The sequence below is a fragment of the Chionomys nivalis genome, chromosome 1 (assembly GCF_950005125.1).
Source record: "Chionomys nivalis chromosome 1, mChiNiv1.1, whole genome shotgun sequence".
In the NCBI taxonomy this organism is placed as follows: Eukaryota; Metazoa; Chordata; class Mammalia; order Rodentia; family Cricetidae; genus Chionomys; species Chionomys nivalis.
In genome coordinates, this window is record NC_080086.1 from 153,892,245 (window position 1) to 154,036,423 (window position 144,179).

At 42.0% G+C, this 144,179-nt stretch overlaps 1 protein-coding gene across 1 annotated transcript; it reads left to right on the forward strand.

Moving 5' to 3' along the window:
• Positions 1–8,059: 8,059 nt before the first annotated feature.
• On the forward strand, positions 8,060–111,569 carry Ube3c (ubiquitin protein ligase E3C). Its single transcript, XM_057782998.1, has 23 exons — positions 8,060–8,393; positions 23,798–23,851; positions 27,663–27,737; positions 28,980–29,126; positions 33,997–34,112; positions 37,761–37,918; positions 40,626–40,779; positions 41,301–41,521; positions 42,394–42,545; positions 45,454–45,641; positions 52,655–52,741; positions 57,250–57,407; positions 57,537–57,769; positions 68,527–68,631; positions 70,216–70,303; positions 72,105–72,202; positions 73,839–73,971; positions 76,438–76,685; positions 89,329–89,541; positions 95,075–95,263; positions 95,368–95,434; positions 99,953–100,083; positions 109,908–111,569. The coding sequence occupies exons 1-23, from the start codon at positions 8,328–8,330 to the stop codon at positions 110,076–110,078; spliced, it is 3,252 nt and encodes a 1,083-aa protein (XP_057638981.1). The 5' UTR covers positions 8,060–8,327; the 3' UTR covers positions 110,079–111,569.
• The last annotated feature ends 32,610 nt before the right edge of the window (positions 111,570–144,179 follow it).

The window sequence follows — 144,179 nt, forward strand, 5'->3', positions numbered from 1 at the left end:
TAAAACGCCATGACCAAGGAAACATAAAAATTAGACTTAAGGTTCCAGAAAGTAAGAGTCTAATAGGGTTGAGTGAAGGCATGGGAGCAGGTGGCTGGAGCAATAGTTGAGAGCTCGCATTTAGATCCCCAAGTAGGAGGCAGGAAGGCCATCGGAAATGGCATGGATCTTTTGAAATTTCAAAGCTAGCCAACAGCGACACAGCTCTTAGGGCCAAACTTCTTCTTTTTTTTTTTTTTTTGGTTTTTCGAGACGGGTTTCTCTGTGGGTTTTTTTTTTTGTTTTGTTTTGTTTTCTTTTTTTTTGAGCCTGTCCTGGAACTAGCTCTTGTAGACCAGGCTGGTCTCGAACTCACAGAGATCTGCCTGCCTCTGCCTCCTGAGTGCTGGGATTAAAGACGTGAGCCACCACCGCCCGGTAAGGCCAAACTTCTTAATCCCTCCCAACAGTTGCACAAACTTGGGACCAAGCCTTTAAATACACAAACCTATGGAGACCATTCTTATTCAAACCCCCTTAATGGCTGTTTGTGGGATTTTGACAACTCCAGGGGACAGGTGATTGGGCACAGCTTGACTGTCTATGGTATAATAATTTCCTCAGAGTTGAAACATTACACCACGGAGAGAGGTTCTTTAAGGCTCAGAAATTTCTTTTTCTTTTTTTTTTTTTTTCTTTTTTTTTTTTTTGGTTTTTCGAGACAGGGTTTCTCTGTGGTTTTGGAGCCTGTCCTAGAAAGAAATTTCTTTCTTTCTTTTTTTTTTTTTTTTTGGTTTTTTCGAGACAGGGTTTCTCTGTGGTTTTGGAGCCTGTCCTGGAACTAGCTCTTGTAGACCAGGCTGGTCTTGAACTCACAGAGATCCGCCTGCCTCTGCCTCCCAAGTGCTGGGATTAAAGGCGTACACCACCACCGCCCTGCTGGGCTCAGAAATTTCTAAATCCACGAGTTGGCTGGGCGACACACTCTCATGCTATTGTCCATGGTTTTCCAAACCAGGTCCAATGAAGACACCTCTTCAGTGTTCTTTTCTTGTGGGCTTTCAGCAGTGTGGGCCGAGCTGGGACTATGAGGGATGAAGCAGCAGAAAGCTGTGGTGGCAAAGACCACAATGATGGCTGATAAAATGTGGTGAACGCCACAGCAGCATGGCAGTTGATGACTCCACAGCTTTAACCAGGACCTCAACGCACAAGCTTGATCCCACTTGGCACCATTTGTAGGTCCAATGCTATGCATCGCTGCCTGGGAGCCTGAACCCAGCTGGTGGCGGTTCAGCCATGGCGGCCCACGCTTGAGTGATTCTGACGACCCCTGGTACTTTGTTCCTGAGCAACAGTGGGAGTCTCAGCTGGCACCCAGCCTCCCAAGTACAGAGGAGCGAGCGTGTGTTCAACCGTACTGACAGCGGCCGCTGGATTGTAGATGTTGGCCAAGAGAGAAGCTGAACTGTTGAACAGCAGCCTGAGCAGCGAGCCCATTAAAGAAAGCAGGAAGGCTGGAAGAAAAACCTGTAGGCTCAGTCACTGGAAAGATCCAAGAAAATTGTCGAGTTTTGAGACCAAGGGTCTCAGTCTCCCACCTCTAGTCAACGGTCCCATCCCTGAGGCCGATGCAGGAACACTAGAGGGCTCCACTTACCGCTGCTACTGTGTGACTTACTGCCACAGTTCACTGCTGTCTGCAACAGAAGGGAATGAAAGCTTCTAGAAACTAGCACTTGAAGAGCTCCTCCTTGGCTCTCTAGGACTTCCATCAAGAGGAGCGAAAGGAACCTAGCCAGCTGATTCATGGCACCGAGTGCACGCAGTTCTCTCTGTGTCTGACTTACTTCACTTCGTGTGGTGCCCTCTATGTTGCTGCAAATGGAAGGATTTTCTCTTTTTAAAGGTTGAATGGTGTGGGTGATGGTGGTGCACACTTCTAATCCTAGCACTCAGGAGACAGTGGCAGAGACAGGTATATCTTTGAGTTCCTGGCCAGCCTGATCTACAGAGCTAGGGTTAAACAGAGAAACCCTGTCTCGAAGGAGGAGGAGGAGGAGGAGGAGGAGGAGGAGGAGGAGGAGGAGGAGGAGGAGGAGGAGGAAGGAGGAAGGGGAGGAAGAAAGAAGAAGACCAAACCAAAAAAAAAAAAAATAGTTGAATCTTACCTTATTTCTCTCATCTACTAATGAACATTAATTTTTCCCCATAGTTTGTAAAATGTGCAATGAACACAGGAGGGTGAGCATTTCTTTTCCTTTTTAAAAATATGCTTTCAAAGCCCACCTCTAGGGAGATGCTTCCTCCACCAAGGCCCCCACCTCCTAAAACTCTGCAGACAATGCTACCAACTGAGTACACAACTGGTGCTATCCAGTTTGACACAGTTTGACACAGACACACATGCATGCAAAACACTCAGGTGAACACTAGCTGGCCTCTGAGAGACATTCAAAGCACCCAGTCTCACAGACTTCCAAGCATCATAAAAGTTGGGGCTTTCTCTGTGACAGGTTTCGTTTTTAATCTCTGTGACAGGTTTCGTTTTTAATTTTATTTTGTTTTGAGACAAGGTCTCTCTGTAACCCTGGGTTGTCTTGGAATTGACTCGGTAGATCAGACTGGCCTCGCACTCACATAGACCATCTGAGTGTTAGGATTAAAGTTGTACACCCCTACACCTGGTTTGTGATAGGCCCCTTATCTAGCATGAATCAGGCCCTAAATTCAATTCTCGAAAAGCCCACAATAGTTTAAAATGTGTTACTTCGGTTGGAGTGAGAAACGCAATAGTCTGTACTGACATCACTTAGGACCCTGAACCAGTCGCGGGAAAGAAGGTATTGCTGTAGAAACTGACCTACAGGAGAGTCAGGGTTGAGACTGAAGGTACAACCAGCTGCAGAGACGAAAGGGCAAAAGCAGATCCAGAGCAAGAACAGTGGTTTCAAGTCCAGACGAGGAAGCAGGTGGACCAGCAGATAGCAGTTGAGGAGGCTGCACCGGCAGTGGAGGGCTGAACCAAACTGAACTCCAGGGATAACTGGGAGGTGTCTGCCTGTTGATCTTTGACCCACACCAGGAGTCAGACTTGCAGACCTGCACCGTCACAGGTCTAGGTGTCCACTTTGTGGGGTCTAGGTGAGGGAGTTACACGTTTTCTGCAGTCTGGTATGGGGGGTGTTCTTAGGCCTGATTTCTCTGATATGAGCTTAAAGCACCCATGTGCCCCTACAGTTCTTAGTTCACCCCCCTAAATTTATAAGATGATATTTTTTTCTACTCCCAGGAATAATTCATTTATCAGTCCGTGCTACATGAGAAGTGATCAGGCAAGGGGCTGGAGAGATGGCTCAGTGGTTAAGAGCACTGACTGCTCTTCCAGAGGTCCTGAGTTCAATTCCCAGCAACCACATGGTGGCTCACAACCACCTGTAATGAGATCTCGCGCCCTCTTCTGGCCTGCAGGAATACATGCAGACAGAACACTGTATACATAATAAATAAATAAATCTTTAAAAAAAAAGAGAAGTGATCAGGCAGATGGCGGGGCTTGTGCATTCACCCAGGCCACAGTCGTCCTCCACCCTCAATCTGGGGTCAAAACCTGCTTGTAAAAAGGCACATCTGGAAAACCAAACTAAACCCATGTTTACACAATATGGAGTAATTAGGGGAAGGTACAACCTGATCTCAGGAAAGTGATTATGCTATGGATACTGGGAAAGGTTATCCCTGGCATCTGTAATCCAGAGACCCCAAGGAACAGGTGGTGTGATTCAGCCTGGGCCGGAGGCTGGGGACTGATACAGCCCTCCTCCTCCCACCCCACCCTCACCCGTACCCATGAATCAGGAGCTCCAAGATGTGGATGACAGGATGGTGACAGGAGATGCCTTGAGAGCTAACCCGATCTACCCTCCCTCACCCTATTGTCAGACCTGCAGTAACTGGAGAATGCTGGCCCACAGAAGTGAGCAGATCTTTCATCAGTCCTGTTCAAATGCTAATCTTTCCTGGAAACGCCCTCACAGACACAACCAAAAATAATGCTTTACTAGCCATCTGGACATCCCTTAGTTTCTGGACACATAAAATAAACCATCCCCATAGTCTACACACACCACACCTGCCATGTAGGATAGTGGTTATTATTTTAGGCTGCATTTAAAATTTGTTATTTTGAGTCCCTTATACACATTCACAGACAGTTGCAGGAATACTGCTTGCTACAGAATTGGAGGACCTGAGTGGAAAGAGTTTTTGTTTGTTTGTTTGCTTGTTTTTGTCTTTTCAAGACAGGGTTTCTCTGTGTATCTCCAGATGTCCTGGAACTCACTCTGTTAGACCAGGCTGGCCTCAAACCCACGGAGATCCTCCTGCCTCTGCTTCCTTGAGTGCTGGGATTAAAGGTATATGTCACCATTGCCTGGCTGAGTGGAATGAGTTTTACTCTCAGTTCTTGGAAGGACGAGTAAGGAGGCGGCAACCAGTCTAGTTCCAGGCTGTGAGAGATCCTGTCTCAAAGGACAAAGTACAAGGTCTAGGTGCCTGAGAAACAACAGCCACGCTTGTCCTAGGCACACACATAAACACACACACACACACACACACACACACCATTCATGCCTGTGCACATTCACAGACACAAAAACATTACACATGTGTTTCAGATATCAGGCTTGGAAATCTAGTTTCTGACTGTGATTACATTTTACATCAGCATGGTCCAATATCCAAATCAGGGTGACATCGTGTTTATATAGTTATTGGTTGTTTTCTGTACAATTGATGTATAATCTCCTCAAGCTGTGGTTCCTGAATCCATAAGGCTGTGTCCTCAGTTCCCCACTGGAACTCTGGAAGCATGGATTGTACTGAACCGTAAACATATTGTGTTTTCCCCACACGTACTTGATAGGCTGCACCTTTTCCTTGGAAGAAGGCACTTGACAACTTCACATGCCCTAAGATACTATGAAAACTGATACAGTAACAAAGATGATTACTAAGTGTCTAATGGGAGGGTAGCAAATACAATGTGTATATTAGGTGGGGGCATCATTCAGATTCTAGGAGGAACAGCACAATTTCATCCCATCATTTAGGTGGGTGCACAATTCAAAACTTATGAGTTGTTTATATCTGCAATTTTTCATTTAATATTTTAAAATCATAACTGAGTGTAGGTAACTGAAAAGATGGACAAGGGGGAGATGTGTGTTTAATAAATCCCACTTATTATTTTCAACATAAACCCTATGATATTACCACCACAAACAAGATAACAATACATCCAAAATCTTCCCCAAATAGGTGTGGGTCACCTTGTCACAAACATATTTTTGTGCAAACACTATCACATCTAAAGACTTTCCTGACACCAGAGACCATTGAGTTCTCTTCTGCCCTGTCCCCAACTCTCTCACCACGGCTCTGTTCTAAATGGAATCTCAGTGCCAGAGTGACCTTTGGGGACTGGTGTTTTTGGTCAGTGTGACATCCTGTCCTCAAGGGCCATCCAAGGTGTTGTGCAATAGTTACTTTCTTTCTGATGTTTTGGTTGTTCCCAGATTTGGGCAATTACAAAGCTGCTGCGTGTGCCATATTCAGATGTGGTTTATGTCATAGCCCTCCTCAGGCTTGGGCAAATGCATAAGGGAGTAGTTGCTGGCTCATGTGGTTAGACTGTGTTTACATCTTTATTAGAAAAAACACCAAAGCGTTTTGCAGGCAGTTCTGTGTTCATTCTGTGTTCTCAACAGAAGGAGAGGTCTGTTTCCATGGCCTCCTTACAGTATGTGGTGGTGTGAGTCTTCATCTGGTTAGTAGGAGTGTGTATCTATAGGAGTTTGACCTATCTCTTCCCATGACTTTTAGTCATTATGTATTTATTCAAACACTATTTGGGGCCCTGTTACTTAGTGCTGTTGCCAGTATAGCACTAAGCTTGCAAGACGGTCTAGAGAGAAAAGTGCTTGCCATCAAGCTTGATGACTAAACTCAACCAACTTCTTGAACCCTCATAGAGGTAGAGAACAGACTCTTGCAAGCTGTCCCTTGACTTTCATGTATGCGTACACACGAACAGGGTGGTAAGTTAGAGCTTGTGAGATGGTGCAGCAGGTGAAAGGTAAAGGCACTTATCACCAAGAGTGACTGAGTTTCATTCCTGGTGCCCGTACGGTGGATGAAGAGAATCAGCATTGACAAACCGTGCCCCGGCCTCCACATGAATATCATGGGTGTCTGCCTCTCCCCTCCATGGACACTAAATACGCGAAGATGTAATACTTTATTCTTTAATTTAAAAAGGGCTTGTCTATCGTGGTATGCACACCTCTAATCCCAGCACTTGGAAGGCAGTGGAAGGAAGATCTCTATGAGTTCCAGGCCAGTCAGGGCTGTACAGTGAGACCTTATTTCAAAAACAAACCATAAATAAATAAACTAGACTGGAGAGATGGCTCATCAATTATGAGCACTTGTTGCAGAGGACTTGAGTTCAGCTACCAGCACCTACATGGGAACTCTGTTTCCATGAGAGCCAGTGCCCTCTTCTGGCACACACCAGGCACACATGTGGTACACAGACACTCATGCAGGCAAAATACTCATACACATAGCATAAATAAATCTTTTGAAGAAAAAAATCAAAAAAGATAACATTCTCAATCATGTGTGCATGGTATATGTATTATATGAGATATATTTATGTATGTTTATATTCCATTATTTATGTCATGCATACACAATACACATAACTTACATTTGTATGCACATAGAACATATACTATATGATATATATACTATCATATAGTACAGACATGTGGATATGATATATATTTCATATATGCCATGGCATGTATTTATGTTTTTGTATATGTTTATCAAACTCTATGTATGTGCATATCGTTTATGCATAGGTACATGTGTATATACATGTGTACATTATATATATTTATGGAGCTTTGTGACATGTATGTGTATATTTATGTTGTATATGATGTAGATTCATCTATATTGCTCTGTGTATAGTTATGTTTGTGCATATGTAATAGTCTATGGTGTTTTTATACATGTGCATGCATATATTAGATATATGTTCATGTATATAAATGTATGGATATGTTAGGGTATTTTGTGTGTTGTGTATATGTGATAACTTATATATGTATTTATGTATACTAGATATTCATATTGTGTGATATATATAGTATGCTGGTGTATAATTTTTTTCCTCGTTATGTTGGTGTATATTTGTGTATCTGTATGAGACTATAGCTTAAACATACTTATGTGTATACTAACTATATATTCATGTATTATGTAGTGTGGTATAATTCATGTTGGTGTGCATTTTACTTTTTTTTTTTTTTTTTTTTTTTTGGTTTTTCGAGACAGGGTTTCTCTGTAGCTTTGGAGCCTGGCCTGGAACTAGCTCTTGTAGACCAGGCTGGCCTCCAACTCACAGAGATTCACCTGCCTCTGCCTCCCGAGTGCTGGGATTAAAGGCATGCGCCACCACCGCCCGGCTTGCATTTTATTTTTGTTCTTTTATTTTTGCTTTGTTTTGTTTTTCGAGACAGGGCTGGAGTCTGTCCTGGAACTCTCTCTGTAGATGAGGCTGGTCTTGAACTCACAGAGATCCTCCTGCCTCTGCCTCCCGAGTGCTGGGATTAAAGGCGTGCGCCACCACCGCCCAGCTCTTTTGTTATGTCATATATTATTCGTCTCTGAGTTATGGTGCAGATTCTCAGCGTTAGTAAACTATTCCCGCACACCTAGCTGGAAGTCGCGTGTGGCCTCCTTCGCCGGGCTTTCAGTCTCCGGAACGTGCCCGTCCCCGTTGTTGTCGCTTGGGAGCTCGGCTGACGGCATGACGCACGCACGGAAGTGTGGTGAACCCCGCGGGGCCGCGCACGCAGGCGAGCCCGGGGGCTGCCGGGAGGAGCGCCGTGCTATTGATGGCTAGCGCCGGCGCTCACGCTCGCGGGGGCTGCCGGGAGGAGCGCCGAGCTATCGATGACTGGGCCGCGCACGTTCCCGGGGCCGCGCGCGCAGTGCAGGCGGTCACCATCTTGGTTCAGACGGCAGCGCGGTGCAGGCGCGAGTCGGGGCGCCCCTCGCTCGGCGGTGGCGCGCCGTGGAGGAAGCGGCGCGGACAGGCCGGCCTCTAGCGTCGCCGCGCTCGCGCCCGCGGGCAGGGCGGAGAGCGCAGAGCCGCAGGCGGGGCGGCGCGGAACAGCGAGGCCGCGACCCTGCCGGGCCCCGCCCAGCCCGCCGGGCCCGCCCCCGGCCGCTCCGCCGCCTGCCGGGCCGCGCAGATGGGATAGGCGGCGAAGATGTTCAGCTTCGAAGGCGACTTCAAGACGAGGCCCAAGGTGTCTCTCGGGGGCGCGAGCAGGAAGGTGAGGCGGTGCGGCCCGAGGTGTTAACCGAACCCGGGCTGGAGGCGAACGCCGGCCTGTCAGCACCCGGGTGGTGGTGCTCGGCGGGCCGCCGCGGAGCGAGCTCGGGCTGGGCGCTGCTGGGGCGCTGCCCTGACAGGTCCCGAGGAGCGCTGCCGAGCCGTGGAGAGAGCGACCGGGTGGGTCATTCCTCGCGACCTCGCCGCGCCGGGCCAGGGGCCGCAGGTTTGACCTGGAAATACACGTGCATTGGCAGTCTCTGGCCTGGGCGTTACACGGTTAGCTGTCCAGCTGTGAGTCACAAGGTCGTTGTCCCCCCACTCCGTCCTTTCAAAAAGAACTCTTTACGAGCTGTAAACGTGACATACCCGCTCATCACAAGCTTAGAGTGTGCCGTTCTCTGGAACAGCCCAGGGAAGAGTCCCTTGTGCCTCTGAAGTTGTGTGTGTGTGTGGAGGGGGGCAAGTAGGACAGGGTCTTCGGAGCAGGCGTCTTGATTTAGCCTGTCCCACTCAGGGCTTTCCAGAGTTGTGCCTGCCTGAGACCTGGGGCCGGGTCGCATCTGGATGTCTGGTGCAGGCGGAATGACACTGCCTAGCATTCTGGATTGTCTGAAGGAGGAGGGCAGCCGACCGAGTTCTAGGCTGAGTCCGGAACCCAGACAGAATCCCTAGAGTTCAGTTAAGAGGATTTTTTTTTTAATTTTAAGCAGGTTTTTAAAGTTTTATTTAAAAAGAAATATGTGTATGCTGTCATATATGTATGTGCACCACAGGCTTGCTTAGTTCCAGCAGAGGTCAGAAGAGGGCTGCGGGTCCCCTGGAACTAGAGTTAAGGACAATTGTGAGCCGCCATGTAGGTACTAGGACCCAAATCCAGGCCCTCTACGAGTGCAGCAAGTGATGGTAACTGCCCAGCCATCTCTCTAGCTCCTTAATGTAAATTCTTGACAAAATTTATTATTATTATTATTATTATTATTATTATTATTATTATTATTATTATTGTGTATGAGCAGTGTGCTGGACCATTGCTCCAGCCCCAGCTCAAAGGATTTTTATGTGGACACACCCATATGTAAAGGATCACCCCTTATTTCAGATCAAGACTATTCCTGGCATTTCTATCCGTAGTAGTTCTTATCGAAGGTGACTGCTTTTCTGACTTGTGTTAACCACACACAGGTCATACTCCCCCCCGTCCCCCACACACAGGGTTTCTCTCTGTAATAGTCCTAGTTGTCCTGAAACTAACTCTTGTAGACCATGCTAATCCTAAACTCACAGAGATCCACCTGCCTCTGTGCCGCCCCCCTCCTGTGATTAAAGGCATGTGCCACCACCGCCCAGTTACCACAGGTCAGTTTTAACTGTTGTTGAACTTGGTGCCAATGAGGTCAGATGAAATGGGTGCTTAGTGGGAAATTGGATTTTTTTCAATTGAATAGGTCTTTTCCTTTTTAAAAAGTTAAATGAATATTTTTATGTTTATTATCTGTAAAGGGTTTATGCTGGAAAAGTCCAAGACTTGATGAGTCTTGTGGGGAGGTAAGACTTATACCTTGAAAAGTTAAAGAGTGGTGTGTACTAATGACTGGTTTTTATTTCCCTCAGGCTGATAAGAGAAATACAGAATTGGTTGACTTGGTCTAGAAAGGTGGGAAGAAGTAGGAGGAGTTTGAAGGGATAATTGAAAGGGTTTGAAGTAGTTGTTTGCTGGGTTCCACTGCTTCAATTCTACCGTCTACATATATTTTGTTTTATTTATAACCCTGAATGGCCTGAGACTCACTGGATAACCCAGGTAGGCTTCAAGCTTAAGTATAATCCTCCTGCCTCTGCGTTCCAAGTGCTGGAATTATCAGTAGTAATGTAGCAATACACCCAGCTATGAGTTAGTGTTCTGAAATCAGGATACACAGTTTATTTTGCAGCTCTTTGTGTGTGTGTGTGTGTGTGTGTGGACTATCTTAGTAGTCATTTGATTGCTAGTACACTAAAACTAGTGCAAAAAAGCGAGCAAACTATGAGAGACGTGATGATATTTCATAGAACGTATAAGCCAAAAACTGACCTAAGTTTCCATGTTACCAGTACCAAGATAGTTTAGCTCAGCCATCCTCCCTGAGCTGCATTCTTGATCTGTACATAGGTTCTGTCCATTTGTTTCATTCTAGCCAGCCAGTGGTCATGTATGACTTCCTGGTTGACTGTCTTGATCTCCGTTCCTGCTGGAGAGGAAATCTGCTTGACTGGGTCATGATTTCCATTTGTGAGCTGAGTTCCAACTTCTGAGGAACAAGGAGAGGGAATCTTTCAGCACAGATTATTCTAGGTGTGTGGCCAAGCTAGAAGATTTACAGAATAGGGCTTGAGAAACGAATGCTGAAGTTAATGTGAGGTTCAGGCATGTGTGGAACCAGAGGAATTCTGGATAGACGTATAGGTATGGGGGATGTCAGTGAATTGATGACTTAGTTGCTGACTCAGCTTTGGACAGGAAGGATTAGATACACCTATACACCTTGGAGATCTAAGGAGACTGATATCTGAGGAGTGGGCCAGAGGTGCTGAATGGTGCCTCCAGATAACACCATAGTCTAGATTTGGAACTGGAAAACTGGTGACTGGAGAGTGTGCCCCTTATGGTAGCAGGAGCTGAAATCAAGACTTGCAGTTTGATGAGAAATGGAGGGAGTGGTGCAGTGCCTCTCTGTAAAAGACCAGAAGATTGGTTTGCAGGAAAAAAGAATTTGAAGCCTAAGGAAGATTTGGGTGATAGGACATTTTGACCAAGTTTTACAGAATGGGACAAAGCAAGGAGAGGAGAGACAGGGTGTAAAAATACAGGGGAAAGCCTGGAAAAACCAAATGTATATACTTTGAAACTACTTTCCGACTGAAGATGAGGATGCATGTAGATTTAAGAGAGTTGTAGTTAAGAGGAATGACTTTAACATTACCTTTGCAAGTTTAACATCACCTTTGCGGTTTTCCATAGCTACTTAATCTAATAGTGGCAATAAAATTATAATCACTTCAGTGTTTGTTCATTGCTTTATCCTTTAGAGCAGCTTTAGGCTACAGACAGTGGAGCAGGTGGTAGAGTTCCTATGTCTTGATGAGTTTTTTCCTGTGTAGTATTGTTAACTAAAGTTCACAGTACTCTGGCAAAAGACTACTATAATGATCTAACCCTAACCAAGCATCATGCAGAATAGTTCCCATTGCCTTTGAACCCCATTGTTCTTTGCCTAGCCACTGCCCTCACTCTCCTTACCCCTAAATACGTCAGATCTTTTTCTGTCTACATAGTAATGTTGCTTTTTCCAGAATGTCGGTGTTGGAATCATATAAAACACAGCCTTTCAGAATGACTTCTTTCACTTTTATATGTGTTTTAAGGTTCCCCCATATCTTTTCATGCCTTGCTAGCCTTATTTATTTATTTGCTTTATCTATCTATCTATTTACTTATGAGTTTTCAAGATAGGGTTTCTCAGTGAAACAGTCCTGTTCATCCTGGAGCTCACTCTGAATACCAGGCTGGCCTCAAACTCACAGGGATCCCTTTCCTCTGCCTCCCAAGTGCACTAAAGGCATGCACCATCACCTGATTTTTAATTTTTAAATTATATTTATTTTATGTATATATGCATTTGTGGGTATGAGTACCATAGCACTCCTGTGGAGGTTAGAGAATATCTTAGGTAAGTCAGATCTTTTCTTCCACTGTGTAGGTCCCAGGGATCAAACTCAGGGTGTTAAGTTTGACTATAGTACCTTTACCCACCGAGTCATCACACCAGCCTGTATTTTATTTTGTGTTAATTAATGGTATTTTATATACATATATAAAGGCATATATTTTTAAAGAATGGTTTGAGGTTTATAGAAAAATGGGTGAAAACAAAGTTTTTAAATATTCCTTCTCACTTCTTACTATTTACTATAGTTTTGTTTCTGTTATTGTTATTAAATATTTTCTGTGGTTTGAATTTTGCATATTGTCTTGTTTTGTTTGTTTTTTGTTTTTTTAAGACAAACTCTCCCTATGCAGCCTAGGCTCACCTAAAACTTGCAGCAATTCTTCTTTAGGCTGCTCATGTGAACCACCCCACCTGGCCCTGCAAATTGGGTTCTTGCACTTAGCAATCTGCTTGTCTTTTGTGGCTTGATAACTTTTCTATTTAGTATTATTTCATGGTATGTACCAGTTTGTCTTACTCAGCTGTATTATATAATGACTCATGAATTGCTTTCAAATTTTGAGCAGTTACGAATAAAGCCACTGTAAACATTTGTGTGTATATAAGTTTTGAATTAGGGTAAATACCAATAAATACCTTTTTTATTCTTACTGTTTTTCACAACGTTGGGGACCAAACCCAGAGCTTTGAGCATGGTAGACTGTTCAACTGAGCCTTATCTCCAGTCTCTGGTTTTTTGAAACAGGTTCTGATATATAGCCCAGGTGGACCTTAAACTCCTGATTCCTCTATACTGAAATTATAAGCAAGTGCTAGGATTGTTTAAATGTGCATCACCACATCTGGCTGCCATCTGTATGTTTTTGTTGTTGTTGTCAGGAGGCAGAGGCAGGTCAAATCTCTGTGCGTTCAAGGCCATCCTTTTCTACAGAGAGAGTTCCAGGATAGCCAGGGCTGTTACACAAAGAAACCCAGTGTTGAAAAAACCAATATATTTTGTTTTTTGTTTTTTGTTTTCTTGAGTGTATATATTCTGAACATTAACTCTTCGTCAAATATTTCTTTCTGTCTGTACGCTGTTGCCTCTTTTTGTTGATGGTTTTGTTTGCTGTACAGAATTGTTTTATTTTATAATTTTATTTATTTTGGGTGTATGTGTAGGGTTGTGTAGCAATGTCCTAAATAAAATATTACTGTACTAGAGGGAGAGTCAGTGAGACATGGAAAATAAAACAACTCACAACTCTGAAACCTGTTAAGATTCATAGGGTTCCTTCCTGTTTAAGGTTATATAAACAGTAAGGAGATTGTTCAACTTGTTGTGTGGTCTACATGTCCTGCAGAAAGCTTCAGGGATGCCAGTTTTGTGAGGGTCCATGATGGAACGAGGTTTTTAGTGATGCAGCTGTCTTTGAACTGTCCATACTCTGTAAGTAATCCAGTAAACTAATTGGTTCATCAAGTTAGACTTCGGTGAAATTGTTTCTTTGGTCTGTTGTTGGTGCCCAATCTGCAGTGAATAGACATTTGTTCAATCTCTCCAAGAAAAGTTCCACAACGGAGCATGTATTTACAGGATAGCTGTGTGCCACAGTGGATGTGTGGAAGTTAGAAGATGCCTATCTACCTTAGTTTGAGGCAGGGTCTCTATTGTTTTTGCTGACTGGCTGTGTATTCCAGCCCCCTTGTTATGTACAGCCTGTCCACTGTTTTTTTAAAAGACTTTAGATTTTTTTTAGAGGATTTATTTATTATGTATACACTGTTCTGCCTGTATATGTATATATATGTCCCTGCAGGCCAGAAGAAGGCACCAGATCTCATTAATGGTGCTTGTGAGCCACCATGTGGGTGCTGGGAATTGAATTCAGGACCTTTGGAAAAGCAGTCAGTGCTCTTAATCTCTGAGCCAACTCTCCAGCCCTTTAAAAATTTTTTATGTGTAAAAGTGTTTTCCTAGATGTATGTTGTATGTGCATTATGTATGTACTTCATGACTATGGAGGTTAGAAGATTTTAGATCCTATGGCACTGGGGTTCTGGATGGTGATGAAGCATGAAGGTACTGAGAACAAGAACCAAACTTGGGCTCTGGTGTGGGACAATGGTTTATATTCTGTCAATTATATTTAAATAAACGCTGATTGACCAGTAGCCAGGCAGGAAGTAGAGGCGGGGTGACAAGATTAGGAAAATTCTGGGAAGAGGACACAGTTCTTTTTTTTTTTTTGTTTTTTGTTTTTTGTTTTTTTCGAGACAGGGTTTCTCTGTGGTTTTGGAGCCTGTCCTAGAACTAGCTCTTGTAGACCAGGCTGGTCTCAAACTCACAGAGATCCGCCTGCCTCTGCCTCCCGAGTGCTGGGATTAAAGGCATGCGCCACCATGGCCCAGCGAGGACACAGTTCTTTCCCAGCCACAGAAAAAGCAAGATGTGACCACCCCACTGAATAAGGTACTAAGCCACATGGTTAACACAGATAAGAATAATGGGCTTCTGTAAGTTATAAGAGTTAATAAGAAGCCTGAGCTAATGGGTCAATCAGTTTATGACTAGTGTAGACCTCTGTGTGATTTTCTCTGGGACTAAATGGCTGGGGGACCTGGTGGGACAGAAAACTCAGTCAACAGGGCCCTCTTTGAAAACAAGTGCTTTTATTTTATTTATTTTAAAAATTTTCGAGACAAGCTCTCTCTGTAGTCCTGGCTATCCTGGAACACATTCTGTAGACCCGGCTGGCCTGGAACTTATAGAGATCCGCCTGCCAAGAAAGGTGTTCTTAATCACTGAGTATCTTTCAGTATTTTTTTCTTGTAAGGACTATTGTTTCTTTTTGTATTTTTAATTTTTATTTATTTCCTTATATGTATGTTTTGCTTGAAATATATGTTTGTGCATCACGTGTGTGCCTAGTGCCTGCAGATCCAGAAGAGGGCATTGGATCTCCTAGTATTAGGGGAGCCTCAGGGTATTTTCTTTGGAGGATGCTTGCTTCTGTTTCCTTGTATGTTACAATAGACAGTTGTTGCCCTCAGTTGTTCTTTCTGCAGGATTCTCCTGTGAAGCAGAGCTGTTAGTGTCTAGAGGAAGCAATTAAACAGAACCCACTATAAACCAGGATGCTTGAGCCCTGGTCTGTTCACAGTCCAGTGTGGCACAGAAGTATGCAGCCTCCTTGCTGTGAACTCTGCTGTCTGTACCTGTAGTTGGATGCTCAGGACATGAGAAAGGGGCATTAGGCTCTAAATTTGTCTAAATATGGTTTTCTTTCTTTCTTTCTTTTTTGGTTTTTCGAGACAGGGTTTCTCTGTAGCTTTGGTTCCTGTCCTGGAACTAGCTCTTGTAGACCAGGCTGGCCTCGAACTCACAGAGATCCACCTGCGTCTGCCTCCCGAGTGCTGGGATTAAAGGTGTGCGCCACCACCGCCCAGCCTAAATATGGTTTTATTATGATGAAGCTTCAACACTAATTAATTCTTCTAGTCATGCTAGTAAGCTCTAGTGACTGGCAAATAGTTTGGTGCCTGTGTCATCTTTGTGTTGTGAAACAATTTACTACAAAGGATGAAACTGTTAAAAGTACCCTGGAAACTGGTCTGTAGTTTAGCTGTGTGCTTTTTAAAATTTTTTTTTTTTTTTTGAAACAGTCTCACTGTGTAACCTTGGCTGATCTGGAATTCATTACTTACCAGGCTTTCCTCTGTCTCCCATGTGCTGGATCTAAAGACATGCATTGGCATGACGATACAATTTTTACATTTTATTTTATTTGCTTGTGTATATTTGTTTACCACATGTGTGCCTGGTGCTCGGAAGAGAATGTCAGATCCTCTGAAGTTGGAGTTGTGGATTATTGTGAGTAGTTGTGTGGGTGCTAAGAATTGAACCAGGGTCTTCTGGAAGAGTAGCCAGAACTCTTAACCACTGAGACTTTTCTCTAGTCCCTGAAACTATAATTCTTGATAATGAGGAAGCCATACTGTTGTGAGCTTTCCTTGTTTTAAACATTTATAGGGCTAAGGAGATGGCTCAGGGACGGGTATGTAAAGTACCTGTTGCACAAGTGTGAAAACCTGAGTTTGGATCCCCAGAACCAGTGTAAAAATTGGGTGTGATGATACATGTGTGGAGAACATGGGCCTGTAGCTGTAAGGTGCTCAGCAATTGGGATGTCCATACAAGATTTGTCTTTTGAATAAGTTCAGTTTATTTGCACAAACATTCCTTATACTATCATGCTAATATAAAAGTTAAACAGACATCTCATCAAGTAGGGACAGTTGTTTGGGCAGAAATGCTATAGGGTCCCACTGGGGAATCTTCTCTGGCGAGGGTTCTTCAGACACTTGCAGGCTTGACCCATTTCCTCTGTAGAGTCCTTCTGTAGCAGGCTGGGAGGGTGGCACTGGTAGAAGTTCTTTGTGGGTCTAGCCACAACACCAGAAGTTCAATGGTCACTGAGGCCAGCACCACTGAGAGTCTCAAGTTCTCTTGCTGATGGGTATAGAGGCTAGAGAAGCTGTGTCTCAGGAGTAAGTCTAGAGACCATTAACCAAGTCACAGGAAATGGCCTTTAAGTTGTGTTCTTATAGCATGCCTGTAACTAGCCCTAATAATGGGGGGAGAAGGGACAGATGAAGCCACAGGACTTGTTGGCTAGCCAGTCTACCAAAGCAGGGAGCCCTGTGTTCAGTGAGAGGCCCTGTCACAGAAAGAAAGGAAGGAAGGAAGGAAGGAAGGAAGGAAGGAAGGAAGGAAGGAAGGAAGGAAGGAAGGAAGGAAGGAAGAAAAGAGGGAGGGAAGGAGGGAAAGAAAAGATAGAGGTAGAGGAAGATACCCAAAGTTGATCTGGTTGACATATGTGCATGCACAGGAGAGTGTACTTGCATTCATGTTCACAAACATATAACCTATACATATTTCCAATTTCTAATTAAAAGTGTGTGAGTGGTTGCAAGTTGTGATATTTGTGTGAGTTTCAAAGGACATCTTTTGGGAAGAGGTTCTGTTGGGAATGAAGATAAAACAAATTCAAGAGAGTAGTGAAGGCTGGGTATGATGGTGCTTGACAGCACTTGGAAGGTAGAGGCAAGAGTATTTCTGTGAGTAAAAATAATAAATAGCAGGCAGATCTGTGAGCTTGAGGTCACCTTGGACTACAGAGGACAGTCAGAGTTACACAGAGAAAACTTGTCTTGAAAAAAAAACTAATAAAATAAATGAGTTCATTAAAAATTTAAAAAGCAAGAAAATAACTAGTTTACATAGTTCAAACAGTGGGAAATAAGATTGTCTACTTATATTTTCACTCTTCTCCTCTTCCCTCCCAGCTTTTTCTTTATTTTAGACTTTGTTAGCAGAGGTTGCTTGTTCATTTGTTCGTTCCCGACTGCTCAGACTCAGAACAATCACACAAACTATATTAATTGTAATTTGCCAATAGCTTAAGCATATTTCTAGCTAGTTTTTATATCTTAAATTAACCCATTTCCATTATTTAATATTTTGCAATGAGGCTCGTGATATACTGGTAAGGTTTCCGGGCAGCTGTCTCCTTTGGCGGCTACACGGCATCTCTCTAACTCTGCCTTCTTTCCTCCTGCATCTGCTTGGAATTCCCACCATATTTAATTCTGCCCAGCCAGTAGGCCAAATTAGCTTTATCCATTAACCAGTGGTTCATAGCATACAGAGGAGAATCCCACATCAAGACTTGACTTGTAGACTTTCCACAGCCTTCCAGTGCTGTCCTCTGCATTTAATCATGTAGGTGTCCACATTCCTCTACTTGTTTACTGCAGTCTGAAGCTCCTTGAGCCCCTCTGTCTGTCTCTTCCCCCTAATTCAACTGGGAGAATGGCAAGGTTCACTTCATTCTTCTGATTTAAATGCTCATTAAAGTTGCTTTCAACATTGATTAGTTTAGGTCCTGTGTGTGTGTGTGTGTGTGTGTGTGTGTTTTATTATTGACTAGTCTGAAACTTGCTGTATATAGACCCAGATTGTCTGAAATTTGTAGCTCACCCTCCTGTCACGGCTTTTTAAATGCTGACGTTATAGGTATGTACTACAGACCTTGCAGAATTTTCCCCTTCTCTCTAATTCAAATAATACTTAAGGAATATTCTTGTGACTGTCATTACTGTCTGTAGACTAAATTCCTGGAAGTGAAACTTCTAAGTATGTAGTTTTGAATTTAATAGGTATTTCTAAGTTATGAAACTGAGGAAGTTATGTCAGAGCCTCTTCTTCCTATCTGCCCTATACATTGCATTAGTTAACTTTCTTTTTTTTTTTTTTTGGATTTTTGAGACAGGGTTTCTCCGTAGCTTTTGGTTCCTGTCCTGGAACTAGCTCTTGTAGACCAGGCTGGCCTCGAACTCACAGAGATCCGCCTGCCTCTGCCTCCTGAGTGCTGGGATTAAAGGCGTGCGCCACCACCGCCCGGCATTAGTTAACTTTCTGTATCCTAAACACATATTAGAAATAAGTTCAGTATCGTAAAGAAAGAGACCAACAGACTGGAGAGATGACTCATGAGTTAAGATGTCATGCCTTCAATTCCCAGTAACCACATGGTGACTCACAACCATCTATAATGAAATCTGGTGCCCTCTTCTGGCATGTAGGTGAACACACAGAAGACTGTATACTTGATAAATCAGTCTTAGAAGAAAGAAAGAGACCACCATTCCAACTGAAGTATCTGGATGAAACAGACTTTACTCCTGATCAAGAAGGTGTGCTCTGGGAGAGCAGACATACACCAAGACAGGAAGTGCATGATATTTATACTAAGTCAATTTGATATTTATACTAAGGAAGGTGGTGATTGTCTTTTCCTAGATGGCTGAAGTTGGACCTCAATTTTATTCAGTTGGCTAATCTGAAAAGAATCGGTGCATAGGAAATGGAGGAAGGGGGAAGGAGTCATTGCTCCTAAGAGAAAAGAATTACTGCTTCTGGCCATCACATTTCTAGAGTGGAACAGTGGGTGGGCCTTTGAGTAATCAGGTTTTATTGGGTAGGGAGGATTAAAATATTTGCAAGTCTTATAAGGCAGTGGAGACAAAAAGATCTTAATTCCTTGTCCTACCTACAAGTTTTATAGTATTAGAAAAGACTCTTATTTCTTTATAAGTTTTCATTCTTCCATAAAATAAAGTTGAAGTTCTTGTGCTTGAAAGATTTATTTTCACTGGGCAGTGTAGTTAACACCTTAATCTCAGCACACGGGAGGCAGAGGCAGGCAGATCTCTATGAGTTTGAGGCCAGCCTGGTCTACGGAGTGAGTTCTATCTAGGACAGGGTTATTACACAGAGAAACCCTGTCTCAAAAAAAAAAAAAAAAAAAAAAAAAGAAAAAAGGTTTATTTTTTATTTGTTGCATATACTTTTGCTGATTTTTCCCTTTGGCCTTTGCTTTTCATATTCTTTCTTTAGATTATTTATTTATTTATTATGTATACAGTGTTCTGTATGCCTCCATGCGAGAAGGCATCAGATGTGATTGTAGATGGTTGTGAGCCACCACGTGGTTGCTGGGAATTGAACTCAGGGCCTCTGGAAGAGCAGCCAGTGCTCCTAACTGCTGAGCCATCACTTTAGCCCCTTCTTATTATTTCCGAGTGCTATAACAAGTCATTTTGTGCTTTTACGAATATTTGTTTCCACTTTGTCTCTTGTCTTGAATCTTGGTTATGGCTTGCTTTCTAAAAAAGTGAATTAATTCTGTGATCAAATTTATCATTCAAAGCTAAGCTTTGTAGCTGTTTTAGAGAATGTCATCTTCCACATTGAGATTTTTAACACCTAGTAGTGGTGGTTTGGCGATGCAGCCACAGGATGGAACTGCATATTGCCTTGTGGATTCTGATCAGAATTTTTGTCTGCTGTGTTACAGACTGGTTCATTTTCAGCAGCATGGTGAAATTGCACTTTTACTGGTATGAGTCACTTTGGAAATTAGGGTCATGCCTGTGCTTTTTATTCCTGTTGACTGCTGAACCTGATACCAGTTAGATATTAAAGGAAAATAGAACTTTTTAAAGTCTGAAGGTGAAGATGGTTGTATAAACACAAGTATTGATTATGACTAGGATGGTTGTGTATCTCTCGTATTTCTGACTCTTTGGAGGCATCTTTTTAGTCTGTGTTGTAAACTTGTTATCTTCGAAGGAAAAACATAAGTCAATAAGTAGATTGAGCTTTTTGATCAATTTTTTTTGTTTTTATTTTTTTTAATGTAGTGACAGAGAATGAACTTGTCCTATTATGTACCCCAATTCCATCAGAAGCCACCCTCATAGGTTTTATCTTGCAGCCATTTCAAGACTTCAGTTGGATCCCATTGAGCTGTAAAGGTTATGGATGCAAAATTGCTAAGTGGGTAGCCTGCTCCCTGAGTTAGGGTTGGAAGTGATAACTAGTGACAAAGCAAATAAGACAGCCAACAAGATTCTTTCCTCTCTAATGGCACAATTGCAGTCTACTATAGACAGGACCATATTGCATAGACTCTGTTCTCTAAGGCAGACAGTTGATCTGGTCTCTGAGAAGAAGCAGCCTGTGATAGGTTGGATCAATGGCTTCTTTACTGAATAACCAAGACTTCGAAGACTTTTCTAATCCCTAAACTAGAGGAATCTATTGTTGACACATGACCAAAGCATGTTGTGTGTTTGCTAAACAAGAGGGCATGGTCTGGTGTGCTCCAGTATTGGAAAGTATCCAAAATCAAATCTGCTTCTTATGTAGGCAGCATTCCTGATCTTGATGTGCAGGAACATTTTATCAGTTTCAGCACATGGAGTGTCCACACTGGTTAGGTGCAGCTCTAGACTTGTGAAGGCAGGCACCTGCTTTTCTTTCACACTGGAAGATGTCAGAGCCCTTCTTTGTCCAGGATTTCTGAAGTGTAGGGTTTGTCTGATATGTATTGTTTTTGTTTGTTTTAGTTTTATTCCTAATCCTTCTATCTCCCAAGTGCTGATATATTACAGTCTTTATTTTTAAAAATTATTTAGGAGCTGGAGTGGGGCTTAACAGCTTAGTTGGTAAAGTACTTCTCATGTAAGAATGAGAACCTGAATTTAATCCTTAGTAATGGTGGCAATGGATGAACTTAATCCTAGTGCTGGGGAAGTAGATACTGGAGGATCCCTGGGACCTGCTGGCCAGACAGTTTAGCCAAATCAAGGAGCTCCAGGTCCTAATGGGAGACCTTTAATCTACAGAGGCAGATAGATTGCTGTGAATTCAAGGCAACCCTGGTCTACACAGTGAGACCCTATCTCAAAACAAAACAAGAAAACAAGCAAACAAACAGAAACCCCAAGGTGGACAGCTCCTTTAGAATGATATTTCATAAAACCCTTAAAATTAAATTTCCAGGTTGCGGTGGTATACACCTTTTATCCCAGCACTCAGTAATCAGAGGCAGGTGGATCTCTGTGAGTTCGAAGCTGGTCTACAGAGTGAGTTCTAGGACAGCTAGGGGTACATAGAGAAGCCTTGTTTTGAACTCCCCCAAATAATAATAATTTTAAAATTATTTTGCAAAATGTTGTGATGTGTACCTTTGATTCCAGCACGCAGGAGGCAGAAGCAAGAGTATCTCTGAGATTGAGGTCAGCCAGAGCTACATAGAGAGAAACCCTTCCTCAAAAAGCAAGCAAGCAAACAACAAACAAATAAATAAAGGTTGCTTTTGATTGTAATGGAGTTTGAACTGGAGACTTCATACAAGTTAGAAAGGCTAAGATATCTCCAGCTGTCCCCACCAAACTTTTAACTTTTTTTTTTTGATGATCTCATTAAGTTACCAGACTGCCCTTGAGATTACCTTCCTAAATGGCTGGGATTATGGGCCTTTGTCTGGTTTAAAATGTAATCCTAAAGGTAATTTATTTTGTTTATGTGTTTATCACAAGTGTTACACATTTTCCACCATACAGACGCAAAGGTCTTTTCTTCAAATAAATGCATGTACTTAGTCTTTGGTAAGATTATCAGAATAGTCACATTGTGTCCTCTGTGTTGTTCTGAGCTGGAGTTGACGGCTCCTGAGGTTTTATTTCTGTAATGTTTCTCTGATTCCTGGGTTGGTGTTTACAAGGTTTCTTCATTGTGATTTGTCATCTTTCCCTTGGTAATTGTGATATGAAATTGAGGCCAGGGAAATGCTTATTGTTAAACTTTGGGCTATGGTATTAACCTGTTTCAGTGGGTTTTATCTGCAGTAGTTACTGCCTGATGCTTAAGACTGTTCTGTCTATTGACTAGTTGTGGTGAGGACGAGATTTTTGGGTCTTTTGTTTGTTTGTTTTTTGTTTTGTTTTTTTTTTGTTTTTGTTTTTTGAGACAGGGTTTCTCTGTGTCACCCTGGCTATCCTAGAACTCGCTCTGTAGACCAGCCTGGCTTCGAACTCTCAGAGACCCATCTGTCTCTGCTGGGATTAAAGGCATGTGCCACTACCACCTGGCAAAGACAAGATTTTTCCCCGCTGTATTTATTCAGTTATTTTTGTAAGTATGGTGTTATGGAGATATACCTGGTCCTATGGATTAAACATAGTATCTATTGTTATTGCGTAGTGTTGCTTGAATCATGAGAGAATGTTGGAAACCAAAGCTGGTAGACAGGATCAAGACAAAAAAAATCAAGACAGAACCTGTTGAGGATGAGTGTTGGCGGAGGGCAATAAATGCTGTGTGGGATACTGAGTGGGCTTTGGAAATAAGTGAAGTCCACTAATAGAAAGCTTGTTTAGTTAATGTTGTACCTGTGTTAGTTTCTTGTTGTTGATATTCTGGTTGTGTAGAGAAGTTAAGAAGGAGTATACAGACAAGGGAAGGTCAGTTTGAAAAAAGGTCAGTTTTAAATTAGAGATTTTTTTTTTTTTTCCCCGAGACAGGGTTTCTCTGTGGCTTTGGAGCCTGTCCTGGAACTAGCTCTTGTAGACCAGGCTGGTCTCGAACTCACAGAGATCCGCCTGCCTCTGCCTCCCAAGTGCTGGGATTAAAGGTGTGCGCCACCACCGCCCGGCGAGATATTATTTTTGTAGCTTTTTTTTGTCTAAAAGTTTTTTGTCTAAAGAGTTTAAAAGGCCAATTTCAAGAAGAACTTTTAGTGACAATGGGGAATCCTTTAATAAGTTTAAAGCAAATTGTGTGACCTTTGGACATGTGTTAGATAAAGGCACCCCCCAACTATTTATTTATTTATTATGTATACAGTGTTCTGTCTGCATGTATGACTACAGGCCAGAACAGGGCACCAGATCTAATTGTAGATGATTGTGTTTGCCGGGGTTGATTGTGAGCTACCATGTGGTTGCTAGGAATTGAACTCAGGACCTCTGGAAGAGCAGCCAGTGCTCTTAACCTCTGAACCATCTCTCCAGTCCCTAGATAAAGGCTTTTATTTGAAGATTTCCATGATAAAGCTATAGGTTTTCTTTAGCTTTTCATATTGTTGGAAGAGTTTGATTTTATATATTATGTGCTTTGTGTCAGTGTATATGCTGTATTTTACCAATTTTCGTTTGTACATGTGATTCTTCATGTCAGAAAAAGCTGGGAGTATTAAGTAGATCTTTGGGAATCCCTTTTGGGCCAAAACATTCTGTAATCTTTGTATGATAATGTTTTCAGGCTTGGAATTATTATCCTTATCTTGTCTCTTTTTGGATTTAGGAAGAAAAGGCTTCTCTTTTACATCGCACTCAGGAAGAAAGACGGAAGAGAGAGGTAATGGTTTTGACTAGTCTGTAGATTACTCTTTACAAACCCTTTTTTGCAGCATTTTTTTAAAACTTTGTTCTATAAGTGCATGCATGTATGTTTTGTGAGTTTTAACTTTTGCAACGATTTTGGATTGTATTAAATTTTACAGTAAGCTTTTCATTCTGGAACCACTGAGGAAAAGATAAAATGGGCTTAAAGGTTGAGTTCTGGCTGGAGAAGAATATGGGGTTTTGGTTGCCTTTTTTGTTTATAAGAAGGTTTCCAGAAGATCTAGAAAGCCTTAATGTACAGTGTTCATATTTTTCCATATAAGGAGAAAACTCAACTTTAAGGTACTTGTTAACACAAGTTTATAAAAAAGATAAAAGGAGCTAATGCCGTTCTGGTTTTTTGTTTTTTGTTTTCATTTTTTAATGCCTGTTTCCTGCCAGCCTAGCTATGCCAAGCTGGTTTCAAACTCCATTTTCCTGCCTCCTGGATTTTTGGAATTGCAGTTGTATGTTATTGTATCTTATTTTGATGTTACATCTTTTGGGGATAGTTAACTTCAAACAACTTTAATGGTTAATTATAACATACTATAAGACCTTGCTTTTCTAGTTATATGTTTTGGGTCTTGTTATTTTACTTGTTTGTTTATTATTTGTATCTTTGAAACAGTCTCTTTATATAGTCCTGGCATGGGTCTTGTTATTTCTGGGTAGCCTGGCAGTCCTAGAACTTGCTCTGTAGACCAGGCTGGCCTGAAACTCCTAGTTCTGCCTGTCTACACCACCTCCCTGGGTCTTGTTATTTCAACAACTCATTCCTGCATTTAATAGATGTCTCGGAGCTTGTGGTTTGTCAGGTTCTGTTGTGTTTGCTGGATACAGATAGCAAACAGTAAACAAGACCCTGCTCTGTGGTGGTGAGTCTTGGGTGACAAAGACTAAGATGGTATTGAGAGTTGTTAAGACAGTAGAATCATGGCTGCTCACTGAGGAGGTTAAGATGGATGGCACTGGAGAACAGGGCAGGGTAGGTAATACTGAAAAACTAGAGGTTGATGCCGTTCAGGATCCTCTGCCTAGGGAATGGTACCACCCACATGGAATGGGTCTTTCTACATCAATTAACAAGACAATTCCCCACAACATATGCACAGGCCTACATGTTCTATTTAATTCATCATTAAGACTCTTCCAAGGAGATTTTAGTTGTGTCACGTTGACAGTTAAAATTAACTAGCTCGTGAACTAATGACATTTATGGTCAACTAGAACTGATTTAGCTTAAAATTTTAGGGAAATTCCTATACTTTAAAGCCATTCTATGTGCATTCCTGGTAAGGGGACATAGCAGTAGCAGAAATTAATTTCCAGCCTCGTCACTTTTGACATTTTTGGCTAGGACATTGAGCTGTGAGGACTGCCCTCACAGTAGCATTTCTTCTCTCCAGTTGAGACAGATCACCAGTTGCATAGCTAAAGTAGCACTCAGTTGAGATTCAAATGCTCAGTCAGGAAAGGTGTTCACTTGTTGGTGTTCTTCACTGTCTGAGGAAGTTCTGTAGTGTGTCCTTTTCTTTGTGTTTATTTTTTCATATATCTATGATGGGATTGCAAAATGGTTGTAACCATTTTAGAAAACATTGTCATAGAAATGTTAATTCACTCCTAGGTTTATACTCAAGAAATGCAAGACTATCTCCTTCAAAAAAGGTGGACATAAGTTTTTATAGCAGGATTGTTCATAATAGCCCACAATGGAAACAGAACAATTGCCAACCAGATGATGTACAGATAAACAGAATATGAGATATGTATATGATCAAATGTTATTTGGCCATAAAAGGGAATGATGTACTAACACATACTACAGTGTGTATAAAGCTTGAAAACACTGTGTCAAATGAAGAAGGTCAGAGAGAAGACAGATTAAGTGAGATTCCATTGTATCAACTGCTCAGGCTAGGAAAATCCATTGAGAAAAGTGTATGAGTAACGACTTGAAGGACCAGGCAAGGAGGACTGGAGAGATGGCTCAGCCGTTAAAGGCTAGGCTCATAACCAAAAATATAAAGAGGACCAGGCAAGGAATGAAGGGTGCCTCCTAAAATAGGTAAGGGGTTGTAGGCAGGGACTGCTCATTTGTTTCCAGGCCGCTCAAACCCAAATAATCACACAGAAACTGTATTAATTAAAACACTGCTCAACCTATTAGCTCAGTCTTCTTATTAACTAACTCTTACATCTTAAATTAACCCATTCCTATTATTTATATTTTATCACAAGGCTTGTGGTTTCCCGGTCAGGTTCCAGGGGTGTCTGTCTCCTTTGGCAGCTACATGGAGTCTCACTGACTCTGCCTTCTTTTCTCCTCTGTCTCTGCTTGGAATTCTTGCCTTGTTCTAGTCTTCCGTGTCATAGGCCCAAGCACTTGTTTATTCATTAACCAATAAAAACAACACATATATAGAAAGACTTTCCACATCAAGGGGTTTCTTTTGGGGGATGATAAAATGCTCTCAAATAAGATGATGACACATGCCTTTAATCCTAGCACTCAGAATGCAGGGGCTGGAGGATCTTTTAGTTCAAGGCCAGCCTGGTCTACAGGGTTCCAGAACAGCCAGAACTACAGAGAAAAACCTGTCTTGAAAAACAAAAAAGAAAATAATAGAAAAGATGGTGGTAATGGCTGTGAAACTCTCACACATTAGAAATGTGTTCAGTGATGGGATTGGAATGATGGCTCATTGTTTAAGAACACATAGTACTCTTGCAGAGTTCAGTTCCAGTAGGCATGTTAAGTGACACAACCACTTGTTAACGGCAGCTCCAAGGGATCCAATGCTTCTGGCCTCCGAGGGTACCTGTACTTACGTGCATATACCCACACATAGGTACAGGCAGTAATTTAATAAAAATGCTGCTTATGGTGGCACACACCTTTAATCCTAGCACTTGGGAGGCGAAAGCAGGAGGATCTCTGTGAGTTTGAGGACATAGAGACCCTGTCTGAAACAACAGCAAAATCAATAATAATAATAAAATGAAGCCTGGCAATGGTGGCGCACGCCTTTAATCCCAGCTCTCGGGAGGCAGAGGCAGGCGGATCTCTGTGAGTTCGAGACCAGCCTGGTCTACAGAGCTAGTTCCAGGACAGGCTCCAAAGTCACAGAGAAACCCTGTCTCGAAAAACCAAAATAAATAAATAAATAAATAAACAAACAAACAAATAAACAAACAAATAAATAAATAAAATGGATTATTAAAAACAATAATGATAATAAAATGAATTATTAAAATATGTTTGTAACTGGAAGTCTTTCTTCTGTCCCATCCAGTCTTTCTCAATTGGTTTCTCTCCTGACCTCCGGTTTTTGCAACTGCTTGCAAAATAATCCTTTGGGGGCTTAATATTAATTATAATTGTTTGGCCGATGGCTCGGGCTTTTTGCTGACCAGCTCTACGTATAAACTAATACGTTTCTGTTATTCTGTATTTTACCACGAGGCTCGTGGCTTGTTACTTCACATCTTTCTTCCCCGGTGACTGCTTGCATCCCTCTAACTCCACCTTTCTCCCCATATCTCTGTTTGGACTTCCCGTCTAGCTATATTCTGCCCTGGCATAAGCCAGAGCAGCTTCTTTATTAACTAGTGGTAATAAAGCATTCACAGCATACAGAGGGACATCCCACATCATATTCATTAAAAGAATGAATTTTATGGTATTTGGATCATAAAACTAATTATCAAAAAAAATTAGTAACTGTCATTTTCACCAGTTCTAACTGATTGTTCTTTCTTTTTTTTCCTCCATTATTCAGGAAGAAAGACGAAGATTGAAAAATGCAATAATAATCCAGTCATTTATTCGAGGCTATAGAGATAGAAAACAACAAGTAAGTTTGTTTTTAAAGTTGAGATGTTGGCACTTTGTGGCTAAGGCTGACAACCTGAGTTCAATTTCAACAACTCACATGATAGGAGACAACCAACTCTTCAACCTTCACATAACATGTCATCCATCACCTAAGCATACTCATACACATACACAAACTAAATAAATATAATGTAAAAATTAAGAGAAATTAACCACGGCTGGAGAGATGGCCCAGAGGTTAAAAGCACTGGCTACTCTTCCAGAGGTCCTGAGTTCAATTCCCAGTAACCACATGGTGACTTACTGCTATCTATAATGGGGTCTGGTATCCTCTTCTGGCTGCAGCCATACATGCAGGCAGAACAGTGTATATATAATAAATAAATAGATAGATTTTTTTTTTTTTTTTTTTTTTTTTTTTTTGGTATTTCGAGAGAGGGTTTCTCTGTAGCTTTGGAGCCTGACCTGGAACTAGCGCTTGTAGACCAGACTGGTCTCGAACTCACAGAGATCTGCCTGCCTCTGCCTTCCGAGTGCTGGGATTAAAGACGTGCGCCACCACCACCTGGCGATAGATCTTTTTAAAAAAGAAGCAAAACATATGAATATATACAACCATATTCTTAAGAAAAAAAAGGAAAAAAATGAACCAGGTGTGGTGTACATGTCTGGTGTCAGCATTAGCGAGGCAGAGGCAGGCAGATCTCAGTGAGTTCAAGGCTGTCTTGGAGTACATAGAATTCCAGAGCAGGCTATGTAGAGAGATCCCGTCTCAAATAAAAGAAGAAAAATTAAAAAAGGTTTATTCGAAGGGAAGTAAAACTGAGAGGGAAATAGAAGGCTGTATGAGAAGTTATTTTAGATATAGTATTGTTTGTATTAGTAATGTCTGTCTGAAATGAATTTATCATGCCTGCTTTATAAAATTTAGTGTTAATAAATAGTATTTTTCCTAATAAATAATTGTATTTCTTTTACTTAAAAGATTTATAAATAGATGAATTTTGGGGAAATTTTAAGTTTAAGACAAGTGGTAATTACAAAGAAGAAAGGTGTGGGTGGTTCTGTTAGTAGACATTTTGGATCTTCACTGCATTCCAAGTTAGGAATTTTTATTTATGGCTTATTTTTTAATCTTTAACTGGTGGTCCAGTAATTATTTCTTAGTTGTTGGTCACCATACCTATAAAATACTCATTGCTAATTTCCATTTTGACAACTATGGAGCAGTGTGTTGACACATGACTTCCTCTGCTTACAGTATTCCCTGCAAAGAAGTGCATTTGACCGATGTGCTGACTCAGCTCAGCCTGGTGGCACCTTCTGCCTTGCCGATGGTCCCAACCTTACCCTCTTAGTAAGGCAGCTTCTCTTCTTTTACAAACAGAGCGAAGACTCCAAACGTTTGGTGAGTACAGCGATATTTTCACTTAGTTCTGTGTACCTATTTTCCATCTCCTTTTAGGGCATGTGGAAGTGGTGAGTGTCTGAGGAAGCCAGATAACTCCTCCTCAAGTCTACACTTTTGTTTTTGTTTTTGTTTTTTTAAATCAGCTGTAATAGGTAACCTTTGTGTTGATGTATTTTACTTTTCAAAGTCAACATACATTTTAATTGATTTCTCTATTATGGTATTTTAAGTGTTAAAAGGATATTGTAGACACTCATTAGTCAGTGTGGCCCACTTTCCTCTGTACATCAGCCTCTCTTGTCTTTGTGCAGCTGCTGTGAGGTGTGTACCCTCACTATTGATTATGTGCATATATAGTAATACTTTACTTCAAATATAGGGTCTCTTTGAAAATGTAATCTCTAAGATATTGTAGGTTTTTTGTTACTGCTAATGAGGGATAGAGAACATTGTTTTGGTGAACAGTGGTTTTTTTTTGTTTGTTTGTTTTTTGGTTTTTTGAGATAGGGTTTCCTTAGTGTAACCTTGGCTGTTATGGAGCTAGCTCTGTAGATCAGGCTGGCCTTGAACTCACAGATATCACCTTCCTTTGCCTTAAGAGTGCTGGTATTAAAAGTGTGTGCCTCCAATGCTTGGCATGAACTATTCCTAAAAAGTAGAACGTGTAGTTAGGTATGATGGTTCATACCTGTAATTCCAACACTTGGGTGGTGGAAGGATCAGGAGTTCAAGGCCGACCTGGACCACATTAAACACTGTTGCAAAGAAACAAAACAAAACAAAAACTGGGCAGTGGTGGCACACACATTTAATCCCAGCACTGAGGCAGAGGCAGGCAGAAATCTGTGAGTTCAAGGCCAGCCTGGTCTACAGAGTGAGTTCCAGGACTGGCTCCATTTAACTACTGAGAAATCCTGTCTCAAAAACTAGAAAAAACCAACCAAACAAAAAAGCCCCCCCAAAAGACCCCTTGTGTTTCATCTTCCCCAGGAAATATTATGAGACTTTCATATAATTGTTAGATTAGATATTTTTATTTATTTGTAATTGAAATTTCCAAATCACATTAAAAGGGGATATACAGTGAAAACTGTATGCTAGATAGAGCCCCACATGGAGCAAGTACAAGGCAAAGGGGGCTGCTTGGCTGTAGTCCTAGCTCTGCAGCCGAACTTGAGCTATGCTGGGGCATGAAAGAACTTTGTATAATCGAAGCTGATCAAGAGAGGTACAACAGGGACTGGAGAGATGGCTTCGTGTTCGAGAGCACTAAATATTCTTCCAGAGAACCTGAATTCAAATCCAAGGGCACCAGGCCCCCATGTGATATACAGACATATATGCAGGCAGAAGGCCCACACATATAAAATTAATAAAAAAAACCAAAGAGGGTTGGGCACAGTAGTTAATCTGCCCACCATTCTGGACTTTGCTTCTGGGCAGCTGTCTGGAATCCTTTCTGAAGTCCAGGAGAAGAGGAGTAAAGGCACAGTAGCAAACCATTTAACTTGCCTCTCAACAGACTGCCTTTGCCTTAGGGCTCCCTATTCCTGGATATGGAAAGATCTCTAAGGAGCAGAAAACATGTAGGTGTTGTCTCTCTCCAGAGCCCCTTGGTGTGTGAGAGCTCATCTGTAATCTGGTTCTAAAGAGGCATACACAGAAGTGCTTCAGAAGCTGGATGTGAAACGTTAGAGTGAAGAGGAGTCTTTGGCCCAGCCCCAGGCGCATGCAAAACAAATAGTTCATGTGCAGATTGTGAAATCCTAAGTAGAGCAAAATGTCGTTAAACACAGTTCATATTAAAAAACGGGGGGGGGCAGATTAAGGTCTGGAGATTAGGGTCTGGCCATTAGGTCTTAACCAATGACCTATTGGTTAAGAGCATTGGCCACTCTTCCAAAGCACCTGAGTTCAGTTCTCAGCACCCACATATCACAACTGTCTATTATTGTCCAGTTCCAGGAACCTGACACCCATGGCAAAAACACAAATGCACATAAAATAAAAATAAATATTTTTTTAAACCCGCAATTTAAAAAAAAGAAAAGTGAGTTAAAACCGGATGTGATGGTGAATGCCTGTGTCCCAGCACTAGGGATTGTGGCAAGTTCTGACTAACTGTGAGACTCTTTCTCGAAAATAAATAAGGAAGTTCAGAAGAGATCGTGAATATTTTCAATTCACTAACAAAAGCACAAGAACAGTTTTCCTGTGACAAAGTCACCTAATTAGTTCCCCAGTTCTCACTTGGAAACAAGCAGGATGTCACCTTGGATAATTTTTTAGTGGTACTAAATGCAGACTTAAACATTTATGCCTATATCCCCCCTTTATTTATATTTCTCTCTCTTTCTCTCTCTCCTTCTCTTCCCCTCTCCCCCTTCTCTCTTTCTCTTTTTTTCCAAGACAGGGTCTGTAGCCCTGGCTGTCCTGGAACTTCATTGTACTGTAGACTAGGCTGGCCTTGAACTCCCTGAGAACCACCTGGCCCTGCTTACCAAGCATTGAGATTAAAGGTGTACACCACAACCACAGCACAAATATATGTTTTACTGTGACTTTAATATGGTCCTATGCCAAGAGAGTAATGTGCTATGACTGCACTTTTTTCCTGTATGTAGCTTACTTTTAACTTTTCTTAAATTAATATTTGCCTTACTTTTTATTGTTTTGTTTCTTTGGTTTTCCAGCCAGGGTTTCTCTTTAGTAGCTTTGGAGCCTGCCCTGGAACTTGCTCTGTAGAACCAGGCTAACTTTGAGTTCACAGAGATCCACTTTCCTCTGCCTCACTTTAAAGCTTGCCACACTTTTTAATTAATTGGTTTTCTTTGAATCTCTTACTCTCTTCCACCTGGCAACAGTTCTATGCTTCATTCTTGGCACAACTTTTCATAAACCTGGGCTGTCCCTGTCTTCATGCATTTCTTCCTAGCACTCTCAGGCCTGCTGTTACTCTGGGAAAGCCTTTGTTTTGCTTTTTCTGATTTCTCTGTCTTTTCTTGGTTTATTTTCTTATGTTACTGATACTCATTCATCCTTGGTTGACACTTAAGATTTATAAGGACAGTGTGAGGCTCTGGAGGTAGAGCTCAGTGATAGAGTGCTTACCTCAAATGTGTGAGACCATCCTGTCGCTTACCTCAAATGTGTGAGACCATCCTGTCGTAGGGTCTCTGTTGTTCTGATGAAACATGAAAAACATCTTGGGAGGAAAGAATTTATTTCAATTATACTTCCATATCACAGTTCATCATTAAAGGAAGTCAGGTCAGGCATTCAAACAGGGCAGGAACCTGGAGACAGGAGCTGATGCAGAGACCATGAAGAGGTAACGTTAATTCTTTATGATTTGCCAAGAAATCCCAGACCAATAGCCCCCACAATAGTCTGGGCCATCCCACATCAATCACTAATTAAGAAACTGCCCTATAGGCTTCCCTGTAGGATCTTTTGGAAGCATTTTCTCAATTGAGATTACTCTCAGATCATTAGCTTGTGTCAAGTTGACGTAAAAACTAGCCAGCATTACAGAAGCAAACACAAACGAAAAAGCAAAATAGTTTTAAATATTTTCTCATCTGTCTTTAGTAAATAACAAATATTAAGCAAATCAGATATTTAATGAGTACAATTATTTTCGTCAATAATGGCACATCTATAACTCAGTTGAATTCCTAGGACCAGTATTGTGGAAGGAAAAAGCTGACTCCTGTAGGTCACTGTAAACTGTAAACACATCATGCCATGGTGTGTGCTCACATACATATGCATACGTAAAACATTAATAAAAATTAAATGAAAAAAATTTAGAAAAGATTGTCAAATGAAGAACCAAAGCTAATTCAGAAAGTGTTGAAAATAGTATAATATTCTTAACTACTTTGAGATTTTTTAAAATTCACTTCAAATGCCTGGTTAATAGAGTAAAACTTTATTCTTGGAGTTCTTACAACTGCCCTCTAGCTTTTTATCATTATAGTTTTTGTATGTCTTATTTTTATTTGTTAATAGGAGCCACAAAATTTAAGATAAGCCGTGTGTTAGGTAGTTTGAAAGGCTTATTTCGTGTTGGTTCCCATGAAAATGGATAGGGTGGTTCCAGATCAGAGTGTTAAGTAGGTTTTACAACCAGAAAACAGAATATGAATCTATTTCATAAAAATACAGTGGAGGAAATAGAAGAGAGTTCTTGTTAGGTGTTGAGGCTTCAGCGTCATTTAGAATCTGCCACATACATATGCTTTACAATCAAGCCTTGTGAACACAAGGGACAGAATTTGACATTCTGCTTTTCTGAAGTCACAGGTTAGTCATCATTGTTTCCAAAAGAGTGGATTCTTCTGACCAGCCCAGTTATGTGATTGTCCTTGGACTGGGAGCTGCCTCATTGCCTTCCTGTGAAGAGTGTGTGGGAGAAATTTCCCTTTAATAAATCTCTGTGTGTAATATAAAAATAAAACAACCCTTAAATAGTGCATGGAGTTAGGGAAAGGAAACAGAAAGGATGTTGAAGGAGACTGCAGCTCTGCATACAAGAAGGACAAAGAATTATTCATGAAACTTGAGGGAAGTGCTGCATTCCCTGTGTGGTGTTCTGGTGGATTGCTTCCTTTTGCTTATGACTTGTTGTTTTAAGTAGAATGAGCTTTATATATTCTTTGTTTAGAGACTAATGTAGTAGTGTATATTAACATTGATGTTATTAAGATGGAGATATACAAGCCTGCTAAGAAAATTCTGAGTTAAAAACCTTACTCTTTATCAAGTTTTGATTAAAGTGTAGAAACCATGTAAAGACATTTTTTAGTATTATCTAAATAATCAAGCAAATTTTATGGATTATTTTTATGTTTTACTCTTACAGATATGGCTATATCAGAACTTAATTAAGCACAGCTCTCTGTTTGTAAAACAGTTGGATGGATCAGAGAGACTGACCTGCTTATTTCAAATAAAGAGGTTGATGAGTCTTTGTTGCAGGTAAGTTTTGTCATAGTTGGAAACTTAAAAATGTGTGAGATATCTTTAGAGTTTAAGTGGTTTGGGAAGCAGCTTTGTTTCGTTTTATTGGTTTCCTTTTTTTTTTCTTTTAATGTGTATGGATGTTTTTGCTGTGTATGGGTATGTGCCACGTACATGCCTGGTGCACAAAGAGACCTGAAAAGGGTGTGAGATCCTCTGGAACTGGACTTACAGAGTTGAGCCACCTTATGGGTGCTTGGAACTGAACCTCAGTCCTCTGGTAGAGCAACCAGCACTCTTAACCACTGAGCCATCTCTCTAGCCTTATGATTTTCTCATTTTTTTTTTTTTTAAAGATATGATCTTGTTTTTTAGCCCAGGCTGACTTTGAATCCAAAGCAGTCTTCCTGCCTTGGCCTCTCAAGTGCTGTAGTAAAATATAGATATCTTTGTAGGAAGACATAGATATTAGTTAGTACTGGGGGTGGGGTGGAGATTAAAAAGGGAAAGAGAGGATATGAGGTACCTCATCAGAAAGTCTTTGTAATGAAGTCATTTGGAGGTTGGGATGGTTCTTGATGTGCTAGGTCAGAGCTAGCCTGTAGGGAGAGCCAGTGCAGATTTTTAAGCATCTTGGCTTTATGTGAGCAAGTGGGGAGCCAAAGGAAAGTTTTGATCAAGGTCACACAGCATGAATTTTCTTCTAAAATTTTCAACATAAAAGAATGAAAAAAAAAAAAAAAGCCACACCAGGTGCCTGTTGCCTGTTGTCTTGAGTCAGCAGTTCTTTTTTGTTACTGACTATGTAGACCAGGCTGGCCTTGAGATTAATTAAGGTGTGCATCACCACCTAGCGTGGAGTGATTTAACTGCAGTCAACCAGTTGAATGTTTTGCTGAACCATTGTAATTTCTGTCTCATAGTGTCACTCTATTCCCCAGATACTCCCATATCCAGTTCTAGAAAGAAGGGTCCTTCTACAAACCCGTGTCATGATCACTTTGAAAATGATTAAGATTGATGTTGCCTGAATCCAGAGAGTCCAAGCACCTAGGTTGACAGACCCAGTGTAGCATTGGGTGAAATGCTCAGTCCGTTCTCAGGTTCTTGAGACAGAACCTGCAATGATAGAGTATACTGATTCTGTATCCAGAACTATACCCTCCAATGTCTACTTTGAGGATGTGTCGGAAATGACTGGAGAGTAGTGATAGCTGAATCTGAAGGTTTGGGCTACAGGTTAGTCACTCTAGGCAGCAGTGAAGCCTGGGGCTTTGATGAAGGTGTGTTCAGGAAACAAGTGCGTGAAGGGTTTTAGAGGCTATGGGAACTTTAACCTAGATAGGACTCAATGACTTGTGTGAAAGATAACAAAAGACTGGCCCTGGGGGCGCTGCTGAAAAGAGCAGAAGGAACCAGCTGATTAAAACTGAGGTGGAGCGGAGGGATAGGTCAGAATGAATACTTTCATCTAAGCCTCAATGAGGTTAAAGCCAGATTCTCAGATGAGTATGGGTCAGGTCTTAATGTTTCAATGTGAGGCTGTCTGGATGCTGTAGCTGACTCAAATCTGCTTTCTCTTCCTGATTGAAATCTTTGCTTTCTACAGCCTGTTTAGTGTTTGGTAGGACCTACGGCTCTGCCAAGTAAAGAAGCAGCCTGTATGAGCTGGGCAGAGTGCTCTGGAGCCTGTTTGGAACTATCTCAGTTATTCATTTTCCCCCTCAGCAATACCCTTGGTCTGCTGCAGCAGTGAAATATGGAGTAGCAGAAGCATCCATAGAGAGAAATAGATGAGGAACAGATTGAGGATAGTATTTGGGGGAAAAAATCATACCTGGTCTTTTGAGGAGTTAGCCTTGATGGTACAGAAGGAAGACTTTCCAAATTAAGAGAAAAGAAAATGATATAGTTCCAGGGTCATGACATGTAGCCTTGGAAAGGTAAAAAAGAACAGTTTATCTATACTCTCAAGAGGCAAATAGTGAGAAAATAGGCAACAGATGTGAGCCCGTCTTTGAAAACAAAACCTCTCTCTGATTTGGATCAGCACACTCTTGAAAATATTACCAGTATTAGAGAAGTAGAAATCCATGTTGTAATACATACTCATAGACTCAGAGTTGCTTGATTCTGATGCTTCCTACCAAGTGCTAGGATGTGGTGCAGCCAGGGCTTCCTCTCACAGTGTCTGTGGGGACCTGGTGGCTTCATGTGCAATTTAGATTTGGGATCCAGTAGTTCTGTATGTAGAAAATACCCAGAAGAGATGAGTCATTGAATACACTGGAGTTTGTCATTAAATCTTCTACCAGCTTTCCTCTGAGACACAGTTTCCCAACCCCAGATGTAACATTTTCACATGGGGAGACAGAAGTTCAGTGAGGATTGAGGTTTGCAGGTGTATTATGCGATAAGCCTCAGAGAGACAGTGAACAGAACCAATACACTGAGCACACTGTACATCTTCTTTTGCATAAAAAACCCCAAAACGTACAGCTTTATCCACAGATACAGAGACAAGTGGTAGAATGGAACATGAGAAGAGGATTGACTGGAGACACCTAAGATCAGCTTCCTTTTCGAGGTTGTATGTGTCTTTCAAGTATGGGATATAGAACAGTGTATAACAATGCCTATGCTGTCAGTTTTAAAAAAAAACATGGAGGAACTGGAGAGATGGTTCAATGGTTAAAAGTGCTTGCTGCTTTTGCATAGGACTGGAGTTCAGTTCCTAGTACACAGCCACCTGTAACTATATATTTCCAAGGGATCTGACACCCTTCTCTGGCTTCCCACAGGCACCTGCACTCATGTGCACATATACACATAGTCACACACATATACATGTTAAGATTTTTTTAAGGCTAAAGAGATGTCTCAGAGGTTAAGAGCATTGGCTGCTCTTCCAGAGGTCCTGAGTTCAATTCCTAGCAACGACATGGTGACTCACAACCATCTACAATGAAATACGGTGCTCTTTTGGTGTCCGGGCAAAACATTATATACATAATAAATAAATCTTAAAAATTTTTGAGTCATAGAGCCTTTTTTAAATTTTTTTATTTGTTGAGACTGGGTCTCCATCTATAACCCCAACTGTCGTGGAACTCACACAGATTTGCCTACCTCTGCGTCTTCCTCAGGCTTCTGAATGGTAGGATTACAGGCCTGTGACACTACACCTGGCCGGAGGCCATTTTCAAATCAGACTGTGATAATTAAGATTCCTTTTGTCTGTTCTCCTCCTAGCAGGCGGGGAAGCTTTAGTCAGAAAAATGCTAGATCAAAGAGAGCATGCTGTTCTGTACTGTTGGGAACCTGCAGGTCTGCACAGACCTGATATCACTGGTTGCAAAGGCACTTTTTCCAGAAAGCTTTACCCAGGTGAAAATGTAACTTCTCTTCCAACAATCCATGGGCTATGGTTTTCTGTCACTATTTGTAATATTTGGTTGTCCTCTTCTGTCTCTCCCTCTGAGATGGAATATTTTTCATGTCTACCTACTAAAGGGATACTGTTGACACATGATAAAAGACTCAGGAATTCTGAACATTGTTGCTTGAGCAGTAGTGCAGTGACTCACATGCTCGTCACAGAAACTGGAGTTGTCAGGGAAACGGGCAGCCCTGACTTTCTAGTAAGTATGTGAATCTGTTTTACAGGTTGCTGCAAAACTGTAGTGATGACAGTTTGAATGTTGCACTTCCAATGCGAATGCTTGAGGTGTTTTCATCTGAGAATACATACTTGCCTGTTTTACAAGATTCTAGCTATGTGGTGTCAGTGATTGAACAAATTTTGCACTACATGGTTCACAATGGTAAGTGGGGCAAACCTGTGGAGTGGGCATTGTTGTGGAGGCATGCATTGTCTTGTGTGCTGTTGAAGGATGGTACTGCTCTGAACAACACACTGTGATCTTCAGAACAGAACCTGTGCGTGTGTGTGCCTTCTGGGAGAGTGACGCAGCCACTGAGTTCTAGCATTGGTCCCAACCTCTGGAAATGTAGAAGTCTTTTCAGTGTCTGTACCTAATTATTCATTGTTTTATAAAAAACAAGTTCTGCTGGTTAATCATAAAAGGAGCTGGTTTAAGGCCGGGTGTGGTGATACGTGCCTTTAATCCCAGCCCTTGGGGGTCAGAGGGCAGGCAGGTTTCTGTGAGTTTGAAGCCAGCCTGGTATGCAAAGAGTTCCAGGACAATCGGGACTGTTAAACAAACCCTGTCTTGGAAAAACAAAAAGTGTTGGTTGTTCTTGAAAGTTATAAATTACTGTTACTACAAAGTGTTAATAACTGATTTTTATTGAAGTATAAACCTATATAGATTAGCTGATATAGATTAAAACCACAAAAATTATGGTCTCATTAATTTTTACTGTTTGTAGAGCTTAGTAAGTGTAAATACCCCTAACTTGCTTTGTTAAAAATCTCAGAAAACTACTGACTTAGTGAAAATCACAGTGAAATTTATTGAGTTTGATTTTCTAAGAAATAGATTCATGATGGCATTGAACTGGAATGAACTTGTGTACTGTGTATATCCAGTTCAGGCTAAGTATTTGATGATAATTTTCTTTTTCCTGTTTTTTAAAACTATTAGGAAGATAATCATGAGCTGCACCTTCTTTGAAATGTTTCTAAAAATGAAAGGTGATTGAAAATCTCCCATCAAGGGGCTGGAGAGATGGCTCACTGGTTAAGGGCTCCATCTAATCTTCCAGAGACCTGGGTTCAATTCCTAGCACCCACATGGCAGCTCATTGCTGCCTGCAACTCCAGATTCAGGGGATCCCACACCTTCACACAGACATACATGCAGGCAAAACATGAATGCACATAAAATAAATAAATAATTTTTAAGAATCTTCCATTAAAACTGTTGCTTTTGTTGTGTGCAGTGGTGTGGCTGTTTTTCGGTTGTTTTAATGAATTATTTTGTGGTGTTACTGTCCAGATTGTGGTCTTTACGTAGATTGTTGTTTCTTCTAAAAGAAACTTGGGAGCTCCTACAGACAAGCAGGTCTTAGTCAGGCTAGCAAGGTGAGACAGACATTCCACCAGCAGTCGCTGGGAAGCATGAAGGTCTTAAGGATACTGTAGACTGAAGGACATTAACATGTCTGAATCTATGACTTCATTGTAACACTAAGGGAGCCCACAACATTAATTCCATTCTGAGGTGTTTGGAGTGTAATCAGAAGGTCACATTATGGATCTTACTGGGATTATAGGATTACGAGTCAAACATGTTGATTAAATAAAATTAATAACACCAAACAGTTGGCGACTTGATTACTTAGTAGCTATTTGTGATATTAAGAAGTACTAATTCAGCCGGGTGGTGGTGGCGCACGCCTTTAATCCCAGCACTCGGGAGGCAAAGGCAGGCGGATCTCTGTGAGTTTGAGACCAGCCTGGTCTACAAGAGCTAGTTCCAGGACAGGCTCCAAAACCACAGAGAAACCCTGTCTTGAAAAACCAAAAAACAAACAAACAAAACAAACAAACAAAAAAAAAAGTACTAATTCTTGAGCCCAGCCTGATCTACAAAGTGAGTTCCAAGACAGCCAGTGCTATTACAGAGAAACCCTGTCTTGGGACGGGGAGGGGGAAACGTACTAATTCATTTTTAGCTATCATAATGGTCCTCTTAAAATATTTTGCAAGTCCATGGTGGCACACACCTGTAATCCCAGAACTCAATAGGCAGGCAGATCTCTGAGTCCAAGGCCATCCCGGTCTACAAATCAAGTTCCAGGCCAGCCAGAGCTATTACACAAAGAAACCCTATCTTGAAAAAAAAATTAATCTTTTCATGATATACTGAAGTAATTATGTCTTAGGTTTGCTTCTGAATGAATAGGTAACGGTGTATCAATACCGGCATTGTAGGCATTGTTGATGCTAACTAAGCAGTAGATAGGAGAGTCTATGTGCCATTCAGGTCTTAGCAAAATAAATGTAGCTGAACGTAGTGACTCACCTGTTACCATAGCCCTTGGGAGACTGAGGAAGGAGGATTACTATGAGTTTGGTGCCAGACTGAACTACAGAGTGAGACTCTTCCCCTTTTCATCCATATAACTTTATTAAACATTTAAAAATTGATGATGGCGGGGCTGGAGAGATGGCTCAGTGGTTAAGAGCACTGCCTACTCTTCCAAAGGTCCTGAGTTCAGTTCTCATCAACCACATGGTGGCTCACAACCATCTGTAATGAGATCTGGTGCCCTCTTCTGGCCTGCAGGCAGACGCAATACTTTATACATAATAAATAAATCTTTATTTAAAAAAAAATTGATGATGGCAATTGAGATACCTCAGTGAGTAAAGACACTTTCTGCTGGAAACTTGAACTGAGTTCAATTCCTGGGTTCATCAATGTAGAAGAGAACAGATTCCTCCAAATTGTCCTCTGAGGCTTCCCAAAAATAAATATATTTTTAAAAATTTTAAGACATTTCTCCATTGTAATGAAAAAGGGCACTAAATATAAATGTATTTTCCCCGTTTTTTTTTTTTAGGGTATTATAGATCTCTCTACTTGTTGATTAATAGCAAACTTCCATCAAGTATTGAATATTCTGATTTATCGCGAGTTCCTATAGCAAAAATTTTGCTGGAGAATATCCTAAAACCATTGCACTTTACATACAGCTCCTGTCCTGAAGGTGCAAGGTGGGTGAGTGAAGATTGGGTAGTCACATGTTTTCTTTATTAGTGTGTCATGGTTCATGGGGAAGTGTGCAGTGTACTTTTCTCTGTCTTGCCTGTGCCTAACCTAAATTAGTAATTCTGATGATCTGGCTATTTATTTCCTGTTCTTTAGTACCCATCATGAAAAAAAAATACATTAATAGAAAAGATATAGGGGCTGGAGAGATGGCTCAGTGGTTAAGAACACTGACTGCTCTTCCAGAGGTCCTGAGTTCAATTCCCAGCAACCACATGGTGGCTCATGGCCATTTATAATGAGACCTGGCACCCCCTTCTGGCTTGCGAGCACACATGGAAGGAATGCTGTACACATAATAAATAAATAAATATTTTTAAAAAATAGAAAAGATATAAAATCAAGTTCTAGTCTCTACTTTGGAATATAGATTATTTACTTAGGAGAACTTTTGGGGAAATGATTTTAATCTGTGATTTGATGGGTAAGATGTTTTGATTCTCTTTAAATCCCTTTTCCTTTTCAGACATCAAGTTTTCTCAGCCTTCACAGAGGAGTTTCTGGCAGCACCTTTTACTGATCAAATTTTTCATTTCGTCATTCCGGCGTTAGCAGATGCACAAACCGTCTTCCCTTATGAGCCCTTTCTGAATGCATTATTGTTACTAGAGAGTCGAAATTCAAAACGGAGTAGTGGAGTGCCATGGCTCTTCTATTTTGTTTTAACTGTTGGCGAGAACTATTTGGGTATGAAATGCAAGGTGTACTTTTCCTAACTCCTGTATAGATAGTTGAACAGATGAGTCAGGAGAAGACTGCAGTGACATTTTAGCATGAATTTCACAAATTGTTAGAAATCTTGAAGTCCAGGCTGTTTTCCTCATTCCCATTTTTGTGATCAAAAAGCAAGATATGAGCTTTCCCAACCCTTAGCATTTAGTTCCAACACTGGCTAATTGAAGAGAGGGTCAGGTTCCACAAGTTGAAGGCTTAGTACCATGAAGCTGCCTGCACTTCAGACCCTGTTGCATAAAATGGATTGTTATCTTTGCTCCTGACCAAGTTACAAAATTGGGGTTCCTGAAACCCCTTCTTTGAGCCTGATAGTTTACTAAAGTCTGAGAAGCATGTTGACTATTGTATTATAATCATTACAGCTGAGCAGCCAGTAGTGTTGAGGTCTGTGGGGAGGGTATGGGGGCTTGAACACTTATCTGGTATGTTCAGGGGCTTGGAACCTTGTTCCAGTTTCAGTAGCCCTTTTCCTGATCACCTCTCTTTAGAAGCTGGGATTGAGTTTAAAGTAAAAACTCTTGCCTGCTTATCACTTTACCTGTCCAGGTATTAGCACACCTTTAGGCTGTTTAAGCCTTCAGTAACCTTAAGCAAAAACTCAGTGGGTGTGGCCAGAAAGGGCTTGCAGGAGTGACCAGAGACTTTGCTGGTACTCGGGTCTTAGGTTCCCTGAAACAAAGACCAAATTCATTGCATAGTGTGCAGCAGTTTGGATTTAATTAAAACAGTAGGGCTCGTTCAGAAGTACCTCTCTGGATGAAGAAAGTGATGCCCAAATGTCTGAAGTAACTCTTAGTAACTCATGTGCTGATTGTTTTTCAAAGGAGCACTGTCTGAGGATGGCCTGCTGATTTATCTACGAGTGCTCCAGACCTTCCTCTCTCAGCTACCTGCTTCACCCTCTGGTACAGGCTGCCCTGATTCCACCAGTGACTCTGAGGATGATAATGAGGAGACTGACCAACCTACCAGCCCTGTAAGCAACCATACTAGAAGTATTCTTCTAGCTACTCACCTTTAGTTCTAAAGCCAGGAAAGTATACAGGCCCTGTTAAGCTAAACTGGTCAGTTTTGTCCCCTGTCTACTCTTATTTCTACAGCTACTCCCAATCCCAGAATCAACTTGAGTGTCTCAGGTTGCCAAAGGAAATAAAAGAAGTAAATGCCGCACTTGCAGTTCAAGCAGCTTCCTTAGCATTGTATGACCAACATCAACTCCCTCTGAGAGAGGCTGGGGAAGTAAAGTTATATACAGTCTGCTTCCTATCTATGTTAAGATGTGGTGTAGGCTTTGTTACAGGACGCTCTTCCTTCCTGTGAGCAGAGGCTGATTTAGGAACAAAGAGTGTATAAACCCCCTTCCTGACTGTGTTTTATTGCTGTTTCCATCTATGGAAAATGTTACTTCATTTTAAGTCATTCCCTCCCATAGTACATAATGGTTTTAGGGGATCTCTTACACAGTTTTATGCTTCGATTCCTCTTTTCTTTCTCCTATCCTGGAGATTATTCTTTCTTCTTTAGGTTGAGAATTAATTATCAAGTTATAAATAAATCAAGAACCACTCATTTCTGGGACAGATATTTTGCTCTAGTTTTTTTTTTCCTTATATGTGTATAGGTTGTTTTGCAAGCATTTCTGTCTGTCTGCCAAATGCATGCAGTGCCCTCAGAAGTCAGAAGAGAGTGTTATATCCCCTGGAGACTAGAGATATTTGTGAGCCACCATATGGGTGCTGGTAATTTAACCCAAGTCCTCTGAAAGAGCAGCCCGTATTCTTAACAATGGAGTTATCTCTCCAGCCCCCCTTTTAAGACTTTTTAAAGACAAGATCTCCTGTAGCACCTCTAGCTGAGCTAAAACTCATTGTGTAGCCCAGGTTGACCTTGCACTTAAGCCATCCTTATGCCTCTGCCTCCTAAGTGCTGGAATGACAGGTGTGGGCTGCCACACATAACTCTTTTTGGGGGTGGGCACAAGGGTGCTAAGATTAAAGGTATAACTACTAAACCCCGTATTTTAAATTTTATTTATTTTGTAGGGTTGGGAATTAAACTCCTGACTTTGAGTATGCTAGATAAGTGGTCTACCTCTGAGCTACTTCCCTAGTCCACCTGACTTCTTCTTAATTCTTGAGAATTTAATATATTTTGTTGGCTTATAAGAATTATATGATGAGCCAGGCGGTGGTGGCGCACGCCTGTAATCCCAGCACTCGGGAGGCAGAGGCAGGCGGATCTCTGTGAGTTCGAGGCCAGCGTGGTCTAGAAGAGCTAGTTCCAGGACAGGAACCAAAAGCTATGGAGAAACCCTGTCTCAAAAATCCAAAAACAAAAAAGAATTATATGATGAGCTTGGCAGTGGTGGCACGTGCCTTTGTTCCCAGCACTCAGGAAGCCGCAGGCGAATCTCTTGAGTTCAAGGCAGCCCAGGTCTACAGAGTAAGTTTCAAGATAGCCGTACTACACAGAGAAACCTTGTCCCCAAACAAACAAACAAATTACATGATGGGGTGGGTCTGGTGGAGTACACCTTTAATCTTTTCACTTGGGAGCCTGAGGCAAGCAGATCTCTGAATTTGAGACCAGCCTGGTCTACAACAAGAACCAGTTCCAGGATAGCCAGAGTTACACAGAGAAACCATATCTCAAGAGAGAGACAGACAGACATTGGCAGTGGAACTAAGGAACTGAGGATGTAGTTCAGTGGTAGACTACTCTCTTGCCTAGCGTGCCCCAGGCCCTGGGTTTCATTCCTAATAGCATCCCCTCTGCAGGGGAGAGGGGGAAAAAATAAAACCACCCTGAAATAGGGATAGATAGGCTATCCTTATTTACTGGGGTAATAGCTTAGGACAATTTCTCACTAATCTTATTGGGTCAGATCCGATAGGTTCATGGTTATATTACTACCTTTTCTTTCCTCTGATACTTAATTAGGTAGAACTTAATTTGATTATAGGAGACCTCTCCAAGGTCAAAGTTGCTCTATAAGTCAAGTGCCATGGCTCACTACTATAATCATGGAAAGTTGAAGTAGGAGGATCTCAAGTTTAAGACCACCTTGAGCTACCTAGTGAGTTTGAGGGCAGTATGAACTATGTAGGAAGACCATGTCTCAAACCCTCCCCGCCAAAAATGTTTACCCTCAACTCTTTTTGACTTTCTGGTTTCAGTATAGCGTTTTCACTTATGTATAGTAGTTTGCAAAATTTTGTGTATCAAAACCAGCAATACTACCATTGTGTTCTCAAGGTTCAAGTTTAATGGCTGGACTTTAAGACTTTTACTCTAAAGGAGTGTTAGATTTGGTAAATTACTATAAGTTTTCAGATAGTTGACAGTACTGTCACAGACACTCTCATTTATATGTTTTTGTATGCACATATATCGGAAAAAGCATATATCTTTAGTCAATACTGTAAATTAGTAAGCCACATGACATAGGTTTTATTCAATAAATTTTAAGCCTAGTGAAGTTATCAAACACCATATTTAATTTGTATTTTGCATATTTTTTTGTCTCATAATCTAAAGTAGAAATTTCACTAGATGATAGTTTCACTTGGTGTCTCAGTACAACTCAGATCAATGATATATGGAATGAATTTTTCTTAAGATATAAATGCTAAAATATCTGCTGAATTGTAGGCAGAACTTGAGCATTCAATTGTTGGTGTGCTGCTTCAGTGAACAGCCTGGTGGTGACTGTCCTTGAGGAGTTAGATTGCCTCGGGGTGTGTTGGAAACAATACTGGGAGGTAGTGGCTGATTATTAGGTGAGGCTTTGTGTTTTCTCTAGAAAGGTGTAAAGTGATAGGGGGACTGCTGGGTAAGTTCCAGCAGCACTGCACTCACTCAGATTCACTCTCTGTTGTATGTAGGAGGATGGCAGGGTCTCAGCCCCATACATCACCGAAGAGTGTCTGAGAAAGCTGGATACGAAGCAGCAGACCAACACCCTGTTGAACCTGGTGTGGAGGGACTCAGCCAGTGAGGAGGTCTTCACGAGGATGGCTTCCATCTGCCACACACTGATGGTGCAGCACCGTATGATGGTGCCCAAAGTCAGGCAGGTCTCTTGGGGTCGATGTGCACTGGTGGGGGAGTGTGCTATCTCCCTATGAATCATGAAATGTGAATTGTGACCTCTTTGTCTGTTTTCTGATAAAAGAGAACAAAGGATACTGGACTCGCCAAACCCTTCATAAAAATGAGAGACTTTTTTTCTTTATGGAACCATTTATTATTGTATATCCTTCCTGGCCCTGAGTGTGGTATAATAGCAAATTTCTTCAGCTAGCTTCGCTTGCAGTAGTGTCTTGCATATGAGTGTTTAGGCCTCAATATACATTTTTAAAGTTTGGATTTATAGCTGTGTGTCAGTATGCTGAATTTCTTTTTAGGCTTTCTTCATGGTGTATTTTAGTCATGTTTCCTGTGGCAAATTACTATAGTCAGTAAAAATACCAACACATACATGCATGCATGCATGCATACATACATACATACATACATACATACATACATACATACATACATACATAGAAATGTAAATTGTGAAAGAAACTTTTAAATGGGCCGTGGGTGTGCACATCTTTAATCCTAGCACCTGGGAGGCAGAGGCGGGCAGATCTCTATGTTTGAGGCCAGCCTGGTCTACAGAGCCAAGTTCCAGGACAGCCTAGGGCACACAGAGAAACCTGTCAAGAAAAGAAAAGAAAAGAGAAAGGAAACTTTTGGTTGGGATAAAGCAAAATGTGTAAGTTTTTAAATGCAGCCTGTCACCTGGGCTCTCTGCTATAATGAGCCATTCACTCCTTGTAGTCAATTGCAGTAGAGCAGCTGTGAGACACAAAGGTGCCTCACCTTGATTGGGGCACATGATCAATAGCAGGAAGTCATCCCTTGCTTTGGATGGTAATTTTTGGACATGAGCATTGCTGCCTTGGTTGTGCTTAATTTCAGAGGTGTTTAAGGGCAGGAGTGAATAATGTCCAGTACAGTTTTTAGAGTGGACCATGAGCCTTGGGGTCTCTCTAAGCATTTAAGAATATCCTTATCACAGTTGCTTTATCGTCAAGAAAAGAAGAAACATACATGAATTTGTTCTTGCTATTTATTCTTGGTTCATTTTAAAAAAATACTTAAGCTAAAAAAAAAAAGAATAAACTTTCTGTGTTGGCTCAATTTTATGAGTACAGCCCTGTTTTCTCTGAGCATCTATCCAGGACTTTTTATTTTATTTATGTTTTAAATATAGTAAATTTTTAAATTTAGGCTGTTTTGTTTTTGGTTTTTGAGTATTTTCTATTTTCAAAGCTGAGATTGATGGGTTTAGTTTCTCTTTATGTTGGCTGTCAGGATTATAAAGGGTGTGGTAGTCCGTTTTATACTGATAGAGATTTCTGAGACAAGCATGGGTATGAAGAAAAGAGTTCTCTGTATGGAAGGACACAGTTCTGCATAAAGATGGAGAAAAGAATGATAGTGTATTATTCTGTGGTTGTATAAATAGATTGGCTGCATCTACACTGAGCTAGCTGGAATGATCCAGAGGTGGGGAGAACTCTTTCAACTGATGCTTTATGTTTAGTTTGTTATCGAGTCACCTAATTTTCTTTGAACTACTAACTTGGTTACTAACTTCCTTTTGAGACTGGGTCTTGCTATTTTAAATGAGCTCCATAGGGAGGGCCTACACAGCTTTGGGCAGCTTTCTGGCAGCCATATTCATTGGTTATAAGCCCAAATCATGGGTTCATGTCTTGTCCTTTCATAATTTAGGGTAAATGGTTATGCTGGTAACTACAGTTTGTGTTAGGTTGTGTATTAACTATTATGTAATGTGTGTATGTTTACAAGTATTTCTATAATGCGTTAAAGAAAACAGTAAAGACACAATGAGACAAATTCTGTTTGCCTGTGATTTTGTGTCCTTTAAATTATGTTGTCAGACTATATCAATAGATTAGTAAACTTTGCTTTAAAATCTGCGTTCTGTTTTATGAGTGAAGATCATATAAAACTAATAACTTGTTAAACATTTTAACAACTCTATGTTCGATTCTTATCTAGTTTAAGCTAATTTCATGTAGTTTATTGTTAAACACAATAGAAATAGGACTTTTGTCAAGATTAGCACTATATTAATGTATTATGAGTTTTTGAAAACTAAGTATTCTTTAAACATTTGTAAGAATTCTCAAGGCATAATTTATTGCTGATGTGGTAGCACATGCATATAGTGCTGGCACTGGAGAGGTAGAGGCAGGAGGATCAAGAATTCAAGACCATCTTTGGCTGTGTGAGACTATGCTTTCAATATAAAAAGAAGGGGAAAGGACATACGTAGATTTGGAAGAGATGTGTACCAGAATCATCTTAGAATCCCATCCGTTTTAAAGTTTTCATTTAGTAGTGTTAAGGAATGGTAAAGGATGGCAGCATCCTGCGTGGTGAACACCACTTCTCAACTAAAACAGGTTTATGTGCTGGGGCTAGATGTGTGTTTTGACTGTTGTTTGAGTCAGTGTCTTTTTATGCACCTCCTCGATTTTTGTGTTTTTTTTAATTATGTGGGGGGCAGTGCCCGTGGATGCCAGAAAAAGGTCAGGGGATCCTGGAGTTAGAAGTGGTTATAGGCCACCAGTGTATCTGCTAGCATCTGCACTTAAGTCCTCGGCAAATGCTGAGCCATATTTCCAGCCCTTAGGGTTTTGTTCTCAACACAGGCTTTCAGGTTCCCATGTAGCCCAGGTTGGCCTGGAACTTATAATAATACTCTTTTCTCAGTTTCCCAAGTACTCACATGTGAGCTGCCACATTTATCTGGGAAAGTGTGTTTTTAGAGTCTACTCTTAAAAAAAAGAAAACCAATTAGTTCTACAGGGAAATGTCTGCTCAAAGTGGTTATAGTTTTGCTATTGAATTGTCAGTTTAAAACAGCTGTGTATTTAAAGATTTTCTTCACTGGTCAGTGTTGACACACCTTTAATCCCAGCACTCCGGAGGCAGAAGTGGGCAGATCTCTGTGAATTTGGGCCAGCCTGGTCTACAAATCAAATTCCAGAACAGCCAGGACTGTTTCACAGAGAAACCTGTTTCGAAAAAAGATTCTGTTCTATACTTCTAGTTTATCTATGGGGGTTCTTAGCTTATTCAAGGTGAACTAAGTTTTAAATTTTTTATTACCTCTGAGGATGTTTGGGATTTATTTTTAATCTTGCATATCTCAGAAGCAAACTGTTACATATCTTATTTTAGTACTTCTTTGCTAAGAAGTACTACCTTCAGCAGCAAATGCAAAGTGTGGCATTTCTACCCACATGCTAGAAGGATTGCATATGTCTTGCTATGTTTCTAAAACCTATGAGGCTACCCATAGAGGGTCTCAAGAGGGCAGGAGTGTCTTGGGTATGAGTCATGTCTCCAAAGTGTTCACTTCTGTGGCTTCATATTGCCCAGAAGCACTGGCCTGAGTTTATAAAATTGTTGCTATTCCCTAATTAACTTACAGGGTTGTTACAGTGAATAAAGTATGAGTGCTTTTAATCTATCTCAGTACATGGCAAAAACAAGTCACTTCTTTACCACTTGGAAATAGAGCCCCAAACTAAATTATTACCTTTAGTAATTTAATTAAAAGGTCTAATAATTTATTTTATTATTGCCCATTGAATAAATACAAATATTTCAAATTCATCCTTAAATATAACTTGAACTATGTAGCCTTTAAAATGATATTTTATAGCCGGGCATGGTGCCATACACCTTTAAGGCAGATCTCTGAGTTTGAGGCCAGCCTGACCTACAAGAGAGTTCCAGGAAAACCAGGGCTACACAGAGAAACCCTGTCTTGGAGGGAAAAAAATAGATGTTTCAGAAAGATGTTATTCTTAGTAGAAATCTTAGTAGAGCTACCGTAAGATGATGTTTTAGAAGACCATCCAGTATAAATTACACACAAGGGTATATAATCGAGAAGGATTACTAGCTATGATTATTAGATATTTTATTAGAATATTGGTATATTAGATATTACTAGATATTTTCTGAATGGGTGAAGTGAAATACTGCTTTATCCTTGTTCTGTTTTGATTTGTTGTTTTCAGAAAAAGCTCAAAAAAGGCATGCATTTTGAAAACATTTAAAATTACTATAATTTTTAAGTTTAATTTCTTGATTGACGAGAACTAAAATAAGCAAATAGGGCCTATTAGGAAGGTTTCATGTGAAAAGTTTGTGGGTTTTTTTTTTTCCTTTTGTTTACTTATTATTTGGGAGAAGTGGCATTTGTATACCATAGACTGCTTATGGAAGACGGAAGACAGAAAACCTTTAGCAAAGAGTCCAATCTCTCCTTCCACCATGTGGGTCCTGGGGTTTAAACTCAAGTTGTCAGACTTGGTTGGCAAGTTCTTTTACCTACTGAGCCATCTCATTAGCCGTATAAGGAATGACACTCTTATATACATATACACAGATAAAAAGTTGAGCATGTGATAACTACTTAAACATCTCAAATACAAGGTATGTATTATTTCCTAATATAGCTCTAATTTTCTACAGTATGATTTTTCTTCCTTTTTTGGAGGTAGTACTATAGCTCAGGCTGACTTAGAACTCATTGTGCAGTTTAGACTGGTATCAACTTGATGTCAAGCCTTCTGCCCCAGTGTTAGGATTATAGACATGAGCCACCAAACCCAACAACCTCTTTTTAAAATAGTCTTTTTCTAGTCTTTTGAAGTAGCTTTTTGTGGATAATAATGCCAGCAGACAGTATGGTTAAAGTTAGCGTAATTTGTCTCATAGTTGTGTTTCTTTTCTTTCTTTTTTTTTCAAATTTTTGTTTTGTTTTGAGACAGGTTCTCCCTATATGTAGCCCTAGCTGACCTAGAACTGTCTATGTAGACCAGGCTCCTCAACTTTCCAGAGACCTATTTGTTTCTGCCTATCAAGTTCTGGAATTAAAGTCATGTACTGCCATGTCTGGCAACATACACGTTTTTAATATTTTTCATTGCTTCCAGAGGGTTCTTTAGAAGTTCCCATTGTAATTTTGAGTCTCACCCAGTCATGTTTCAATGTGGAATTTCAGTACACTTCATCATGAACCCTTGACAGACATTTTATAAGTTTATAATACTTTTGAGATGGGCAAGAGTTCCCTTTCTGATACAAGCAGATTGTAAAAGGCAGTTTGCAAAATAATCTTTTTATTATTTTATTGTTATTAATTATTAATATTTTGCTGATATATATTGGTGTTTTATTTGTGCATCAGAAGAGGACCTCAGATCCCATGGGACTATAGTTATAGATGATTGTGAGCCACTATGTGAGTACTGGGAATTAAACCCAAGTCCTCTGGAAGATCAGCCAGTGCTCTTAACTGTTGAGTCATCCCTCCAGTCTACAAAATAATCTTAATAGAGCCTTGCCAGTTCAAGATTTTATGATTGCTCTGTGTAGGTGCCCAGGCTTGAGATCCTGATTCTCAGGCAGCTGATGTGGGAAATCATGAGTTCTTAATCCCAGGCTAGGCTACACTGTCGAACACATGAAAAACGATTTCAGGATTGTGTGTAAATGTCATACTTTTCCCTGGTTTTTTGTTTGTTTGTTTGTTTGTTTGTTTGTTTGTTTGTTTGTTTGTTTGTTTGTTTTTTGGGGTGGGGAGGGGATCTTATATAATCCAGGTTGACTGCACACTTGGCTGTATAGACCAGACTGACCTCAACCTGAGAGATCTACCTGCCTCTGCATCCCAGGTTGCTGGGATTTAAAGTGTGTGACATTTCACTACTAATTTTTTAAATTTTATTTTTAATTCTATATGTGCAGTGTATATGGTATAGCACATGTACCACAGTGGAGCGTGGATGCCAGAGGACAATTCTGAGGAGAAACTTTGTTTTTCCTTCTACCACAAACTGACTTGTATGCTAGTTATCTGGATTCTTTGTCCCTTGCTTTGTATATTAGGCTCAGTGAATGACGGGAACAGAAATGCCACATAAAGGACATGTGATTGCTGTGTTTATATTTAAGATATACAGTCTTCTCTTGTGGTGGTACTGCCTTTAAATTTTTATCTCACAATCATTCCTAATGTATCTCTTTCATTGTGAAAATTGTTTAGTTACATTTGCTTAATTAGTTGTTGTTTTCCTACTTTGTCTTAAGATGTGTTTAGTAAATCACATCCCTGTTTTACAGACATATTTTTCCATCATCATTAGCCTATATTTTTGTTGGTTTCATCTCACATACAGGGATTTGATTTTTTTAGCTTTAAATTCTGTTTTTTTGTTTCTTACCCAAGGTCTCAGGCTGGTCTTGAACATGTTATGTAGCCAAGACTAGCCTTAAACACTTGGTCTTCCTTCTTCTGTCTCCTAACTGCTGGGATAAAAGTATATGCCATCACACTAAGCACATTTAAATTAATATTATTGTATTTTAGTAAACCTTATTGTGGGGAGGGCAACCTAAACTTAAGTGAAAGCAGCCATGAATTCTCAGTACTGATGGATCTGGGATTCAATCTCAGGACAGTAAGAGTAGGTGAGAGCCAGGCTTCCCTGCAGCTAGGGCACGTGTTTTCGTTTGCTTGTTTTCAGTTTCTTTACCACGAGGCCCATGTCAGATGTGAGCTTTTGTGGTATTGTGTGTATTCTAAATTGTGTACTGTCTTCACTGGATGGTTGCGTAGCTTTATTTTTTTTTGTTTTGTTTTGCTGTTTCTTTTATTTTTATTTTTTTTCATTTTATTTATTTGTTTGTTTGTTTATTTATTTTTTTGATTTTCGAGACAGGGTTTCTCTGTAGCTTTGGTGCCCGTCCCGGAACTAGCTCTTGTAGACCAGGCTGGCCTCGAACTCCCAGAGATCCGCCTGCCTCTGCCTCCCGAGTGCTGGGATTAAAGGCCTGCGCCACCACCGCCCGGATGTTTCTTTTATTTTTGACTTGGAAATTTGTGGTTTGTTCAGAAAAATCATTGTAGTGTAGCTTTGTTTTTTTAAGTTACGATTTGAATGAATAATTTCTTACTTTTCCTCTTTTTCTGTTTCTCTTCAGGCTTCTCTACAGTTTAGCCTTTAATGCCAGATTTTTGCGGCACCTTTGGTTTCTCATCTCTTCAATGACAACGCAGATGATCACAGGGTATGTGCTACGCAGGCTACAGATTCAGCCTGAGGGCATGGGAAGTGGCAGCTTAAAGAAAGGGTTGCATGGATATTTAAATTACTGCTTATACTTGTTCTGTCCTTTTTGAAAATTTTATTCTGAATAGCCTCAGTTTCACTCAAACACAGAAAAATTAGTGCCTAATTTTACAGTTAACCTATTTGTAAGCTTCATCTGCATGTTGGCTTTATCCGAAGGGAAATTTGTTTTGAAAATCTCAGATACTGGGGCTTTTCTCTTTGAAAACTTTGTTTCATTTTATATGTGGAGGTGTTTGTTTTACCTGCATGTATATCTGTGTACTACATGTATTGTTGATGCCTGTGGAGATCAGAAGAGGCGTCGAATCCCTTGAGACTGTACTGGTGGTTGTTAGCTGCCGTGGGGGTGCTGAGAATTGAACCCCAGTCCTCTGGAAGAGCAGCCAGTGCTCTAAACTATTGAACATCTCTCCAATCCCTGCTCTGCTCCTTTTGTTTGTTTTTATAAAGCAAGAAACTAACCAGGTCTCAATGTGCAGCTAGCCTGGCTTGGAGCTTACAGTCTTGGCTCAGCTTCTGGAGTACTAGGAGTACGGGTGTGCACCATCTCATTCAGAAAACCTATTATCGCCGGGCGATGGTGGCGCACGCCTTTAATCCCAGCACTCGGGAGGCAGAGGCAGGCGGATCTCTGTGAGTTCGAGACCAGCCTGGTCTACAGAGCTAGTTCCAGGACAGGCTCCAAAGCCACAGAGAAACCCTGTCTTGAAAAAACCAAAAAAAAAAAAAAGAAAAGAAAACCTATTATCAATGGTAGGAAAACTTCCATTCGTGTATAACATTATTCTGAATTACTTGGATCTTAATGATTCTTACATGAATAAGAGAGTTTTTCACAGCCCACAGTGGTTGGTGACACTCATGAAGGCTGAGTGGTTCAATCAACAGAAGTTAGAGACACCTAGATTAGATTCATACTTAGAAATTTTAAAATAAAAGGTTTTGGTGCATTTTAATCCTTCTGATATGACTTTGACTTAAACAATAGTTTACTTAGGGCAAGAGGAGATTGGAGATCATTAGGACTCAGGAAATTACCATTGACCTGTAAGTAACCCAGCTTAGCAACAGAGATACTGCTATGGTCTGCCTGATAATTGCCTGTTTGTTTATGACATTTGTCTTTTGGTGAGGAAATGGAGTCATGATGTGTGAAAGAAAAATGATAATGTTAATTATATTAAATTATTAATACTACGTTACAATGGCTAAAGTTATAGAGAGTTTTTAAAAGCAATTTTTAAAGATAGTCGGGAATTTGGAGTTTCTTGTTACTTGTTTACTTTATTAAATAAATTCCAGAAACATAAACAAGTATTAGTATATTTGTGCTTAACATCTCATCATACTACTTTCGGGAATAAAATGAAAAATGAAACACCTGATTTTTCTGAAAATGATAATGAATTTAGTTTGAGAATAGTTTCACAGCAAGATTAGCTCAGTAGGGAGACTCAGTTAGGTCAGACTTAGGAGACTGTCTCATTGTCTCATCAGGTAACCAAGAGAATTCATGTCCAAATGAGATGCAGCCCAGGCCAACAAGTCTAGAAATGGGAGTGGGTAGATGTGTGGGTGTTTTGTTTTGTTTTTTTGAGACAAGGTTTCTCTGTGTAGCCCTGGCTGTCCTGACACTCACTCTGTAGTCTACCAGGCTAGCCTTAAACATACAGAGATCCACCTACCTCTGCTTCCCAAGTGCTGGAATTAAAGGAATGCGCCGCCACCAAGACACAACTAAAGGTTTGTTTTTATTCAAGTGTGTTCTTTCCAGTATTTCCCCTTGAAATGTGAGACAGTTTAGTTTCTAACTTACTGAAGCTAAAGCAACCGACAGCCAGCAAACAGGCAGCTTTACCAAAGGCTACTTTTCTTGTGGTCACTGCACTGTCTACAGAGGGCTCTCAGGGCATCCCTAGACAGGAAAAGCTGAAAACTCTTCAATAGGGGGAGGGAGTACTCTCCACGGACAGGAGCACATACTTATTCTGAGGGTTACTAATGGCAGGGATTCATTTGAAGTCTGTAATCAACCAGCTTTTGATGTCCTACTTGTCACATTAAATTATAGACTTTTTTTTAAATATTTATTTATTATGTATACAATATTCTGTCTGTGTGTATGTCTGCAGGCCAGAAGAGGGCACCAGACCTCATTACTGATGGTTGTGAGCCACCATGTGGTTGCTGGGAATTGAACTCAGGACCTTTGGAAGAGCAGGCAATGCTCTTAACCACTGAGCCATCTCTCTAGCCCAAATTACAGACTTTTTATTTCCTTCCATGTCTCTTGAGATTTATCTGATTTGAGGAGGATGTTTGAGTCTGTGTTTTTAATGTTAAGAATGGCCTGTGTTTCTTTTGTCCCTGGCCTCAGAGTCCACTGGTGACTCTTTTTCCATGTTCCATATTTCTTCATTCAAATGACAGTGATTAACTTCTTTTGCTCACCTCATGGAATTAAGGAGATAACAAATAAGTTAGTGTTGGTTAACAGCCTTAATCGTCTGCCTGAGTGATCCTGCGGTGGCTTATGGTAAGTAAGGACCAAGATTCACAACAAGAGTGATTCTTCAGGGCTTGCTCAGCACTGCTTAAATGTAGGAAACAATGTATACTCAGCAACTGTTTAACATCTGCTGGACCTTGTTCCCTTAAATATTATATGCTTCTTGGTTTTAAGTGATTTTTATGGCTCTTCTCTGGGCTAGTAGGCTAAAGGATACTGACCATTATCTCTACTAATCTCAACAAAATATATGGCAATGAATTAATTTTTTTGTGTTTATTGGAACTTTTTAAAGATTTATTTATTTATTATATATACAGTGTTCTGCATGCATGTCTGCTTGCAGGCCAGAAGAGAGCACCAGATCTCATTAGGGAGGTTGTGAGCCACCATGTGGTTGCTGGGAATTGAACTCAGGACCTCTAGAAGACCAGCCAGTGCTCTTAACCTCTCTCTATCCCCTTTTGGAGCCGTCTCTCCAGCCCCTGTTGGAAAAAATTTTGTGGATGGCCTGGTGGCACAGTAAGGACTCTCAGGAAGTGGAACTAGGTTCTGATCTCGTGGGAGTGGGCAGGGGAAGAAACCACTATTGTACCTGCTGAAGTCAGCTCTCAGCTTTCCTGGCTTTGGTGATATAATAGGACAGTATGTATATCTGTATGGATGCATGCCCAAGTAGGCTGGAAGAGGACATCAGATCCCCTGTGACTAGAGTTAACAGATTGTTGTGACCTGCATAGTTTCTGTTCTCATTTTAGACCCTCCCTGAAGACGGTACCATACAGATCCAAAGTTCCATCTTCATCTGCCTCACTCACCAAGACAAACACACACACACACACACACACACACACACACACACACCACTCCCAGTAAGAACTAAAAGGCTTCTACTTTGCCACCATACATGTGTGGTATTGGCTTCTTGGTCTTCACCCCTGCTCCTGTCTCCAAAATGCAACTTTTGGGAGCACACAACTTTGATCCCAGCACTCAGGAGACAGAGGTAGGGGAATCTGAGTGAGTTTGAGGCCGGCCTAGTCTACAAAGTGAGTTCCTGTACAGTCAGGGCTATAAATTAAAAAAAGAAAGAAAGAAAAAGAAAGAAAGAAAGAAAGAAAGAAAGAAAGAAAGAAAGAAAGAAAGAAAGAAAGAAAGAAAGAAAGAAAGAAAGAAAGAAAGAAAGAAAGAAAGAAAGAAAGAAGTTTTGTGGAAAAAATCCACAAAGAAGCAAAAAGTGTAATGTATACTCAAGAAGGTGTAATGTGACTCATAGGTCTCCATTGCAAAAGGGATGTGATGCTTTCTTGTTTTGAAAGAACTAGCATGTGATCCATATGACAGAAAGAAAGAAAGGAACAGATCACAGCTTGTGATAGGTAATAGAGACACAAATTTTTCTACAAAGCCATCAATATAGCAGGCAGGGGGGCCACTTATAAACACGGACAAGAGGAACAAGGCACTGAGAGGAGTAGAAGATGATTCCTGAAGGTTGTAATTTATTTTCAATGTAGAACTGTTATAACCCTTCCTGAAATCAGGAGCTAGGTAAATGTTCTGTGCTGCCACAAACACTGGCATTTGTTAAATGGAAGCCTGGGGAAAGGGGACAGTTTTCCATGCAGGAACCAAATCTTCATCTAAAACTCTCCAGTACTTTGTCTTGTGACTATGTCCACTCTCAGTAGCTGCCTAGACTTGTGGGTGGTAGGAACAGGAACCCATCAAACAGGTTGATCTGATGGACTCTTGTCTTTTCTGGTGCCTGTTATTAACTTGTGTTGTCTCAGGAAGGAACCTTTCCTTCCTTGTAAGTAGTTTTATCATTGATGTAAATTTATTTTCACTGAATATATTTATCTGATATCTTAATTCCTAAGATAAAACTTACTTTAAAATAGCCATTTTGTTTCTCCTTTCCCCTACTTTAGGTCTATGGTGCCATTGCTTCAGGTGATATCAAGGGGTTCGCCCATGTCCTTTGAAGATTCTAGTCGAATTATCCCACTCTTTTACCTCTTCAGCTCCTTGTTCAGTCATTCGCTGATTTCCATACACGACAATGAATTTTTTGGTGATCCCATAGAAGGTGAGAATTTTGAAAAATGGATTTGCTGCTTGTGTCAGGGCCTGTTACTTTGAAAGAGGCTCTCCCCCCCCCCTGCTGTGTATATTGATTTTAAGAAAAAAAAACTGGTAGAAAATTGGGTTGTTTCAGTTGTAGGTCAGAGACAATCATCCATGATGCCTTTCACTCTGGAGGAGCTAATCCTGCTGTCTCGCTGCCTTCGGGATGCCTGCTTGGGGATCATCAAGCTAGCATATCCGGAAACAAAGCCAGAAGTTCGGGAAGAATATGTCACTGCATTTCAGAGTATTGGGGTCACTACTAATTCTGAGATGCAACAGTGCATACAAATGGAGCAGAAGCGATGGGTTCAGTTGTTCAAGGTATGTGACATGTGGGAGAATGCATCTAGCACAGACTTGTGTCTGCTTGGTTCCTTTCAGAAGGATAGAAATGTAGAGGTTGATTTTAGGCATAATTTTTTATTTAGTTTTATGCTTTAATAAATTAAATAATTTAATTTTCACACCTGAACATGGTGTGAGGGTATCACATCTCCTGGAACTTGAGAAACTGACAGTTGTGAGCTGCCGTGTGGGTGCTGGGGATTGAACCTGGCTCCTCTGGAAGAACAACTGAGCCATCTATCTCTCCAGCCCAACTTCAGGCATAATTTTAATTTACAAAACTTTTAAAGAAAAACCGTATTTTTATTTTATATCTGTTTTGTTTTAAGACCTTGCTTTTGGACTAGTGAAGTACCTTAGTAGGTAAAGGCTTTCTGCCAAGCCTGGAGACATGAGCTGAGGCCTGAATCACACACACTCCTAATCATTGTCTTCTACCTTTCACACAAGTGCTACTGCACAGGATGAAAAGTAAAGGGGGAGGGCAGGACGGAAGGAGAAGAGGGAGGGGAAACTGATCGGCATGTAAAATAAATGAAAAATGTTATTTAAATAAAATTCAATTAAAAAAATGGGAAAAAGATGAAAAGTTAAAACCTTGCTTTTACACAGTTAATACATGAGTAAAATGTCTTAAGACTATTTGACAGGTTGAAGTAGTAATAAAAAATTTTAAATGTTTCCATTTTATTTTTCACTAATAGATCTTTTTTGGTGGTAAAAAATTATTTTTGAATCTTTTGTAAAATGAAGTCATAAAGGTAGAATTGGTCTTCGTTTTTTATGCATGTTGTGTATCTATTACTCTAGTATATGTTCATGTCTAACCATAGAGAAAAAGAAGTTATGGGGTACCATGACTGGCATGCTGGCAGGAGACCACTACTGACTTGGGGTGGAAAAAAAAAAGCAGAAAAAAGGTGCTTGTCTCTGACCCCCATGCAATTTCTGCTGCAAACACATCTAGTCAGCTAAAATTGCTCGTTAAAGGAGTGAGAGCAGAAGAAATGCATCTTCCAAATTGAATGCTAGATTTACAGGCCGTTAATACCAGCGACCTCTCGCACACTAATGTTCCATGAGAGTCATCAGCTGTCCCTTCAGGTCTTTTATCACTGCTTTTGTCAAGCTATCTATTTAATTGAAAGAAGTTAATTGAATGAAAATGATCAACTAAGCTTGTATTAATATTGCTAATGGAACTTTCTTCTTGGCCATGTTTGGAGAAAGATGTCAAGCTAGACTTTAGGAAAGACCCATTAATGCTTGCACTTAACCTGATGGGCTAATTAGGGACTGCTTATTCATCCTACAAGTCCATGAGAGTCTCTCTGCAGCCCATTCTGCCTGATTTTACAACACATTTCACTTAGAAGCATAAGCATTAGCAGTAGTGAAAGTAACTGATAATGTTTTGATTGTGTGAATACAGAGCTAATGCATCATTGAATTCATAATTTGTACAGATTGATGTAATACATGTTTGCACAATTAATTTTAATCACCTCTCTCTGCATTTGTAAGTAAACTTTAAAAATTGCCTTCTGGGCCCTTCCTTGAAGATTGGCTATTTTGCAACCTCTTCTAGGTTACAAATAAGCTAGCTCACCTACTTCAGAGTTGAAATGCTTGTGTGACCATTCATGGATTTGGGCCATATGGTAACGTGTATGTTTTCTTGTCTATATGTAATTAAGTTCTGGGATCTTTGCTAGTAACACTTCCCTTCTGTGGAACACTGGGTTTTTTGTGTACACTAGAAGATAACTTCACTGTTTTACAGTTACTACTGGGTGTTTTATAACTTCATATGTCAGTCTTATCTTTGGGGCTTAGGAGTATCTGAATTTAATAATGCTCCATGAGATATTTTACACTCTGACCATATTTTGTTCTGCATAAACATTAAATAAAAATTTTGTGAAGCCAAGTGCAATGATGAATGTTAGTAATTAATCCCAGATCTCAAGTTGCCAAGGCAGACTGATTGTAAGCACAGGGCCAGCCTGGGCTATATTGATTTCAAGATAAATTAAGCAAGACCCTGTCTCAAACACTCTCCTCTGAAATTTAGGTCAACATTCACTTTGTGTGTACTTTGACCTAACCCTGTGAAAAGAAATGAAATCCTGTTTTAGATAACTTTGTATCTTGCTACCATATTTAATAGGACTTATCAAAAGCAGTGTGTCAGGGAGGCAGACACATCTGTGTGCATTGCCACATAGAGAGCAGAGGGTGCTGTGGGAGATGATTCTTGCTCTCTTGATGTATGTGTAAGTGAAAGAGAGATTGAACCCAGGGCTTTGTACATGCTAGGGATGCATTCTACCACTGAACTACATTCAAAATCTTAATAGTTGGCTTTATTTTTGATACAGGTTTGGTTTAGGTTTGAAATTGTGTTTTAATAAAGACCTGCCTTAAATAGAATCGTTTAAAGGACATGTCCGCAATCTATTTTATACTATTTGCTATGAGTTGAGTCCTTGAAATTATACAAACCAGCATGTCTCATAAGTGATCAACTGCTATTAACTATTCTTGTAGGAGAAAATGACCTTTATATCAAATAACAGAAACAATAAGAGTAGTCATTTTTTCCTAAAAGCAAGCATTGCCTGTCTGTTCATATAATAATGATTCTGTGTGGGAGATGTTAAATGTTGTCTCTGTACAGAGCCAGCCATGTTTTTCTTAAAGCACTATTTCTGTATATTGCAGTTCCAAATTAGAGTTGAAATATTTGTGATAAAACCAACCAAAGGAAGTGAAAGTATTTGCTATTGATTTCTGGCTTTCTGTTGACTGACGGAATTGCAAGCAAGCGCTGAGACGAGGCTTTGTCCTCCAGTGTAAGCATTTTCATTTTTCAGTCACAGATGACCCTCTTGAATTAATTTGTGTGAGAGGCTCTGTTGTCTGGTCACAGAACATAGAATTTAAGTGCTTAGGGTCATCTTTACTTGTCACTGTAGGAATTGAGATTGGTTCCTAAATTCTTCATCAACATTGTTAAAGCAGATCATGCATTTATCAACTTTATAAACTTCTTTTTGAAGTGTAATTTATGGCTATAATCACTTTAACCCTGTGAAGAGGTGGTAAATCCTGCTTGATGTGCCTTATCAAAGGCAGTGTGTCAGGGAGGTAGGTACACAATATATGTTACCACAGAGAGAGCAGAGAGTGCTGTGGTAGATGAATCTTGCTCTCTTGATTATCAGTTTGTAGTTTCTACTTGAAAGAAAAAAAATGTGCTGGGTGTGCTGGTGAACCTGATACATCCCAGCACTCAAGAGTGAAGGATGACTTGCTCACAGGACATAGAAAAACAAATCTGAAACTTGCCTATTAGCTTCCTTTCTGCTGACTAGCCCTCATACTGTAGACCCAGTCAAAAGTTCATGTCTAAGAAAGTCTTACGCCATAGTATAGAAGCTACTGTTGCTGTTTGCTAACTGAACGTGATATACCTATCATGTTACCATCTAAATATATGCCTATAGAGTAGTTCTGCTGTCAGCTTTGGTCAGAAAAGCTTCTCTTTACAATGATCAGCAATTACTGCAGAGATTCATAACTGACTAAATTACTAAGAATAAATGACCCATATTTGTCCTAACGTTTCTGTTGCTGTGAAGAGACAACTATGGCATCCCTTATAAAGGAAACCATTTTATTGGAGGCTGGCTTACAGTTCAGAGGTTTAATCAGTCCATTATCATCATGGTAGGAAGCATGGCAGCATGCAAGCAGACATGGTGCTGGAGAAGTAGCTGAGAGCTCTATCATTGGATCTCAAGGCAGTAGGAAAAGAGAGTGACACCAGGCCTGACTTGAGCATCTGAATTCTCCAAGCCTGCCCCCAGTGACACACTTCCAATAAGGCCACATCTCCTAATGGTGCCATTCCCTGTGGGTCTATTTTCATTCAATTCACTACAATATCCAAGGCAGTGGACCATAATAGATGAATTGGCAGAAAGAATACACAAATTAGAGAAAGGGAGTAGGTGTAGAATGCTGACTTTCAGGTATGACATGGCTGCTGCACTCTTGAACTCACAGCAGCTTTGCTTGTCTTTACAGTATTAGGTCCTCAGTAGCCTATCATTGAGATTCGAGGAGCTCCTGAGATAAGATTTAAGATGTGCAGTTCATGAAAGAGGGAGAGAATTTTTCTTCAATAATATAGCCACTGGTAAGGTGCTCATGATTCTATAAACAGACTCACCTGTGTTCCTATTAACAACTATAACAAATCTTACTGGGATGCTCACACAAGAAGACATGAAAGGAGGAGGAATGAGGAAAAGGCGTGGCGGGGGTGGGGGGGAAGACAGACTGAATGTGCTTGATTGGGAGGCGGAGGCAGGAGAATCTCTGTGAGTTCCAGGACAGACTCCAAAACTACACAGAGAAACCCTGTCTTTAAAAGAAAAACAACAAAAAAAGAAACCCCACAGTTTTATGTAAAATTAACGCATATTAATTTCAAAAAACATTATAAAGATGTGACTTAAAAATAAGTAGAATGTTTGCCTAGCATAGGCAGGCCCTTGAGTTCTACCCCAATCACTAAAGAAAAAAGACAGACAAACAACAACCCAAATTTTTAACAAAATAAATGGATGCAAATACAGTGTCCTAGCTGCAATCCTGATGTTTATTTTCCACCAGGAGTCCCAGAATGGTGTTGCATTTTGTAAAGCTGGGCCTATCATTATTGAGGGTTGGCTGGATGTTTGTTGTTTGGTTTTCTTTTGTTTTTTAACTTTTCGGTGGCTAATTGAAGTGAATATAAGTTAACAATTTTTTTCTTTCAGGCATCTAACAAAGTTGTTTCAAAATACAGCTTTATGTATTTTGTGATTAGCTAGCTTTAGTGAGAGCTGAGAGCTGTGTACAAGGTCACTTTCACTTGTAAGGCAGCTCACACCTAACATTCCAAGCCTTCACCATTGATTCCGTGAGCAACCCAGTGCTGGCTGCCCTGTGCTAGGGAATGGAAGATAACTCAGGCTGGGCCCTGGCATCATCACTGTGTAGTGAAGGCTTGAGGTAGACTCATTGTCTTCTTTCCATTCCCTGTAGGCGAACCTCTTCTGTCAGGTGTTGCTTCTGTAGCTGCCTGCCACTAGTTTTCTCACGCTCCTTTGAATATGTTCTTCATTTGAAATCAGATCTTTAAAAAGTTTTGTATTTATCACATTGCATATTTGCCCCCTTCAGTACCTAGAAGTGTTTTACTGCTGAGTGTCCTTTGTATAGAGCTCCTTAAAGAATCATCCACAGCAGGCCAGGTGGCACACACCTGTGAATTTCTGGCACCAGGCAAGACTGCAAGTTTGTGGCCACCTGGGCTACCAAGGAAGTTAAGGTTCTTCTAGGCAACTTACAGAGACCCTATCTCAAAACATACAAAGAGCCAAGTGGTCGTGGTGCATACCTTTAATTCCAACACCCAGGAAACATCTACAATACAGTGTTAGCAGCTTTTATGAATACAATGTTATCCTTGCTTGCTATGTTGAATGCTGTCCCTTATCCTAGATCAATGACTTACATTAAATGCTCAGAAATAAAATCACAGTACACATGTAATACATGCTCTATTACATTCACATGTAAGTAAACTTTGCTTCTTTGCTTTTGTTTCTTATGAACCACATTGGTTCTCAAATCCTTCAGACTCATCCCTCTAACAGTTCAAAGTGGCAGTTTGTCTGGCTCCCTTAAACCAGTGATAGACTGGGGTGTTGAATGATGGTGTGCCTATGTGTGGATACTTTTCACTCTCCAGAATATCCCCATATGCTGGAGAGGCAGGGAACCACAAGGTCAAATCTGTAGACTCACTTTGGGCAGATTTTTATAACCTTTGTTCAAAGTTAGCTGAGATGAGTGCACCTGTGGCTTCATTACAACGTACACCTAAGAGTCTTGGAGTCTTTATGTTTGATACAGTTATCCAGAAAATTTGATTAACAGAAAGAAAAACCATCTTTTGAATTTGAATTGAGCATCTGATAATCCAGTTCAAAGCCTTTCTTCAGTTAGCCTTACCTTCATCATATTTAGTAAACTTACATGCTTCCTTGCTTTCTTTTTTCAATTTTTCGAGACACAATTTCTCTGTGATATAGCCCTGGCTGACCTAGAACTTGCTCTGTAGACCAGGCTGGCCTTTAACTCACTTGAGATCCAGCTGCCTGGATCCAGTGTTGGGATTAAAGGTGTGCAGCACCACACCCAGCTCCTGATGGCTGTTTTAATTTAAGAGTATTCCAACAACAACAGTAACAAAAATCCGAACAAAAAGTGGGGTATTTCAACATCTTCTGTGCTTCCCTCACAGTCCCACTAGCACTGCAGTGCTAATGAAAAGGCTGTCACCCAGAATAAAGATTCTGAAGGACATGTCACGCCCGTTGTCTCTACAGCATTCTGTGAATTGACAGCCTTGGTGTCTGTGTATAACAGATGAGAGAATTGACATTGAGAATTTGAGAGAATTGTCAAAGTTGCTGTTGTTTGTAGAAAGGATTAAAATTAGCAGCGTGCTGTGCAGTGCTGACACACTCCTTTAATCCCAGCACTTGGGAGGCAGAGGCAGGTGGATCTCTGTGAGTTTGAGGCCAGCTTGGTCTGTAGAGTGAGTTCCAGGATTGGCTTCATAGCTACTGAAAAACCCTGTCTCGAAGAACCAAAACAAAACAAAACAAAAAAAAAAAAAACCCTCCCAAAACAGGCAGCACGTGTTCTTTAAAGATGGGGTCACAGTTAGAAATGCGTAATTCAGTGTCTGCAAACCCAGTAGAATGTGTTTCCATGAGCCTCGATAACACAGGCTGCCCCAAACCTTGCTGTATTACAGCCTTCCAGGACCCTATTGTACGGAAAAGCCATCCGTGGCTGAAGTGTTATGAATTTAGCTCATCTGTTCCTTTTTATTCTGACTCCAAGTCGGTATTCTTCTTGTCACATATCCTGTAGTCCCTCAAAGTGTAAACTGAAACCCACTTCTCTTCCTTTGTTCTGCTGGTGCATTGTGTGTGTGTGTGTGTGTGTGTGTGTGTGTGTGTGTGTGTGTGTAGCTTTGGCTGTCCTGGAACTCACTCTGTAGATGAGGCTCTCCTCAAACTCACAGAGCGCCTGCCTCTGCTTCCCATCTGGCATGTACTTTCTAGTGGCTACCTATGTAGACTTAGCCTTCCTTTTTGCTAAAGGTTGCATTGCACTTGGATGTTTCATCAATGAGTGTGGACAGAAGCAATATGAAAACGAATCCAGTCATATTTTCATGGTTTCATAAAATTTATATTTTTCTTTAAGTCTCAGAAGAAAAGTAGTTTATATAGAGGAAAATTACTGTTTGACAATTAAGAGTGTTTAGCACTAGTTGTGACAGATAAAAATACAGATTTTTCTGGTTCATTTGAATTTCAGCTAAATCACAAATTTTTTTGTTTTTGTTTTTTTTTTTTTTTTTTTTTTTTGGTTTTTCGAGACAGGGTTTCTCTGTGGTTTTGGAGCCTGTCCTGGAACTAGCTCTTGTAGACCAGGCTGGTCTCGAACTCACAGAGATCCGCCTGCCTCTGCCTCCCGAGTGCTGGGATTAAAGGCGTGCGCCACCACCGCCCGGCGATCACAAATATTTTTAAAAAAATAAGTTTGAATAGTGGGGCGGTGGTGGTGCTCGCCTATAATCCTAGCTCCTAGCTCTCAGGAGGCAGAGGCAGGCGGATCTCCGTGAGCTCAAAGCCAGTCTGGTCTAGAGAACAAGTTCTAGGACAGGCTCCAAAGCTACACAGAGACCGGTCTGGGGAAAAAGGGGGGGGAGAAAAAAGTTAAATTTGCCTCCTAATTTTTTTTTATTTATTATGTATACAATATTCTGTCTGTGTGTATGCCTGCAGGCCAGAAGAGGGCACCAGACCCCATTACAGATGGTTGTGAGCCACCATGTGGTTGCTGGGAATTTAACTCAGGACCTTTGGAAGAGCAGACAATGCTCTTAACCTCTGAGCCATCTCTACAGCCCAACCTCCTAAAATTTTGAGCAAACTTATTCTACTTACATTTTTTCCCCAAGAGTTTAGTTATTTATTTTATTTTATTTTTTGGATTTTCGAGACAGAGTTTCTTCATAGCTTTTGGTTCCTGTCCTGGAACTGGCTCTTGTAGACCAGGCTGGCCTTGAACTCACAGAGATCCACCTGCCTCTGCCTCCCCAGTGCTGGGATTAAAGGCGTGTGCCACCACCGCCCGGCTCCAAGAGTTTATTTTTAAGTATATGTAAGTGGGGGTGGGTATGTGCCCATGAGTGCATGTTACAACAGAAGTAGAGAAGAAGGTGTTAGATCCCTTGCAACTGGAGTAACAGGCAGCGATGAATCATCTCACAAGTGTAGACGGTAGAGACTAAACTCAGGTCTCTGAAAGAGCAGTATGCAATCTTAACTGCTGGGCTATCTCTCCAGCCCCCCTGCCCCCTTCATATATTTTTAAAAAAAGGTTGTTTCATATTTATATGAAATTGGCACTAGAAGATTTTATAGATGATATGTAACACATATTTATTGGCGGGAGGGGTGTGCATGTACAATTTGTGCAAGCTTATGTATGAAGGTTATTATATAACCTGTGGGAGTTGGTTCTCTTCATCATGTTGTTCCTGGAGGTTTAAACTCAGTTGTCAGTATTGGTACTAAGCATCTCTACTCACTGAACATTTTGCCAGCTTTAGTATAGAGAGTAGGTCTTTTTAAGATAGTACTGCTAGGGGCTGTAGAGATGGCTCAGAGGTTAAGAGCACTGCCTGCTCTTCCAAAGGTCCTGAGTTCAATTCCCAGCAACCACATGGTGGCTCACAGCCATCTATAATGGGGACTGGTGCCCTCTTCTGGCCTGCAGGCATACACACAGACAAAATATTGTATACATAATAAATAAATAAATAATTTTTAAAAAAAACAAGATAGTACTGCTAGATTTCTTTAATCCTATCTAATAACTTTTGATCCAAGACTAGTTACTGAAATCTACTAGATCCCTAGGTAATTTGTTGGGCTCTCTTCCCAAGGAGCTCGTGACATAGCAAAAACAGCTGTTGCTCCAAGAACATGCAGAGGACATTCATAGCTGTGATGTTATAGTTGGGCAGCATGGCCAGCTTGGAAATTATACCAAGATAAAAGACTGTGGAAAATTGACTAGCTCCAGAGGAACAGACGAGGTGTGTAGGGAAAATAGAGATTTAGGGTGCTATTTCACCCACATCCCTCGTGTGGTATTTTTCAGAAAAACTAGGGGAAAAACATCTCGAATAATGGGACATGAGCTTTGTTATAGCCTAGGTAAGCTATTGCACTGCCAGAGTTGTGTCTTAATTAAAAGTTCTAGCCAAGAGGTGGCCCACATCTTTAATCCCAGCACTCAGGAGGCAGAGGCAGGAGAATCTCTGTGAGTTTGAGGCCAGCCTGGTCTACAGAGTGAGTTCCAAAACAGCCAAGGCTACAGAGAAACCCTGTCTCAAGAAAAAAAAAAAAATTCTAGTCATGTTAAGAGCACTTGTTTCTCTTGCAAAGGGCCCAGGTTCAGTTTCCTAGGACCCACACTCACAACCACCTAGAACTGTAGTTCCAGGAAATGTGCTCTCTTTTGACCTCCAAAGGCACTAGGTACACTCATGGTGCACATGCATACATGCAGGCAAAACTTTTTTTTTTTTTTTTTTTTTTTGGTTTTTCGAGACAGAGTTTCTCTGTGGTTTTTGGAGCCTGTCCTGGAACTAGCTCTTGTAGACCAGGCTGGTCTCGAACTCACAGAGATCCGCCTGCCTCTGCCTCCCAAGTGCTGGGATTAAAGGCGTGCGCCACCACCGCCCGGCAAAACATTTATAAAATAAATCTAAAGGGGATGCTATTAAAGAAAAGAATTTCAAACAAAGTGTGGTGATGCATACCTGTAATCACTGGCAGTTGGGAATTAGAAGCAGGAGGATTTGGAATTTAAGAGGATTTTAGTCTGATCTGTATGAGAACTTTTTTGCAAAAAGAATAATTTTACCCACTTCATGGTGTTTTTTGGGGGGAGGGTAAAAATGTGTGTATGTGATGTGTATAGGTACCCCTAGAGACCAGAAGAGGGTCTAGATCCTCTGGAACTAGAATTACAAATTTTATTTGTGAGCCACTTGATCTGGGTGCTGTGAACTAAACTTGGGGTTCTTTAAAAGAGAAAGAAGTCGTTCTTAATAACTAAGACATCTCAGCTGAGTGGTGGCGGCGCGCGCCTTTAATCCCAGCACTTGAGAGGTAGAGGCAGGCGGATCTCTGTGAGTTAGAGGCCAACCTGGTCTACAGAGTGAGTTCCGGGACAGCTTGGACTGTTTCACTTAGAAGTCCTGTCTTGAAACCCCCAAAATAATAATAATGATAATGATAACAATTTAGCCATCTCTTCAGTCTCCTAACCTCCTATTTAAAGACAACTTTGTGTGTGCACTTGTATTGCTTTTCTGTTTCTGTTGGTAGACAACTAGTTTATTCCTCTAGCATGTTCTTGTGGTCCCTAAAGGAAACTTTTTGTAAGCTGGAAAAATCCACATTCATTTTATCAGATAGAAAAGTGCCTATGTCTTCTGGCATCTGGTTGGCGGTGCTGCCTGCTTTGTGAGGTGTTAGTCACTGAGTAGTTTGTATGACACTGCCTTTCTTCCTCTTCAGGTCATCACCAACCTAGTGAAAATGCTGAAGTCTAGAGACACAAGGAGAAATTTCTGTCCTCCAAACCACTGGCTGTCAGAACAAGAGGATATCAAAGCAGATAAAGTTAGTGAAAATCTCCTTAATAGTTTTCATTAAAAATAGTTTCTCACCTTTTGTATTTCTGGGGAGAGTAAGTCTTTTAAAATTGTTTAACTCTTCATTTAACTTTTGAGTAGGTATCAGTGTTGTCTACATCGCTAACTCTTGGTCAGAGAGCAAGATAAGTAGCAACAGCCTTGGCCTAGACAGCGTCCTAATTATTTTTATCTAATTGGGCTTTTGTTTTGTTTTGTTTTTTTGCCTCAGGTTAGACTGAAGCCCAATATTTGTCTATTAGAATTGAAATCAATTTTACTTTTAGTAGTACTACCAATAAAAGTATTTTCATTAGTTAAAAAATATGGGCTTTAGGCTGTCTGAGGGGCCAATATAATAGAATATTATGAAGATTTGAATCTAAAGCAAACTAAATGTTCCAGACCATCAGAACAAGAGTATATAACAGAGGGCATCAGGTGATCCCAGAGAAATTCACCACTAATGCATTTTAGAATCTTTGGGGGGGATAGGAATGTGGGTGCAACAAGAAGCCAACACAGGAGTGTGGCAGGACATTGAGGGTATGACTGGATCCTTGGGGAAAAGTCATCTTCAAGTTGAGCCTGAGGCCTCCAGCCCTGCCTACTGGCAGAGTCTGCAAATGGGCAGATCTTGCAAAGTGAACAGCTCCAGGGCCCAGGTAGGTGACTCTAAGGAACTTTTCCTGCCATCACAAAAAGTCTTTAACACAGTGGTAGCTCTATATTTGAGGTGTGGTGACCTTTCCAGTAGAGACTGCTGGAGTGTGAGGACAAGTAGGGATTCCTGAGAGCCCCTCTTCCCAGACATAGACACTGTCCTGGGAACTCTGCAACACTGAAAATAACCACATGGACTGGTCTGGTATAGTAACTCCACAAAATCACAATAGCACTCAAGAGAAAAAGACCTTCATCCATCAGTTTTATAGAGTATGAAGGAACCATTTCATTATTTTGAAGACTTTTCTGAAAAGAAAAAAGTAGTAAACATTTGACCTGCCTCTCTAGGGCTATCTAGATAGCATTGATGCCCTCCTGCTATATGTCTTCCAGATAATGGGTGTCTTATCTTGTGGGTTCTGGGAAAGTGTAACCTGCCACCATACATATTGGCCCTAGTGCTCTAAGCCTCTCTAAGTAGTGAGTATGATCCAGATTATAAGCAGAAATTTGAACCTTCATTATAATAAAATTACAAAGACCAAAAACTAAGGAATGAAAAAAATTATAGATTAAAGCAAAACTTAAGAGAACTTCCTCTACTTATCTTACTTTAATACTAATTCATCCAAATTAATTGGGAAAGAAAATTTTTAGAGGAAGTAGGTAAGTTTAAAGTTATTTTTTTAAGTGATATGCTTTGTTTTGTAATTATATCACTATTACTTTACTCTGCCCAGACTCTCACCAGTTCACTTTAAAGTATCCGAGGCTAGAATATGAGGACATGAAAGGCACCCTGCCCTGGACAGGGATAGACAGCCAGCTCCTTAAGGAATTGTAGGTTCAGATACCATCAGATAGTACTAAGGCTGAAGAAAATGCTGACAGCAATTGGTTTCCACAGGTCACCCAGCTCTATGTACCTGCATCTAGACATGTGTGGCGGTTCCGGAGGATGGGCAGGATTGGCCCACTGCAGTCCACCCTGGAGGGTAAGTTCTCCTCAGTTGGAACTGCTTTTTGCAAGGGCAAATACTCTGCAACATTCAGTCCTTTACTGTTAGCCCTGCGATTGATTGATTGATTGATTGATTGATTGATTGATTGATTGATTGATTGTGCTGAACACCACACAGCATTTCATCCAATAACGATTAGCTTCTGTGCCCTGGTGAACAGGTAGAAAATGATTGTTATCTCAACTTTTCTGAAAGGTGGAACTGCAGGGCAAGCAACATGAGACCGTAGGGATCTGTGTATCGTAGCTGTTTCTTTTGATCACTCTGCACATTGAGTAGTTATGCCATTAAAAGCCTTTGATTTGATTATTTTGTCAGTCTTTGGTGGTTATGAATGTAGCTGCTATTATCAGTGTCTGTTTGTTTGAAGATAAATACTGGAAGAATCTAAGTCACTGCAAACATGTGTTTAACTTTATAAAAGACTGCAGAACTGTGTTTTAAAGTAGCTATGGAACCTTGTATTCACCACTGATGTATGATTTATGCACTGTTACTTTGTATCCCAGCCAGTCCATGGGATTGTCATGTTTTGTTTTGGTTGATTGGTTTTTACTTCCTTGACAGAGTCTCACTATGTAGCCTTACCTGGTGGGTGTAGTGATCTCCCAAATCCTGGGATTAAAAGAGTGCTCCACCATGTCTTCTGAGATCTTATGGATGTAACATGGCCATTTCAATAATGAATAGTAGCTATGGTTGCGTGGCTCTTCAACATGCTGGCATTGATGAGGGAGGAACTCATGGGCTTCACAACTTCTGAGGAGCTATTAGCACTTTATGTTTGTAAGGAAGTGGGAGTCATTTTCTTTCTTTTTTTTAAAAAAAATATTTATTTATTTAACCTGCATGCCTACACACACAACAGAAGAGGGCACCAGATCTCATTATAGATAGTTATGAGCTACCATATGGTTGCTGGGAACTGAACTCAGGACTTGTGGAAGAGCAGCCAGCTCTTAACCTCTCTCCAGCCCGGGAATCATTTTCTTTAGCAATATAGCCCCATGTTCCATATTCTTTTTTTCCTTTTCTTTCTGTTTTTTGGTTTTTCGAGACAGGGTTTCTCTGTGTAACAGTCCTGGCTGCCCTGGAACTTACTTTGTAGACCAGGCTGTCCTTGAACTCACTAAAATTCACCTGCCTCTGCCTCCAAGTGCTAGGATTAAAGGCGTGCGTCACCACTGCCCAGCTCCTGGGTTCTTATAAGCAGCTCTAGTTAAACTCAGTAGATCACAGAAAAGATGAGAGTTGGGAGATTAGTTGTGAGGAAAGTGGTCAGCAAGAATAGGAGGAAGATAAAAGGATCATGGGCTATGAATATGATCACCATAAATTGTGTGAAACTGTCAAAGCTTTTTTTGTTTGTTTGTTTTTCTTTTTCGAAACAGAGTTTCTGTATAGCTTTGGGGCTTGTTCTGAAACTCACTCTTGTAGACCAGGCTGGCCTCAAACTCACAGAGATCCGCCTGCTTCTGCCTCCCAAATAGTGGGATTAAAGTTGTGCACTCATTCCATGAGTGCTGACTGTGTTTATAGAATGAACAGACAGCTGAAAATGGTTGTTCACTCTGTGCTTGTCTCACTCACCTGGCTGGAATGACCTCACAGATTTCAGATTGGGCATGGAGGGTGTGTTTATGGATCTAGAAATAGATGGGATCACTGGGTTATTTTAGAGTCTTAAAATGATCTTATAAATCCTGATTTAATAGCTGGCAGTGAACAGAAAGGAAATACAAATGACTAATGAGTTTTAACAAATGTGTTATAGTGGGTCTGGAGTCCCCACCCTTGTCTGTGTCTGAGGAACGACAGCTTGCCATTCTGACAGAACTGCCTTTTGTGGTTCCATTTGAGGAGCGAGTGAAGGTATGCTATTCTGACCCTATGATGTTAACATAATTGAAAAACATCTCAAGTAAAAAAAAAAAAAAAAACAACTCAAATTTCATACTTAAAATCTAACCAGCTACTTCTATATAAGCTGAAGACCTGCTTTCCCTTATAGTTAGCTGAGCAACGTATTAGACTAGAGATTTCTGATAGTGAGGCCTATGGAAGATTGTTTAAAGTGTATATGTTGTTACTGAAAATGCCAAAATTTTTTGTAAAGGTTCTTTAAAAAGTTACTATGACCATCACTGCCTTGAAAAATGGAAAACTACCTTAGCTCCTTTCCAGATGATTTTGATACATGTTTAAAAGATTACATGTATATTTCCCATTTAATTTGGACCTATTTTTTTCCCCCTTCTGTTTTTTCGAGACAGAGTATCTCTGTGTAAAAGCCCTAGCTGTCCTGGAACTAGCTCTTGTAGACCAGGTTGGCCTCAAACTCACAAAGATTCACCTGCCTCTGCCTCCCAAGGCTGGGATTAAAGGCATGCGCCACCACCTTCCGGCATGGACTTTTTTTATATTAGAAATCTTCTAGAAATTGCTAGTTCCTTCTCTCAGGTACGGGCCTTGATATTTTTCAGGCCTACATTCTTTGTCTGGGGTAAACAAAAATGGACTGACCAACCTAGAGGCTCTGGGTCAGTGGTTCTCAGCCTTTCTACTACTGTGACCCTTTAATACAGTTCCTCGTGTTGTGGTGACCACCAGCCTTAAAATTATTTCATTGCTACTTATAACTGTAATAACTTGCTACTGTTATGAATCGTGATGTAAATATTTTTTTGAAGACAGGTTTGCTGAAGGAATCATGAGTACACAGGTTGAGAGCCACTGCTCTAGGTTCATAAAAATGCTGGCATAACATAGTACCAAACTCTTGAGCCCCCTCTACTGGTATTTCACCATCATAGACATTTGAATTTTATTCTTGGAGAAAATATTCTAAGATTAGCTTACTGCTTTAAGAGCTTTATTTCCCTCTTAAATAATTTTTTTTTTTTTTTTTTTTTTTTGGTTTTCGAGACAGGGTTTCTCTGTGGCTTTTGAGCTTGTCCTGGAACTAGCTCTGTAGACCAGGCTGGTCTCGAACTCACAGAGATCCGCCTGCCTCTGCTTCCCGAGTGCTGGGATTAAAAGCCTTCGCCATCATCGCCTGGCTTAAATAATATTTTAAACGGTGTGTATGTGTGTGTGTATTCTATAGAGTTCATCAGGAAGCTGAAGACCAACTTTTAGGAATCTGTTACCTCCTATCATTCAGGTCCCTGATCAAACTCAGGTCATAACTCTTGACAGAAAGTGCCTTACCCACTGGGTCATCTCAGTACCCCTACCTGCCTAAATTGTTAAGAAAATACTTAATAAATGAACACATACTGTGACATGGATCTTTCAAAACACTGTAAATGCAGGGGAAACAGCTTTAGAAATACTTAAATATTCATTTCTTGAAAAAAATGTTTGCTACCTTGTATAAAAAACCTGATGTCAGAAGTTATAGAGATATAAAGTTAAAACCTTTAACAGTTTTGGTTTTAGGTTGTTTATTCTTTTAACAGCAAGTCTGTTGTTTCTAATAACCTTAACAACTTTACCTTTTTGTTAGATTTTTCAAAGGTTGATTTATGCAGATAAGCAAGAAGTTCAAGGAGATGGTCCATTTCTGGATGGGATCAATGTCACAATAAGAAGAAATTATATTTATGAAGATGCTTATGACAAACTTTCTCCAGAAAATGGTATATATACATATAGTGCTCTGTGTGTGCCTATATTTGTTAGGGGGGAAATAGGGAGTTAGTGTAGAAAATAATAATTGTTGCTAAGTATTTAATCCTAGTACCCGGGAGACACAGGAAGGTGGATCGCTCGATGAGTTTGAGGTCACTCTGGTCTGCACATTGAGTTCCAGGACAGTCAGGAGTATATAGTGAGACCCTCTCTCAAAAATAAATAAATAAAATAAACAATTCTGTTAAGCCTGATTCTGGGTATGATGATACATGCCTTTAACCCTAGCAAAAGGGCCAGGGCTGCATAGGAATGGATGTACACAGACACACAAATGTGAAACTGTATTAAATTTAAATTAATTAATATTAATAAAAATATTAAATTTAATACAGTTTCTGTGTGGTTATTTCGGGAGTAAAGTTTGATTTATAGTTGATGTTAATAAATGGCATTAAAAAGATCAGTATGCTTTTAATTTTTTTTTCCTACTTAGACCAGATCTCTCTACATAGCCCTGGTTGTCCTAGAATATACTATGTAGAGCAGACTGGCCTCCAAATCACAGAGATCCACCTGCCTTTGCCTCCTGAGTGCTGGGATTAAAAGCATGTGCCACCACTTCCCAGCTTGTTGTTTAGACATTTTGATCTGGAGAAAGGAGGTTTCCTGAAACTTAACAAATAATTATTATTTGTTTTTTGATTTTTGAAACAAGGTCTCTTTATGTAGCCCTGGCTATCTTGAAACTTTATGTAGATCAGGCTGTCCTTCAACTCACTTAGATCATTCTACCTCTACCTCCTGAGTTCTTGAATTAAAGACATGTATCAGCATACCCACGAACAGATATTTTTTAATTTAAAAAAAAAGCCTTTCAGCCGGGCGGGCGGTGGTGGCGCATGCCTTTAATGCCAGCACTCGGGAGGCAGAGGCAGGCGGATCTCTGTGAGTTCGAGGCCATCCTGGTCTACAAGAGCTAGTTCCAGGAGAGGAACCAAAAGCTACAGAGAAACCCTGTCTCGAAAATCAAAAAAATAAATAAATAAAATTAAATTTAAAAAAAAAGCCTTTCAACATAGAAGCAGTGATATGAAATTTAGTTCTTTTGAAAAAAAAAAAGGAAGCACTTGTCATTTCAGAGTATTAAATCTTCTTGTATGACAGAAACATCCTTAGCAAAACTTACAGTTTCCTCTGTCACAAGCCAGTTCACTCCTTAAACAATTTCTCAGGCCGCTGTTGCCTTAAACTTGATGAAGTGCATGTTTCGGCTGTCAGAGTCATAAGCATACTTGGGTTTCACACAACTGCCTGGTATATACTATGTCCTTCTGGTGACCGAGTTCCAGCAAGGTGGACAGTGAAAGGCTCAACTCAGACTGAAAGCATGGAGTAAAAGTGTCTTCATTTTTCACTCGCATGTCTAGGAGTCAAGATATTGGTGTAGAAAATAAAAAGCTGTGTATATATTTCCACCACAGATTGATGAACCAGGGTAGTTAGTACAAAGGATATCTATCAGTAGTTTGCTTCCTTCTTCAGATGTTTTTCTAGCTTGCTGTGAGTCTTCATATATAGTAAATCTGTAACTCTAGAAAACCGGTTTGGGTCATTTCAGATGAAGAAGACAGTATCTTTAGCTTGTAGTCAGGCTTGTCTTTAATTGAAATTACTTTGTAGATCATTTTAGTGACAACATGTTAGGACTACTCACTATTACCCATTACTCTAGTTGTCCCAAATCTCTCTCTTTATAAAAAGTCTTTTTCCTCTGCCCAACCTAGTTCAATTGCCTGACTTCCATCTTCAGAGATGGTGGGTTGTTCTTACTTAGAATCTTTCTCCCACTGGATCACTAACCAGCCATCTCCTGTGTGATACATCCATGGAAAAAGGCTTTCCATGTAAGCCCTGGGAAAGTTCCCATCAGTTTTTTGTTGTTGTTTTGGTTTGGTTTTTGGTTTTTCAAGACAGGGTTCCTCTGTAGCTTTGGAGCCTGTCCTGGAACTGACTCTTATAAATTGTTTTGTTTTGTTTTAAAAATTTGTTCATTTATTATGAATATAATGTTCTGCCTGCATGTTTCCCTGCAGGCCAGAAAAGGGAGCCAGATCTCATTATAGGTGGTTGTGAGCTACCATGTAGGTACTGGGAATAGAACTCAGGACCTCTGGAAGAACATCCAGTGCTCTTAACCACTGAGCCATTCATTTCCCCAGCCCCAAGTTCCCATCAGTTTTATTGGCTGCTAATGTTTTTAATGGGACCTTCTACATAAAAATTGGTATTTCTAGGTTATGTTTATTTTGTTTATTTGATTTTAAGCAACTTTGATGTCATTGTCTCTTTAGTATTACTGCTTTATTGAACCATAAGTGTTAAGTGTCCCTGATTGATAATCTCAGTGCCTTTACATAATGCTTCCTGTAATACTGTTTATTTTATTGCCCCCCCCCCTTTTTTTTAAACAGAACCGGATTTGAAAAAACGGATTCGTGTACACTTGCTTAATGCCCATGGCCTGGATGAAGCTGGCATCGATGGTGGTGGTATTTTCAGAGAGTTTTTAAATGAACTACTGAAATCCGGATTTAACCCCAATCAGGGGTTCTTTAAAACTACTAATGAAGGGCTTCTATACCCCAACCCAGCTGCTCAGATGCTTGTAGGAGATTCTTTTGCAAGGCATTACTATTTCCTTGGCAGAATGCTTGGAAAGGTAATATTTATATAAAAATAAGACTCAAAACAAAGATGTCTGTCATTCCACTGTTTTTGTTGTTGTCTAAATTTCATTGATTATTATTATTCAAAATTGTTAAAAGTCATTTTAGTGATCCCTAGCTAATACTTATTTATATGGCAACTACAGTTCATCATCATATATTGCATGGGCAGTAGTTAGACTTAAAAAAAATAGTACAGTACAAAAACAGAAAGTACTATAAAACTCTGCACATAGAGGTTTTATAATAGCTACCTATATATTTATTTTCATTTGATTTCTGTGTGTGTGCGTGGCCATAGTTTGACACTGGTGTCTTCCTTAGTTGCTCCCTATCTTCCTTATTCTTTGAATTAGGGTCTCTCACTGAACCTAGTGCTAGTTCATTCACTTAACTGACCCTCAAGCCTCACCTTTCCCCATCTCCCCAGCACTGGAAATACAGATGCATGCTGACTGTTTGTGGTTTTGTTTTGTTACTGTGTGTGCTAGGAATGAAACTCCTCCTGTTTACAGTGGCAAGCACTTTACCTATTTAGCCATCACTGTAGCCCCAAAGGACCTATTTTAAATTTGTTTAATGTAGTTTAGACCTGTTAAATAAAAGGGGAGTATGGAACTGAATGCAAACTTACGGTTTAATGGTGAAATGTGCAGTGTTCCTCTAATTTAAGTCAGATACAAGACTTGACACTGGGAGATCAGCATTGTAATTGCTCCCCGTAAGTAACCAACAAAATGTAGTTGCAATATTTACTGGTTACTAATGTTTTTAAATGTAGAACTCGTCCATACAAGCATATATTTCTAGAATATGTTTATTTTTTGCTTACTTGAATTTTAAGTAAAAATGTTGGTTACTGCTAATTATGGATACATGTGTCTAGTAGACTTTTCCAGTCAAATCAGGAGCTGAAATTCATACCCATTGTGTCTTAAATGAGTGTGTATTTGAGCTTTAATTTGATCCCAAGGGACATGCAGTTTTGGAGTGGAAAGCATAGTGTATCTGAGATATGTTCAATAGCAGATAGTGTCTGCTATCAGGCTCAATATTTTTATCAGGATTTATTTTTATTTTTAATTATGTAGAGGTGTGTGAATATGTGTATGTGAGTGCAGGTGCCCTCAGAGGCCAGAGGCATTGAATCCATCTGAAGCTAGAGTTACAGGTGATTGAGAGCTGATTGACATGGGGACTGTGAACTGAACTCAAGTCCTCTGGAAAAAACGGCATGCTGCTCTTTATCATTGAGCCATCTCTGCCTTCTGGCTCTTAACTACCCAGTTCGTATTAGTGTGATACAGGGAAGAATTTATACCACCTCTAACTCAAACCCATTTTGAATCCTTGTAGCTTGAGGACAAAAGATAGATACAAAGTACCCAGTCAGTCGTATCAGGGCAGCTGAGGACTCAACATAGCTGAGGAAGGAGGTGGTTCATCTGCCCTCCCCTCTGGCCCACTTTCAGTTTAAGTTATGCCCCCAGGTCTTTTACCTTTTTTGCAGACAGGGTCTCACTACATAGCCCTGGTGTCCTGGAGCTCAGTATGTAGACCAGACTTGGCTTCAAACTCAGAGAGATCCATCTGCTTCTACCTCTTGGGTACTGGAATTAAAGGCATTAACCACCACACCCAGCCTGAGTTAGGGGTTTTAAAGTATAGAAGAAAGATGTAGCATATTTGGTAATATAAAGTAACATTGTAGTGTACATGCAGCATACCCACTAATGACTCTTAAGACCAAACCTGATGACCTGAGTTTGATCTCTGTATTCAACATGGTAAAAGAAGAAAACCACCTTTCATATATACTCTATGATGTGTGCCTCCTCCCTAAATAAATAAGTGTAATAAAGGGTATGTGTGTAAAATTCCAGTATCCTTAGCTTTCAGACAATTTTTTTTTTAAAGAATGAGATTCCATCTCTCCCCAGTTAGAATAACTACTATCAAAAGACATAGGCACGCCTTTAATCCCAGCACTCGGGAGTCAGAGGCAGGCGGATCTCTGTGAATTCAAGGCCAGCCTGGACTACAAGAGCTAGTTCCAGGACAGAACCAAAAAAAAAAAGCTACTGAGAAACCCTGTCTCGAAAATCAAAAAAAAAAAAAAACATGGGCAGGCATGGTGGCTCATGACTATAATCCCATTATTTGGAATGCAGGATAATTACTTTAAGTTTCATACTAGCCTGAGCTATGGGTAGGTGAAATGCTAATGAGAGAAGGAGAAAAAGAATTTTGATCCTTCGGCTGGTGGTGGTGTATGCCTTTAATCCCAGCATTCAGGAGCCAGAGACAGGCAGGCAGGTCTCTGTGAATTTGAGGCCAGCCTGGTCTATAAGAGCTAGTTCCAGGACAGACACCAAAACCTTACAGAGAAACCCTGTCTTGAAAGAAAAAGAGAAAAGGAAGAATCCTGATGCAGTTAGTGAGGATGTATATATAGACTCTAGCATAGTTCCTCAAAAAACAAGTAGAGCCCTCAGATCTGGAAACTGAATCTTATAAGGTCTGAGGTATTTCCAGAGAAAATGAAGTCAGCATATCAAGTCCTTGTGGTTCCATATTCACTGTTACTGATCATAATAGCTAAGATGTGAAATTTACTTAGGTGCTCAACAGTGGAAGATATAAAGAAATTATAGTATATATACATGATGGAATAATATTCAGTTGTAAAGAATGAAGCCTTGGTATTTGCAGCAAAATAAATGGAACACTTTTAATCCCAATATTTGGGAGGCAGAGGCGTTTGGATCTCTGTGAGTTCAAGGCCAGCTTAGTTTATAGAGCTAGTTCCAGGACAGCCAGGGCTACACAAAGAGACCCTGTCTCATTAAAAAGTGGGGGGGGACGGGGACTCAACGACATTGTATTAAGTGAAGTAGTTCAGACACAGAAAGACAAGTACCACATGTACACCCTGGTATGTGAAAGCTAAAACTAAGCTGTCCTGAAAATAGAATGATGATTTATAGAAGTTGGGAAGAAAGGGGGGTAGATAAGGTAGGCTGGATTTGATCAGTGAGCACTGTGGGCATGTGTAGTACAAATTCTAATTGGTCTTAAAAATAAAAACCAGGAGTCAAATATTAGGAAGTGAAAGCTGAAAGATCAGAGAAACAGAGTAGCCAGCCACTAGAGCTCTTACCTCTGAAATCTCCGGAGCAGAAAGAGACCAGACTCCTGTCGGTCTCTGTCTATCTATCTGTCCCTCCCTCCTTCATTCCCTTCCTTCATTCCTTCTCCCCACCCTCCCCCATTCCATCCTCCCATCCCTATCCCTGCCTTATATTCCTCTCTCCACCCAGCCATATCATTTCCTGTCTTCACCTTTTTAGAGCTGAATTAAAGATGTGAGCCACCACTGCTCTTGTTTTCTCTTAGACTGGATTAAACTCCTGTAGCCCAGGGTGGGCTTAAACTCACATTGATCCATCTGTTTCTGCCTCCCAAGTGCTGGAATTAAAGGTATATGCTACCAGTGCCTGACCTCTATGGCTAACTAGTGGCTTAGCTCTGAACTCTGATCTTCAGGTTAGCTTTATTTGTTAGATCACAAACAAGATACCACCACAGACATGTGTAGAAATGTTCGCACTGAACCTCATTTATCTTAGTATAAATATTTATCAGAGTGTAATGGCACATGCTTTAATTTCAGCACCTAGGAGGCTAAGGCAAGAAGATTGTGAGTTCAGGACCAACCTTAACAAAACCTTGTCTCAGAAAGCAAGGACTGGGCACATAACTCAGTGTTCGAGTATGTGTACACATTGTTTAAACCCTAAGACTGCAGAATAAAAATAGAAGTGACTTAATTAAATTATTTTGTTTAAACTAGCTCCTTGAGAATAGTGGTTGATTTAGTTCCACAGAGTTTTCTGCATGGGAATTCCTAAGGGATTTCTAAAATACCTGTTTACCATCTGATTGTAAGTGGTTAACTTTGCATCAGCATGTCTGCATCCAAATGAATGCACCCATACAGCACTAATAGTGTGCACCTGAACATTAAATCTGCAAGAGAAGAAAACTAGCTATTGATTGATTATGGTATTTATTGGGTCATAATATATTTAAATTTTCTTAATGCATATGTTAGTGATTGTTTACTGTGATAAAGTGCACAAAGGTCTTCAGAGCAGCTTTGCACAGGAAGAATTACCTCCCGTCACTGGTCACTTCTCAGTTAAAAGTTCCATTAGCAGATGGTTCCTGCCTGGGCTGTGGGTCGCGGCTGCACTTTGTTGCCTGTAAATCAGACTCTAGACAGGGATAAGTAAACAGCCTGGGATGTGGTCATGTCATGTTGGACTTTTTTACAGACAGAAGCACCTTAGTCCATTTAAGCCAATTAAGTTCAGAATATTTATTGGAACAAATCCTTTATCGTATTTGAATTCTACTTGAAATTTTTCCCCTTGATTCAGAATATTGATTTAATTGGAACAGAATGCCTATAAATCAGATTATCTGGTAATACCGTGGTCATATATTTGAAAATTTTAATTAGCAGATTGTATAACTTCAGCATGCTTTATAATTGTGTATTTTGGTAGAGTAAGTATGCAGTTAATGTATCATAAAGTGTGATATTGACAGTTAGCAGTTGATCTTGACCTTTCTGGAAGCTAAAAGAACTTATTCTTATATGTCATTAGTGTCCCTTTAGAAAATACTCTCTGGGTTTAAATCTGTGAAGTTTGAGGTGAACATTAGGACCCTTGGCTTGCCTCATCCTTCACATGACGCAGCTCCTCTCCTCTGCAGTCATCTTTCAGCCCTAAGCTTATTAGTACATGGTGTCCCCTGCCTCACCCCTTGCCATCAGACCAAAGGCTCTTGTCTTCCTTAGACTTGTGGTCTTGACAATAGCACAGGCTTCCTAAAACTGAGACAGAGCCTTTTACACAAGTACTCATTTAGTGACCATGTCAGATATGGTTGTACACACATTTAACCCCAGAACTGGGGGGGCAGAGGCAGGAGGATCTCTGTGAGTTTAAGGCTAATCTGGTCTACATAAGCAAGTTCCAGAACAGCCAGAACTAAATAGTGAAAGAGACCCTGTCTGAAAAACAACTTAGTGACCATGACTAGATGCATGTGTGTTTTGTTCTTAAAGAAGATCATATTAGAAAGGCAGTGATAAGTAGATGAGCCCAATCTCTGGGGTGCATGAGACCAGGTAAGGAACTCCTGATCTTGATTGCATGACCTGAAGTGTCTTTGATTTTTTGTTTGCTTGTTTTGTTGTTGTTGTTGTTTGTTTGTTTTTTGAAATAGGGTTTCTATGTAGCTTTAGAGCCTCTCCTGGAACTAGCTCTTGTAGACCAGGTTGGCTTCAAACTCGCAAAGATCCGCCTGCCTCTGCCTCCCGAGTGCTGGAATTAAAGACATGTGCCACCGCCTCCCGGCTAACTTTGATGTTTTAAGTAGGTAGAGCAAGCACTCAAATAGGAAGGCTCCATAGATTGGTGACAGTGGAATCTTAGCCCTGGTAGTGTAGAGCTGAAAAGGAGTTATGTACAAGGGCATTGTTGCTGAATCAGGGTAAAAGGAAGAGGATAGTGTTGCAGGAGGCTGCCCAGACTTGAAATAACCACACAGAAACTGTATTAAGTGATTGCTTGGCCTATTAGCTCTAGCTTCTTATTGGCTAGCTCTAACATCTTAATTTAACCCATATGGCTGTGGCTTACCAGCAAGGTTCTGCCCAGCATCTGTCTCTGGCAGCTACATGGCTTCTCCTTGACTCCGCCTACTTTTCCCAGCATTTAGATTAGTTTTCTCCACCTACCTCTAATCTGCCCTGCCAGACCCAAGACAGATTCTTTATTAACCATTGGAATTCACAGCATACAGAGGGACATCCCACATCAGGATGGAAAGGAGGCTGCCTAGGATGTTCTGAGAACAGAAGGGTGGAAGTTGTATTGGCTAAATTAGGGAATGTTGGGTAAGGATGACCAGTTATTTGGTTTAGATACCTGAGACATGCCTCAGGACCTGAGACAGACACTGTATTCAAGAACAAGGTCTGGCACGCCTTTAATCCCAGCACTTGGGAGGCAGAGGCAGGTGGATCTCTGTGAGTTTGAGGCCAGCCTGATCTATGGAACTAGTTCTAGGACTGTTAAACAGAGAAGCCCTGTCTCAAAAAAAAAAAAAAAAAAAAAAACAGAGAAAGAGAGTTACAAGCTGGAGGGGGGCACACAGAAGGTGGAACTTGGGTGTCAAGTTCCATGGAACAGCAGAATTCTACAAAGGAAAGAAAAAAACAAGGAGAGTGCAATGTCTCAGAAGCCTAATAAAGACTGTCTCAAGGGAAAAGAAGGATAATTGCTATGCAGTGTTACTGATGGGCCAAATAACATTAGAACCAGAGAGGTCACCTTATTATTTATCAGTGTGGACATCACTTTGGAGTGGAAGCAAAGCCTCAGCAGATGGTCAAGGACAGTAGCATCACTGCAGCTAAGGTACATTCTGTGCTGTCATCTGGGAACTGCTATGGGCATTTGAACTGACAAGCAGTGAAATGAAGGACATTTTCCTTAGCGGTAGACAAACAAACTGCTACTTTAACTGTCAGCCTGAAGCACAGACCTGCTGCTTTGAGTAAAGAGTGTTCTCTGCAGGATCCTATTTGAATGTATTTGGTTCAGGTAGAACTAAGGGGTATTTGGGAGCATGACTAGAAAAAAAACAAAAGGGCAGCAAGAGTGCTAATGATTCTCGGTACTTCTCTCAGAGTGTGTTCACATGTACAAGCAGAAAGACCTCAAGTGAAGTCATAGGTGGTATGCTTCAAAGGGTACTAAGATGAATGAATAGAGCCTGTGTGTGAAGGAGGCTGATAGTCTCCAAGGGTGACCCAGGTATAGCAGCTTTACCTAGGACTTGATAGAAATCTATGTGTCCCTTGGACTAGCTAGCTGCCAAGCCTGTAAGCTGTATTTTGCCAGTCTCACAGCATTTGCTGGGCTGACTCTGAGAGTAACTCTCTAGAGAAACATGGGTTGTCAGTTGACTGAGGTCTGAGTTAGAGTGAGCCAAAGTGACCACTAACTACTAGAAGGAGGCAAAATCGGCTGTGCTGGGCCAGATGTGGCATCACCTATAACCCAAGCACTTGAAAGGTAGAGGCAGGAGAATTGAGAGTTCAAGGCAGCCTGAGTTATTTGAGACCCTATGTCAAGAAACTAAAGAAAAAATGATGAACTGGGTGCAAACAAATTAAAAACACAGACAATGATTACAGGATCCCATCTTAAAGTCTGGACTGTTCAGAAAGGAAATCAGACTGGAGAGATGGTTCAGCAGTTAAGAGCATGTACTGCTCTTCAGAGGATCTATGTTTGGTTCCCAGCACCCACATGTTGGCTCACAACTGTCTGTAACTCCAGTTCTAGGGGATCTGACTCCTTCTGACCCCTAAGAGTGCTAGACACGCATGTGGTACGCACATTCAGTCAAAACAATTACACACATTAAAAGATAAGGCAGGAAGGAAATCAGTCTGTGAGTGGGAAAAGAAGAGAAATACAATGAAAAGGAGAAAAAAAGGCTAAAGTTAGGGTGAGATAGGGAGTCGGACAGAAATTAGCATGGACTGTCAAACCCAGAGGGTGAAGGGGATCTGAGTGAGGGTCAGTACATAGCAGAATAGACTTAAAGACCAGGTGGCCATGCTAAACTAGTGAAGGTGGCATGAACTAAGTAGCTAGAATGTTAGATAATGGCCATCTGGGTTACTGATGTCACCAAAGGTTGTCACAAGGCTGTTGGAGTAAAAAGCTTTTGCTTTTTTATATTGTCCTTGTTATTGTTATGTACATGCAGTATGAAGTGAGTGTGTGCCACAGTGCACTTTTGCAGGTCAGAGGCCAACTGTGAAAGATTTTTTTCCACTATGGGTTTTGAAAATGGGTCTTAGTTTCACAGGCTTGCATGGTATTCACTTTTACCTGCTGAGCCCAGAAGTGAAAATCTTGTATTAAAGAAGGCCTGACAGTGCTGGCAAGGTGTCATGGACCTAGCCCAGTGTAGATATCACAAGAAGAATATGTGCTCTGTAAGCACAGGTAACTCTGTGGGCTTAAATGCTACAGGAACTGCCTGTGACTAAAAACCAAAGATTCTAAATGAGTCTTTTGGTTTTTTTCTTTTCTTTTTTGTTTTGTTTTTTGAGACAGGGTTTCTTTCTGTAGCCTTGGCTGTGCTGGAACTCTCTCTTTAGACCAGACTGGCTGCAGAGATCCACCTGCCTCTGTCTCCTGAGTCCTGGAATCAAAGGCTTGTGCAGCTATTGCAGCTTAAATGAGTCTTGATGACATACACATTTGTAGGTGACCTGAAAGGGTCAAGAAAGGGCATGTGGTTTTACAAACAAACTCATAGGAGTAGCCCTGTCTGTAAAATGTTGCCTGACGTAGTTGGCAACTAGTAAGTGTTTTAAGTGGATGATACTATTGATCTACTTGAGCCCTATAGCCAAGAATTGGTGTGTCCTGTAGAGTAGGAGCTTACACTCCAGATCCTCATGGGTCAGTCCAGTTCTTAACTTCCAAAGCTCAGGTCTAAAGTGTACTACTCTGGGTATACATACTTAGCTCAGAGCTCTGTTTTGTTTTTTAAACTATGTGGTTAGCCTGACTGGAAATAATTAAAATTACTATTTGCTTACTCATTTAGGATGGCTTTAAAGCAAGACATCATTTCCTATAGTTTTTAGATTAAGTTATAAATGTTCACTTTAGAACTACCTGAAGATTGATAGAGATGCATTTGAAAAGCATTATTTTTTTATTGATTCTTAATGTAGTAAATTACCAAAGTTATTTGGCAGCAAACAGAAGTGGCCTGTGCTGTGGCTCACATTTCTTCTCCTGATAGAGCCACAATTTGCATTAATTACATTGAGACTGCACTCACTTATATTAAAAGGCTTCTACTATAATTAATCCTTTTCATTTCAAACCGTTTTGGCACCATTTCTGGCTATAAACACTCATAAAGGACAGATAGCTGGAAAACACAGCACAGGGTTTTCTGTATACCTATCTTTTTCTCCTGTGACAGGTAGTTATTGATATGTTTCTAGGAACAAGTATGGTGCAATGGGTTGGAAAATGCTAAGTGGGTTATTTTGCATAAAAAATAGACAGTTTTAGAGTTATATAACTAACCTGTATTTAGAAAATACCTTGATTTATGCTTACATCTGTATCTCAGTTGCATACATTATGGAAATTTAATTTATAATCCATTTAGCTGATGCAGTCATAGTTTTCAGTGCTATCATTTATTAGTGCTTGTATATTAAATGCTTTAAAGGTTTAAACCTGCCTTATGTAAAAAATTATACCTATACATTTACATTTTATGAGTCACAGTGGGATTTCTGCTTAAAATTCAGGTAGCCCTGATATATTTAACGAATTTCTCTGGTTTATTGTTACTAATGCAGAAATGGCAAACAATGACCTTCCATATTGAGCATCCAATGATTTACACTCCAGCTTACTTTCAAAGCCCACTGTGTAAATGAGGGCTTTTTCTCAACACCTGGGATCAATCATGCAGCTTTATACAGAATGCTCTCCTTGGCTTTGAACTCATCTTTCATTTAGAAGTAATGGTGTTTATAAGTACTCCAGGTTAATAGTATTAACCGTTTTTTTGTTTGTTAGTTGGTTGGTTGGAGTTTTTTGTTTGCTTTTTTTTTTTTATTGTTGTTGGGGGCTTTGTGTTTGTTTGAGACGGGATCTCACTATGTAGCTCTGGCTGTCCTGGATCTCACTACATAGGCCAGATTGGCCTTGAACTCTCAGATTTTGTTGTGGTTTGTTTTCACCTTTTTTGGTTTGGGTTTTTGGTTTTTTGAGACGGGGGTTTCTCTGTGGCTTTGGAGCCTGTCCTGGAACTAGCTCTTGTAGACCAGGCTGGCCTTGAAGTCAGAGATCCAGCCCACCACTTCCAGTGTATTAACCATTTTTAACTTGAGTGAACTATGACCTTTTGGAACAACTTTTTTAATATTATCAGTGGATACTATGTGAGTGGTTATTATTCATTCTCTCATTTTGTACTATGTTGTCAACTTTTAAAAATTTGATTGGGAAATGATTCATCTTCAGATTGGCTGTAAATCACAGGGACATGCATCTTGTTTTTCCTAGCAAGGTTGACAAGGTTTTCCTAGTGGGTAACCTGGAAAGGAACATTTTAGAGTGTCTGGTAGTAGCTTTTTGAAGCAAAACACCAATGTCATGCAAAATACTTACTTTGGGGAAGAGATCCTCAACTATTTTCTAGTGTCCTTCAATCCTCTGACCCAGGTGAGTTTTCAAATTGTGGTCCTCCTCCAAGATCTGCATACACTGTATCTAGGCTTTTCACTATTTGTTTGAGAGCTAATAACATCATAGAACACAGTATGAAACAGTGAATGAGGACTGTGGCTACTTGGAACTGAGAGTGGGTGAAGAGTGATTCACCTCTTAATGTCCTACTGTCAGGTCTCATATGAAGTGTATGATGTAGCTGGTAATGCCCCCTTGCCTGGAGCGCTGGATAAGGGGTTACTGTAGAGTGAAATTGCCCATGGAGGAGATTTATTTATTTTTTTTGTTTAAACATTATCTGGACATGCAACTGCCCTGGGAGGTGGGGAAGGAGCACAGACTCGCCATAAACATTGATCTCTAGGTCAGACATATCCCAATAGAAAATACACTTGTGAAGGAACTCAGATTTCTGTGCTCCTTAGAAGTCAGTTTCTTGGCATGTTAGATCTTGGGGAAATAAGTTGGTCATGGCCTGCTCAATGTGATGCCTATGTTTATGAGAGTGTTTTAGAACAGCAACCAAGCTGTTTACTAGAAAACTTGACAAAGGTTGATTACAGTTTCCAAGTTTGCCTGTCAGAATAAGACACCAATAATATGGGGGTGGTTGGTTTTCACATGCTTTTGTGTGTGCTCATCTGGCATGGTGCACATGTGGATGTAAAGGTAAAAGTTCTTTCTTTCTACAATGTGGTCCCGAGGATCAGGCTTGGCGGCAAGAGCTTTCACTCCCTGAGCTACCTTGCCACTAACTAATTTTTGTTTTTAATCTCACCACACATTTTTGAGTCTTTATTGCATTTTACAACTGTGGCCATTGGAATATTTACCTTGTGGCGTGAATCTCTGACCTGATGTTGGAAACTTTACTTTCCATCTCTGCCAAGAAATCTCTGGAGATCTACATACTAGCTAACACTAATTAATCCAGTAGTTGTCAGCTTCTAGCCACAGTGAGATGATCATCCATTGCCTCAACAACCAGGGCCAAGATTAGGAAGCTGGCAGTACTGACAGGTGGGAGCATGAGAGCCGGCAGGAGTCTTTACACGCCACTGGTAGAAGAAAAGTACTAGCATTTTAGAACTCTTTGGATAATGTCTTCCTTGTGCCAGCTACCTCTATGCTCTTCTGCTCCTAAGTAAATGTTCATGAGAGTTCAGAAGTGACAACACCACGCATACCCATCACCAGGTAAATAGGTGAATCCATCACACCTCAGTAAAAACCTAATGTGTGCTATCTTATAAGAAGTCTTATAAGATATCTTATAAGAGTGATGAAACTTATTGTTAAGAGAGCAGACTAAGGGTAGATCTGTGGAGGGGGTTCCCTTAAGTTACTCAGGTATAACCAAGTAAAAAATTTATCAAGTGATCATGCAAGGTTTGTCTGTCAGTTATACTGCTGTGCAAATAATTTCAAAAAAAAAATGTTAGCGTTAAAGGTAGAAATGACCTGCTATAAAGACATTTCTTCTCTTTTTTTCTTTTTAAGGGGCGTGTATGTGTGTATCTGTGTGAGCATATGCCATATGTATTCAAGAGCTCACAGAGGCCAAAAGAATACATTAGATCTTCTGGAGCCATAGTTACAGGAGCGAACTCAGGTCCTCTGGAAAAACAGCAGTCTTCTGAACTATAGTAGTAGAGTGTGAGCAGCTGCAGCTGATATGTCCAGATCTATAATCTCCAGGGAGCTGTGTTCAAGCTTTAGTGCACCCTGTCTGTGAATGTGGTCAAGTTAAAACATGAAACCGTGCTGAATTAGAAGAGGTCCCAAAATCCAATGACCAGTGTCTTTCAAAGATAAATGAAAGATGTGACACAAAGAAGACAGTGAAGACCAGCAGGTGCAGAGGCAGGAAGTAGAGGGGTACAACTGAAGCCATAGATTATGGGTGTTCCAAGCTGCCCGGAGCTTGAAGGATCCATCTGTAGTGTTGTGAAACAGTACTCTGGTGTGTTTGAGTTTCCTGTTGGTGCCTAACAGTACTACAAACCCTAAAGCGCTCATGTCTGACTCTGTGGACTTTGCTTACCTATTATGGCATAAAGGACTTGGCAATGACCTTAGAAGTCCCATTTGGTATTAGCACTCTGTGGTTTCAGCCCTGGCCTAGCACATGGTAAATGCATTGGCCTCACTTATGGTTGTCTCATTATCATGGAGACAGAGTATACTACTCAGGACTCGTTCACTGTTGAACCAAACTATGTTTGGGTTATATTGAATGTTAGTAATTCCTGTCTGCCCTCTGGTCTGTCTGAAGGCTCTGTATGAAAACATGCTGGTGGAGCTACCGTTTGCTGGGTTTTTCCTGTCTAAGCTACTGGGAACCAGTGCAGATGTGGACATTCACCATCTGGCCTCATTGGACCCTGAAGTCTATAAGAACCTGCTTTTCCTCAAGAGCTACGAGGAGGATGTGGAAGAGCTGGGACTGAACTTTACTGTTGTGAACAATGACCTGGGGGAAGCACAGGTGAGCTGGGGCTCATTTCATTCTTTCAGTGGGAAGATGTTCTTCATACCTCTGTCGCCATGGCAGTATTCTTAATTGGAAAAGATTTTTGGGGTGGGCTTGGCAGCCACAGCAGCTCAAGCCTTCCATTTCACTCCTATTCTCAACATCTTTTTAGGGATAGCTTGCCCTGCCAGGCAGTCCTTCCCTCTCTAAATTAGTACCTCATAGCTGTGCTGCAGCTGGAGCTTCTCTCATTTCCATCCTGGGGAGTGACTGCCAAACCTTCCTTCCCTCACATCTACCTGGTCACTCCTGCTGCTTTCATCCTATTTGCAAAAAGAAAAGAAAAAGGCCTATATTAGAGTCAGACTAGGTTTTGATGTTGTTTTTGGTTTGTTGGGCTTTTGTTATTTGGTGTGTGTGCACTTTGTGTGCATGTTTTTCTTGTTTGTTGGTTTTTTGGTTTTGGTTTTGTGAGGGTTTCTCTGTAGCTTTGGAGCTTGTCTTGGAACTAGCTAGCTCTTGAAGACCAGGCTGGCCTTGAACTCAGAGATCTACCTGTCTCTGCAGTGTTGGGATTAAAGGCATGCTCCACCACCGCCCAGCTCACGTGTATTTTTGTGAGACAGAGTTTCACTATGTAGGTAAAGCTGACTGATCTTCAACACACAGGTCTGCCTACTTCTGTCTCCTAAGTGATAGGATTAAAGACATGTTCCTAACCCAAAATCACTTTTTCTTTCTTTCTTTCTTTCTTTCTTTCTTTCTTTCTTTCTTTCTTTCTTTCTTTCTTTCTTTTTCTTTTCTTTCTTTCTTTCTTTCTTTCTTTTTTTTTTTTTTTTTTGGTGTGTGTGTGTATGGGAGGGTCTGGTGAGACAGGGTCTCACCTGCTTCTGTCTCTAGTGCTTGGATTGAAGTCATAAACTACCACATCCACCTCCAAACTAGTTTTTTGTTTGTTGTGTAGTTTCTCGAGACAAGTCTTATCTGTGTAGCCCTAGCCCTGGCTGTCCTGGAACTCATGCTATAGGCCAGACACGAACTCATTGTGTAGCTCTGGGTGTCCTGGAAGTCATTACGTAGAGCAGGCTGGCCTTAAATTCATATCTGCCGCCTTTGCCTCCCAAATGCTGGGATTAGAGGCATGAGCCGCTGCCACCTGACATCCAAACTATTTTTCTTGATACCAGCTTTATCATTATGTAAATCACATTTCATGAAATTCACCCTCTTGAAGTAAGTAGATTCCAAGTTGGTAGGCATCACGATAGCCAATTGTAGAATATTATATTTGTCCTAGGAAGAAAAACAGTTGTTTTCTGCCCAACCTTGGCACAGCAGCATATAACCTGTCTTTTGTAGTATGTGTTAAGTGTTCCCAAAACTTAGAAAACTCCTTAAAATGCTTGCAAAACTGTACATACTGATGGATGTAGTAATTCTAGCACCTGAGAGACTTAAGGCAACAGACTAACAGATTCTAAGCTAGATTGGTCTATATCCAGAATTTGTCTCAACAAAGAGCAGAAAACATACGTCATCCTCATAAGTGGATCATTACTAGCCACCAAACAAAATGTGAGCTAAGGAAGCACAAATTATAAGCTATGAAGTATTAACAAGCATGACTTAAAAGTTATAGGTAGAAAAGTTGGAGCTAGAACCCAGGCGTGTGCTAGGCAGGCCCTATGCCTCCAGACAGCATTGTTAGTCCTTGATGTACAGCAGCAATCTTTTTCTGAGTTCAGAAACTGGGTTAGTAACAAAGTTTGTTCTTCTTGTTTGTTTGTTTTTTGAGACAGGAATGATCTCAGTATGTAGCTCTTGACTGTTCTGGAACTCACGATGTAGACCAAACTGGCCCCAGTCTTACAGAGATCCACCTGCCTCTACCTCCCAAGTGCTGAGATCAAAGGCATGTGCTAACACACCTAGCAATTTTTTTTTTTAATTTACATTGTTACTTGTTTCTGATGTTGGTTATTCAAAGGTAATCAGTGCATGAAATACAAGTATGTATTCACATAGTAAAGTGACTGTAGAGAAAAAGTCAATGTGTATTTCAAACATCTAGAAGAAAGGAATTAGGTTGCTTTTATCATTGAAAAAATGATAAGTGAGCCAGGCAGTGGCGGTGCACGCCTTTGATCCCAGCACTCAGGAGGCTAAGACAAGCGAATCTGAGTTTGAGGCCAGCATGGTCTACAGAACAAGTTCCAGGAGAGGCTCCAAAAACCAAAAAGGAACCCTGTCTCAAAACAAAACAAAAAACTTTGTGGCTATGTGTTTAACCTGACTTTAATATGCAGCAAACATCATGACATCACATTATATAGGAACCCATAAATGCATACTTTTTTGTTTTTAATATATCAAATGAAAAATAAATTTAGGGGGTTGGGGAGAAATTTCAGTTCATAAAATGCTTGCTGCTCAATTATGAGGCCCCCATGGCCCATGTAGAAAGCCAAGTGTTGTAACCTGGAAACATCCTGGGTGTGTTCTGTGCCAAGGTTCCAGAACTCGCCAATCAGTCACACCTAGGGAATAAACTGTAATCCTAGCACAGAGGGCAGGGGCAGGATTGGCTGGAAGGTGAGGTTTGTACCATCATAAGGATGTTTTCTTTGTATGGCCAGTATGTATGCTACTGTTGCCCTGTATCTTGGCAGCATGATCTCTTAGTTAAGGTTTCTGTTACTGTGGTAAAACACTGACCAAAAACAACTTGGGGAGGAAAGTGTTTATTCGTCCTGCAGTTTATAGTCTGTCTTCTGGGGAAGTCAGAGCAGGAACTCAGAAAGAACCCAAAGCGGGAACTGATGCAGTGGCAATAGAGGACTGCTGCTTACTGGGTGGCTTCTTGTGGTGTGCTCAGCCTGCTTTCTTATAGAACCCAGGACCACAGGTCCAGGGATGACCCCACCCACAATGGTCTGGACTCTCTCACGTCAGTCACTAATTAAGAAAATACCTATAGGCCAGTCTGATGGCCTATAGTCTCAATTGAGGATACTTCTTTTCAAATGACTCTATCCTATGTCAAGTTGATCTAAAAAAAAAAAAAACTAGTCGGCACACTTGATTAATACTGTGAGGTGATCCCTGAGGCAGCTACTGGTGGCATAGAATTTTCCACTGATTTAAGAAGTGATAAATGCTGATGTAGAAATTGCTATACCAAAGATCTCATGAGAAGAGTACAGAAGTACCAATCTAAGGGACTTCTGCAGAAGTACTTAGAAGCAGAAAACCCTCTGTGGGCCATGTGCCACTACTCTTCCTCTGTAAAGTAGCAGTTCTGTTCCTAGTGTATTTCCTTAGTGTGAACAGTCTGCCAGTTCTTAGTCTAAAAATGAATTTAAAGTTTAGCTGCTAATTTATGTGTGTTTACTGGCGGAAAACGCCAAGGGTGTGACCACACCATAAGTAATCATGAATAGTGGGAATAGAGTCATAAAACCTTGATTGGTGTCCTCAATTTTCTTGGCTATATGACCTTAGATAAGTCACAGGGCCTTCCCTGATGTGGGAGCAGCTGTGGTGGTATCACAGTTGACCCTCAGAAGTCCCAGAGGAAAATGCCTACAAGGAGAGCTTCCTTGTGGTGCCTTTTCATTGCACTGCTGGGGGTGGAACCCAGAGTCTCATGATGCTGGCCATTTCCTCTACCACTAAACTATGCCCACAACCTTCTGTCCAGTCTTCAAAGGGTGCCTTAATGTTTCTATCAAACCTAGAATTGTGGCGCATTTGGGTGACTTTTAAATAAACATAGATGTTTAGATTTAGTCTGAGGGATTTTAAAGGTAGTATCACCACTTTATTAAGATACTAGAAATTTCACTGTTGTCTTACTAGGCAAGATAATTGGTGGTCTTGGAAGTCCATTTAACTGAAAACTTGATTGTTTCTTTGTCTTCACATCATACAATCACATTATCATCTATTACCTTCCTTAATCCATTTAAAGGAAGCAATGTTTTTATATATGGTAATATAATAGCCAGCCTCTGGAGGCTTGGTTAACAGATGAACTGTCAGCTGAATACAAGGAGAGGAATTAAGGTAATGAACAGTCCTCACTCAGCCCAGAGACAATGGCTTGAAAGCCCATTGTAAGATTTGATGGGTCCCAAACTGAAAAAGCAAATTAGTAAGAAAGATTGAATGTCTAAAATGTGAGATTCTGCAGGAAGGAATCAGTCAAGTTTAATACTCAAGTTTAAAGCTGCATAACTTTAATAAAATGGCAATTAGACCACTCTGCCGTCCAGTACCAGATACAGATAAGTAAAGTTCTTCACCTCACATTGAAATACCTTTATAAAAAGTGGTATACTTGGGGGTATAAAAGCCACTACTCAGCTCATAGTATGTTCTTGTTATTCTGGAGATTTAATGGAGCCATGAAAAAAAGTAAAGCTGGAGTGGTGGTGTTGCCAGTAGTTCTGTGATTTACATTATAAGCACCCTACAGCCAGAACTTGCCTCCTGCTTTCCCAGACACTGATCCCATTTCAGACTGTCGTTCTTAGTTCACTAGCAGTGAATGTTAATGTGAATACACAAAAATGATTTTGCTCTTTTATTGTGTATCTCCACCCTCTCACTGCCAGTATGTGGCCCAGGATAGCTTAGAATTAGCTGTCTGCCTTTGTTTTCCAAGTGCTAGGGTTCCAAGTGTGCAACCCTACCCTTGATTATTGTATGTTCTTTATTCACAGAATAGGCAACCTCCACTAACCCCAGAAATGTATTTCTTTTACATTGTTATAAACAAGGCATTTCAGAGCATGCTCTTGTAGCTGATGGTACCGCATCTCTGGTGACCTGTGGTGGTCTTTTCTGTATGTGAAAGTTTACACAGTCATAGCACCTGCTGCTAAGGCAAGGACTCACTGCAAGGTGAGAGTTACATTTTCACTGCACTACTTTCATACTGATCCTGCCATGACAATTACAGAGCTATTCTTCATGTTCATTCTAAACTTAGAAACACAGTGTAACTGCATTAGGATTGGGAGGGTTTGTCTTTTTCTTTATATTTTGGTTTGTTTTGAATTTTGTTTTTACAGTTTTCTCTGTGTAACTCAGTATAGACCAGGAATCTTCCTGCCTCAGCCTTCCTAGTAATGGAATTAAAGGCATTTCAATATATCTTACTCCTTCCCCCCTCAAAAATAATTTACCACTGTCCTTAAATCAAACATTTTACAGTAGAGACAACATTCTGAAAATGTAAAACGGAGTATGATGACTTTTTATTCTCCAGAATGAGTACCTTGTCTCGGGACTCAAATCACCCTCTGATTCATAAGTTTGCCCTTAATGGCTCTACTGTTTTTAAATGAAGTATAATAATTCCATTACTGCATGATTCCTTAGTGCTGAGAGATGACAGGATGCTTAATGGAAGGAAAGACAGAAAGTGCTGCCTCTTGCCATGGCTGTCCTGTGAGCTTGTGCTGCTGTTATGTGTTGGATTCTTGTTTTCTGGAACTTTGTTTCCCTGTTGAACCCTCTAGAACCCTGTGCTTTATGTTCACAGGTGGTTGAACTAAAATTTGGTGGGAAAGATATCCCAGTAACTGGGGCCAACCGCATTGCCTACATCCACCTGGTGGCTGACTACCGGCTGAACAAGCAGATTCGACCACACTGCCTAGCTTTCCGCCAGGGCCTGGCCAACGTTGTGAGCCTAGAGTGGCTCCGAATGTTTGACCAGCAGGAAATTCAGGTGCCATACATAGCTACTACTATCAAAGACCATTGCCTCAGGAAATAAGACACTTTCTGAAAAATCTCCCTTTGGGTTTACAATTTAACCTTTTTCCCCCCCAGGTATTAATTTCTGGTGCACAAGTTCCTGTAAGTCTGGAGGACCTAAAATCCTTTACAAACTATTCAGGTATGTGGCACCACATTTAGGTGTACCTTCCCCATAGGTCAGCTATCACCGCAATCTCTTACATGGGTTGTGTACTCTGAGACACAGGACACTGCTCCATTTCTATCTGTCCACCTTACTGTTAAGAGCTCTTCTCAGTCATTTGCAGGGCTACCAGCAAGTACAAGTATGAACTTTTTCTAATTTTTATAGTGTTCTGTACCTTGTGTATTCTCTTCTTCATAACCTTTTACTTATACTCATAGACATTTGGTTGTTTCCATTCTTGTTTTTAAAGGAGGTGTCATGGTGGTACATGCCTTTAATCTCAACAGTTAGGATCCTTAAGCAGATGGATCTCTGTGAGCTCTAGACCAGCCTAGTCTATATAGTAAGTCCCTGGACAGCCAGGGCTATATAGAGAGACCTTGTCTCAAAGGTAACAACAGTAAAAAGGGGGTGATAAACTAGCATAGCACTCTATAGTTAAATGTGCTTAATATGTGTGAACCTCTGGCTTCAAGCTCCAGCACAGAAATAATTAGTTGAATGAAAAAATACAATAGTACTAATGATTCGATTATCAAAAGACAAACACTAGTAAAGACTGGAAAATTAGATTCAGAGATTAGCAAGTAGTAAGACCACTTTCTGCCCAGGCATGAGAATCTGAATTCACATTCCATGTACTCACATTTTTTAAAAAAAGGTGTGCTGGGATTAAAGGCATGTGCCTTTATGGGTAGTGGGGAGGTTAGTTTTTAAGTAATCTATTTTAATTGATTTATGTTGCGTGTGATGGTGCATACCGTTAATCCCAGAATGTATGGGGTAGAGGCAGGGTGGTTGTCTGAGTTTGAGGCCAGCCTATAGTACACATAAAGACTTTCAGGCTAACTAGAGCTCCATACTAGGACCCTGTCTCAAAAGGGAAGTTGATAATATACGGATGGTTGGGAATGCCAGAAGATGGAGAATTCAGAGCCAACATGGGCAACTTAGCAAGACCCTATCTTAATATCAAGAAAACAAAAAAAGCAATTATCTCAGTGGTCAGGTGCTTGCTTGCAGGTTTCCCAAGACTCTAGGTTCAACCTCCACTTTGAAGAGTGTATAGGAGACTGATTAGCAAGATTATATTCTGGGTTAATAAATCAGATAGGAGCCAGGAGGTGGTGGCTCACGCCTGTAATCCCAGCATTTAGGAGGCAGAGACAGGCAGATCTCAGTGAGTTCGAGGCCAGCCTGGTCTACAAAGCGAGTTCCAGGACAGCCAGGACTGTTACACAGAGAAACACTGTCTCAAAAAACCAAAATAAAATAAAATCAATAAGATGGGTTTCTGAAAACAAATACAACTCAGCAAAACATAGGCTTCTATACATAAGAATTGATCATTCTGCTGGGCATGGTAGAGCACACCTTTAATCTCAAGAGGCAAAAGTAGGTGGATCTCTGTGAGTCTGAGGCCATCCTGGTCTACAAAGTGAATTCTAGGATAGCCAGGGCTGTTACACAAGAAACCCTGTCTCTTGACTGGAGAATGGTGTAGGAAGTCCGTCTGACTATGTGTTGCTTTCATTGGTTGAATAAAGAAACTGCCTTGGCCTTTTCATAGGGCAGACTTAGATAGGCAAAGTAGACAGAACTGAATGCTGGGAAGAGGAAGGCAGAGAGAGAGGGAGCCGCCATGAAGTCACCAGATCAGAGATGCTGAATCTTTCCCAGTAAGCCACACCTTGTGGTGATACACAGATTAATGGAAATGGGTTAGATCAGGATGTGAGAGTTGGCCAAGAAGAGGTCAGATATAATGGGCCAGGCAGTAATTAAATTAATACAGTTTCTTTGTGGTTATTTCGGGGGTTAAGCTAGCCAGGCAGCAGGACTCAGCCCGCTCCTCCATACTACAGGAGAAATAGCTCAATAATTAAGAGCAGTGACTGCTCTTCCAGAGGTCCTGAATTCAGTTCCCAGCAACCACATAGTGGCTCTCACAACCATCTGTAATGGGATCTGATTTCTTCTTCTGATATGGATGAAAACAAAGCACTCATATGCATAAAATTTAATTAAAAAAAAAAAGGAAAAAGAAGGGGGGGAGGAGAAGAAGAAGAAAAAAGAGAACAACCCTGTGTGGAGAAAAAAAGAATTGATCATTCCACTGACTGCATCAAAAATTATAGACTACAAATGGACCCAGTAGTGTAAATATAAGGCATATATAATGAAAACTGCAAAAGAAGTTGTAGGAAATTAAAGGAGATCTAGCAGGGCAGTAGAGGCACACCTTTAACCCCAACACTCAGAAGGCAAGGGTAGGTGGATCTCTAAATTGAGTTCAAGGCCAGCCTGGTCTACTGAGTCAGAAACTCTCAAAATGAAACAATTAGAAAATGAAAGAAAGGAAAAAGGAAATTCAAGGAGAGCTAAATAAACAGAAAAACTGTTTTCTTTGACTGGAAAACTAATATTATTAAAATGGTAATTATCTCCAAATTGACCTATTAATTCAATCTAATTGTGTGATTTTATGTGTCTGTTTTGCTTCCAATGTATGTCTGTGCATCACATGTTTACCTGGTGCTCACAGAAGCCAGAAGCATCAGATTCCCTGGAGCTGTTTGGCTGGAGAGATGGCTTAGTGGTTAAGGATACTGGCTGCTCTTTCAGATGACATGGGCTCATTTCCCAGCACCTACATGGTAGCTCACAACTATACTCTAGTTCCAGGAGTCCCCCTTTTGCTATCCATGTATAATGTATGCACATGATGTGCATGCATGCATACATACATACATACATACATACATACATACATACAATATACATGGGGGGGGGAGCTGGAGAGATGGCTCAGATGTTAACAGCACTGGCTGTTCTTCCAGAGGTCCTGAGTTCAATTCCCAGCAACCACATGGTGTCTCACAACCTTCTGTAATTAGATCTGGTTCCCTCTTCTGGCATGCAACCATACATGCAGGCAGAAGACTGTCCATATAATAAATAAAATTTAAAAATAGATATGAAAAATGTAACTTTTAAATTAAGAAAAGAAACCCAGCTGGTTGGGGTGGCATATACTACTAGTAGGATTTACTGTGTTCAAGGCAAATCTGAGCTACAAAGTGAGACTCTGTATCAAAAACAGAAATTAGCAGGTGGAATGGGAAGAGAAAGGAAAGGAGAGAGAAGGAAAAACCCAATTCAGGCTACTGTGTTCTGTTAAATGGCGTTTTGTGTACACCATCTGTTAAGGTAGAGACAGAGGTCAGAAATGACTGTAGGATCTTTGTGAGAAAATGGAAATGTTCTAAATCTAGTTATGTTAGTCACTTAAATGTATATGTTTATTTGTGTGTGTGCATTTGTTTCTTCTGTAGTTGTTGCTTTAAACCCGAACTCTAAACTTACATAAAAGCAAATAATGCCAAAAGTCATAGTGTCTACACTCTCAAGTCATGTGTTTAAGAAAATGCCATTGTTCTGACCTTTCTTTGCCAAGAACTTGCCCTGGGTTGTTTGACCTTCCTTGACTTGCACTGAGAGTTTATACCTTTAAGGATCCCAGCTATTCCAGTAAATAGATTTAAAATAGTACCATAGTCATTTTGGTGCCAATTAATGCACTTAAGATACCTTATTGATGTTATTTCTGTAGTGGATTAACAATGAGGGAACAATATATAGCAATTATTTTAGTCTTAGAAAGCACTTAATGAGATTAAAAACTATAAGTAGCAGATAGTACATTTTAGAATTGTGTCTAATCACAGGCAGGCTGGTTGTCAGCTATACTCTGAACCTTATTATCAGAAGAAGAGGCAATAAAATTATGAAGACATGGAGATCATATTGGCCAAATGCCTAGCTCTCTGAGAAATAAGATGTGTCTACCGTTTTAGATGTGTAGCCAAGTGTCAGTTCCTACCCAGGAAGGAGTTGTTGGTTTCTAGCATTCGTTAGGCATTTCATGTTCTCATCATGCTTATTCTGGCTCACAGTTGCTCTGTCATGGTTGGTCACATCTGCCCTCCACCAAGAACCAGAGGCACGTGTCTTAGTTTGGGTTTCTATTGCTGTGAAGAGACACCATGACCATGGCAACTCTTAGAAAGGAAACATTTAATTGGGGTGGCTTTCTTACAGTTTCAGAGTTTTAGTTCATTGTCATCATGGCAGGGAGCATGGCAGTGTGCTGGCAGACATACTGCTGGCTACATCTTGACCTGCCAGGAACAGGAAGTCGACTGACACACTGGGCGGTATTCCAAACATAGGAAACCTCAAAGTCTGCCCCCACAGTAATACACTTCTTCCAACAAAGTGGCACCTCCTAATAGTGCCACTTCCTGCAAGATTATGGGGAGCCAATTACATTCAGACTACTGCAGCAAGTATCTTCCAGTTTGGCTCTTAGTAAACCCACTCTCATCTCTGAAAGTTCCCTCAAAACATGGGTGTCATACTTCCAAGTTTGTTGCTCCTGCTTTTGCATTGATTTTATTTTTAATGCATAATGTGCTCATTTTGTCATAGGGGGCTATTCTGCTGATCATCCTGTCATTAAAATCTTTTGGAGAGTTGTAGAAGGTTTCACTGATGAAGAAAAGCGCAAGTTACTCAAGTTTGTAACAAGTTGCTCTCGCCCGCCTCTCCTGGGGTTTAAGGTATGCATCTTTCATGCTGTTTATTTTCAACCATGCAGGCCTGGCCACTCTACGTTTGTTGTCTTTTGTCCTATTGTAAGTACTAGGTGCTGTGATAATTGTACTTAGGATTGTATCTAGAGAGCCTGTGTTCAGATAGGCTGCCTTCAGTTGAAATCATCAGCCTCAGGTCGTGGTGATCCTTTTCCACTCTCAGTTGAAGAATATACAGCCTAAACATTGGTAATGGTTGTTACTACCACTTGCTTTACATTATCCTAGCCTTGTTTGATTACTTCTGAAAATTAGTATTAATCTCACATAACTTGGCCTACCTGTTATTTTTAGTAGTTAAAGTTATTGTGGGTTTGGGGAAGTAGTTCAATTAATTAGTAAATACTAGCCATGCAAGCAGGAGAGGCTAAATTCATTACATAGTATCTACCAGGCAAGGTGTTACATGCCTTTAATCCCAGCACTCAGGTTGACCATGACTTTGATATCTGTGGGTTGGAGGCCAGCCTGATCTAATAGTGAGTTCCAAGGTAGTCAGGGCCGGTGAGACCTTGCTGTCTCCAAAACAAAACAAACAGATAACCAGTATTCAAATGCTGGGCTTGTAACCCAGCACTAGAAAAGTAGAGACCAGGGCCAGCCAGTCAAGCTGAATTAGCAAGCTTGAAGTTCAGTGGAAGACCTCCCTCAAAACATGAGTCAAAGGCCAGCATGATGACTTAGCTAGTAAAGTCACTTTCCCTGCCTATTTGTCTGCTTGAGTCTAACCCTGGTTCAGTACTGTGCTTTGGTGATGCTAGCACTCCCACAGTACATTGGGAATTGGAGACTGGAAGCTCCCAGGTAACTGACCTTGGTATGCAATGCAGCAGAAATAAGGCATTCTGCTTTGAAAGAAGGAGAGAATATATTCCTTAAAGTTGTTCTCTAACCTTAGTATATACTGTACTATATACACACACATTTTATTTATATATATCAGGTGGGGGGCAGTCAAGGAAGTCACCCAAACTCTTGCATCTACATACATACTCATACCCACCCAAACAACATATCACACACAAAAAAGGTTGCTTGAGAGACATTTAGTGATATTTCCTATATTCATTATAAAATAATATGAAGCAGCATACATACTTAAGGACTATACATAGTGGAGCCAGCAGGGTCTGTTAAAGAATCTCACTGAGAAAAGGCACTTGTGCTCAATCCCCCAAACCCATGTGATAGAAGGAAAAAAACAAGCTCCTGAAGGTTATCCTCTGACCTCCACACCCTTGCTTACACACATATATCATGCAAACACACACAACAAATAAGTGTATTAAAAATTTTTAGATGGACAAAGTGGTGTACACCTTGATCAGAGCACTTGGAAGGCGGAGAGGCAGGTGGATATCTATGATTTCCAGGCCAGCCAGAGTTATATGGTAAGATCCTATCTCAAAAACAAAGATGGCTTAGGTGTTCATACACGCGAGTGTGTGTACATACACATATGGAACCAGCATGATTATCCAGTGGTTAAACTACTGCTAAGCCTGTTGGACTGAGTTCAATCATTCCTCAGGATCCCCGAGGGTGGGTGGGTGAGTGAGTGAGTGATTGATTTTTAAAAAATAATATACTTGGAGCTGGAGTAATGACTTGGAGGTTAAGAGTACTGACTGCTCTTCTAGAAGTCTTGAGTTCAGTTCCCAGCAACCACAGGGTGGCTCACAACCATCTATAATGAGATCTGGCTCCCTTTTCTGCCATGCAAGCACACATGCAGAACACTGTATACACAATAAATAAGTAAATCTTTAAATATTAATATGCTTAATGAACAAAAGAGAGACCCCAATTTCAAACAAAGTTGAAGGCAAGGACAAACACCCAAGGCTGTCCTCTACCCCCGTACATGTGCTGTGGCAAAATTGGAAAAGACTTTCTTTGCCCACTTTAACCACTGACGTGACCATGTTTGCTCTATAGTTTTGAGTCATTTCAAAGCAGGTTAGGGGCATTTCTTTTTCCCTCTTATTGGATATTTTACTTAATATTTCCCTAAAATGGGTATTCCTGTAAATCACCACAATTCATTGATCAGCAGTAGAGAATTTACCCATGATGTATTAACACCATGGTTTAGAGTCTGACTGTTCAATCTAAAACTCTAGCAGCATTGGAGAGCTTGTTAGAAACAGACATTTGTATTCCCTTGGGACCAGCTCCCTTACACTGCCGTGTGGAGCTAGGTAGCCATGTTTTTAACCTCTTCCAAGTATCTGAAGCTTGGTGAAGTGATACCGCTTGTCCCTTAATGTCCTGTTGTAATAAGAGCGGCGGGGCTGCGTCCCCGGCACCCGGCCGCCCACATGGCTAGTTTATGCCCCGAAATAATTACACGGAAACTGTATTCTTTTAATCACTGCCTGGCCCATTAGTTCCAGTCTCTTATTGGCTAGCTCTTACATATTGATCTAACCCATTTCTAATATTCTGTGTAGTACCACGAGCTGGCTTACCAGGAAAGATCTTAACCTGCGTCTGTCTGGAGTGGGAGAATCATGGCGACTCCTGACTCGGCTTCTTTCTCCCAGCCTTCCATTCTGTTTACTCCACCCACCTAAAGGTTGGCCAATCAAATGGGCCAAGGCAGTTTTTTTATTAGTTAACCAATGACCTTCCTCCATCAATGTCCCTTGTAGAATTTGTCTTCTAGGTAAGGATCTAGTGCAATGCTACACAGGGCATGCATGGGCATGATTTTTTTTGTTTGGTTTTGTTTTATGGCTCTGTAGTTCAGGCTACCCTTCAACTCACTATTTGACCCAGGCTGGCCTCCAACTCTTCAGTTCTGCTGCCTTGGACTCTTGAGTGCTGGGATTTGGGGTCTATGTTACCTTACCAGGCTAGGTATGTTCTTTCGTTTCCTTCCATCTAGGTATACACCGATTCTTTTGACAGTGTTTTGGGTGTCATTTTAAGTAGTGTGCTTAGGATAAATGACAGCATTGGTTATGATGACCCAACCTGCAAGAAGGCCAAGGGTCATCTGGTAATGGACACCATGAACTGAAGATATTCAGAAATTTAAAAGAAACAAATTACTGTAGTATGAATCAGAAAGTGTGAGCATTGACATCTTGCTGTGACTTCTACCACATGAAATACCCTTAAAGGCAGAGCTCTAAAAATAGATGTAGGGCTGAAGGCAAAAAAGGAAAAACTCATTGAGGGTGTAGACGTGTTCCAAACACAGATAGTGGGGACAGTGGCACAAATGTAGCAGTTTTCTAGATTACTGAATTATAAATTTAATGACTAAATTCTAAAGTAGGCAGATTGCAGTTTTTAAACCGTTTTTTAAAAATGGACAATGAGCTGGGCAGTGTTGCGCATGCCTTTAATCCCAGTACTTGGAAGGCAGACACGGCTTGTCTACAAAGCAAGTTCTAGGATAGCTAGGACTGTTACACAGAGAAACCCTGTCTCAAAAAAACCACCAAAAAAAAAAAAAAAAAACCAAAATCAAAAAACAGAACAGTCGGTCAGTAAAACATCTCAGTCAGTACTCAGATGAAAATTGAAGGAAGATCTGCACAACTGCCAGAAGCTAATTTTTCACAGGAAGCAGCTGTCTGTACTGCTGGGTTTAGGGACAGTAATGAGAAAGATCTGTTCAGCTGGGCAGTGGTGGTGCACGCCTTTAATCCCACCACCTGAGAAGTAGAGGCAGGTGTATCTCTGAGTTGAAGGTCAACCTGGTCTACCTGTTTCAGGACAGCCAGGACTACACAGAGAAACCCTGTCTCCAAACAAAAGGGAAAAAAAAAGGAACATCAAATAAGTAGGGCAGTAATCATGTGAGTCTTCCAAGTTACTGAAACAAGGTAAAGAACCAGTTATATTGACAGAAATAGAGAGTAAAGATTATATCAGGTGAGCTGGAGAGATGCTCAGCAGTTAAGAGCACTGGCCACTCTTGGGACTCAGGTTCAGTTCCCAGCAATATGACAGCTTACAACCATCTATGTAACACCAGTTCCAACGGATCTTCTAACCTCTCTGATGGTACCAGGCAGTGTGGTACACAAACATAATGCAGGCAAGACACCCACACACCTAAAATTAAAATAAGTCTTTTAAAAAATGACAAGATTGAATGCTAGTATGATCTACAAAGTGAGTTCTAGAACAACCTAGTTACACAGAGAAAACGTATCTTAAAAAGCAACAACTACAAAAAAGTTGTCAAAAATCATGAAAGAGAAAATATAAAAACAAGAAAAGCATTAACTCTTCAATTAAGAATGTACTAAGGCTGAACTCACCTATGAAAGAAAAAGCTACATGGTAATGCATATCTGTAATCCGGTACTTTGTGAGGCTGAGGCAGGAAGTTTAGTGGTTCCAAGCAATCCCACATAGTATATAGCAAGATCCTCTCTTCCAGAAAAGAATTCCATATTAGTTTTTACAGTTGTCATGTCAGACATCAGAGTTTACAAAGCATGTTGACCTTGTGATTCTCGGAGGTGCCTCTGAGTATTCCAGAGCAGACAGACACAGAGAGGGAGGACGGGCGTAGATCTCTTGTGGTGCAGATAGCAAGAAACTCACAGAACACCTCGGTGCCCAGTATTGGGGCAGAATAGCATCTGCTAAAGCTAATTAGAACTTAGTATGTTTAATAAGTAGGATTGTTGCAGAAAAAAAGAAATCATTAAATGCTGTAGAAAAATTGTTAAGTTACCATCAGGCCACACAGTAAATTGATTTTTTTCTTTCTCTGAATTAATGCAAATTCTCATTGTATTGTATTTAATTATGTATAAAGTACTGCCCTTGACTCAGACTTTAGTAAAGAACATTTTTTTACTTTTAAGACTCCCAAGTAGGAAACCCAATTAGCATTATGAAAGAAATAATAAAATAGGACATTTTCTTGGCAGTGCTGACACACACCTTTAATCCCAGCACCCAGGAGGCAGAAGCAGTCAGATCTCTGAGTTTAAGACCAGCCTGGCTACTTAGTGAGTTCCAGGACAGCCAAGGCTACACAGAGAAACCCTGTCTCCAGAAACCAAAAGAAGGACAAGGGGAAGGAGGGAGGGGAGACGTTGTGGACTGACTCGACATTCACAATGTTTCACTGTGAAGGGTATCTAGAGCTTTCCTGACCGTGCCATCAAATACTTCTGTCTTGTTTGTGGTAGGTTTGTTTTGTTGGTGGTGGGTTTCGGTTTTTTTGTTTGTTTTTTTGAGACAGGGTTTCTTTATGTAGCCCTGACTGTCCTGGAACTCACTCTATAGACCAGGCTGACCTCAAACCCAAAAAGATCTACCTGCATCTGCCTCCTGAGCGCTAGTAATTTTTGTTGGTTTGGTTTTGGATTTTGTTTTTTGTGGGTTTTTGTTTGTTTTTTGAAACAGGATTTCTCTGTGTAACAGCCCTAGCTGTCCTGGAACTTGCTCTGTAGACCAGGCTGTCCTCAGACTCATAGAGATTCACCTGCCTTTGCCTCCCAAGTGTTGGGATTAAAGGTGTGTCAGCACCAGCGAACAAATCTATGGTGTCTTTATTTTTATCCTCAAGTGTGTGAGAAACTGGCTGCCCTTGTGTACTCAGAACTGCATCCTTTGCTTCCTATTTATGAGAGATACATAGTGGCACAATATGTTGTAATTAAGGATAAAATGAGAATGTTTTGTTCTTATGTTTTGTTTTGGAGACAGTATTGCTACTGTATTTCAGCCAGCTTCTGTTTCACTGAAACAGAACTTAAAGTTGTCCAGGATGGCCTGGGATTTACAACAGACCTCTTGCCTCAGTCTCCCAAGTACTGGAATTTGCAGGTATACCACCCCGCACTCATACCCCAATAAAGGTTTTAGTTTATCTAGGTCTTGTTTGTTTGAGACAGGGTCTCTTGTTTTGTAGCTCAGCCTCCCAAGTGTTTGGACTAAGGACATGTACCACCACACCTGGCCCTTTCCAGGTAGTGTTCTTACCCAGTTGAGGAAAACATAAAAACACATGCTGAATTCAACAGGCACATGCAGCAGTCTGCTAAAAGGGCAGTTCCAGACAGCTGAGTGTGTCATGCCTTTTGCCGGTTCCTGCAGAGCCCTTGTTTAAATTCTGTTCTTTGTTTTGCTGTAGTGGCTGTAAGGTATCTACTGTTTCTTACACTGTTGGATTTGTTTTTTCTTCTAGCAAAATCTATGTTTTCAAGATAGTAAATGGGAATCAGTGGTTAGGTAGAAGAATAAAAACATCTGGTTTTTTTCCCATTCGGGCCACTGTTACATCTTATTTTATTCACTGTCATAAGCTACTGCTTTTATTCAGCATTATCTTGGGCTGGAGATATAGCTTACATGTAAGGCACTTGCTTAGCATATGTTGTAATTTAGAAAAAGCGGCACCAGAGAAAAACACACCATGCGACAGAGCTCGGTTGGAAGGGTTTTTTATTGGGTGATAGTGAATGGTAAAGGAGGGGGAGGGCAGAGGGGAGACAGGCCTTTGGGGATAGGTGTAACAGGAGAGGAGAGAGAGAGATGAGGGGTGCATAGGGTCCTTTTAAATGTACATAGGAGGTTGTCTTAGTGACTGTAGCTGAGGACATATCCTGTCAGAATCCCAAGTTCAGGCCAGGACAGATGCCTGAAGATCTCTCTGAGTTCTGTTCCAACCTGATCTACAGAGTGAGTTCCTGGACAGCCAAGGCTACAACACAGAGAAAACCTGTCTCAGAAAAGAAAAAGAAAATGCTCTACAGCAGTGATTTTTTTTTTTCAACCTTCCTAATGCTGTGACTTTTTAATACAGTTCCTCATATTGTGGTAACCCCCAATTATTAAGTCAATTTTGATGCTATTTCATAACTGTTATTTTGCTACTGTTGCGAATCATAATGTAAATATCTGTGTTTTCCAATGGTCTTAGGTGACCCCTTTGAAAGGGTCACGAACCACAGAGTGAGAATATTCTGATCTTGTGGAGACTTTTTCCTCAACTAAGTCACTCTCTTATCTCATGACTCTAGCTTTGTGTCAGTTGACATAAAACTTAGCAAAGAAAACTAAAGTTTTTCCAATGCTGGAATGACAGCATGAAATACTTTGAGTGAACATTGTGCCCCATCATATGGCCTTAAATAACTGGCCTCCACTTCAGTCACAGCACCTGGAGGATCCAACTCCCTCTCTGGCCTCTGAAGATAACCACACATGCATATGGTGCATATATATATATATATGCAGGCAGGCAAACATTCATGCATATAAAATAAAAATAAATGAATCTTTAAAAAGAATAATAACTAGCATGCACTGTCATATCTTTAAATAGTATCCGTGGCACCATCCTGTCCTCCTTATACCCTGTAGGATGTACTCAGTACTGCTGTAAACAAGCTGCATACTCTAGACTCATCTTTATGTTCCTGTCTATAACATGGTATTAAAATGAGAGAAACACTAGAAACCAGCAAATTTCCTCAGTTTTTAGGTTTGAATTTTCCCTTTTTGGCAGCAGCACTACACAGATGCAACCATTTCCTCAGATCTGGTTGGTGGCAAGGTGGGAGACTCATCCCTTTACTGGGATCCAGACCCTCTGTGGGCCTAGTCACCTTTAACCAAGTGATGATAGTGGCCACTTGTGACCATAGCCATGTTTAAAATATGTATCATTTTGCCACCAACTGAAATTTTGTAGGAAGAACTTTTCTGCTCAGCTGTTAAGTTATATCAAGAAATGATTTGTACAGGAGAGCTAAAGTAAAGCCCTCAAAGCTGCACCTGTCATTGAGGACCAGTTTTGAAGGGACTATGTATTGTTTTTTTGGTTTTTTTGTTTGTTTGTTTGTTTGTTTTTGTTTTTTCGAGACAGGGTTTCTCTGTGGTTTTGGAGCCTGTCCTGGAACTAGCTCTTGTAGACCAGGCTGGTCTCGAACTCACAGAGATCCACCTGCCTCTGCCTCCCAAGGGACCATGTATTGTTCATTAATACCTGGAAGCTATCCACTCTTGTCCTCCATCACACGAGTGCAGACTGGAATTACCGGTTCAACACAAAATAAAAAAAACATTTGTGGGGCTGGTGAGAATGCTCCACAGGTACCTGCCACTAAGTCTGATGACCTGAATTTGATTCCTGGGTCCCATATAGTTGAAAGCGGGAATTCCTGCAAGTTGTCTTCTGACACACATACTAATTCAACGTAATTTTTTATTTTGTTGGTTTTTTGTTTTGTTTTTGTTTTTTTTTCTGAGACAGGATTTCTCTATATAGCCTTGACTGTCCTGGACCTCACTCTGTAGACCAAGCTGGCCTCACTCACACAGATTCTCCTGCCTCTGCTCCGGAGTGCTGGGATTAAAGCTGTTTACCATCGCTGCCCAGCTCAATTTAAGTTTTTTTTTTTTTTTTTTTTTTTTTTTTGGTTTTTTCGAGACAGGGTTTCTCTGTGGCATTGGAGCCTGTCCTGGAACTAGCTCTGTAGACCAGGCTGGTCTCGAACTCACAGAGATCCGCCTGCCTCTGCCTCCCAAGTGCTGGGATTAAAGGCGTGCGCCACCATCGCCCGGCTTTTTTTTTTTTTTTTTTTTTTTTTTTTTTTTTTATAGCTTGAAATCATGCTGACTGTGTGACTGAGCCTCTTTCTGGCAACTTTCTGTATAGAGACTGTGCTTTGCTCCCGTTTCTATTGTGTTTGTTTATGTGTGTTGTTGAAACATCTGCGTGGCTTCTAAGTTCAGTGTACATACTGCAGCTCATTTGAGTATCCAACTGACCCTGTCCTCTTCTGTAAGTTCTTTCCTTAAGATGGGCATCTTACTCTGTAACGTGGCCTAACCTCAAATCCATAATTCAGTCCTAGTCCTGCCTCAGCTTTCTGAGTAGTTGATAAGAGATGTGTACCAGGGGCTGAAGAGATGACTCACTGGCTAAGACCAGTGACTGTTCTTACAGAATACTCACACAGTTCCTCACAACTGTCTATAACTACAGTTCCAGTGATCTAATGACTTCTTCTGACCTCTTTAGACATCAGGTACACATGGTTCATATACATACATGCAGGCAAGATGCTCATACACGTAAAATAAAAATAAATGTATCTATCTTGGGGGGGGGTTCGAGACAGGGTTTCGCTATAGTTTTAGAGCCTGTCCTAGAACTAGCTCTTGTAGACTAGACTGGCCTCAAACTCACAGAGATCCACCTGTCCCTGCCTCCCTAGTGCTGGAATTAAAGGTGTATGCCACCACCGCCCGGCAATAAATGTATCTTCTTTTTTAAGGTGGGCTGGTAGTCAGGCATAGTGGCTCATACCCTTAATCACAGCACTGAGCATTCAGGAGGCAGGAGCAGGCAGATCTCTGAGTTTGAGGCCTGGTCTATAGGGCAAGTTCAAGGACAGTAAGGTCTGTTACAAAAAGAAGCCCTGTCTTGAAAAAAAAATAAAATTAAACAAAAAACATAACATAAAGAAAGGCAAAGGTTTAGGGAGATGGCTGGGTGGCTAAGAGCCCATGCTGCCCTTGTTGAGGACCCAAGTTAAGTTCCCAGTACCCCTGTTGAACAGCTTACAACCACCTGTAACCCGAGCCTCAAGAGTATCCTAGCACCTCTGGTTTCTGGGTGCCTGCACTCATGCACAGACATACTTATATGTACACAAATATAATTTATAATATTTTTTAAAAGAAAGAATATTTTTGAGAAAGGTAGCTTCCAGAGCAACAGTACCTCTCTGGCAGAACAAGACTCTGGTAGGCTCTAGGCAGCGCCAGAGCCCTCTAACCATGTCCTGTGCCCTGTCTTCCAGGAGCTGTACCCTGCATTTTGCATTCACAATGGAGGCTCGGACCTTGAGCGGCTACCTACAGCCAGCACCTGCATGAACCTGCTGAAGCTCCCAGAATTTTATGATGAAGCCCTGCTGCGAAGCAAGCTGCTTTATGCCATTGAGTGTGCTGCTGGCTTTGAGTTGAGCTGAGTTGAGCCCAGGGAACTTGATCTGACCCAGAGGCAACCATCACCTACCAGACCCCCCCGAGAGCACTCAGGCGGGACCCACGGCTCTCCTCAGGCCTTCTTCTTTCCTCCCTCTCTGATTTTTTTTTTTTTTTTTTTTTTTTTTTTTTAGATAATTTTATTGAGACAGTCACTTACATAGATGGACATTGCTTTTCACCTAACTTAACCATTGTTAATGTGCCATGTGGCTGGTTTAGTAAGTTCACCAAGAAGAGCACAGGTTTTAGACTAGTGGCAATTTAGTGAAATTAACCAAAGATGAAGCTTTGGCCTTGCTGACCCAGTTCATATCCCCTTTGGGTCAGGCACCCGTATCTGCGGACGGAATCTGGGGCTGATACACAAAGTCCCAAGCCACTGCTTCTCCTGTGGTTGATTGTTTACAAGCCTAATTATAAGAACTGAAGGCATTTTTCCTGCTGCCTTTCCCAAAGTGATTAGGTTTGGAAAATGGATAACGCTAGTATTATTTTATTTGTGCTTTTTAAGCCATGTCCCCCAGGTGGGACTCGCATGCTTATCTTCAGACTCCTACTGACCTGCATCATGAGGTTTGGACATGGCTGTGTGGGTGTGAGGTGGCTGCTGCCCTCATTGCTCTTTTCCTGTCTCTGCTTTGTACCTGGAGAACTTTCCGGGGAGGTGGAGGAGGAGGGTCCCTGCACTTCCTGAGGTACTTTGTCACCTGCAGTGAGTTGGCAACTGGGGGATGTGAGCACTGCAGCTTTTATTAAAGTCATTTGAACCAAAGTGGCGGGCTGCGTCTCTCCGTGATCCACGCGCCCTCCTGGCCCGACAGTACTGCCCATTTTCTTGGGTATATTTGGGGGGACTTGCCAGGCCTTGGCACCTCTGCTTCCTGCTGCTGTTTTGATAAGAAGACAGTGACCCTGGAGTGTGTCAGGGAAGAGCATCAGGCCAGGTGATTCTCACTTAGGCGCTTTATCAGGGTCCAACTTGTCTCCAGGTGACCTCAACCTCTGCACACAGGAAGCAGGGAAGCATCTAAGGAAGTCCGCATGCAAGGACCAACATGGAGCTGGTGAGGACCCCAAACCCCGCATCTCTGCCAAGTCCAGCATCTTTGTGCCTGGAGGCTCTTTGTGCTGTTGGGTTAGGTGACCAGAATTAGCAATATACTTTTAAATGTGGGAAAACTGAATGACACTTTTAAAACAATGACCATTATCAGACAAAATGTATAATTTCTTAATTTGAATAATAAAGTGTTTAAATGCTATTTGTAGTCTTGATACATAGGAAGAAATAGCGTTTATCCTTATTTTTTTGTTTGGGGATGTTTATGTTTAATGTCCATATCTTTTAATTAGTTAATTTGTGTATTAGTATTTTAGAAGTGAAGTATCTGATACTGGAGATAAATTGGCAGTTTACATATTTGTGTTTTTTTTCTATCGGCTCTTCTGAGCTTATTTATTTGTACGTCCTAATGGATGAATATTTACATTAAATCTTTTTCCCCAAGATCGTGTTGGAGTTCTACCCCAGGTCACTGGTCACATATGTATGCAGTATAGAAAGCCACACAGCCTGTGGTCCCTTGCATTCAGCCAGCCCTGGAATGCCCACTAAGAGTGAGGAGCTCAGGTACCAGTTCTCAGTGGGTCTTAGATTAAATTTCTGAGAAAAAAGAAACCTTCCTAAAGTAAGATTCTTAGGTCTTCATTGTTCTAGGTATCTTTATGTTTTGTCTTATTTTGCTTACTTTGGGTAACTTTTTTCTCAGACTTAAACATTGGGCTGGTCATTGGTTGTTACGGGTGTTTCTCATGGACTGTTACATGCTCAGAGAACTTTGCTTTGTTGTCTGTGGGCTCACTACATAAGTGTTCTCCCACCAGATCATAAGCACCAGGTGTGTGCTGTCAATAAGTGGGCACAGGTATGTGGAGTCACCCAACGTGAGCTGTAAAGCTGTAGTGCACTGAGATGCTGGCATTTGTGTGCATGCTTGAGACTGCTTGTAGTAGAATTAATCCTTACAAAAGTTTCCTGAAAACAGCATAAGCTTAAAATTTATAGCTACTCAAATAATTAAGAAAGCGGGGCAGTGGTGGTCGTGGTACATCCCAGCACTTGGGAGGTAGAGACAGGTGGATGTCTGTTAGTTCAAGTCCAGGCTGGTCTACAAAGCTGAGTTCCAGAACAGCCAGAGCTGTTAAACAAAGAAGCCCTGTCTCCAAAAAAAAAAAAAAAAAAAAAAAGGAAAAAAAAGGAAGAAAGAAAAGAAAATGGAAAAAAAAAAAAGTCTACTGCTCTTTCACTCGCATCCACCCAGCTGCAAAGCAGTCTATTGTACACTAGTATCAGTAGCTCCAGAACATACTTATCACTCACCCACCCCAAAGGCCACAGGCCTCCAGAAAAAAGATCCCTCTGGTCCCAGACAGCACTGTACTTGAGTTGGCCTAGCTGACTTCAACTTTTAGTGTTGGATAGTAATCTAAACATACTGGGGACCCAGAGACCCAGGGCAAAAGATCACTAAATACATGGAAGCTTCTGTTCTAGAAACCTGAGGTTGGGCATACTTGGACTGAGTATACTTCACAGGTGGCACACCTCCTGTAGACTATACATATCAGGTGCATGAGTGGGCTCTTGTCTTCGTTTTGGGTTTAGCAGTTGTCACATTTCAAACTTACTGTACCCTTGTTACTCTGAAATGGTTGTCTGTGATAAACAGTCTTTGTTATTCCTGTAAGAAATTATTTTGCATCAGGCAGGTAGTGATGCACAACTTTACTCCCAGCATTCAAGGGGCAGAGGCAGGTGTTTAAGGCCAGCCTGGTATACAGAGCCCTGGTCAGCCAGGATTTCACAGAGAAACCTGTCTTTTAAAAAAAAAAAAAAAAAAAAAAAAAAAAAAAAAAAAAAAAAAAAAAAAACAAGAAGAGTCAGGCAATGGCACACACTGTTTATCCCAACACTCAGGAGGCAGAGGTAGGTGGATCTCAGAGTTAGAGCCCAGCCTGGTCTGCAGAACGAGTTCCAGGACAGAGAGAGAAAATTGTTTTGGGACACCACAGGCTGAACCAAGATAAGATAGTGAACTTTATGCATAAATATCATATTCTGACTACTAACAGTGGTCTCCATGCCCCTCTCATTAAGTGTCTAATCCCACAAATACAGCAATGTTGCTATCAGTCCAGTTAATAACTCTACAGTGGCCCCTGCAGGTGAAGTAAAAGGAAGAGCTTTGAGCTAAGAGTCAAAGGTGTGCCACAGTGGAAGAGCACTTGTCTCGCATGAGTGAGAGCCTTAAAAACAGCAAAAACTAAAAAGCATTAAATTTAGTGAATACATGCTAAAAACTACAGTGAGGGGTTTTTTTTTTAATTATTTTTATTAAGCTATTTATTTTTCTGCACTCCGCTCCCTTCCTCCCACCTCCTCTTCTGTTTGACTACTTTGCCTTGCTCTAGGCCAAATGGACAATTCCAAGCTTGGGACCAAGTTTTCAGATCCCAGGTGCCACTTGCTTCGGTTTTCAGATGAAGTTTAAGGCCACCTCATACCATACTTGGTAATACTTGGTGACCTGAATGGTGGCAACCTATAGGATTGTATATCTTAAGCCCAATAAAGGAGGCTTTATTTAGTGGAAGAATCTTTGCATATGTAGTTGTAGACCTTGAGATGAGATTCTGGATTTTAAATGGGTGAGAGGGCTAATTCTAGTGGGTGCTTACCATTCTAAGAGAGGCCAGGCATGGAGGTGCATGTCTGTCATGCCAGTTCATGGGAAGAAATGGAGGATATCTCTCTCTCCCCCTCCCTCCCTCCTTCCCTTCCCCCTCCTTACTTCCCTCCCCCCCCCCTCTCTCTTTCTCTCTCTCTCTCTCTTTCTCTCTCGCGCACGCGCGCGCACACACAAAACACTGACACGTAGGCTATAGAGGCAGGTATGGGGCGATGTGGCCTCAAGGGATACAGTACCCACTAACAAATGTGGTTCACTAATAAAATATGGACTTTCCCAGAAGCCACAGAGGGGGTGTATCCCATAGACACCCAGGTCTCCCATTTGTCTCTAAAAGTGTAAGAGAATAGCTTTCTTTTGAGACAGAGACTCTCATACAGCTTAGGTTAACTTTGAACTCAATGTGGCTGAGGATGGCCTTGAACTCCTGTGCCTCTTTGCCTCCAGAATGTTCCAGACAAGTACTCTACCAACCAACACACTATTTTTGCTATTGTTGTTTAAGGCAGGGTCTCTCCATGTAGTCCTGGCTTTCCCACAACTCATTCTGTAGACCAGGCTGGCCTTGAACTCACCAGAGATCAACCTGCCTCTATGTCCCAAGTGCTGGGATTAAAGGTGTGTGCTGCATCACCTTCTATACTAATATTGTTCTATTTATCTCCTTTTGTTGTGACACCACAGGAAGCCAAAAATGCCACAGTGTGAACTCTGGTGAGACACCTTTCCCAAGCTTCAAAAAACAATGTCTTGGCCCTGCCGCCTGTGGGTCTCATGCTCTGAGCACTTGAACATGACATGCTCTCAGACCTCGATGCAGAATGTATGGCCCTTTGCTGCTGGTGCTACTCTAGTAGGTTCTGGAACTTTAGGAGGTGAGGCTAATCTGTAGGAAGCAGGTTGCTGGAGGAGTAACTCCAGGGGCTGTACCCGGTCCCTAAGTCCTTCTCTCTGCATTTTGTCTGCAATGCAGTGGACAGACTCCTCTGCCACACTCCTGCCACCATAATGTTCTATTCAAGGCCACAGGAATAAGCAACCATGAGCTAAGTCCATTGAAACTGTCAGCCAAAACACTTCCTTCCTACCTCAGTCTGAAAAGCATTTAAGTCTCACTCTGTTGTCCAGTGTCTGCCCAAGTGCTGAGTATGGCACACCCTGGAAGGCATGGACCCCTGCCACACTCTTACAAGTGTATTTATTATGCCAGCATGCGTGTGGGGTCATTCTCCTATACAAAATGGTGACGATGCTTAAAAAGAACACATAGACTAAGAGGAATTTCAGGGACAGTGAGGTCATTGCAAATGTAATTGGTTAAGCAAGCATCAGTTACATTAGTATATTTTGTTTGTTTTGTTTTTTCAAGACGGTTTCTCTGTGTAACAACCCTGGCTGCCCTGGAACTCACTCTGTAAACCAGGCTGGCCTCAAACTCACAAAGATCTGCCTGCCTCTGCCTCTCGAGTGCTGGGATTAAAGGTGGGCACTACCACCACATGGCTAGTATATTTTTCATTGACTTTGGACATATTTCACAAACTTGAGCAGGTCTGGATGTGACCCAGAAAAGGGGCTGTAGAACTTGTCCTTGAGACATTGTGGGGAACAAGACTGCAGGCCTTGTTTCTGTTCTCTCCCTTGGCCCTAAATGTGTTATTCATAAATGGGTCTTTGTTGGAAGAGACACCTGTTTGTCCCTCTCAGAGAACTGAAACCTAAATTCCTTGTAACAATGGGAGAATTTAACCCCTTTGGTTTGGCTCCTATTTTTAAAGAGTTTGGGCTGTGGTCACTTGCCCCATGCATGTTGGTAGAGCATCATTGTAGAATATCCAGCCATGAAAAGCTCATCTCAGGAGAGGCAGCAAGGGGCCAGGACAAGATTTCCCCTAAGGACTTTCCCAGGGACTGCTTCCTTGAACTGGACCTCACCTCATCTTCCCCATTCATGATATTTTAGTAGTCCATTCAAGGATTAATTCACTCATGGGCCAGAGCCCTGCATCTAACTGGCTCCTGAAACATCCTCACACTCAGAGTTGTGTCCCACTGATCCAGTGTCACACTCAGACTTCACCATCACAGCCTTCAGTTCCCAGACAGTATGTCCTTTAAACACCTTGATGACCCTGTTCCCTGCCATCTCCTGTCCACACCCTGTCCCAGGACTCCATGCTCTGCCTTTGCCCCCATCTGCCCTGGAAAGTCCTCTCCCCTCCCTTCCCCGAGAGGCAGGATTTTTCTGTGTAGCTTTTGGCAGTCCCAGAACTTGCTCTGTAGACCAGGCTGGCCTTCAACTCAGAGATTCCCCTGCCTTTGCTTCCCAAGTGCTGGGACTAAAGGCATGTGCCACCACCACTCAACTTGAGATCCTCTTGATGTTTTCTGTCTCAACCAGAACTGAGGTGCACAGTAGCACCAGGTGTGATCTTTTGTTTGAGACAGGGTCTCAATACATAGCCCTAGCAGTTCTAGAACTCACTATGTAAACTGGGCCCGTGGGGGTAAGTTTCATTTCTGTGTCTGTTTAATACATTGCCGAGTTCTCAGCACCTAGAATAATACCTAGTACAGGAAGGTGCTCAGAAATATTTGGTGAGCGATGGATCTGCTCAATGGAGGAAAACTTTGCTGGACCCTTTAAGTGCCTCCGGTACTGAGTGCAGCCCTTCCTGAGTTGGATCCCTGGATCTCACAGGTGGCAGGAGAAAATCAGCTTCTGAGATTGTTCTCTAGCCATTCATGGCACCTGTGCACCTGCACGCACACAACTACACACCAAATTTAAAGAAAGGCTTTGCTGAGTTTGTTTAAGTTAAGACCCATGTGCATTCTTATTTGCACTGTTGGAGCTGGCCTGCACTGCTGTGCTTGCCATAGGGCTCCTTCCTAAACCCTCTGCCATTTGCAAGAGCTGTCTGAATGGGGAGGTTGTGCCACCACCTAGTGGCCGAGGTCAGTCAAGCTCAGACTCAACAGGGAGCATGCACCATCTAGCTGTCAGTGAGAATCTGCACCCGAAAGGCACAATACCCCTCTCTAAAAGAGAGTGCTCTGGGTGGTGGTGGCTCACGCCTTTAGTCCCAGTACTTGGGAGGCAGAGACAAATGGATCTCTATGATTTTGAGGTCAACCTGGTCTACAAAGTTAATTCCAGGACTGTTACACAGAGAAACCCTGTCTTGAGGACACAACAAAAAGGTTCCTGTAGCCAGCCCTACCCAGCTACTGCTGGCAACAACTGACAAATCATGGCATTTTAATCTATTTACAGGATGAGCAGGCTTGTGGACGTGGTGGCCACCTGATGGTAGGATTGTAAGTCCTCCTTTTCTGGTGTCTAAAAATGCTGCCAGAGCAGCTCTCCAGGCCAGCAGTTTCACTCGGGCATGACGTGGGAACAAACCTGTGTCCACGGGTGATAGCACACCAGCATCCTCAGCATTAGTCACATCAGCCAAGGGTTGAGGACGGCACTGCGTAGAAAGCAGTAATGCCAACCAACAAATTCTTGCTGATCCCCTTCAGTGAGACCGGCAGGGTGGCAGACTCGTGAAAATGGTGAAGGTAGGTGGCTTGGCATGGCTAGGTGGTTCCAGGGCTGAGGAGAATGACAAGGGATGACAGTGTGTGAGGAAGTTCTGGAGTTGGGTAGTGACACATACCAAACACAAACACGGTTTACTTTTTATTTATATTGATTTGTGGGATCAAGGAAAGGTGTATATGTAAAGGTCAAAGGGCAACTTACACAATCAGCTCTCCTTCCGCCATGTGGGCTCCAGGGAGCTAACTCAGGTCTACAGGTTTTAGAGCCAGCAATTTTAGCAGTGAGCCATCTCACCAGCCCCTTAAATACTTTTTTATTTTAAGAAAGGGTCTTAGGACTGGAGAGATGGCTCAGTAGTTAAGAGCACTCACTGCTCTTACGAAGGTTCCAAGTTCAGTTCCCAGTGCCCACATGACAGCTCACAGCTGTCTGTTGCCATCTTCTGGTATACAGACGAACATGCAAACAAAGTACCATACACATGAAATATATAAACAGAGAAGACCAGGTCTTCTTATGTAGTCCTGGCTATCCTGGAACTCACTGTTAGACCAGGCTGGCCTCAAACTCATAGACATACACACCTACCTCTGCTTCCCAGGTGCTGATATTAAAGGCATGTGCTACCTTTAAAGGGCATGGTAGCCATTTATTTATTTATTCATTCATTCATTTATTTATTTATTTATTGTGTGTATGATGTGTGCACACACTTGTGGAGGCCAAGGGACAGCTTTCAGGACTTGGTTCTCTCCTTCCATCTTGTGGGTGCCCAGGGATTGAACTCAGGTTGTCGGTCTTGGTGGCAAGACCCATATCACCAGCCATAATGTTTTAAAAGATTAATGTATTTTGATTTTGTATGTGTGTGTATGGGTGTTTTGTCTTTGTCTGTTTGGGACATGTATGCAATGCCCCATGGAAGCCAGAAGGAGGCATTAGATCCTCTGGAATTAGTGTTACAGATGGTTGTTAACTGCCATGTGGGTACTGGGAACCAAACTCGGCCTTTGGAAGAGCATCAAGTGTACCAGATATTCCTATTAGACTCCTTGGAAATGGAGTTACAGGTGGTTGTGAGCAATTATGTGGGCCCTGGGAATAGTACCCAGGTCCTTTACAAGAGCAACAAGTGCTCTCAATCCTTGAACCATCTCTCCAGACCCCCTCCACCCACAGTGTAGTGGGGGGGGGGGGAGAATCATGCAGTGACCAGAAAGAATAGTCATGCAGTGCAGTGACCATGGAAGCCAGAAGTGGGCAGTGATGGCAAACACCTTTAATCCTAGCACGTGAGAGGCAGAGGCAGGTGGATCTCTGAGTTCAAGGCCAGCCTGGTTTACAGAGTGAGTTCCAGAACAGCCAGGGCTACACAAAGAAACCCTGTTTCAAAAAACAAAACAAACCAACAACAAAGGAAGGAAGGGAGGGAGGAGGGAGGGAGGGAGGGAGGGAGGGAGGGAGGGAGGAAAAGGAAATGGCATGTGCCACCACTGCACAGCTATGGGATATGTGTATGGTTTTTAAAAGATGCTTCAAATGTCAGCATGGTGGTGCACACTCAGCAGTACTTGGGAAATAGAGGGAGATCAGCAGAGCTCAAGGTCGTCCTGAGTTTGAGGCCAATCCATGGCACATGACAAAAGGGATACAAAGGTACTTTGGGGTAAAGACGGAGCTAGTAAGGGGTGAGGGCAGTGCTATCCGCATCACTGCACATCTAGCCAGAGCAGTAGGAATGAAGTTTTTAGGGACTTCAACTCGGGCCCAGCCAGTCAGTGGGGCCAAGCTAAGTTTTGCTAGAGGTGTTTTAGTGCAGCCCCAAACATGAGGGCTAACTAACACAGAGGCACACAGGAGAAAGATCCCCATGGCAGCAGCTTTGGGGAATAAGGGTACCCAAGTGTAGGCCTGGCTCCTGAACACAGACAGCAGAGCTACTAACTGTCTTATCATTAGCCACACAGTCTTCTGACAGTTCTCAGGTGCCATCCCAGAAGGTTGCTAGGGAATCACTTCTGTTCTCGCCTACTCTTCCTCCTTTTTACCCCCCCCCCATTTCTCTTCCCCCAGCATGCCTGGGACGGAATTATAATCTGTTAACAGAAGCCACGAGGTTTCTGGTGACAGCCCGAGAAACTTGCAGTTTCGCAACTGGAAGAGAGACTGACCTAGAACAGTTGTTAATTGTGCTGGAATTCTTGCTCAGCTTCTAGTGAAGGGCTTCTCTTCTCTCCGATGTCACCAAGGTTTTCCCTACCCTTCTGTCCTGTCTCAGAACCCACAGGCACTTAGTTCCTTCTGAAGGACAATCTACCTAAGGCCACAGACTAGGTAGATGGTCAGAGAACATAGCCATTCTACTTGAGGCTGAGAGGGGTGATGGTGGCCAGCCACCTGAGTGTGGCAGGAATAAGATCCCAAGCACCCAGCTTTGCCTTCTCAGAAGACTCAGGAAAGGACATCAGTATTTCCCTCGCCCCTTGAGTGAACTGGGGCTCTCTGAGGCTTAGGTTCAGAGCTGGGCAAGAGTACAGGGTTGAACTGGGTGTGGGGGCACACTCCTTTAATCCTACCAATTGGAAGGCAGAAGCAGGCAGATCTCTGTGCGTTCAAGTGGTATACAAATACAAAGTGAGTTCCAGGACAGCCAGGGCTGTTACACAGAGAAACCCTGCCTTGAAAAACCAAAAAAATAAAAAGTAAAAAGAGTACAGGGTTGCCGTGTAGGACAGTGGAGGCTGGCAGGCAGGAAGTGGGAGGCCAGTCACCCAGCCATGTAATTACTTAATTATATAATTTTTGTGTGCACATGCATGTACCATGGTACATGTATGGAAATCAGAGGACAACTTTCAGAGTCAGTTCTTTCCTTCTACCGTGTGGGTTTTGTCAGGTCCAAAGGAAACTCTAATTTCTTTCTTTTTTTTTTTTCTGGAACTAGCTCTTTTAGACCAGGCTGGCCTCGAACTCACAGAGATCCGCCTGCCTCTGCCTCCCGAGTGCTGGGATTAAAGGCGTGCGCCACCACCGCCCGGCGGAAACTCTAATTTCTCAAACCCCAAAAGGCAGTTCAAATATCTAGAAATGAGCTCGACCTGGAGAATAGGAGGATTTCCAGTGATTAAATAAATCCAGTGCTCAGGAAGTTGGGAAACTGGTTCCCCTCTGCTAAGAAGAGTCACTTCCCTTACCTCTGGCAGAAGAGACAAATGGCTAGCTACCTATGGCACCTATCAACATATCAAAGCATATTCTGGTTTTACAAGTACCTGTTACACATCTCAAAGTCTACTAGCATCCTAGCCCTTCTCCCTTTCTCCCCTCCCCTACACTCACTCCCTCCAGCTCACTGGCTTCCCTTCCCCAGCTGCTCATTCTCCTTACAGCCCTGCTATTCTGGCTAAGTGTTCTCTTCTCTGCTATTCTCCCTATTGACCCTGGCCAGGTCCAGTCTGCTGCCCGTGTTCAGTCTACAGCTCTCTTCTCTGGACTCTTCCAGATGCCTCTGGCTGTTCTTGCTCTCATATCTACAATAAACCCCTCCCCTTGGGGCTGGAGAGATGATTCAGCTGTTGAGAGCACTAGCTGATCTTGCAGAGGACCCAGGTTCAGTTCCCAGCACCCATAGAGTGGCTCACCACCACCCATTACTATACAGTTCCAGGTGTCTAATACCCTCTTCTGACCTCCATGGGCCTTTGCATGTGCATAGCACGCACACACACTCAAAAAAAAAAAAATCACAACTTCCCATTAACCATACCATGGAGTGGTCATGTTATCAGTTTTTACAGGTTCCAGAGGTCAAACTCAGGTTATCAGCCTTGGCAACAGGTGTATTTTTTCCCTGAGTCACCTTGTCTGCCCACAAGACTCTTCATAAGTTTAAGAACAACTGAAAATTTAAAAGGTGAAAGGTGAGTCATGGCAGACTCAGGATCGAGGTTGTGGTCCATACTGGGTGGGAAGACCATCTCACCCAGTGAAGTGAGAGTCAGGAAACAGCTAAAATCTCCATAACCAGAGCTAAAGCCAAAGCCAGCTGGTAGTGGTATACACCTTTAATCTTAAAAGGCAGAGGTAGGCCAACCTGGTCTACAGAATGAGTTACAGGACAGCAAGGCTACACAGAGAAACCCTGTCTCAAAAAAACAACAAAAAAAAAGAATTCGAAATAAAACAGGCATGATGGTGCACATCTTTAATCCCAGCGCTCCTGAGGCAGAGACAGGCAGGTCTCTCTGAGCTAGGGACCAGCTAAGGCTACATTGAGAGACTGTCTCAAAAGAGAGAGAAGAGAATTAGCCATACTTGCCCCAGAGATACAAGGAAATAGAAAGAGGCCAGAGGGAGAAGGGAAGGCCAGCAGCAGCCCCACCTTGTATTTCTTCACCTGGTTCCAGACAAGGAGAACAAGGAAGCTGTGTCCTGGCGGAGTTCCTGGCAGTCTTAGTCTCCAGGGCCCTGCTGCGTGGCAGGAAAAGGAACTGGGTTGCTTGGAAGCCATGCAATAGTGCTGAGCTGCTGCTGACTCCAGACCTGTTCATCTTGTTTTGCTTTGTGTTTCCTCATTCTGAGTCTCCTCAGAAAATTTGGGGCTGGCATTCTTGGCCTCCCTTGTGTCTCCATACGGGAGCCCTCACACTTCCTTCCCAAGGCTCTTACCTGTCCTCTGCTCGAGGTGATGGAACAGGAGGAAGCCGGCCTCACAATCACAGGCCATGGTCCTCACAGCTTATTATTACAACCAACCTTGCTGCTGCGATCTCCCATGTTCCTGGAGGCCACTACAGGTAGCATTGGGAGTTTGGGTTCCTGCCCAGGCCAGAATTTCAGATAGACAGGGAGGATCCAAAGTATAAAACACACCCCATGTGGGTTGAATACAGACTACATGTCCCTTGATTCCTTGAATGTGGGGTGACAATGGTCAGCCTCCCAGGCTGCTACTCCTCCCAGGCTATATGCTGTCCCTTTAAGACTAAGCTTCCTCATCGGCTCCCAGATTCCTTCAGGCACAGGGCTTGCTCTAAAACCCGCAAGGGCTGTTGCTTGGCTTTCAGATCCTGAAAGGGTCAATGACAACAGACCCTACAGACACATGCATGGTCTATGCTATGCGCCAGCTGTTTACATTGGCCTTCTGTGTATGAGTCTTGACCAGCCTGGTTGATGTTATTTCCACATTTGAATGTCATCCAGCAAATATTTATTAAGCCTAAGTCCTGTGAGAGGCCATGTTCTAATGCAGAGCCTCTTCACAAGCTCAGGATTCCACCAGGGAAGTCAAGTGCAGCTCTGCCTCAATGAAGGAGACTGAGCAGGCACACAAAGGGAGGAGATGAGCGAGCACAGGACTGGCCATGTGAGAGAAGAGGACAATGAAGAGGAAGGTGGCTTAGGGTTTTATTGCTGTGAAGAGACAGCATGACCACAGCAACTCTTACAAAGGAAAACTTTTTGGAGGGAAGGGTTATCTGAGTAGCCATTGCTGTCCAGGAACTCACTCTGTAGACCAGGCTGACTTGATACTCAGAGATCTGCCTGCCTCTGCCTCCTGAGTACTGGGATTAAAGGTGCAACCACCACCTTCTGGCTTAAAGGAAAACATTTTTTCAATTTAATTTATTTATTTCATGTGTGTTAGTGTTTTGTCTACATGTATGTCTGTATGAGGGTGCTGGATCCACTGGAACTGGAGTTACAGACAGGTGTGAGCTGCCATGTGGGTGCTGGGAATTGAATGCAGATCCCCTGGAAGAGCAGCCCTCTGAGCCATCTCTCCAGGCCAAAGGAAAACATTTAATTGGGGCTGTCTTACAATTCAGAGGTTTAGTCATTTTTTTGTCATGGCTGGAAGCATGTTGGCATGCAGGTAGACATGGTGCTAGACAGTTAAGCTGAGAGTTCTAGTTCTGGATCACAGGGAGTCAGAAGTAGCAGCGCCGCTAGACGCTTGCCGTCAAAGCCCACCCCTAGTGATGCACTTCCTCCGGTGAAGCCACGCCTACTCCAACAGAGCCACACCTTCTAATACTGCCGCTCCCTATGGACCAATGAGAGTCATTTTTTTTTTCTTTTTTTGGTTTCTCGAGACAGGGATTCTCTGTAGCCTTTGGTTCCTGTCCTGGAACTAGCTCTTGTAGACCAGGCTGGCCTCGAACTCACAGAGATCCTCCTGCCTCTGCCTCCCGAGTGCTGGGATTAAAGGCGTGCGCCACCACAGCCCGGCAATGAGAGCCATTTTTATTCAGACTGTCACGGTGGTCTTGCAAAGGCCTCTGGGAATTTTCAGGGAGTCCTGAGAGCTGTTGAAGGGCTGGAAGGAGCGTAGAACTTCCTGGATCAGGTGTGCACTTACAGCACAGGCTGGAAGAGGTGGGAGGTGCAGAGTGCCATCAGGAAGCATGCATTCCAGGGCATGGAGGTCCTAGGCCAAGCTCTGGGTGTGACGGGAATGACTCAGGAAGTCCCGCCCCATGAGGCAGGGACCACTTGGTTCAGGGTGGATAGATGAACGGAGCTGAGTAGCTTGCCAGGCTACTCCTACCTTCAAGGAATTCAAAGTAGTCAACAAAGGCAACTGCTCCCATGGCACCACACATGTCCAACTCAGCTGCCAGCCCCGCCCAGGCCAAATGGCCCGGAGCAGCCCTGTCCACTGAATGCTCTCATGCAGGGAGGATCCGAGCGCTTTAAGCGGCAAAAGTCCTTCACTCTGAGGTAGCACTCCCAACCCAGGGGATGACTTCTTGTGGTTCCCTGCCTAGGGTACTATAATCAGCCCAATTCTCATTCACCTCTCTCCAGGGGATACTGGCCACTGGAGATAGATAGGGCACCTGGTGAGCAGAAGCCAGGTGGGACAACAGCGCAAAACAAAGATCTGTCAGTTTCAAGCCCCACAGCCTCAGACTACCCCAAGCACGTTTGCTACGGGACACGGGATGGTGAATGGAGGATGCGGAGGATGCAGCATGGAGGATGACGAATACAGGATCCGTGATGGAGGATGCAGGGCACGGGACATAGGATGGAAGATGGAGGATGCAGGATACAAGAGGCAAGATGCAGGGTAGATGGAACAGGATGCAGAATACAGGACACAAGGAAGCTGCAAGATGGAGGATGAAGAATTCAGGGCATAAGATGCAAGAGAGAGAGGATGCAGGAAGGAGGACATAGCAAAGCAACAGGTCACCATACAACAGCCTTGGGATAAGAAATAAACAAAATGTCCCTGCTGACTGGGTCCATCCCTGAAAAGAGCAGTTCCCAGGCAGGACTGAGTCAGTCTGGGGAGCAGGGGCCTCCTGTGGAAGGTTGTGTGCCTGAGGGCAGCAGCACCTCCAGGCATTGCCCTGGAAAACCTCAGGGCTCCTGTCTGGGTGCCCTGCCCAAACCTGCTTTCCTGGAAACACCCAGATCCTCTCTGCGCTGTGAACTTACTTTTCCCCTGAAAGGACCTCTGTCTGAGAGCTGGCAGAGTCAGCTTGTTGCAGCTATCATGTAAATAACTGCATGACTAGGAGTATAGCAGAGAAGGACACTATCATCCAGAGCGTCGGGAGAACTTTCTCAGGGTTTTTTGGGGAATGTTTCTTAAGGGTGGCACCGGGCAGAGGCTGCTGCCCAGACCTGGCTTGTCCCAGAGGAGTGAATGGGAGGAATTAGGTGCTCTCCAGCAATGTAGGTGGAGAAGCGTGGGTGGCAATGAGTCATTGGTGGGTAGAGCAGACAGGTCTGCCTGGCTGTGCTGGGAGGCAGGCCCATGGTTGAATGACCTTGGAGGCCAAACCTTCCTACCAGCCTGAAAGGGTAGGCTTCTGTCCTAGCTATTTCCTCACCTAGCGGCCGGTCTCTGAGAACGTGCACGCAGAACACTGCGTTCTGCATCAAAGGTCTATGCAGCTCGTCTGAAATACCTATGACCGGAGAAGGGCTGCACAGAGGTCACCACCAGAGGCACAGGAGGTGGGAAAGAGGACACACCACCTGGTATAGCAGGGACAGAGCCAGGCAAATGGGAAAAGAGAGAGAGGATGTGACCACCATGGCCCCTGAGGAGCTAATAAAGAGCCTTGACTTACTCTGAGCCAGGGATGCTGTGGAGTGAGTAGGAAGCAATCCTCAGGACAGCCCTGTTGGTAGCAGGTACATGACTTCATCATATGGTCAATCCCTGCCCCTCAGAACCCAGAGGTATCATCCGGGAAAGTGACTGGGGAGAACAGAATGGAAACAGACTCCCAGGTCACCTAGTCTTGCTGGGAAGGAAATTCTGAGCAGATGGCCTGCAGTGTGTCAGGTCCAAAAGAAACTCCAATTCCTGAATCCCCAAAGGCATCCAAATATCCAGAAATAGACTCAGCCTGGACTGTAGGAAAATTTCTGGCAGTTGGATAAAAGCCTGAATTTCTCAGGAATTATGAAGGAGGTTCCCCTCTACCTAAAGGAGTCATTTCCCTCATCTCTGGCTGAAGGAACATAGGGCCACCTGTGGTGCCTATTCACATTTCAAAGCTCACACTGGGGCTGGGCGGTGGTGGCGCACGCCTTTAATCCCAGCACTTGGGAGGCAGAGGCAGGCGGATCTCTGTGAGTTCGAGACCAGCCTGGTCTACAAGAGCTAGTTCCAGGACAGGCTCCAAAACCACAGAGAAACCCTGTCTCGAAAAACCAAAAAAAAAAAAAAAAAAAAAAAAAATGCTCGCACTGGCCTCCAGGCGCCTTCCTTATCACAAATACCTATTACACATTTCAAGTTCAAGCCCTTCTAACCTCCTCCCCTACCCCAAACTCCCCCCAGCTCACAGGCTTCACCGCCCCCAGCTGTGCTTTCTCCTTTAACCTTGCTGTTCTCACTCTGCTCCTCCCACTCTCACTAGATCTTCTCCTCCATTACCCTCTCTATTCGCTACGTCCTGCTGTGCTCCCCTTTCTCACGGATAGCCTGGCCATGTTCAGTGCACTAATTTCTCCCTCTGGCTGTTCTCTCTCTCATATCTACAATAAAAACCTTCCCCTTACCCAGGGACCAGTCACGTCATCAGTGTATGCACACATGAGTCTTGAGAACCCTGCAGGATGACACACCAGGGCAGGAAGTCAGGCAGAGAGGAGCTGGGCGTGTGTGTGTGTGTGTGTGTAGACCATGATTTTATTGCCAGTTATGGTGTCTCATTCCTATAACCCAGTATAACCCAGCCTTTCCACGGTGACACATATCCAGTAGAGAGAGAGAAGAGAGCAGCTGAGGATTTGGGAACAAGGGAAACAGTATGTGTCTTTAGTAGGACGACGTGCCCGTGTGGGTGTAAAGAGTCACCCAGATGGGTGTAGCAGGCCAGAGCTGAAAGATGCGAGATGAACACCTAGGCAGGTACTCAGAGGGACAGGGACATACAAGGCTCTAGGAGCTGAAGAGACACTTACCTAGGGGACGAGGAGGGGGAGGGTTAGAGCAGCTGGAGAGAAGTAGCTGAGGAGTCAGACTAGAATTTGCAATCAAATTTGGGGGAGGCAGAAACCAACAGAAACAAACGATCCATCCATACTTTAGGAGAGTCAGCTCAGCAGCTTGGGTTGGAGCAGCCAAGTCCCTGGGGAGGGAGCTCATTTAGCCATTCCCATGGTTTAGGCACCAGATAAATGAAACTGAGGCCCTGACTGCTCCAGGGTTTGGTTGAGGGGATGATTTATTGCAGATATGAGGGGAAAGAATGGCCAGAGGCATCTGGAAGGGTCCAGACTGGACATGGCCATGAAGTGGGGGAGGGGTGGAGAGAGGGCAGGAGAGGGGACCAGGAGCCAAGAGGCCAGGAGACCCAGAGAGCAGCAAAGCCAAAATGGCTGAATTATAAACAGAAGAAAGCTGGGAGAAGGGGCCCAGCCCAGTCCCTAGACAGGGAGTTTAGGGTAAGGGGTGAGGTATGCCAACCAGGATGACTTTGTAACAGGTGCTGAGAGATGCTGGGACAAACTGGTGACCAGAATGCACTTTGATGTGTTAAATAGGAACCTCGGCCATTTGTCTTAAGTATGAGACATAACAGGAAGTTAGGCAGGAAGAGTTTGAGGACAGCCTGGGCTACATAGTGAAACCTTATCTTAAAAAACCCAAATAACAGCTCAGTGGTGGTGGCACACACCTTTAATCCCAGCACTTGGGAGGCAGAGGCAGGTGGGTCTCTGAGTTTGAGGCCAGTGATCTCAGTGAGTTTCAGGATAGCCAAGGCTACACAAAAACCCTGTCTCGAAAAAAAAAATAGTTGGGCAGTGGTGGTACATACATGCCTTTGATCCCAGCACTTGGGAGGCAGAGAAAGGTATATTTCTGTGAGTTTGAGGCCAGCCTGGTCTACAGAGTGAGTTCCAGGCCCCACTCCAAAGTTAGAGAAACCCAGTCTCAAAAAAGAGAGGAGGCCTGAGGGACTGACTCACCTGGGAGCGCCAGAGGCTCTAGAGACCCAGAGCATATAATCCCACCTCCACCAAAAGGAGCAATCATCTGAGGCTTAAACCCACTTGCACATGGAAGAGAGATCATTGGAGGCTCTGATCTGCCTGCACCCGAAGAAGTATTCAGCAGAGCCACAGCCCCCAACTACACCAACTGAAGGAAGAGGGACCCCCTGAAGCACAGGCTCCACCTATACCAATTGGAAGAAGAGATGGGCAGACGACACACTCAGCAACATAAAGAGCAATATGGCACCACCAGAAACAGTGACTCTACAACAGCAAGATCTGAACACCCCACTGAAGTTGAAGCAGAAGAAAACAACCTTAAATATAACAATGAAAATGATTGAGGCCCTTAAAGAGGAAATGAAAAATTCCCGTAAAGAAGGGAGGAAAAGACAACCAAAAAATTGAAAGAAATCAACAAATTCCTTAAATAAAACCAAGAAAAAGCAATCAAACAGGTGAAAGAAGCAATTCAAAACCTGAAAACTGAAATAGAGACAATAAAGAAAGCACAAGTGGAAAATTTGGGTAAACAACCAAGAACCACAAATGCAAGCATAAACAACAGAATAGATTCATCAGTCAAAAGAACTGTTAGATCCAACAAAAGCTTAACACAGATATCCAGAAAATATGAAATGCCATGAAAAGATCAAATCTAAGAATAATAGGGATAGAAGAAGGCACAGAAAATATATTCAACAAAATCATAGAAGAAAACTTTCTCAACCTAAAGAAGGATATGCCTATGAAAATACAAGAAGCTTACTGAACACCAAATAGACTGGACCAAAAAGAAAGTTCCCTTGCCACATAATAATCAAAGCACTAAACATACAGAATAAAAGAAAGAATATTAAGAGCTGCAAAGGAAAAAGACCAAGTAACAGATAAAGGCAGACCTATCAGTATTACACCTGACTTCTCAATGGAAACAATGAAAGACAGAAGGTCCTGGTCAAGCATTATGCAGACATTAACACACCATGGATGCCAGCCCAGACTACTACACCCAGCAAAACTTTCAATCACCATAGAAGGACAAAGCAAGGTATTTCATGACAGAACCATATTTAACCAATGCCTAGCCACAAACCTAGCCCTACAGAAAGTACTAGAAGGAAAACTCCAACCAAATAAGTTAGCTATACCCACAAAAACACAGATAATAGATGATCTCACAGCAGCAAAACCCAAAGAAGGGAAATGCACACATAATACCACCAATAACAACTAAAACAAAAATAGCAGGAACTACCAATCATTAGTCATTAATATCCTTGAATATAAATTGTCTCAATTTGCCTATAAAAAGACATAGGCTAATAGAGTGGATACAAAAATAGAATCCATCCCTCTTCTGCATACAAGAAATGCATCTCAACCTCAAAGACAGACATTACTTCAGAATAAAGGGTTGGGAAAAATTTTTCTAATCATATGGACCCAAGAAACAAGCTGGTGTGGCTATTCTAATATCTAACAAAATAGACTTCAAATTAAAATCACTAAAAAGAGATAAAGAAGGACATTTTATATTTGTCACAGGAAAAATCCGACAAGAGGAAATCTCAATTCTGAACATCTATGCCCCAAATACAAGGGCACCCTCATATGTGAAAAAAACATCACTAAAGCTTAAATTGCACATTAAACCCACACACTAATGATGGGAGACTTCAACACCCCACTCTCACCACTGGACAGGTCTGCCAGACAGAAACTTAACAGAGAAATAAGGGAACTAACAGATGTTACAATTCAAATACATAGACTTAACAGACATCTATAGAACATGCCACCCAGGGGGCTGGAGAGATGGCTCAGCGGTTAAGAGCATTGCCTGCTCTTCCAAAGGACCTGAGTTCAATTCCCAGCTACCCACATGGTGGCTCACAACCATCTGTAATGGGGTCTGGTGCCCTCTTCTGGCCTGCAGGCATACACACAGACAGAATATTTTATACATAATAAATAAAAAAAAATAAAAAAAAAAAAAAGAACATGCCACCCAAACAGAAAAAAATATACCTTCTTCTCAGCACCTCATGGAACCTTCTTAAAAACTGACCACAGAGCCGGGCGATGGTGGCGCACGCCTTTAATCCCAGCACTCGGGAGGCAGAGGCAGGCGGATCTCTGTGAGTTTGAGACCAGTCTGGTCTACAGAGCTAGCTCCAGGACAGGCTCCAAAGCCACAGAGAAACCCTGTCTCGAAAAACCAAAAAAAAAAAAAAAAAAAAAAAAACTGACCACATACTCGGTAACAAAAAAAGAAAAAAAACTGACCACATACTCAGTAACAAAGCAAACTTGAACAGATACAAAAATAAACTGGAATAACCCATGTATCTTATCAGATCACCACGGCTTTAAGTTAGAATTCAACAGCAACACTAATTTCAAAAAACCCACAAACACATGGAAATAGAACAATGTCCAGCTGAATCACCAATGGGTTAAGGAAGAAATAAAGAAAGAAATTAAACACGCCTTTAATCCCAGCACTCGGGAGGCAGAGCCAGGCGGATCTCTGTGAGTTCAGCCTGGTCTACAAGAGCTAGTTCCAGAACAGGCTCCAAAGCTACAGAGAAACCCTGTCTCAAAAAACCACCAAAAAAAAAAAAAAAAAAAAAAAAGAAAGAAATTAAAGACTTCCTAAAATTCAATAAAAATGGCCATACAACGTACCCAAATTTATGGCCGGGCATTGGTGGCGCACGCCTTTAATCCCAGCACTCGGGAGGCAGAGGCAGGCGAATCTCTGTGAGTTCAAGTCCAGCCTGGTCTACAAGAGCTAGTTCCAGGACAGGCTCCAAAACCACAGAGAAACCTTGTCTCGAAAAAAAAAAAAAAATTATGGAACACAGTGAAAGCAGTGTTAAGAGGAAAGTTCATAGCACTAAATGCCTACATAAAGAAGCTGGTGCCGGGCGTGGTGGCGCACGCCTTTAATCCCAGCACTTGGGAGGCAGAGGCAGGCAGATCTCTGTGAGTTCGAGACCAGCCTGGTCTACAAGAGCTAGTTCCAGGACAGGCTCCAAAACCACAGAGAAACCCTGTCTCGAAAAACCAAAAAAAAAAAGAAGCTGGAAAAATCCCACACTAGTGAATTAACAGAACATCTGAAAGATCTAGAACAAAAAGAAGCAAACTTACTGAAGGGTCCGAGAATAAGAACATAAAAATGTAGATTCCAAAAATAAGAAAGTAGAAATAAAGAAATATAAAGTTGTAAGCCTAGGAGAATGAGAAGAGACTGTCAGCAGCTTTCTCAGCAGTTTGAGGATTAACTATTAACAGTGGGTTACTCGGCTTTACAATCCATAGCTCTATTTACAAGGCCAAAGCATCTCTCTGCAAACTGAGAGCTGGCCTACGGGTATGAGCTGAGTCAGCTTTTAGGAAATGGATATATGACCTCTGGGTTACGCATTATCCCTGCTATGGGAAACTGGCAGTATCAAAAGGGAGAGCACAGGGCTTCAGTAAACACTGCCTGGAAGTACCAGGGAAGACAATAGATTACTAGTTTAACTAAAAAACTCTGTTAATGAAGATTGTAAAATAAGGCAATCTGTATTTGAGTTTTACCTTGAGACTGTAGAAATTCCTTTGTTCAGACCTAATGCTTGGTGCCCCTACTATAAAAAGGTGGGTTCAGAAACTGGCCTTTTGCCACAGCCTAACAAACACCATGTCTGGCTGTGGTCTCTGCTAGCTGATAAGATTTTGTGCCCCATGGAGATTTATTTTATTTTTTAATTTTTATTCCTGGATTCTGGTTTCTGGAATAAAGTTTGCTTCTGGTTTATTAGACTTTGGTAGTCTGTTCCCATCTTTGCGTGACCCCCTGGACCTAACACTTATCCAGGAGGAGTAAACAGACAGAGAATAATAAAATCGAGGGCTGAAATCAATAAAATAGAGACAAAGAAAACAATACAAAGAATCAATGAGACAAAAAGTTGGTTCAATTGACAAACCTTTATCCAAACTAAACAAAAGGCAGAAACATATTATCTAAATTAACAAAATAAGGAATGAAAAGGGAGACATAACAACAGACACAGGAAATTCAGAGAATCAAGTCATACTTTAAAAACCTGTACTCCACAAAACTGGAAAATTTAAAGGAAATGGACAACTTTCTGGATAAGTACCACATACGAAAATTAAATCAAGACCAGATAAACAAACTAAATAGATCTATAACTTATAAGGGAATAGAAACAGTCATAAAAAGCCTCCCAATGGGCTGGAGAGATGGCTCAGAGGGTAAGAGCACTGGCTGCTCTTCCAGAGGTCCTGAGTTTAATTCCCAGCAACCACATGGTGGCTCACAACCATCTGTAATGTAATGAGACCTGGTGCCTTCCTTGCCAGCAGTACATTGTATGCTTAATAAATAAATAAATAAATCTTTAAAAAAAAAAAAAAAAAAAGCCTCCCAACTAACCAGGCGGTGGTGGTGCACGCCTTTAATCCCAGCAGTCAGGAGGCAGAGGCAGACAGATCTCTGTGAGTTTGAGGCCAGCCTGGCCTACAAGAACTAGTTCCAGGACAGGCTCCAAAGCTACAGAGAAACCCTGTCTTAAAAAACCAAAAAAAACGCCGGGCGATGTTGGCACACGCCTTTAATCCCAGCACTTGGGAGGCAGAGGTAGGCGGATCTCTGTGAGTTCGAGACCAGCCTGGCCTACAGAGCTAGTTCCAGGACAGGCTCCAAAGCCACAGAGAAACCCTGTCTCGAAAAACCAAAAAAAAAAAAAAAAAAAAAAAAAAAAAGCCTCCCAACTAAAAAAAGCCCAGGACAGGACCAGATGGTTTCAGTGCAGAATTCACAGAATTTCAAAGAAGAGCTAATACGGATAATACTCAAATTGGTCCACAAAATAGAAGCAGAAGAAACACTGCCAAACTCTTTTTACGAGGCTACAGTTACAATGATACCCAAACCACACAAAGGCACAACTAAGAAAGAGAATTACAGATCAATGTCCTTCATGAACACTGATGCTAGCTAGAGCAATAAGTTAACAAAAGGAGATCAAGGGCATACAAACCGGAAAGGAAGAAGTCAGTCTTCGCTATTTACTGATTATACAATAGTATACATAAGTGACGCCAAAAATTCTACCAGGGAAAAAGCAAATCTAAAATAAGGTGCTTGGTGGTGGTGCACACCTTTAATCCCAGCACTTGGGAGGCAGAGCCAAATGGATCTCTGTGAGTTCTACAGAGTGAGTTCCAGGGCGGGCTCTGAAGCTACAAAGAAACCCTGTCTTGAAAAACAAAAACAAAACAAAACAAAAAATCTACCAGGGAACTCCTACAGCTGATAAACACCTTCAGTAATGTGTTAGGATACAAGAATTAACTCAAAATATCAGTAGCCCGCCTATATATATATGATAAACAGACTGAGAAAGAAACCAGAGAAACACCACTCTTCACAATAGCCACAAACAATATAAAATATCTCAGGGTAACTCTAACCAAACAAGTGAAAGACCTGTATGACAAGAACTTTAAATCTTTTTTTTTTTTTTTTTTTTTTTGGTTTTTCGAGACAGGGTTTCTCTGTGGTTTTGGAGCCTGTCCTGGAACTAGCTCTGTAGGCCAGGCTGGTCTCGAACTCACAGAGATCCGCCTACCTCTGCCTCCCAAGTGCTGGGATTAAAGGCGTGCGCCACCACCGCCCGGCAAGAACTTTAAATCTTTGAAGAACAAAATTGAAGATGTCAGAAACTGGAAAGATCTCCCATGCTCATGGACAGGTAGGATCAACATAGTAAATAAAAAGGCAATCCTACCAAAAGTCACCTGCAGATTCAGTGTGACACCCACCAAAATTCCAGAACAATTCTTCACAGACCTTGAAAGAATAATACTAAATTCCATATGGAGAAACAAAAAACCACGGATAGCCAAAAGAACCCTGTACAATAAAGGAACACCTGAAGGTATCACCATCCCTGACTTCAAGCTCTATTTTAAAGCTACAGTAATGAAAACAGCTTGGTATTGGCATAAGAACAGACAGGCAGACCAGTGGAATCGAATTGTAGATCCTGATATTAACCCACACACTTAAGAACACCTGATTTTCAACGTGAAGCTAAAAAAATATAAAATGGGGGGAAAGCATCTTCAACAAATGGTGCTAGTATAACTGGAAGTCGACATGTAAAAGAACACAAATAGATCCATATCTATCGCCATACATAAAACTCAAGTCCAAATGGATCAATGACCTCAACATAAATTCATCCACACTGAACCGCATAGAAGAGAAAGTGGGAAGCCCTCAAACGCATTGGTACAGGAGACCATTTCCTATCTATAACACCAGTAGCACAGACACTGAGAGCAACAATTAATAAATGGGACCTCCTGAGACTAAGAAGCTTCTGTAAAGCAAAGGACACAGTCAACAAGATAAAATGGCTGCCTACAGAATGGGAAAAATCTTCATCAACCCCACATCTGACAAATGGCTAATCCTCAAAATACATAAAAAAATTCAAGAAACCAGACATCAAACTACAAAATAATCCAATTAAAAAATAGGGTACAGCCGGGCGGTGGTGGCGCACGCCTTTAATCCCAGCACTCGGGAGGCAGAGGCAGGCGGATCTCTGTGAGTTCGAGACCAGCCTGGTCTACAAGAGCTAGTTCCAGGACAGGCTCCAAAACCACAGAGAAACCCTGTCTCAAAAAACCAAAAAAAAAAAAAAAAAAAAAAAAATAGGGTACAGATATTAACAGAGAATTCTCAATGGAAGAATCTTAAATGGCCAAAAGACACTTTAAGAAATGCTCAACATCCTTAGTCATCAGAGAAATGCAAATCAAAACAACTCTGAGATTCCATCTTACACCAATCAGAATAACTAAGATAAAAAACACCTCCATTGCTGATGGGAGCACAAACTTGTACAGCCGCTGTGGAAATCAGTATGTTGATTTTTCAGAAAACTAGGAATCAATCTACCTTAAGACCCAGCAATAGCACTTTTGGGCATATACCCAGAAGAAGCACAATCATACCACAGAACATATACTCAGCTACGTTCATAGCAGCATTGTTTGTCACAGCCAGAACCTGGAAACAACCTAAATGCCCCTCAACTGAAGAATAGATAAAGAAAATGTGGTACATTTACACAATGAAGTATTACTCTGCAGTAAAAAATAATGACAGCTTGAATTTGCAGGCAAATTGATGGATCTAGAAAAAATGATTCTGAGTGAGGTAACTCAGACGCAGAAAGACAAATATGGTATATACTCACTCATAAGTGGATACCAGCCATAAAGCAAAGAACAACCCGAGAGAAGCTAGAACCGTCTTCCAGAAACAGATGGAGGCAGATACAGAGATCCACAACTAAGCACTGGGCTGAGCCCCAGGAGTAGAGAGGGACAAGCGATGACATGAACAAAGAGGTTAAGACCATAATGGAGAAACCCACAGATCAGCTGACCCGAGCTGGTGGAAGATCACTGACTCAGGACTGACAACTGGGGAACCTGCATAGAACTGAGCCAGGCCCCTGAATATAGGTGACAATGGTGTGGCTTGGGCAGTACACGGGGCCACTGGCAGTGGGACCAGGATCTAACTCTAGGGCATGAAGTGACTTTGTGAAACCTGTTCTCCATAGAGAGATACCTTGCCATAGGCATGGGCGGTGGGGGAGGCTTGGTCCTGCCTCAGCCAGGTGTTGGGACAGACTTAGTTGACTTCCCAGGGGAGGCCTTAACTTCTCTGAGGAGCAGATGGAGCTGTGGTGGGGGGAAAGAGGAGAGGAGCGAGGGGGAACTGGTACTGGTATGTAATCTTAATTAATTAATTAAAAAGGAACGTGCTCATCAAGAACAGTAAATGTGAATGACTAGGCAGGGTTCTTAATTTTAACATCAGTTTGATGGTTTTTATTGTGTATCAGTGGAGAGCATCAAACACTTCATATTTCTACATCCAATTGTCTTTCACAGCTGACATCCCGTTTTTTTCTTTTTTTTTTCTTTTCTTTTTTTTTTTTTTTTTTTTTTTGGGTTTTTCGAGACAGGGTTTCTCTGTGGCTTTGGAGCCTGTCCTGGAACTAGCTCTGTAGATCAGGCTGGTCTCGAACTCACAGAGATCCGTCTGCCTCTGCCTCCCGAGTGCTGAGATTAAAAGCGTGCGCCACCACCGCCCGGCCCGTTTTTTTCTTTATTATTAAAGGCATCTTTTTATGTTTAGCTGTTGACATTTTTGCTCATGCCCGGTGACTACATAACTTACTCTTTTTTTTTAAAGATTTATTTACTTTTTATGTACATTGGTGAGTTTATTTTATTTTATGTACATTGATGAGTTGCCTGCATGTTTGTCTATGTGAGGGCGTCATATTCCCTGAGTTGCCATGTGGGTGCTGGGAATTGAACCCAGATCCTCTGGAAGAGCAGCCAGTGCTCTTAATCACTGAGCCACCTCTCCAGCACTAGTTGTTGACATTTTTGCTTTGTTTTATTTATTTGGTTTTTGCATTGAAACTTTTGAGGGCATTTTTCCTTGAAAAAAAACCAAACTTCAATATGCTAATATTTTTTTTAAATATTTATTTATTATGTATACAATATTCTGTCTGTGTGTATGCCCTCTGGCCAGAAGACAGCATCAGACCCCATTATAGATGGTTGTGAGCCACCATGTGGTTGCTGGGAATTGAACTCAGGACCTTTGGAAGAGCAGGTAATGCTCTTTAACCTCTGAGCCATCTCTCCAGCCCCCAATATGCTAATATTTTAAATCATATGGTTATTTTAAATGCATTGTTAGTGGTAGGTTAATAAACCCATTCTTCAAGAGAAAAAAAAAACAAAAAGTCAGGCAGTGGTGGTGCACGCCTTTATTTAATTCCAGCACTCCAGATACAGAGGCAGGTAGATCTCTGTGAGTTTGAGGCCAGCCTGGATTAGAGTCAGCCAGGACAGCCAGAACTACACAGAAGAAAACTTACCTCAGATGAAACATACAAACAAATAAATGAATAAGTAAATTAAATTATGTATACAATATTCTGTCTGTATGCCTGAAGGCCAGAAGAGGGCGCCAGACCTCTTTGCAGATGGTTGTGAACCATCATGTGGTTGCTGGAATTGAACTCAGGACCTTTGGAAGAGCAGGCAATGCTCTTAACCACTGAGCCATCTCTCCAGCCCCAAGTAAATTAAATTAAAAGAGCAAACACACACACAAAACTAGGTCCTTGAAGGTGGCTCAGTGAATAGAGGCACTTGCCAAACCTGAGTCAAGTTATGTCCCTGGAACCCAAATGATAGGGAAGGATTGACTCCTATAAATTATCCTCTGACCTACACACACACACACACACACACACACACACACGCTGTGACATGAGCATAAACCTACAAAATAGCCAGGCGGTGGTGGTACACGCCTTTAATCCCAGCACTCGGGAGGCAGAGGCAGGCGGATCTCTGTGAGTTCGAGGTCAGCCTGGTCTACAAGAGCTAGTTCCAGGACAGGCTCCAAAGCCAAGGAGAAACCCTGTCTTGAAAAAAGAAAAAGGAAAAAAAAAAAAAAACCACAAAATAAAATGTTTAAATTTTTATTGTAATTAGACATGTCCTAAGACTGGGGGGATATAGAATAGTAACAGATCTTTGTTTGTTTGTTTGTTTGTTTGTTTTATTCTTTCTCAAGACAGGGTTTCTCTGTGTAGCCCTGGCTGTCCAGGAACTCACTCTGTAGGCCAGGCTAACCTCAAATTCAGAGATCCTCCTGTCTCTGCCTCCTGAGTGCTGGGATTAAAGGCTTGGGCCACCACGCCCTGACTGTCAGATCTTTTCCTTAATGTCTATGAAACCCTGGTAGAGTCTAACATTGATTCCCCAAAAAACACACCAAATGGGAACAATACCAATCCTTAGGGATGATGGTGAGAACTAGGGGGGCTCCCCAGGGTGGGGAGTGGCACACGTGGTAAATGAGGGGGAAGGGTAGGGAACTCAGTGGTTTTTGCACAATGTGTAAGGGTTCTTCACAGTGGGGCAGCACAGAGGACAGCGGGGGACAGTGGGGGAGGGTCCCTTGCCTGTGCAGCATGGGCTCAGGTCCCTGTTCATCAACAGCGGATGCTCAGAAACAAATGGAGACCTCAGGGCTCATGCTCAGTCCACTCTGCAGAAACAGGTGGAATGGAGCCCATGCTCAAAGGGAGAACATTTGGCCCAAAGACACTAAACTAAGCCATAGTTCTGTCTCCAGAGTCCATTTCCATCAGGTTGCCCACCATGTCCACACCAGAACTGGGACACAAGGCCCAATGTTCTGGGGTAGCTGTGAGGGAAGCCACGGCCCCATCAACAGCTCCGTCAGGCAGGAGGAGTGAACCATCACTGCCCACCCAGGAAGGAAGCAGGTGTCACGTGAAATGGCAGCATCGGTCTGGCACCCTCCATGAAAAGACCCATCTTCGTGTGTGTGTGTGTATGTGTGTGTGTGTGTGTGTGGTGTAGGGTGCTCCTGAGAACTGAGGCATGGGCAGCAGCTGCCCTAGGGGAGGACAGCCTGTCTGTCTTGTTGAGACTCTTGTTGAGGCTTGGGCTTGTTATTGGTACAACCAGAAAATCCTAGATGGTCTCACCGTGTAGCCCTGACTAGCCTGGAACTCAGTATGTAAACCAAATTTGCCTCAAACTCACAGAGATCCTCCTTTCCTGGACAACAGCAGCCATCTTCTCTGTCCTCTCGTGGAGCACAGCGGGCGCTCGAGGAGCACTTCAGCAGGAGGAGGGCTGCAAATGTGTATGCAGGCATACACTCATCTGAGTGTGGCTGTGCATGGGAGAAGTAAGTTCAGGGTCCCAAAGAAAGAGACGACCACTCTGCCTGGTGGGCTGGACAGGGCAGAACTTGACTGTCGATCAAAAGGGTGGGCTTGGGAGAGCAACGCAGAGACAGGAGGTGCATTTGGTTTTGATTCAGATAGTAACTCTCTTCTGCTTCTTGACTGGGGTCCTACCTCACAGTCTCATTCACTGGCTGATTTGAAAAGGATTTGTGCACAGGAAATGAAGGAGGAAGGGGGAAGGGCTCACTGCTGCCAAGAGAAAAGGGATGCTCCAGACCAACAAACTCTTGGGATATAGCAGGGGCCTTTGGCTGAACAAAGATTTTACTGGGGAGGGGGATGTAAAAAATGTTTGCACACAAATCTCACAAGGTGGAGATTTTAAGAAAGATTTGATTCCTTGTCCTAAACACAAGTTTTATAGTATTTGGTAGGAAGACTCGTATTTGATATTTCTCACATGTGAGCATGTCAGTGGGTGGGTGTGTACAAGTGTGTGTGTGTGTGTGTGTGCGTGTGTGTGTGTGTGTGTGTGTGCAGGCAGGACAGTGATATTGGCATGCATATGTATGGAGAGCCACAGGGTTCTCCAGCCCAGCTGACTGGTCCACACCTGGAGAGGCCATTTGCAGGTCTCAGAGGGAGCTTGAGGGTCACAAGTCCTTGTGTTGGTACTCCCTAGGCCTAGGTCAATCACCTGTCTTTCCAGATGTCCTCAGAAAGGGGCCTGTGGCAGCAGAGACAGAAAGGTCATAAGGAAGTGCTTAAGGCATAGGATGGCCACTGGGGACAGAGCCTGTAGCTCGCTGGGGCTGTGAGAGTTCAGGAAGTGCTTTGCCTCACCTGGTGCTGATGAGGGTTGGTGCAGGCTGGAGGCTTTACACACTTAAGTTCTGACTCAGCCTTCACAGTCAGGGTGTGGCTGCCCGTGGGGATTCCCAGACCCAACCCACAGAGCTGTCCTAGGCTGACTGAGGTGCCTCAGGATGTTTGCCTAGACCGTCTTCAGCCTAGAAGACCGTAAAGAGCAGCTCATCTCTTCCAGGAAGGCCAAGGGCCTTAAGGTTGGCTTTTTGTCTGGGGGGGGGGGGTGTTGTAGGTCCTAGAGCTGGCTAGCCCTGATCAACCTTGAACATGGGAGCGGAAAAGGCTGTGCATAGTTGTGCCCCTCCCCCATGTACACTGTATTCTATGTACACTGCACCAAGGCCGAGTGAGTTGGGGGAAGGGTGGATGATGAGCAGAGGAGATCAAGTGTTCCTTCCTGCCTAGCACCCTATTGGTAACTCATTCTCCACAGCTGTATGTGATACCTCCTCACAGAAGAAGTACTGACCCTCAGCCCAGCTCAGAAAACTTCCTGGGAGGCCTTCGATAGGAGAAGAAACTTCTTTTTTTTTTTTTTGGTTTTTCGAGACAGGGTTTCTCTGTGGTTTTGGAGCCTGTCCTGGAACCAGCTCTGTAGACCAGGCTGGTCTCGAACTCACAGAGATCCGCCTGCCTCTGCCTCCCAAGTGCTGGGATTAAAGGCGTGCCAAGTGCTGGGATTAAAGGTGTGCGCCACCACCGCCCGGCGAGAAGAAACTTCTTAAGAAGGCAGAGCTGCCTGGCTTGGTGGCTCACGCCTTTAATCCCAGCATTGGAGAGGCAAAGGCAGGCAGATCTCCTAGTTCAAGATCAGCCTGGTCTACAGGGTGAGTTCCAGGCTAGCCAGGGATACGTAGAGAGAAACCCTGTCTGGAAAAACCAAATGTATTTTACACACACACACACACATACACGATATGAATGGTTTGGGCCAGACAGAATGACACACACATTTAATCTCAGCACTCAAGAGTCAGAGACAGGCAGATAGAAGCAGATGATTACAGGCCTGGTTTGCATACCAAATTCTAGCTGGGCCTACACAGTGAGACGCTATCTCAGAAACAAACAAACTAACTAATTAATTAATTAATGATAGGGACTGGAGAAATGGCTGAGCAGTTAAGAATGCTAGCTGCTCTTGTAGAGGACCCAGGTTCAGTTCACAGCACCCACATTGTCGTTAAATGCTGCCCGAGTGGGACTGTGTGAGTGAGAGACAAACAGATACGCCATACAGAGTGTGAAGTTTATTGAGATAAAAGGAAAGGGGGGGGCTGGAGAGATGGCTCAGTGGTTAAGAGCATTGCCTGCTCTTCCGAAGGTCCTGAGTTCAATTCCCAGCAACCACATGGTGGCTCACAACCATCTGTAAAGAGGTCTGGTGCCCTCTTCTGTTGGCCTGCAGGCATAGACACAGACAGAACATTGTATACATAATAAATAAATATTTAAAAAAAAAAAAAGGAAAGGGGAAGGGAAGAGAAAATGAGAGAGAGAGAGACGGGGCAGGGGGTAGAGAAAGCATCCTGCTTAGAGAGAATGGCAGAAAGAAATAGAGAAGGGAGTGGCCGGAGCTTGTCTCTTAAAGGGACCTTTCTGCCTGGGTACATCCTGCCAGATGACAGGGCAGGCCAGCATAACGCCTGAATCCTAACCCACACAGCACTCACAGCTCTCTAACTCTAACTCCAGTTCCAAAAGATCTGATGCCATTTTCTGGCCTCCTTGGTCAAAAAAGGCTCTGGAGACTTAGTTTTCATCAGACCATATTTCTTGACACAGCAACAGAACTTTTCCCAGAAACCCACAGATATCTGTAAGACAGCTGGAACAGATTCACATCTTGGTGTCATAGCAAAAGGCTATGGCTAAGTCATGAGCATTTTAGAAGATAATGAAAGGAAACTGAAAACTCTGAACCTCTGAAGATACATCTGAAAGCTAATTCTGGACTATGAAACCTGTGAAAAAGGCACACCTGTCTGTACTTTTAGCAGAAAACTTAACAAATGAAGTAATGAGCTACCAGTACCTTAGCCATCAAATGCCGTCAGACAGATTTCAGAGGGATAAGTATATGAGCAGAAGTGAGACAGCTTTTCCAGCTATCCAGACAATCCCAAGCCTCTCCATGGTCTTTGGTGAACACTGGTCTCAGAAACAATACTTACTGTTAGTGGCTCAGCCCAGGAGGCCTGACAGACTTTCCTGAGGGGGTAGGGTTCAGTCTACCTGTCTTGGCAGCATGGGACGATCAACTCCACAGTGTACTGTCATCCGTTCCAGGCAGGCTCCGGGCAGTTGATGAGGTGAAGGGCAGCTTTGTGCTGTGTGGGTGGCTTTGCCATACCCAAAGGCAAGCCTCCAGGAAGAAGGTCTTCTTCTTTTTTTTTTTTTTCTTTTTCGAGACAGGGTTTCTCTGTGGTTTTGGAGCCTGTCCTGGAACTAGCTCTGTAGACCAGGCTGACCTCGAACTCACAGAGATCCACCTGCCTCTGCCTCCCAAGTGCTGGGATTAAAGGCGTGCGCCACCACTGCCCAGCTAGGAGGAAGGTCTTCTGCAGCATGCATCTTCTTTTTTTTTTTTTTTTTTTGGTTTTTCGAGACAGGGTTTCTCTGTGGTTTTGGAGCCTGTCCTGGAACTAGCTCTTGTAGACCAGGCTGGCCTCGAACTCCCAGAGATCCGCCTGCCTCTGCCTCCCAAGTGCTGGGATTAAAGGCGTGCGCCACCACCGCCCGGCCAGCATGCATCTTCTTGAAGGTGCTATAGGATGCTGCAGGAGCTGGCATGTCTCCCTGTTATAAGAAGCTCTTTTGTTAAATGCCATACTCTCAGATCTGTACCGGCACTTGAGAATTAGAATACCTTTACCTGGCAGTTGTATCTAAATTATTGGAGAAGAATGTCTCCCTGGTAGGGCCAGCACACATAGGTGCCCTTACTAAAGACAGCACTGAGGTTTCTGTTTTGACCTCAACAAAAAACAGCTGCTAGTCACGTGTTTGTATTTTTCCAGAACTGTTGTAATCTGGAGTTAGAAATTTTACAGATTTTAAAACAAGCAAACAGCCGGGCGATGGTGGCGCACGCCTTTAATCCCAGCACTCGGGAGGCAAAGGCAGGCAGATCTCGGTGAGTTCGAGACCAGCCTGGTCTACAAGAGCTAGTTCCAGGACAGGCTCCAAAACCACAGAGAAACCCTGTCTCGAAAAAACCAAAAAAAAAAAAAAAAAAAAAAAAAAAAAAAAAGAAAACCCCAATGGTTTGGCTGATGAGAATTTTCCCAGTGGCCCCACTGTGATGACAGGCAGCCAGACCCAGCCTACTAAAGTCTCCTTCAGACTGCAGGACAAGGATAAACTACCATCAGGATATACCAGGTCAGCAGAGACCACATGGCAGGATGAGTGGCTACCTGTGGTCTTTGGCCCAGGTGGCCTTGCTGGGGCATTGATTCACAACCGTTACAGTCTATGTAAACACTTCCTCATACAACTGTGAAAGTTCCATTTAACATCTATCCTGGTTAGCCTTGTCAACTTGACAGTCTAGAGTTATCTGAGAGAAACCTCAACTGAAGAATTATCTGGAAGAGATTGGCCTGTGGCCATGTCTGTGGGGACCTGTATTGATCAGTATGTGATACAGGAGGACCCAGCTCATTGTGGGAGGTACCAAACCTAGGCAAGAGGTCCTGGACTATGAAAGAAAGCTGGCTAAGCATGAGCCTGTGAGTGAGCCAGTGGTTGAGTCAGAAAGCTATTCCTCTGTGGTTTCTGCTTCAGGTTTCTGCCTTGCTTTCCTGCTCCTACTTCCCTCAGTGACAGACTGTGACCTGCATATGTAAGCCAGACAAACTCTTTCCTCCTCTTAATAGCTTTTGGTCATAGCGTTTTATCACAGCTATAGAACGGAAACTAGAACAACATAAAAATATTAAAAGGAGCTGGAGAGATGGCTCAGTGGTTAAGAGCACCAGCTGCTCATTCAGAGGACCTGGGTTCAATTCCCAGAATCCACATGGCAGCTCACAACTGTGTAATTCTAGTTCCAGGGAATTGGATGAGCTCTGTGGGCACTAGGCATACATGTGGTACAGAGACATATATACAAATAAAACATCTATATGCATTTATGCATAAATAAAAACAAGTAAATCTCAAAACAGCCAGGTGTAGTGGGTGCTTGTCTTTAATTAATTGAAAGGCAGAGACAGGTGGTTCTCTGTGAGTTCAAGGCCTGGCTGGTTTACACAGTGTTACAGGACAGCCAGAGCTACATAGCGAGACCCTGTCTTGGGGGGAAAAAATCAAAACAAATTTTTTTTTGTTTTTTTTTTCTTTTTTCTTTTTGTTTTTGTTTTTCGAGACAGGGTTTCTCTGTAGCTTTGGTGCCTGTCCCGGAACTAGCTCTTGTAGACCAGGCTGGCCTCGAACTCCCAGAGATCCGCCTGCCTCTGCCTCCCGAGTACTGGGATTAAAGGCTTGTGCCACCACCAATTTTGACTGGTGTGCTCTTTCAATAATTTGATTACTTACTGAATGAGAAAATCCCAAGGGACCCAAAGT

Coding starts and splice junctions, on each gene's coding strand:
- Ube3c (XM_057782998.1), top strand. CDS start 8,328: ATGTTCAGCTTCGAAGGCGACTTCAAGACGAGGCCCAAGGTGTCTCTC. Junction 52,742..57,249: donor ACAACGCAGATGATCACAGG/GTATGTGCTACG, acceptor CCCCTACTTTAG/GTCTATGGTGCCATTGCTTC. Junction 95,435..99,952: donor ATCCTTTACAAACTATTCAG/GTATGTGGCACC, acceptor ATTTTGTCATAG/GGGGCTATTCTGCTGATCAT.